General features: G+C 43.7%; 8 protein-coding genes, 5 long non-coding RNA genes and 2 pseudogenes across 18 annotated transcripts; 9 read left to right on the plus strand and 6 right to left on the minus strand.

Moving 5' to 3' along the window:
* Positions 1-1,018: 1,018 nt before the first annotated feature.
* Positions 1,019-4,688, plus strand: LOC107277553 (transcription factor bHLH95). The gene is made up of 3 exons (XM_026023072.2): positions 1,019-1,460; positions 1,527-2,009; positions 4,303-4,688. Exons 1-3 carry the CDS (start codon positions 1,092-1,094, stop codon positions 4,399-4,401), a joined length of 951 nt encoding a protein of 316 aa, XP_025878857.1. The 5' UTR covers positions 1,019-1,091; the 3' UTR covers positions 4,402-4,688.
* Positions 4,689-7,722: 3,034 nt separating this feature from the next.
* On the minus strand, positions 7,723-10,071 carry LOC136355441 (uncharacterized). Its single transcript, XM_066308003.1, has 2 exons — positions 9,790-10,071; positions 7,723-9,388 (listed from the first exon to the last, which is right to left on the minus strand). The coding sequence occupies exon 2, from the start codon at positions 8,930-8,932 to the stop codon at positions 7,928-7,930; it is 1,005 nt and encodes a 334-aa protein (XP_066164100.1). The 5' UTR covers positions 8,933-9,388; positions 9,790-10,071; the 3' UTR covers positions 7,723-7,927.
* Positions 10,072-22,439: 12,368 nt separating this feature from the next.
* Positions 22,440-31,808, plus strand: LOC107276567 (uncharacterized). Of its 2 annotated transcripts, none has more exons than XM_015768984.3 (4): positions 22,440-23,140; positions 28,324-28,731; positions 28,886-29,518; positions 31,331-31,808. In XM_015768984.3, exons 1-4 carry the CDS (start codon positions 22,526-22,528, stop codon positions 31,433-31,435), a joined length of 1,761 nt encoding a protein of 586 aa, XP_015624470.3. In that variant the 5' UTR covers positions 22,440-22,525; the 3' UTR covers positions 31,436-31,808. The 2 variants fall into 2 exon arrangements, with proteins under 2 accessions (XP_015624470.3, XP_025878834.2); XM_026023049.2 differs by having other exon boundaries at positions 28,940-29,518.
* A 2,196-nt stretch (positions 31,809-34,004) lies between these two features.
* On the plus strand, positions 34,005-37,717 carry LOC136355018 (uncharacterized). The gene is made up of 2 exons (XR_010739028.1): positions 34,005-34,130; positions 37,486-37,717. It is a non-coding gene; the product is annotated as an uncharacterized lncRNA (long non-coding RNA).
* An 8,688-nt stretch (positions 37,718-46,405) lies between these two features.
* Positions 46,406-47,513, minus strand: LOC107280093 (uncharacterized). Its single transcript, XR_001543154.3, has 2 exons — positions 47,051-47,513; positions 46,406-46,679 (listed from the first exon to the last, which is right to left on the minus strand). It is a non-coding gene; the product is annotated as an uncharacterized lncRNA (long non-coding RNA).
* On the plus strand, positions 47,240-47,841 carry LOC112937886 (uncharacterized). Its single transcript, XR_003240730.2, has 2 exons — positions 47,240-47,349; positions 47,512-47,841. It is a non-coding gene; the product is annotated as an uncharacterized lncRNA (long non-coding RNA).
* A 6,056-nt stretch (positions 47,842-53,897) lies between these two features.
* Positions 53,898-55,462, minus strand: LOC4329616 (U-box domain-containing protein 25). The gene has a single exon (XM_015768198.3). It carries the CDS (start codon positions 55,372-55,374, stop codon positions 54,121-54,123), a length of 1,254 nt encoding a protein of 417 aa, XP_015623684.1. The 5' UTR covers positions 55,375-55,462; the 3' UTR covers positions 53,898-54,120.
* Positions 55,463-73,335: 17,873 nt separating this feature from the next.
* LOC107279937 (uncharacterized) lies at positions 73,336-75,599 on the minus strand. The gene is made up of 3 exons (XR_010739090.1): positions 74,919-75,599; positions 74,591-74,678; positions 73,336-73,738 (listed from the first exon to the last, which is right to left on the minus strand). It is a non-coding gene; the product is annotated as an uncharacterized lncRNA (long non-coding RNA).
* Positions 75,600-80,288: 4,689 nt separating this feature from the next.
* Positions 80,289-81,847, minus strand: LOC4329617 (uncharacterized; annotated as a pseudogene).
* Positions 81,848-88,719: 6,872 nt separating this feature from the next.
* On the plus strand, positions 88,720-92,165 carry LOC4329618 (probable serine/threonine-protein kinase At1g01540). 2 transcript variants are annotated; one of them, XM_015767771.3, is made up of 7 exons: positions 88,720-89,887; positions 90,227-90,331; positions 90,428-90,550; positions 90,634-90,804; positions 90,886-91,015; positions 91,095-91,304; positions 91,656-92,165. In XM_015767771.3, the coding sequence occupies exons 1-7, from the start codon at positions 89,253-89,255 to the stop codon at positions 91,800-91,802; spliced, it is 1,521 nt and encodes a 506-aa protein (XP_015623257.1). In that variant the 5' UTR covers positions 88,720-89,252; the 3' UTR covers positions 91,803-92,165. The 2 variants fall into 2 exon arrangements, with proteins under 2 accessions (XP_015623257.1, XP_015623256.1); XM_015767770.3 differs by having other exon boundaries at positions 90,634-91,015.
* A 4,938-nt stretch (positions 92,166-97,103) lies between these two features.
* On the minus strand, positions 97,104-99,771 carry LOC107277715 (uncharacterized). Of its 2 annotated transcripts, none has more exons than XR_010739741.1 (4): positions 99,564-99,771; positions 98,772-98,866; positions 98,225-98,334; positions 97,104-97,286 (listed from the first exon to the last, which is right to left on the minus strand). It is a non-coding gene; the product is annotated as an uncharacterized lncRNA (long non-coding RNA). The 2 variants fall into 2 exon arrangements; XR_010739740.1 differs by having other exon boundaries at positions 97,210-97,444.
* Positions 99,772-106,639: 6,868 nt separating this feature from the next.
* On the plus strand, positions 106,640-107,954 carry LOC136355266 (uncharacterized). The gene is made up of 2 exons (XM_066307651.1): positions 106,640-107,419; positions 107,937-107,954. Exons 1-2 carry the CDS (start codon positions 106,640-106,642, stop codon positions 107,952-107,954), a joined length of 798 nt encoding a protein of 265 aa, XP_066163748.1.
* A 7,391-nt stretch (positions 107,955-115,345) lies between these two features.
* On the plus strand, positions 115,346-117,826 carry LOC4329619 (40S ribosomal protein S10-1-like). The gene is made up of 5 exons (NM_001416656.1): positions 115,346-115,431; positions 115,526-115,574; positions 116,056-116,338; positions 116,902-117,037; positions 117,390-117,826. The coding sequence occupies exons 1-5, from the start codon at positions 115,429-115,431 to the stop codon at positions 117,468-117,470; spliced, it is 552 nt and encodes a 183-aa protein (NP_001403585.1). The 5' UTR covers positions 115,346-115,428; the 3' UTR covers positions 117,471-117,826.
* Positions 117,827-118,681: 855 nt separating this feature from the next.
* Positions 118,682-126,062, plus strand: LOC4329620 (uncharacterized; annotated as a pseudogene). The gene is made up of 4 exons (XR_003240382.2): positions 118,682-119,471; positions 119,702-119,862; positions 120,301-120,378; positions 125,544-126,062. The product of XR_003240382.2 is annotated as an uncharacterized protein (transcript).
* Positions 126,063-129,182: 3,120 nt separating this feature from the next.
* On the plus strand, positions 129,183-136,058 carry LOC107277741 (uncharacterized). 2 transcript variants are annotated; one of them, XM_015768987.3, is made up of 6 exons: positions 129,183-130,886; positions 130,969-131,037; positions 131,117-131,185; positions 133,155-134,541; positions 134,655-134,759; positions 135,355-136,058. In XM_015768987.3, exons 1-6 carry the CDS (start codon positions 129,228-129,230, stop codon positions 135,384-135,386), a joined length of 3,321 nt encoding a protein of 1,106 aa, XP_015624473.1. In that variant the 5' UTR covers positions 129,183-129,227; the 3' UTR covers positions 135,387-136,058. The 2 variants fall into 2 exon arrangements, with proteins under 2 accessions (XP_015624473.1, XP_025878573.1); XM_026022788.2 differs by lacking the exon at positions 134,655-134,759.
* Positions 136,059-141,876: the final 5,818 nt, after the last annotated feature.

Raw genomic sequence — 141,876 nt, forward strand, 5'->3', positions numbered from 1 at the left:
AACTTCGTCTTGCTTGGACCTCATGAGCTTCAGCTATAAGCCTCTCCAGATATATATAGCTTTCTGCATCGAAACGGCAGATGCAAACCCAGCTTTTAATCTATCAGTTATGCCCCAAGCCAAATGCATGAGCTGTGCTTGGCTTGCAAGACCCTTTTTATTTTCTGCTGCTCGGTGAAACACTCCAAACTGAAGTTTGGTGACATTTAGAAAAAAAGAAAGTAACTGATAAATAGCTGGATCGAGTTCATGAAGTGTTCCTAGTTCAGCTGGCTAGTAAACTACAAACTGAGTTTGTAATCTTGCAGTTGCAGGTTGTTGCTCAAAGTGTTCATAGTTCAGATAATGCTGGAAATAAATATGAATATGTTAGTACATACACGCCACCTAGCTACTTAATTACTTTTCCAAAAGGTAAGTTTATTAATTACTGCTGCATTTCTTCCTTATATAGATAACATGTTGCTCTAATCATCAATCACTCAGTCAGTTAGAAAACAAGGGCCAGAATATCAGTTTGCATATATGAAAAGGTGGTATATAATAAGTATGTAGTAATACTTATTGATGCATTGTGTTATCTATTCACTGGTCAATCAGACTGGTGTTCATGCATCATTCAGTAAATGTTATTCTTGCAATAATTCAATTTCTGACCGAATTAGGGTGTGTTTAGTTCACGTCAAAATTGGAAGTTTGGTTGAAATTGGAACGATGTGACGGAAAAATTGAAAGTTTGTGTGTGTAGGAAAGTTTTGATGTGATGGAAAAGTTGGAAGTTTGAAGAAGAAGTTTGGATCTAAACTCTGCCTTAGCAAAGCTGTGAATCCCATTGATCTGCCAACATTATAGCTTGAACCAGACGTTACACCCTTTTCTCCTCTCTAGAAAATGTTTTTTTAGCTTTGGATGCATCTTATAAAGAGAAACAAAATCACCTAAAAAAAGAACCTTTTGTAATTTTGTCATGGTAGCAACTAACAAGAGCATAAGTAGTGAGGTTAGGGGACTCATATCTCTCCGACTCTCCCTCCCAAAACGCATTTTCGACATCAAAGCCTCCACAAGTCCAAGAGCCTTTTGCGTCGTCCATGGCGCAAGAGGGCACGAGCAGCAACGCACCCCCGGCTGCTGCCTCCATGGGCTCCGGCGACGGCGACAACAAGGAGGGCACCGGCGAGTCCGGCAACAACCAGCTGCTGCTTCCGGCGATCGCCGCCAGCGCCGACAAGGGTAAGGGCGTCGTCGCCGGGACCGGGAACGTCGACGCCAAAGGTAAGACCACGGCGATGGCGCCGGCGGCCAGCAGCACGAATGCTCCTAACAACCAGGGCGGCGGCGGCGGCGGCGGCGGGCGCAGCCGCGAGAGGATGCACATCTTCGCCGAGCGCGAGCGGCGGAGGAAGATCAAGAACATGTTCACCGACCTGCGCGACCTCGTCCCCAGCCTCACCAACAAGGTTTAAACTCGCAGTAGCTACATCGATCGTCAGTGCGGCGACGTGATGGATGAGATGATGTTTCAGGCGGACAAGGCGACCATCGTCGGGGAGGCCATCAGCTTCATCAGGAGCCTGGAGGAGACGGTGGCCGACCTGGAGCGCCGCAAGAGGGAGAGGAACAGCCTCGCCGCGCGGTGCGCACGCCTCGGCCTCGGCGGGTCCTCCTCCTCGTCCGCGCCACCGCCACCGCCACCCCCCGCCGCCGCCGACGACACCGCCGCCGTCATGCCGCCCGCGCCGGCGGTGCCGCCACCTGATGCCGCCGCGGTCACCGCGGGGCCAGAGCCTGCGCCGGCGCCGGCGCCGGGGACGTTGATGGTGTGGTCGGGGCCGAGCGTGGTGCTGAACCTGTGCGGCGGCGACCAGGCCTTCATCAACGTGTCCGTGGCGAGGCGCCCCGGCGTGCTCACCATGATCGTGGACGTGCTGGAGAGGCACTCCATCGACGTCGTCACGGCGCAGATCGCGTCCGACCTGTCCCGGTCCCTGTTCACCATCCACACCAGCGTGAGTATTCCTCTCCCCTCCTGTTTTTTCGGGCGCTTTTTTTTTTTGGTCCAAACATGTTTAGTTTTCAAAAAACTTGCAACGGTAGGAAAAATAGAATTTCTTTGAGGTACTGGCCTACGGCCCGGGCGTTGCAACGGAAAACAAAATTGAGTTTCTAGCTTATTAAATCGATTAATCATCACATATTTAGTCTAAGAAATACTCTGATTTTTCTTATTAAACAAGTATATATGTGATTTTGAAATTTGGGGGGATGAAATAGCGAAATGGAAGAGGGCTTGTTGAAAAGTGATGTAATAGTATAGAATGTGCGACCAGATGTTAGTGGTATGGGTGGTGTGAGAATAGACACCACCACTACTAACATTCAGGATTTACAAAACCGTGCAGATATCGCGGTTATCATGTGCGGTAACCTTCTCAGTTTTTAAAACCATGGTATAGCTCGCGGTAATCACACGGTTTTCACGAAACCGTGGGGTGGCGGTAACCTTACCCAAAACGGTTTGGTGAACCCTGTTAACATTTTAAGTAGTATAGATATGTATTGGATATATATCTTAGTTTTGTCGTGGTGCACGCGTACCTTTGTAGGGACCATCCTCATGTGATTGGTATATTTCTGGAACATTCGCTAACATATTCAATAAAGTATATCACCTTAAGTACGTGTGGAATTTTCGCGTACCTTTGTAGGGACCATCCTCATACGATTGGTACATTTCCGGAACATTTGCTAACATATTCAATAAAGCATATCACCTTAAGTACGTGTGGAATTTTCACGTACCTTTATAGGGATCATCGTCATGCAATTGGTGGATTTTCAGAACATTTGCTAACATCTTCAATAAAACATATCACCTTAAGTATGTGTGGAATTGTCGTGTACCTTTGTAGGGACCATCCTCATGTGATTGGTGGATTTCCGGAACATTTGCTAACATCTTCAATAAAGCATATCACCTTAACTAAAGTATAGAGCCCATAAAAACTTGCTTTGTTGTGTGGTGTCATGTGGTGCGCATCTTTGTTTGGATCATCCTCTTGTGAGAGTTAAAACTTTGTCGTACTAGGACTTATTCTAGCTACTCTAGCGTACACCACTAGCGCGTAACGGTCTAGCCATAATTAATTAACAGAGCCGGTACAAAATTTGCTTTGTCGTGGAGCGTTCGTCCAACCCTAATTGCAGTGTCCTATGTATCTTTGTATAGAGCATTCTCTTATCGGAGTTAGAACTTATCGTGCAATCTATTCAATAGCATATACTCTCTCCGGTTTCATTTTAATTAACGTTTTAAACAAGGTTATGGTTAAACTTTTATAACTTTGACTATCAATAACTTTAAAAATACTTAGTATAAAGAAACTAGAACAACATATATAGATTGGTATTTCAAAACACTATAATAAAAGTAAACATATATTTATTTATGGCAAAACACTTAAATTTTGCAAAATTATAATGGCATGGTTCCAATTTTCCCTTTATTTATTGTATATATTATAATAGAAAAATAAAGTCAAACATATATTTTGTAGACCGTGTCATTGTCCAAAACATCAATTAAAATGAAACCAGAGGAAGCACCACAAGTGCGTAACGGTCTAGACACAATTAATGAATATAATCCGTACAAACCAGCTTTGTCGTGCGGTGCGCATGTATGATGTTAGTTGTTGTCTACATAGTGCGTATATGTACCATCCTCTAGTGGGAGTTAGAACTTATCATGCGATAACTTGTTCTGGCTAGTTATTTTGATGGTGTATACCGCCCTCGTAATGGTTTAGTAACCAGAAACAATTATGGCTTGTGCAATGTACCATCGAGCCATTTTATTCCTATTTAAGAGAAAAAAAATGATATTTAATAGTCGAATTATTGAAAAAACACCTTATATATAAAACTTGCTATAATAGGAATGGCTAGGAGTACTTATCACTTGGTAACACCATTTAAACCAGTGAAAAAATCTCGAACCAAAACATAATGGCTTTCTTTTATGGTAAACAAAAGAGGGAGTACGAAGCATGGGGTATGATTTACACAGTTCGTTCAAAACGCAATCTAGCTAATTCCCTTTACTTTGTTAATCGTGTTTTCTGTTTTGTTTTGTTGGATGGTTACGCTTAGTTTTACATGTTCAACTTAAAATATTAGCCAGCTTAAAATTCCTGGAAAAGTAGTGAAAAGCAGCTGAATTTGATATCCTTATTTTACATTGCAATTCTTGAATCCTAACAAGTGCATCGATCTACTGGCCTGTTCTATATATATGTACAGGTGGACAGAGAGCGTGGTATGTTCATGGACACTGCGACGGCTGAAGAGATCTACCAACTGGCTGTCTCGGAGATAATGGTATGGCTCCACAGCGAGTGATATGATCATCGTCATGGTGCAACTAGCAAAAGGGGATTTGAGCTGTTAACTCTCAGTTAATTTGAGCGTTATAATACATCAGACTTAGCTTCATGTGGTGCGTGTCGCGTTTGCAGTGAACCGTTTGTCTTGATTTGCAAATTAAGTATCAGAATATTGTGTTGTAACAAGGCACCATAGGGATTGTCTTTTAAGTTTTTGGTGAAACATTTCGGCAGTTCATGCTCTGCCGTCGTTGATATCATTTTATTTATTGATTCTAATAATTAAGGGTGTCTTCTTCTCCATGTTGAATGTGGCTGAATATATAGATAAATGATTTCGGATAATTATGAGAGTACAAATAAATTAATTAACTATTATAAAATAAAGTAGTGGAATTGCATATATCATCCTGCTATACTGATGACTTATTATCAGCACGGTTGATTATTACTGTCAATAATTATGAGCTAACCCGTGGCATGGTCCATAGGCATAGCTAGCTAGCTAGGTGGCATTGTGGGCTATGGAACCACCTAAAAATTTGATCGAGATTAAAAATATAGCATGCGTGTGCTAGTTAATATAATAAAAATTATACAGTGGACCACTCTTTTAATTGACGTTTACATATAGATGAACCACCTTTACTCTAGTTACGCAAGCATGGTTCTTAAGCTCATGCTGACTAGCATATAACCATAATTATCGGGATTATTTCTCTTCCAACAGAGGACACCCACACGATTCATCCACAACCTACTTATAGTTATATGTGCCTGTGATACCCAAACGTGTGCATGGACGTACATGCAATTATAATCATATCTATGCATAATTATTTTTATGATACTTAAATATATGATAATTATTTGAGAGTACAAATAAATAAATTAACTAGTTTATCATCCTTCTATAGGGCATAGGTGATTACTACCATGAACTACATATAAACCAAATACTGCAATGACCATTTTTTTCTACATGCACTACTACAAAAACCTCATATAACCTCATATAGTGGCACTTTTGTAGAGGCGTTTTGTAACTTGCTTCTAAGATCAGAAGTTTTATAGTGTAGAGACACTTTATAGAGGCACTTTAAAAATGGGATAAGTCCATTTTACACCCCTCAACTCTTGTCATTGTCTAAAATTCGCCCCCAAACTCTAAAACCGGGTATCCAACACCCCCTAACTATTAAAACCGTTCAATTTACACCTTTTTTATATTTTAGGCGGTTTTGGCCTACGTGTAACTGAGATGGCAGTCCAATCAGCAAAAAGTATATATAAAAAATGTGGGACCATCTTTCAGTCAACCTTCCTCCTTTTTTTCTCTCTTCCTTTCTCGATCTGTCCAATCTCGGCGCATGGAGAAGGTGATGTTCCTCTCTCGATCTCTACTCTCCCCTCTCTCTCTCTCGATGCAGGGAGGCGAAGGCGGCGACCTAGGAAGAAGCGGCTCGGAGTGGCTACGACGAGCTCTGTCGGAGGCGATGACGCTCGGGGAGATTGTAGGATCGAGATGTCGACTAGAGGAGGGGGGTGAATAGGCGATTTAAAATTAAATTACACATAATCAAAACTAACCTAAGTTGCTAGGCTCGGTGAGGGACAAGACTAACTAAGCAACTAAGTTATGTTTTGCAATCCTAGGGTGAAAGTGGCTCAAGTATATCACTAGAAAAGTAAATCACACTTCCTAAGTCTAGTTTAGCAATCCTAGGGTGAAATGATCTCTAGTATGTCTCTAGAAATGTAAATTGCACAAATGTAAATGCAACAACTAAATGAGACAAGGAGACAAGAGATTTTTCACCGAGGTTCGAAAACTCGCCGGTTTCCTACTCCCCGTTGAGGCGAGCCCAACTCCACCGCTCAACCACGAAGCCACCGCACGCCCCCTTCGTCAAGGGGTGGGCAAGGCGGGAGCCGGCCCACGAAGAGGACTACCCAAGCCTCGATCACTAGGGTAGTTCTTCCTTCACTCCGAAGGTGGTGAACTCCAAACCACTCACAAACCGGCACCGGGCCTCCTCCATAATCTTCTCGGAGAGGTCACCGGGCAACTCCTCCACAAGCCGTCTAGGAGGCGGCAACCTCCAAGAGTAACAAGCAATGACCCGACGTGGAGATGCTCAATCAAGTGCCACACTAGCTCTACAAATGGAAGCAATGCACTTGACTCTTGGCTAAATAACCCTCTAACACACTAGATGGATGAACACAAAGCTCAAGTGGGTGTGAGAGAGGTGCAAGGGGTGTATGCAATTGAATTGGGTGCCAAGAGAGTCCCCTTACTGCTGGAGGGGGAGTATTTATACTCCCACCAACCAAAACTAGCCGTTGGGGGCGAAATCCCCCAACTCGGTGCTCTGTCGGTCTGACCGGAGGTATGTTGCTGGTCAGACCGTGCTACTCTACAACGGCTAGTTTTCTAGCAGTTGTAGGGCTGTCATTGGGCCCCACTGCCTAGGCCGGTCAGACCGACATGGGGTGGGCGGTCAGACCGGCCTCTGCTCGGTCAGACCGCCATCAGCTCGGTCTAACAGAATATGGCTCCGTCGGCTCGGGATCGGCTATCCCAGAGCATGCTATCCCGGCCATATGGCCGGCCGGTCAGACCGGCCAACACACACTGGTCAGACCGGCCCAAACAGGGCGGTCAGACCGGCGATGCCGGCCGGTCAGACCAGCACTCGGCCAGCGGTCAGACCGGTCCTGGCAAGGCCACACAGAGAACGCACAACTTGAAATATGGGGAGAGTCTAAAAGTGAGCACAAGTCTAAATGCATAATGATCTAATGTGGCAATTTAAAATCATCTCTTTTGCTAGGTCATTACCCCTCTTAATAGTACGGCAAAGCTATAAATAAACTAGCACAATTTTGATCGCCCAACGCCTCGATCAATTTCGAATGAAAACACAAGTTTACCGTCTTCTCTTCCTTTAGCTTTGTGCCGTCAATTTTTAATCCATAGGTAGACATCCATGCGCACACATAATGTGAACCTAACTTAAAGATATAGCTCAAAAGAACGGTTAGTCCACAATTAGCGCTTGTCATTAATTACCAAAATTAACACCGGGGGCGTAGATGCTTCAATCTCCCCCTTTTTGGTAATTGATGACAAACACCACAAATATATATAATCAAACATAGAGCACATGGACATATATTGCAATGACAATCAAAAGCTCCCCCTAAACATGTGCATAACAATCACAACTAGCAAATATGGAGTCTATGCACATTTCAATTTCACATTTCAACATGTCACAAACACATAAGCAATATTTCAATGTGAACTTCAAGAAATGTTCATCCATGAGCATAAGATGGTCACATATATATCAATATCACATACACCATCCATCATCGCACAAGTTCACATCACTTAACCATTCAAAACACATGAGTCACAAATCATCCTAAAAAGGGCTCACAAATAAACATAGGCTATTACAAGACCACGAAGGGTCCAAATGATATAGAGTTCAACAAAACAATAAAGAACACACAATATAGAGTAATGGTCTTCATTCTTGAGGAGGAGAAGGAGGACGCGCCGAAGAGGAAGGATGAGGAGCATCACGGCGGAGATGATATACAAAAGCATGGGTGCTCTCCAACATTTGGACTCGAGAATTCAAGACACCCACTCTAGTTTGCAACCTTCCCACCGAAGTATTCAAGTTGCCAACATCAGTGCACAAGCCACGAACATCCTCATGCAATGCTTCATGCCCAGTAGACAAGCGTTGGATGCTTTCACTTAGGGTATTAATAGCCCCAAGTACCGGGTTTAAGTATTCATTGGGTTGCATTCCAAAGTAGGCATATTGTGGATGGAAGAAGGCACTTGGATCATACCCATGAGGAGGAGGCGGGGCTGCACTTGAGCTTGCGCCTTGATCTAACGTTGGTTGGCGCACACGAGGAGCTCTAGGAGTGGAGAGTTGGAGACGAGGCTTGTACTCTTTGTGTTCTTTTAAGTTGTTACCAATTTGTCCCAACTTGCATTGAATCAACCTCATTATGTAGAGGGCATAGTAAACTCCTTGTCCAATAGTCCCCTTGGAAATGGCTATCTCCTTCATCATAAGGTTGATGACATCAAACCGACGATCATCCATGATGGCATCAATGACATGCCATGCAACGCCGCGTATGTCATCATTGTTACCACATCTTGGGAGAATGGTGGCCCTCACTATGCGGTTGATTACACTTGGGATAGCCCTCAAACCCCCCACCTTTCCATATGTGTGCCTTCCCCCTTCTTCATAGAACTGAGAAAAGTAATCAATCATGAAGGGGTTGTGGTTGTGCTCATCATGGAGGTCATCCCCGTTGTTGAAGCAAATGTGCAAGAGCTCCTTGAATTCACGGCGGTTGATAGAGCACCGAAGGGTCCCCGACATCCACTTCATAGCATCACAATCGCCGGACACCCACACGGTGGCATAAAATTGCCGAATGAGATCTTCATCAAAGGGTTGCTTCATGGTGACAATCCTATCAATCCCAACGGCCCAGAACATCTCTTGCAAATCCACAAACTCCGGTGTCTCACCAATGTGCCTCCAAGAAATCCACTTGTGTTCGGTGAAGGCTTTGTTGGCATATACTTGCTCATATACGGATTTTTGGAACCGTGTATGGAATCTTGGATCATTGCAATCATTAGGCCTCCGGAATTGATCAGATGACGAAGGATAGTGTATTGCTGGGCATTCCTCAAATTGAGCACAAAATGGATGGTGGGATCGAGAGGACTCCCATCATCACTTGCCTCATCATCCTCACCATCGCCACTGCCATTGACATCACCACCATCACTGCCATTGTCATCACCACTTACTTCCACCTCATCCCCCTCAACATTTTCCATATTTTCATCCTCACTTTGAACATATCATCTCCGCTTGATTCCTCATTCTCACTGATGGGATTGGGCGTGGGCTCACGACGACCATGGCGAGTGTGGGGAGGCATAGCTGAGAAACAAGGAACAAGGGATATATGAGCAACGATTTTAGAAGACACTAGGTTAGGCGGAAGGAGGTTGTATGCTGCTGTCAGGGGCGGTCAAACTGAGTACCATAGCCGGTCAGACCGATGGCAAGGCAGCGGTCAGACCGCCGGTCAAACCGGCGGCATGCGCCCGGTCAGACCGCCCTATGGGCTGGTCAGGCCGCCACTAACAGGAGCAAAAACAACCCCCTGAAACCATCACACAAATGACTCTAAAAAAGAATTTGCTACATCAAGATTGCACATGATTTGAGCATGGTTATCAAGGTGAAGGGCTATTTCATTAAGATTGGAACAACAACCCATAACCCTAGGTTGAAATAGATCGATTTGAGAGCAATGCACAAGAGGGAGAGTGATTTACCGGTTGAAGGAGTTGAATCACACCAAGAAACTACCCTCTATTGGTGCAAAACGAAGAACACCTCTTCCTTCACCTAGGGTTCCATGCCATGGATCAAAAACTCAATCAAAACACAAATCAATCCATGGAATAGAGAGAGGAAGCGGAGGAGAATCACTTATGGTGTAACCGGAGTGATTTTAATGGTTGAACCGGATGGATTTGGTGGAGGGGAGTGGCTAGGGTTTGGGAGAGGAGAGAGGATGAGTTTTTTCGAGTTGGGGAAGAAGAGAACTGAATGGGGATGAGGTTGGGTTGGGTGGAGAAGAAAGGAGGAAGAAAGGACAAAGTCCTGGGCCCACCATCCCAGGCCGGTCAGACTGGCCATATGCGGTCAGACCGCCTCCACCAGGCCGGTCAGACCGCGCATATAGCGCCGGTCAGACCGCCTGGCCCCCAGCCGACTGTGCACAGCCCTTACACAGTTCGGCTACCCCCACACAATAAAATTCAAAAAAAAAATTGATTTTTGGAGCAATTTTTGAAATATGTGAGTTTAAATATTGCTAACCATCCATAATATTTGAAGATTATGATGATTTGCAACTAAACTCACTTAAGTGCTAGGAGGTAACCTTTTATGGTCTATAGGGGTTTTTGGGCGAATTTGATTTTCAAACCACTTTTGAAATATTTAATTTTTGAAATAGGTTTGAATACCAAAAACATTTCAAATCTTCTTCTCTACCAACTTTGTTTTGAAACTTTTCTCAAATTCCTTCTCAATCTCAATTTGGGGATAAATCTCATTTTGGCCAAAACTAAGAATCTATCTAGTTTCTTCAATAGAGGGCCAAAAGGGCATTTTCATTCAAAAATCATTTTTCTTGCAATGTGAGGCTTCGAAAACATATAGGAACCTTTTGAAACATTTTCCAAGATATAGTTTTCAAATTACATTTATTTTGCAAAAGTTTTGACTTATGTTGACTTGGGCATTTTGAAAGCACTACTAGCACTTGTAGTTGATTTGCTCACATATAAAAGGAAGTAGAGCACATGCAAGAGTGCAAAACACTCCCTTAATGTGACATGCTCCATTTTCGCAAAGAAGAACCAAATGGCAATAAGTCCAAAGCATAAGAGCAAATATACACAATGCAAAAGAAGCAACCATGGTGCACAATGTCAAGCCACATTTGAGAAATCTATGACATTTAATTCATTCCTCAATTTGCAAAAGCGGGTTTCATCAAAAGGCATGGTAAAGATGTCGGCTAGTTGGTCCTTGGTTCTTATGTGGCTAATGACTATGTCACTCTTGGCAACATGGTCTCTTAGGAAGTGGTGGCGAATGTCAATATGCTTGGTTCTAGAATGTTGGACCGAGTTATTGGCTATCTTTATGGCACTATCATTGTCACATAGGAGTGGGGTTTTGGTGAAGGATATGCTATAGTCCAACAAGGTTTGTTTCATCCAAAGCAATTGGGCACAACAACTACCCGCCGAAACATATTCCGCCTCGGCGGTAGAGAGGGCTACGGAGGTTTGTTTCTTGGATGACCATGACACAAGGGATCTACCAAGCATTTGGCAACTACCGGATGTGTTCTTTCTATCCACTTTGCAACCGGCATAATCCGAATCGGAATAGCCAACAAGCTTAAACTTAGCACCTTTTGGGTAACACAAGCCAATAGTTGAGGAATGCTTTAAATATCTTAGAATCCTTTTCACGGCCACTAAGTGACACTCCTTAGGAGCGGCTTGAAACCGTGCACAAATGCAAACACTAAACATGATATCCGGCCTAGATGCGGTAAGGTAAAGCAAGCTACCTATCATGGAACGAGATGTGCGTTGGTTGCCATAGGTGTCTTGATGGGCTTCGCATCCTCCAAGCCAAACATCTTGAGTAGATCCTTGATGTACTTGGTTTGGCTTACGATTTGATATACTTGGTTTGGCTCACGTACCAAAGAGCTATGAATTATATATATATCATGATTTGATCGGCTGGTTGGTTGAAGTCTATATTGATGATGTGGTTGTTAAGTCTAAAGAAATAGAAGACCACATAGCCGATTTGAGAAAGGTTTTTGAGAGAACCGGGAAATATGGCCTGAAGATGAACCCGACAAAGTGTGCTTTTGGTGTATCGGCTGGCCAGTTTTTGGGATTTCTTGTTCATGAGAGAGGGATCGAGGTGGCTCAAAGGAGTGTTAATGCGATCAAGAAGATTCAGCCTCCGGAGAACAAGACAGAATTACAAGAAATGATCGGCAAGATAAATTTTGTTAGAAGGTTTATTTCAAATTTATCTGGCAGGTTAGAGCCTTTTACACCATTGTTAAGATTGAAAGCCGATCAACAGTTTACTTGGGGGGCAGAGCAACAGAAGGCTTTGGATAGTATTAAGGAATATCTTAGCTCTCCTCCAGTTTTGATTCCTCCACAGAAAGGAATACCTTTTAGATTATATCTGTCGGCCGGTGAGAAGTCAATTGGCTCAGTCCTGATTCAGGAGCTTGAAGGAAAAGAAAGAGTTGTATTCTATTTAAGTCGTCGGCTCTTAGATGCAGAAACTAGATATTCCCCTGTGGAGAAGTTGTGCTTATGCTTATATTTTTCATGTACAAGGTTGAGGCATTATCTATTGTCCAATGAGTGCACTGTCATATGCAAGGCCGATGTGGTCAAGTACATGTTATCGGCTCCAATTTTGAAAGGAAGGGTTGGAAAGTGGATATTTTCCTTAACTGAGTTTGATCTTCGGTATGAGTCACCAAAGGCGATCAAAGGGCAAGCTGTAGCTGATTTTATTGTAGAACATCGTAATGATTCAATCGGCTCGGTTGAGATTGTGCCATAGATTTTATTCTTTGATGGGTCAGTGTGTACTCATGGTTGTGGCATTGGCTTGGTTATAATTTCCCCTGGGGGGCAAGTTTTGAATTTGCTTACACTATTACACCATATACGACTAATAATCAAGCTGAGTATGAGGCAGTTCTTAACGGGTTGCAGTTACTTAAGGAAGTTGAAGCCGATGCTATTGAAATTATGGGGGATTTTTTGCTAGTAATCAGTCAATTGGCGGGGGAATATGAGTGCAAGAATGATACATTAATGGTTTATAATGAGAAGTGCCAAGAACTAATGAAGGAATTTCGGCTGGTTACTTTGAAGCATGTATCTCGAGAACAAAACACTGAAGCTAATGATTTGGCCCAAGGGGCATCGGGGTATAAGCCGATGATCAAAGATGTTGAGGTTGAGTTTGCCTCGATAACAGCCGATGATTGGAGATATGATGTGCATCAATATCTGCAGAATCCATCTCAATCGGCTTCTCGGAAATTGAGATATAAAGCGTTGAAGTATACTTTGTTGGATGATGAACTCTATTATCGGACGATTGACAAAAGAAAATCTCTCAATCTTTCATACCAAGCCCTAGGAGCTTGTTTTAAACCATAAAGAGCTTTTGATAGTTTATAAACATGGTTAGGATTTTTAGGATCTTTAAAACCGGGAGGTTGTTCAACAAAGACAAGTTCGGCAATTTCACCATTTAGAAAAACACTTTTCACATCCTGTTAACGACTAAATTTGGTAATATCAGTGTCGGAGATAAAGACTAGATTGAAGCGGAATCGAAGACGAAGATCATTACGGAAATAGAGCGAGAATCGGCCACAATCCGAATCGGCTACGGTCAGGATCGGTGCAGTTCGAGTCAGACAGGGCTAGTCGATACAACCGATTCCGACAATACGACTTGGTGTACAACATCGGGTTGAGTTAATGTGCTTCACGTGAGTTGCCACACACGGATTTAATCCTAAGAAGGCAATTGTATCTATTAATTAGGATATTTTATGTAATTTCCTTAGAGATATGTTTGGGCAAAAGTCTACCGTAAAGACTTATGGTATCTTAGAGTTTGTTAGAGATAAGAGTCGTGCCCGATATGGACATGGTTTGTAATTTTCGGGTATAAATAGACCCCGAACCCCATGTAATCAATGAACACACACGTTCAATACAATCTCGGCGCATCGCCACCCTTTTTGCTTTTGTTTTATTTCGACGAGTTCTTGCTTTTGGGTTGAGCTGCATCGGTTTCGATCTTCAACAAGAGGTAAAACTTGTTATGGCGGCTTGCGTTCTCAGGATTAGTGCTTCCATCCTTATGACACTCTAATCTTGTTTATGTAATTCATCGAGTTATCATATATCTTACATAATCTCTAGCAATGTCACTATCTAACCTACAATCGGCTAACATCTGATAGTAGAGGGCAGCCGATTAGGTTAGACATTGATGTTGACTTAGATTATATAGGATATCTACCACTCTATGAAACTTCCAGCGGCTTGATTGTCTAGATATTGTTCTTCTTTTCATACTTAATGCTGCATCAGTTGAGTTTGATCTATTAAGTCGTGCTTAGAACATCAATCTCTAGCCTGCCTTCTGGTTGCCGATTAGGGTAGCATCGAGGTTTCAGCCGATCTTATCTGATTTAACTACATTTGCTTTATGTGTTTTATTAACATGTTAAATCTTCCCTTTATGTCAAGATCTTGTTGCATCTAAGTATATTAAGCTTCTGTTTGGTATATTCTGCTTGTTTTAATATCTTAACATAGAGTTGTATCGGAGTATTAGCCGATACATGCTAGATCTATCTGATCGGCTACGCTATGAACATATATAGTCTTGTTGTTAATATGTATTTCGATCTAAGTGATTTATACTGTCTCGGCACGGCGACCAATCTATCCCAATCACTTGATTTAAGTATATATCAACACCAGAATTATATATTGTTAATATCTACAGCCTATCGAGTAGATTTAGTTCTTTATTATCTATTTATAACTGTTGATCGATTTACATATGACATTGGCTCGAAGATAAATAATATGTCATCAGCATCTAGCCGATCGGCTATCATTTATGGATTTAACCACGGTTTCTTTGTCTTTATTTCTTGTTGATTGCAGGATCAAATCAACTAGCACGCTAGCATACTCAAAGGCGAGTTTTGGACCTGCACTGGAGTTAAGCAGATCTCCCAGGCCTTGTGTTTTTCATCAACACATCCATTTGAAATAGTTTTATATCAAAGCATAATGCAAATGCAAGAAGGATGCGAATAACCTCTAGTCTTGCCACGGGGGCAACAGTTTCCCCAAAGTCCAAACCTTCAACTTGTGTGAAACCTTGCGCCACCAATCTTGCCTTGTTTCTCACCACCAACCCGTTCTCATCTTGTTTGTTCCTAAAGACCCACTTTGTCCCTATGACATTGTGGTCTTTAGGTCTTTCAACCAAAGTCCACACCTTGTTTCTTGCAAAGTTGTTGAGCTCTTCATGCATAGAATTCATCCAATCCGGATCACAAAGAGCTCATCTACATGTTTTGGCTCAAGACAAGAAACAAACGAGTAATGTTCACAAATCGAAGCAACACGAGATCGAGTTTGAACACCCTTACTAATGTCACCCGACGCTTGATCAATTGGGTGATCCTTGGAAAGAGCGGTGTGTATCCTTGGTGACATAGGTGGATCTTGTGCCTTCTCCTCCTCCACTTCAACTTGAGCTTGACTTGGCGAAGCGGAAGTAGATGGCTCATCTTGAGTGGAGGTGGATGGCTTGTCTTCCACTTCAATAGGCTTGACATCTCCAATAGACATGTTCTTCATAGCTCTCATCAAGCCTTCATCACCTACATCATCCAAATTCTCGTGCCCCTCTTGGGAGCCATTAGTTTCATCAAATTGAACATCGGCGGTTTCTTTCACAATACCTTTGTTCTTGTTGTAGACCCGGGTATTTGAGGCATAACCTAGAAGAAACCCTTCATCACACCGACTTTCAAATTTGGTTAGTCTAACATCCTTTTAGTAAATATAACACTTGCAACCAAAAACTCGAAAATAGGCAACATTTGGCTTCCTCCCAACAATTAGCTCATAGGAAGTCTTTTTCAAAAGACGATGCAAATAAAGCCTATTGGTTGCATGGCAAGCAGTGTTTATGGCTTCCACCCAAAAGGAATCGGAAACACCATATTCATTAAGCATAGTCCTTGCCATCTCAATCAATGTACGATTTTTCCTCTCCACTACACCATTTTGTTGAGGTGAGTAGGTAGCGGAAAGTTCGTGTTTAATACCAAGATCATCACAATAGTCCTCGATATTGGTATTCTTAAACTCGGAACCATCGTCACTTCTAATTTTCAAAAGAGTGCAATTAAATTCATTTTGGGCCCTTTTTGCAAACTTTTTGAAAAGCTCGGCAACAATAGACTTGTCATGCAAAAAAACACCCAAGTATAGCGAGAATAATCATCAACAATCACAAGACGGTGACTATTACCACCAATGCTCTTATAGGTTGTTGGGCCAAACAAATCCATATGCAAGAGCTCCAATGGTCTAGATGTGGACATGATACTCTTAGTAGGATAAGAACATGCAACTTGCTTGCCGGCTTGACAAGCACTACAAAGCTTATCTTTCTCAAACTTCACATCTTTCAAGCCCACAACTAGATCACGTTTTGAAAGTTTGCTCAATTGATTCATGCCAACATGGGCTAGCCTCCTATGCCAAAGCCAACCCAATGAAGTTTTTGCAACTAGACAAGTTTTCAAATTTACTTCACTAGAATTGAAATCAACCAAATAAAGATTTCCATATCTAAAACCTTTGAACACACAAGACTTGTCAAGAAAACTAGAAACAATAACCTCTTGCGGGAAGAAAGCACATGATAAGCCAAGATCACAAATTTGAGCAACCGAAAGCAAATTGAAATTTAGAGATTTAACAAGAGAGACATTATCAATTGACAAATCATTGGAGATAGCAATTTTACCTAATCTAATTACCTTTCCTTTGCTATTGTCTCCAAATATCACTTTCTCTTGTTCTTTCCCTCCTACTTCAAATGTGGTGAACATAACCCTATCACCGGTCATGTGTTGAATGCACCCACTATCAAGCACCCAATGGCTCCCACCGGTGCGGTAGTTCACCTACAAAAGAAGATCAAGCTCTTTTAGGTACCCAAACATATTTGGGTCCTTGGAGGTTAGAGATCAAAGCTTTGGACACCCAAATGGTATTCTTTTTACCACCAAGTATAGGGGAACCCACATATCTAGCAACAATACTACCATCATGAGCCTTCCTAAGCATATAATGAGAATCAAACATGCATGTCTTAGAAAGCTTACCACCGGGGCAATCATTCACCAAATGCCCAACCTCACGACACTTGGAGCAATACTTACCATTGCTCTTGACAAAACGAGTGGCACGGTGAGAAGGTTTCTTACCCTTCTTTAGAATGAATCCAAGTCCCTCCTTGCTAAGGATGCATCGTTGCTCACTCAAAATCTTGTCAAGAGTGTTCTTACCCTTGAAGCACCTCTCCAAACTCTTGTTGAGCTTGGCCACTTGCTCCTTAAGCTCATTGTTCTCAACAACAAGTGAGACATCACAAATCGAAACACAAGAGCTAGAGCTAGGCATATCCACAAGATCATCACAAGAGGTAGAAATGCTAGATGATGCAACATGAGCAATATAGCAAGTAGCACTATCATCAAGCAAATCACAAGATATGCCAACATCAATGCGAGCTCCATGTTGAGTAGTGGAAAGGAGGTTGTCATGAGCTTCCTTAAGCTTCTCATGAGAAATGATGAGTCTCTCATGAGAGGTCTTTAGCTCCTCATACAAGATCTCCAAAGAAGCATGATCCTTCTTTAGGGCTTTGAACTTGCAATCTCCTTCTCACTATAAGCATGGAGCTCCTCAAACATACTCACAAGCTCATCATAGGAAACATCATCACAATTATCATCACTCTCACTATCACTAAGAGATGTTACCTTAGAGGAGCCCTTTGCCATGAGACAAAGTGGAGCGAAGAGTGATGGAGCCTCCTTGATGGTAACAACGGCCATCTTCTTCTTCTTGGAGCTTGCATCATCACCACCTTCTTCCTCAGACCTGGATGAGGCTAAGCTCTCCTCATTTGAGTCCCATTCCCCGATGAAGGCCTCAATCTTCTTCCTTTCCTTCTTGAGCTTCTTCATGAGCTCGTAGCCTCCACTCTTCTTCTTGGATGACTTGTCTCCATCATCATCCTTGGAAGGGCACTTGGAAGCAAAGTGTCCCTTCTCACCACACTCAAAGCACCTCAAGTTGGAGAGAGTCTTGTTGGGTCTTCTATTTCTTCTCCTATTGGAGTTGGAGCCCCTTCCTCTCTCCTTTCTCCTTCCCAAGTGATCATTGAACCTTCTAGCAAAAAGGGCAATCTCTTCCTCCAAGTCCTCATTGGCTTTATTCACCTTGCCCTTGCCCTTGTCTTCAACTTCGGCTTGGAGAGCAATGCACTTCTTGGAAGGTGAGGCTTCCTCCATCTCCTTCTTCAACTTGTACATGTCATTGGTGTTGATCTTCCCCAAGAGGCTTGCGGGTGTCATCCTTGACATGTCGGAGTTGATGAGCATGGTGACAAGGGTCTCATACTTCTCCGGTAGAGCCCTAAGCATCTTTTGGGCAACCTCAAAATCGGTGTAGTTTGCCCCAAGCCCCTTAAGATCATTCACAATGACATTGAGCCTCCCATACATGTCATTCACACTCTAATGAGGCAACATGGAGAATGTCTCATATTGGATCTTGAGGAAATGAAGCTTGGCATCCTTGTACTCGCTTGTGCCCTCATGGATCTCCGCCAACTTGTTCTAAATCTCATATGCGGTCTCAAGGTTGCTCACTCTATCGAATTCCTCTTGGCTCAAAGAGTTGAACAAAGCTCTGACACCACTTATAGGATCGAGACGTCGACTAGAGGGGGGGTGAATAGGCGATTTAAAATTAAATTACACCTAATCAAAACTAACCTAAGTTGCTACGCTCGGTGAGGGACAAGACTAACTAACCAACTAAGTTATGTTTTGCAATCCTAGGGTGAAAGTGGCTCAAGTATATCACTAGGAAAGTAAATCACACTTCCTAAGTCTAATTTAGCAATCCTAGGGTGAAATGATCTCTAGTATGTCTCTAGAAATGTAAATTGCACAAATGTAAATGCAACAAGTAAATGAGACAAGGAGACAAGAGATTTTTCACCAAGGTTCGGAAACTCACCGGTTTCCTACTCCCCGTTGAGGCGAGCCCAACTCCACCGCTCAACCACGAAGCCACCGCACGCCCCCTTCGTCAAGGGGTGGGCATGGCGGGAGCCGGCCCACGGAGAGGACTACCCAAGCCTCGATCACTAGGGTAGTTCTTCCTTCACTCCGAAGGTGGTGAACTCCAAATCACTCACAAACCGGCACCGGGCCTCCTCCACAATCTTCTCAGAGAGGTCACCGGGCAACTCCTCTACAAGCCGTCCAGGAGGCGGCAACCTCCAAGAGTAACAAGCAATGACCCGGCGTGGAGATGCTCAATCAAGTACCACACTAGCTCTACAAATGGAAGCAATGCACTTGACTCTTGGCTAATTAACCCTCTAACACACTAGATGGATGAACACAAAGCTCAAGTGGGTGTGAGAGAGGTGCAAGGGGTGTATGCAATTGAATTGGGTGCCAAGAGAGTCCCCTTGCTGCTGGAGGGGGAGTATTTATACTCCCACCAACCAAAACTAGCCATTGGGGGCGAAATCCCCCAACTCAGTGCTTTGCCGGTCTGACCGGAGGTATGTGGCCGGTCAGACCATGCTACTCTACAACGGCTAGTGGGCTATCATTGGGCCCCACTGCCTAGGCCAGTCAAACCGATATGGGGTGGGCGGTCAGACCGGCCTCGGCTCGGTCAGACCGCCACCAGCTCGGTCTGACCGAATACGGCTCCGGTGGCTCAGGATCGGCCATCCCAGAGCATGCCATCCCGGCCATATGGCCGGCCGGTCAGACTTGCCAACACACACAGGTCAGACCGGCGTTGATGCGGCGATTAGACCGGCCCTGACATGGCGGTCAGACTGGCGACGCCGGCCGGTCAGACCGGCACTCGGCCAACGGTCAGACCGGCCCTGGCAAGGCCACACAGAGAACGCACAACTTGAAATATGGGAAGACTCTAAAAGTGAGTACAAGTCTAAATGCATAATGACCTAATGTGGCAATTTAAAATCATCTCTTTGCTAGGTCATTACCCCTCTTAATTGTACGGCAAAGCTATAAAGAAACTAGCACAATTTTGATCGCCCAACGCCTCAATCAATTTCAAATGAAAACACAAGTTTACCGTCTTCTCTTCCTTTAGCTTTGTGCCGTCAATTTTTAATCCATAGGTAGACATCCATGCGCACACATAATGTGAACCTAACTTAAAGATATAGCTCAAAAGAACGGTTAGTCCACAATTAGCGCTTGTCATTAATTACCAAAATTAACACCGGGGGCCTAGATGCTTTAGAGATGACGGGGAGCCGGAGCTCGGTCTTGTTGGCACACGGAGGAGGAGGCACTCGGGGAGCTAGGTGGGGGAGCCGAAGCTCGAGCTCACCGGCGCATGGAGGGGAAGCTCGCCAGCGCATAGAGGAGGAGCTCGCCGGCGCATGGATGAGGAGGCACTTGGGGAGGCGGCTGGGAGACGGAGTTCGAGCTCACCGGCGCAGATCTCATGGGCTCGAGCTCCCCAGCTCCCGCCTCTAGGAGCTCCATCTTCTCCATGGAATTGAGCTCGCCGGTGGAGCTTGTGCTGCTTGGGGATGTAGAGTTCGGCGGAGGTGACGGAGCTTGGGGATAAGGAACTCAAGCTCGACGAAGCGGCGGCGGATGCGGAGCTTCAGCTCGACCTCGTCATTGACCAACCAGTGACGGTGCTCCATAGGGATGACTCCTCCCCGTGTGTGTGGATCCGGCGAGGTCGGCCTCTTCCGCGCGCGGCAGCAAGCTCATGATTCCTGTAGGAGGCGGCGGCGACCTTCTCGGCCTCTCGCTGCTCCAGGCGCCACCCCCATCAGATCCCGTGCCACCGTTCACCGCAGAATCTCCCCCATCTCGTCGTCGATGTCGATGGACCACCTGGGGAGGGGAGCTCGCCGGGGGTGGAGGGAGGGAGGGAGGATGACGAGGACGGAGCCGACAGAGGGAGGGAGCTCACCAGCTTCTTTTGCTTAATCTTATCTAAAGGGGAAAAAAGTTGGATGGAGATGGTCTAACCGGTGGGACCCATGCTGACATGGCACCCGAAACTAGTCTAAAACCGCTCTAGGGGGTAAAATGTCTGGTATTAATAGTTGGAGGATGTATTATACTCGGTTTTATAGTTTGGGAGTGTATTTTAAACAAACATAAGAGTTCAAGGGTGTAAAATGGACTTTTCCCTTTAAAAATTGCCTAGAAAACTTTCAGTTTAGTTTATTAGATTTTATGTTGTAGAGGCATTCTTTGGTACTGCAAAATGAGACTGATATGTAAAGGTATTTTCTTAAGACATTTTAAACTATGTAGAGACACTTTTTAGAATGATAATGTGTACTAAAGGACTAAATATAATTAACTAAAGGCACAAACATATAAGTAATGACATGGACTTGAGTTGGTTAGTGCATTGAAGATAAAAATAATTTGTCCAAGAGATCGGGAGTTCAAGGCTTTACAAAAGCATTGAAACTATTTTATTCTCTTTTTTTGAACTGGTTTCATATCATCATATGTTTATGGTATAATTTAATGTCTCTGGAAAATGTCTCTACCATTTTTGAACTGGTTTCATATCATCATATGTTTGTAGTATAATTTAATGTCTCTAGAAAATGTCTCTACCATTTTTGAACTGGTTTCTTATCATCATCTGTTTACGGTATAATTTAATCTCTAGAAAATGTCTCTACCAAATCCTACATGTTGGATCAAGACCAGATGGTCCCAATGGACACGGCATACGTACACGTCGTCCATGGCAACAACAGCGTGTTCAAAGGCTTGCGTATACGTGCGATCACTCCCAGCTACAAAAGTAGTTGTTTTTTTTGTGAAAACATTTCAAAAACGCAAGTGCATATATGCACAGCTTTTTGTTAAACACCAGGCCAAAAAAAGTCTAACATGCAGTCACCTGCAAATGCTATAGCTAGACGGCCCTGCCACGTGTATGGCAAGCTGACCAAGCTGGTGACGTGGCAGCATTAGGATACAAACCATGCCTACGTGCCAGAAGATGTTGCCAGCCAAGCACGACGTACACTGCGTGTGTAAAACGTAAAGACATTTTGTATTTTTTCACTTCAAAGTTTTTCTCTTTAAAGAAAATGCATTTCAAAGTTCAAACCATGTTGTGCTCACTTTGCCACAAACTTTATAGCCAGAAGATAGATGTATACATCTTTTCTTTTTTGTCACTAGTGAAATGAATTTAAATCAGTGAGCTGTGCATATATTGGACGGTTGTGAGAGCTATCGCATGAACCAGCTATCAACCAGGCGTTACACGTACTAATACAGCTTTGCTTGTAGCAGATGTGTTCTATCATCTTTGCAATGCGTGTATCACGATATTATCAATTTTTTTGATTTAACTTGTTTATGTGCATTTCTGTTTGCGGAAAAAAGATTTTTGAAAAGAAGCTTTTTTTTTGTCAATAAATTCGAGGCCAAATGCTCTCACATCTCTTCACAAAAACATTTGATATATTTTCTCTTGCTCTTGCAGCCTCTCTCTTGCTCGCTCTTGCGTTTGCACGTTTGCTTGATTTGCCACCATGTCTCAGGAGGAGCAGCGCCATGGCCGCCAGCTGCCGCTAGCTACGAGTGGCGTCATCACCTTCAACGGCGTGCCGCTCTCGCCGCTGACCGCCGGCGTCGAGAGCGACGGCGACGACGACGTCGTCATCGTCGACGCGTGTAATAACGGGAAGAGGAAGGTCGGTGACGGGGAAGAAGAAGGGCGCGGATCCCAGGGCGGCGACGACGCCGGGGGCGCGGGGGCCTCCTCCTCCTCCTCCTCGTCGGCGGCGGCGCGCGCCAACACCGTCGTCCCAGTCCCACAGAGGGCGGCGCGCGGCGCCACGGCGCCAACGCCGCGTCCGGTCGCGCCGCCGCAGGCCGGGACGTGGCCCCTCCCGGCGCCCGCGGCGATGCCGCCGCCGCCGCCGCCACCCACGGGCGCCGCGGCGGTCGCGCCGCCGCCGTCGCTCAAGACGTGGTCGTGGGGCGACAACGTCGTGGTCAGCGTGCTCGGCAACATCGGGAACATGACCGTGCGCGCGCCGCTGCGCCGCACCGGCGTGCTCGCCATGGCGTCCGCCGCGCTGAAGAGGTACAACATCACGGCGGTGACGTCGCTGAGCATGTTCATGTTCATGTTCTACACTATCGTGAGTACCATCTCTCCCCTTCGTTTATTTAGAGATAGTAGTTTGCAATGCAAGCGGCTATATATGTATAGATCCACAAGAATGGGAGCACTGGATCTTGGCTATGGTGGTGCATGTGTTTTATAAATAGCGGATAGCGCGGACTTGCCATAACTAGGTTGTTGCTCACGAAACGGCTTACTAGAAATGAAAGTGTCGGAATCTTGGAGCCTACGTAATGTAGGTTGTCATTATGCATATTTTAAATTATAGCGATTGTCCTCGTATCGGAGCTAGTCTTCTTATTATCTGATAACTTATTGTCGTTATTCCGTAACGTATAGAGTAGACTTGTCATACTTATGATGTTGCCCGCAAAATGGCTTACTATAAATGGATAAGAGCTGAATCTTGCAGTCTACGTAATATAGGTTGTCGTTATGCATATATTTAATTATAGCAATTCTCTTCGTATCAGATCTAGTTTTCTATTTTTTTATAACTTATTATCGTTATTCCGTAACGAATAGATTGGACTTTCCATAATTAGGTTCTTGCTCGAAAAATGGTTCATTTGATATATAAGAATATGAGGATCTTGGAGTTCATGATGCATATATTTAGCTATGTGTTTGTACTTGAGTCATAAATAGTTTTCTAATCATCCAAGAGCCTCCCTTATATAGGGGTGAACCCGAAATATGATTAGATGGAAGACTCATCTCCTTCCTCCTTCAGCAACACTCTTCCCACCCCCTTTTTCTGTTTTCCTTTCCTTCTCTCATTTTATCAATAGTGATACAATGGGATAGGGGTGACTCTCTTCCCCCTGCGCCCTCAGAGCATCTCCAGTAATAGCTCCTATTTTACAGCCCCTAAAAATTTAATGGGGGCTTCCCCCATATTCTAAGTACCTAAAAAATACCTTTAACTCTAGCAGCAGTCCCTTTTATCGCCCCTTATTTCATTTCATCTTCTATTTTAACATATACTTTAAAGTTCAAATCTATAGTTCTATACTCTACGCTACTCCTAGTATAAAACCATAATAATCCAACCATATTTAAATTCACAATTCAAATTCGATTCTTTTAAAAAAAATAAAATGGAAATACAAATCCTAGTAGCATGTATTCATAGCTCGGGTGAAACGAGCTTCTGCTGCTGTGGCGCTTCCATGCATTTTCTCACATGTGTTGATTTTTCCCGTCTTCTCATCCACCAATAGACCAGCTACTTCTCTCACGAAGCAACAACCAAGCAAAGCAACAAAAAAGCTGCATAGCACATCGCATGTATCACTTTCCCCATTCTTCCAAGTCCCACAATCGCAGCTGCTAGTGCTACCCTGCTACTACTTTCTCAATTTCGCAGCCTGCAACAACACTTGAATCATCCAGTGCCTCGACGCCATCGCATGACTCGGCCACTGGGCCATGTTTTTCATCGAGTTCAGGCAGAGGGTGCAGGCTAGAGGAGACTCCAGGTACAGCAGACGCGTCGGCCGGGAAGGAGCGTCGGGTAGAGGAATGCACCTGAGGGATGACACAGTAGGCAGGGAGGAGCCGCACCGGCTAGGGATGAGCACTGGGCGGGGGAGGTGCCGGCGGACCAAGACCATTTTGTTGATGAAGAAATGACAAAAATAACAGTTTTAGATCTTGATGAGTTATACAATTTTGTTGTTGATGACTTTTTTTAGTTGAAATCATTTAGTATTTGAAAATGTTGTTTGAAGTTGTCATATTTTCAAATTTAAATACAAACTGTTCAAAAAATGTTATATAGAAAAATAACCAAACTAAAAGTTATAGATATTGATGAGATATACGACTTTGTTGTTGATGATTTTTTCAGTTGAAATCATTTAGTATTTGAAAATATTGTTTGAAGTTGTCATATTTTCAAATTTAAATTCAAACTGTTCGAAAAATATTATATAAAAAAATGACCAAACTAAAATTGTAAATCTTGGTAAGTTATACAACTTTGTTGTTGATAATTTTTCCATTTGAAATCATTTACTACCCGTAAAATTATTTTAACTCATAAAATGAATTATTATACTGCGGTTAATTATTTCGCTATAGTTCAACTTACAAATATGAACATTTCATATAAAAATAGAAAAATACTCATCAGTGACGGGCTTTAGTATGCCCGATAGAGATTAAGTCATCTCAATCGGGTATTAGTATATAGCCCGTCACTAATGAGTCATCTGTGACGGGCCTAGTTGTTATCTCAATCGGGCCCCAACTAGAGCACGTCACGGATGACACTCATCTTAATCGGATCTAAACTATAGCCCGTCACAGATGACTCTTATCTGTGACGGGCTATAGTTAATGCCCATCACAGATTATGGTCATCTGTGATGGGCCCCAACTTGAGGCCCGTTTGAGATATAGAATGTTATCTCAATCGGGCCTAAACTACGGCCTGTCACTGATAGGTGTCGTCCGTGACGGGTCTAAGTTTTGAGCCCATCTAACATGTCTGTGCAATCATATCTCAATCGAGCACTTTTTCGCCCCGATTGAGATGACTTCCTTGTGACGGCCCGCTATTTCCAGACATATTAGAGGCCGTCACAGATGGAAGGATCTGAGTGTACAGCATTGCCAGCCACCGCACCCGCAGCTGCCGAAACGCACCGAACAGCCACCTCCGCCCGCCGGCGCCGCAGCCGAGCCTCGCACGGTCACACGGCGGCTACACTCGAGGGAGTGGCGCTGGCAGCAGTGGCTTCTGCTGCGCTCGGAGGAAACGACTGCTGCTGCTGCGCTCGGAGAGAGCGGCGGCTGCTCTGCTGCTCTCTGCTGCTGCGCTTGAGAGAGCGGCGGCGGCTGCTGCTACCCTCGGAGACCACCATCGTTGCAGCTTGCTCGTCCAGCATCCAAGCCTAGCATCCATCCCCACCTCTCTTTTGACTGCTGCTACCAGGAAAGACTTGCTTGTATGTGTTGTCCGTCTTCACAAGGTGTTGGACAAACTTGATGTTGGCTATGAATATCGGTTGGATTTGGCTATATCTGTGCTTTTGATTCATTGTATGTAATATATGTGCTTTTGCCTCATCTTCCTGTTCTTCCTCTCGCTAACCGGTACCAGCGGCGCCCCCACCTCCACCACCGCCCTGGCCGGCCGCCACGCCACCCGGAACAGCTTGACTCTCCGTGCGCCGGCGTGGCCGGCCGTGTGCTTCAAATCCACCATGTGCTTCTCCTCTCTTGCTCTCTGCTTGGCGATGAGAATGTAAGATGTGTTTAAGCCCGTGATTAGTGAAGACTAACTAATCTGAGCCAAGGGCAACCTGGTCTTTAATGGTCGTTTCTCTCTCCTAATCCTCCCAAAATAATAAAATAATCCCACCTACTTTTTACAAGTCCAACAGCTAATTACCAGATTTTTACGATGCCCTACAGCAAATACGTTCTTACGATGTCTCCTAGCTAATTACACGTTTTTCTAATATCCTGTAGAAAATTTTGCCATTATTATATCGGGATCATTTCTTCCAACAGACAAACCAACACGATCCATCCACAACCTACTTATAGTTAATTAGATGTACCTATGATACCCAAACGTGTGCATGGACGTACATGCAATTATAATCTTATCTATGCATAATTATTTTTATGATACTTAAGTATATGATAATTATTTGAAAGTACAAATAAATAAATTAACTAGTGTATCATCCAGCTATAAATAGTGGGCACGGGTGATTAATACTGCCATGAGCTATACATAACCAAATACTATCAGGATCATTGTTTTTCTACATGAGATAGACCCACACGATCCATACATAACCCACTTATATGTATATCTACCCTATGATATATAAACGTACACTACTGGAGGATGCATCTATAGTTCTGGTTTGCAACACCCTTTAGTCCCGGGTTATAAACCGGGACGTTCAATCTGGAAGTGATATCCATATTCTTGAAGCTAGCTTAGGTAGAGATAGAAAGGGTAGGTGTGTGTTTTACACGAAATTCTAATCTATTCATAGGCCCTCTTTGTTTAGGCTTATAAGCCAACTTATAAGTCGAAAAGTCTAAGCCAAAACAAACAAGCAGCTTTTTCATTTGGCTTTTTTGAAGCCATAAGCCACTCTAACACTATTAAGTCAAAAGCTAGGTTGGAGAAGGTTTTTTTGGCTTATATGAGATAGATGTATGACTCCACCACTAAACTTAGGACATTAAATCCACTGGCTTATAAATCATATAAGCCAATAAGCTGACTTAAAAGTCTAGGCCAATAAGCCTAAGCCTAAATAAAGAGGGCCATAATCATGATGCTTTTTTTCCAGATGCTTTAGTATGTTTACTTTTTAAAAGTTAATTGCTTTCCTTATTTGTAATTTTTCCCAAATCCTACATGTTGGATCGATGGTCCCAATGGAAACGGTATACGTACACGTCGTCCATGGCAACAACAACGTGTTCTAAGGCTTGCGTATACGTACGTGAGATCACTCCCAGCTACAAAAGTTATTGTTTTTTTGTGAAAACATTTCAAAAACGCAAGTGCATATATATATGCACAGCTTTTTGTCACAAACCAAGCCAAAAAAAGTCCAACGTGCAGTCACCTGCAAATGCTATAGCTAGACGGCCCTGCCACGTGTATGGCAAGCTGACCAAGTTGGTGACGTGGCAGCACTAGCTAGGATACAAATCATGCATACGTGCCAGAAGATGTCGCCAGCCAAGCACGTACACTGCGTGTGTAAAACGTAAAGAGATTTTGTATTTTTTCACTTCAAAGTTTCTCTCTTTAAAGAAAATGCATTTCAAAGTTCAAACCATGTTGTTCTCACTTTGCCACAAACTTTATAGCCAGAAGATAGATGTGTATATCTTTTTTTTGTCACTAGTGAAATGAATTTAAATCAGTGAGCTGTGCATATATTGGATGGTTGTGAGAGCTATCGCACGAACCAGCTATCAACCAGGCGTTACACGTACTAATACAGCTTTGCTTGTAGCCGATGCGTTCTATCATCTTTTGCAATGCGTGTGTCACGATATTATCATTTTTTTTTATTTAACTTGTTTACGTGCATTTCTGTTTGGGGAAAAAGATTTTTGAAAAGATGCTTTTTTTTTGTCAATAAATTCGAGGCCAAATGCTCTCTCATCTCTTCACAAAAACATTTGATATCTTTGCTCTTGCTCTTGCAGCCTCTCTCTTGCTCGCTCTTGCGTTGCACGTTTGCTTGCTTTGCCACCATGTCTCAGGAGGAGCAGCGCCATGGCCGCCAGCTGCCGCTAGCTACGAGTGGCGTCATCACCTTCAACGGCGTGCCGCTCTCGCCGCTGACCGCCGGCGCCGAGAGCGACGGCGACGACGACGACGTCGTCATCGTCGACGCGTGTAATAACGGGAAGAGGAAGGTCGGTGATGGGGAAGAAGAAGGGCGCGGATCCCAGGGCGGCGACGACGACGACGACGTCGTAGCTGTCCACGGCGGCGGCGGCGGCGGCGGCAACCGGGCGTGCATGTTCGCGGTGCGGGAGCGGGAGAGGCGGAGGCGGATGAACGACATGTTCGCCGGCATCCGCCGCCTCGTCCCCAACCTCCCGGAGAAGGTATGATCGATTTCACGAGACGTTGAGATCGAGAGCGCTTTGCACGGACAGATCGGTCGGTGCTGTGCTTGAGCTCTCGGATCGGCTAAGCTAGCTAGATTAGCGGCCATGTGCCCATGTGTTCGATGATATCTCTGTTCGTCTACATGTTCAGAGCAGCAGGGTGGAAATCATTGATGGCGCGATCGCTTACATCAAGATGCTGCAGGGGGAGGAGGTCAGGATGGAGGCGCAAAAGCAGGAGCTCCAGCGCGAGCGAGACCGCCTGGCAATGGAGGTGGCGGCGGCCGCCGGGGGCGCGGGGGCCTCCTCCTCCTCCTCGTCCGCCGCGGCGGCGGCGGTGACGGTGGCGGCGTACGGCCCCGCCGGCGCGGTGGGCTCCTCCTCCTCCTCGGCCGCCGCGGCGGCGCGCGCCAACACCGTCGTCCCAGTCCCACAGAGGGCGGCGCGCGGCGCCACGGCGCCGACGCCGCGTCCGGTCGCGCCGCCGCAGGCCGGGACGTGGCCTCTCCCGGCGCCCGCGGCGATGCCGCCGCCGCCGCCACCACCCACGGGCGCCGCGGCGGTCGCGCCGCCGCCGTCGCTCAAGACGTGGTCGTGGGGCGACAACGTCGTGGTCAGCGTGCTCGGCAACATCGGGAACATGACCGTGCGCGCGCCGCTGCGCCGCACCGGCGTGCTCGCCATGGCGTCCGCCGCGCTGAAGAGGTACAACATCACGGCAGTGACGTCGCTGAGCGGGACCGACGCTTCCCGGACCCAGAACATGTTCATGTTCTACACTATTGTGAGTACCATCTCTTCCCTTTGTTTATTTAGAGATAGTAGTTTGCAATGCAAGCGACTATATATGTATAGATCCACAAGAATGGGAGCACTGGATCTTGGCTATGGTGGTGCATGTGTTTTATAAATAGCGGATAGCGTGGACTTGCCATAACTAGATTGTTGCTCGCGAAACAGCTTACTAGAAATGGAAGTGTCAGAATCTTGGAGCCTACGTAATGTAGATTGTCGTTATCCGTATTTTAAATTATAGCGATTGCCCTCGTATCGGAGCTAGTCTTCTTATTATCTGATAACTTATTGTCATTATTCCGTAACGTATAGAGTATACTTGTCATACTTATGCTGTTGCCCGCAAAATGGCTTACTGGAAATGGTTAAGAGCTGAATCTTGCAGTCTACGTAACGTAGGTTGTCGTTATGCATATATTTAATTATAGCGATTCTCTACGTATCAGAGCTAGTTTTCTATTTATTTTATAACTTATTATCGTTATTATGTAACGAATAGATTGGACTTTCCATAATTAGGTTGTTGCTCGAAAAAGGGTTCATTTGATATATAAGAATATGAGGATCTTGGAGTTTATGTAAACTTTGGTTTATCATGGTGCATATATTTAGCTATGTGTTTATACTCAAGTCAAAATTGTTTTCTAATTATATAGGAGCCTCCCATATGTAGGGGCGAACCTGAAATATGATTAGATGAAAGACTCATCTCCTTCCTCCTTCAGCAACACCCTCTCCACCCCCTTTTTCTGTTCCTCCTCTCCCTCTTGTTCTCCCTTCCTTCTCTCCTTCTATCAATAGTGATCCAATGGGATAGGGGTGACTTGAATCCCCTCCCCCTCCCCCAGCACCCATGCTAGATGCGCCCCTATCCATAGCTATCTTTTAACGTATAGTGCAGACTTGCCGTGGTTAATTAGGTTGTTTGCTTACGAAATGACTTTATCGCAATACTATGGATTGAAATATTGAGATCATCTTGTACCCTTGATTATCGTGGTGCATATTATTACAACATTGTTTTGTTGTTATTGACAACCGTATAGTTTAGACTTGTTTTAATAATGATTCGTCAGCTCGCAGACCACTTGCTTTAGGCCTTGTTCGGTTACGCTTGGATTCAATCTGAGTCAGGAATGACAAGTGTAGTAAGAAATTTATGATATATACAATGAGAGACCGGGATTTATTCTGGGCCATGAACCAATTTACTTATGATAGGGACAATAAGGGACCGGGAATCAATCCACTAGTCAAGAGGTGTGAAACTAATCCCAATCTATTATTGTTTCTATCATAAGTAAATTGGTTCCCTGCCCAGAATAAATCCCGGTCTCTCATTGTATCTATCATGAATTTCTTACTACACTTGTCATTCCCGGCCCAGATTGAATCCAAGCGTAACCGAACAAGGCCCGAGGGAAGGATTGGAGTGTATTTATTCCACACCTATTGTGGTGTGGAATTCTACCCCCTCAATCCCCTCCAATCCTTTTCAATCCCCTTCAAACCGAACAAGGCCTTAAGCGGAAAACTCTAAGCTTCGAGTTCACAAAATCATGCGCTGCGATTATGCATATTGCTAAGGACATGGACATGCCGCATGAGTCGATGTATAAGTATATATGGTATCTGTTAATCCACTCTACTTCAACTAAATTATAGATTACCTCGATGTATATATTTAGTTTGATGAAAATTGGGTTCAGTGTTTAACTGAAACTTCATCTATGTTCCATTGTACCCAACTGCTGCATATGCTGCTGACATTTTGGGTGTTGAATTTCCAATGAACGTACAGATCGATATGCCGGACAGGCAGCCCCAGTTTGTGCACCCCAAGGTGTTCGAGGCCATGTACAGAGCGGCGGCCGCCGAGATCGCGGCCTGGATCAACTGCTACTGATCGAGAAAAGCCCACCACCGCCGGCAAGAACGATCCCAATAGGGAAGATTCAGTTCGGCTACCTGCCTACCTCCATTGCATCGATGATCTCACCAGTGTGGTCGCATGCATCTCTGCAGTTAATTATCGTTTGGTTTGGTTTGAGCATTCGGCTCCTCTTCCTCATATCAGTCCAGTGTCGCGTCAAAACTGAAGCAGTTGGATTAGATTTTGGGTTGTTTCTGAATAATGTTGGCGTGTGTGCAGCTAGCATAGCAGGGATGGTGTGTGCAACGTCGTCACTGAATATGTTGCTGCAGAACATTTTAGTCCATTTTTAATTTGGTGTGGTTTGCTTTCCAATAATAAATTAACATTGTGAGGTTTGCTGTCATTTTGTTCTCTCTGGTGCTACTCAGTACTCCCATTATTAATGTCATAGCTGTAGCTGTGAGCTAGGCCTCGTTTGGGCCTTGGGTGAACTCACTCATGGGCTGCTAGCTCATGGTCTGCAGTAATCCAGCCCATGGGATTCCAGCAGTTAACCTTCAACAGGAAAGAAGAAATTCGAAGGAACCAGTCCATTTGCACACCCAGACGAACTGCAGTGAAGAAGAGGGCTTATTTGGGTTGATCCCCAAATCAACATTACCAAATTCATGCTAGTACTTGGTTTGGCCCACATTTTGGTGATTCTAAAATTTGGTACTCTGTCTGACATTAATCTAAAGACTCTTATTTCACCAAAATTTTAGTGATGTCAATTTTTTTAGAAAGTAATGTCAAATTTTGGTACTTTTTTTTCACGAACACGCATATAACATCCTGAAAATTCCTAACAATAAAAATCACTAAAATTTTGAAAATTTTCAAAACTTTTATATCATGCTGGATGTTATGGTTGTTCTTGCTTGCCAAACTATAAATTGTCACCATGGAGAATCAAATTAAAGAGGTACATCTACATAATAAATACAATTTACAAGAATACATTATTTATTACTAAACCTATAAATATTTATGCACAAGAAAGCAAAGCCAAATAAAGCACAAGTCAATTATTTATTTCTATAATATAGATTACAAATTGAATGTTAAATACTTTAACCATGTTGACAAGTGTCATGACATCTAAGTAACCATGAAATAGTCGCCACTACAATGACTATATATATATATATATATATATATATATATATATATATATATATATATATATATATGAGTGTTACACTAGAATAATTAAATTAATATCTATAACTTTCATTGAGTCTTTCATGGAATAAAATTCACTCAGATAAAATAATTGGTCATGTAAATGAATTGAGCTTTATATATAAAATGTGTTTATGTGAGTGTATAATTAAACATTTAGATCAATATTGTACCAAGTCTCAATTTAATTTTATGGAATAACAAATTAAACATATCCATGTAAAATACATTGTTATACAAGTAAACTCGACCAATGTGCTATTGTATTATTAAAGGTCACATTAGAATATTTAATTAGTTTTTAAGAAATATCAAAGCCTAGAAGTTATATTGGATAATTTTTGGATAATCTAATGGAAAACAAATTCATTTGGGAATTAATGAATAACCAAGTAAATATTCAAATCAAACATTTGAATTCGCAAAACCAAAATGAATAGATTACATTTCAATTCAAATCCAATCCCATTCACTTTTGCAGTTTAGCCCTTCCCTTTTCCTCTTTGTCCTTTTCTTCCTTTTCTTTTCTTCTCCAGCCGGCACTATTCATCGCGCATGACCTGTTCGATATGGGCCCAAGCCGCTCCCTCACCTCACGCCGCATCCCTCCGCATCCGCGCTCGCGCCCAGACACCGCGCATGCGATCGACCACGCCACCTCCGCATCTTGCGTCGCCCCCGTGCACCGCATCGTGCCGCGCCCTAACTCCGTGTTACGCCAAGTCCGCCATTCTGCCGCGAATCCCGGCATCCGTCAGCGCCGCCATCTCCTTCAGCCGTCGCTCCAAGAGATGAGGAACGAAGCCGATTGGATAAGCGCGTCGCCATTGCCACGTCCGCCCCATTATCTAGACGCCATGACGTCCCATCGCCCCTCCATGCACCCGCTGGACAAAACGATGCGCACCCTCTCAAGCTAGCGCTGAGGCTCACAGGCTAGGAGCTGTAGGGTGATGATTAAGCCACAGAGACTTAATGGAGAAGAGGATGGAAACCTTAGGGCAAGTTTTATAGTAGAGGTGACCACCACATACAATTTCATGCATGACATACATAATTAAATTAAAAGGTGACATGTATAATAGGTTGTTTCTACCACACAATCCCCAACATCTCTAACACTCTCACATGTTTATTGAAGTTTGTGTAGAGGTTGCCCCTTGCATGAGAGGTGACTATTTCTCTCTCATCTTTCTTCTCTCCTCCACCTCACTATTTAGTCCTATGTGGCATATTGGAGCTTGTGCTTAGATGCCCATAGTACTGCCCTTAGCCGCGTTAACCTCCCTAACCTAGGCCGTAGACAGCCATCGAGTGCGCCTGTCATCAACCTCATCCTCCACGCTATCCAGGCTTATCCCCAAGCCAAGCCCCCATAAAAACCCCAACCCTCTCTGCCTCTCCCTTGGATACACATTTCGTCGAACACCTATCATGCATGCCAGCATCGTCTTCTCTGCTCCACCACCACCGCCGATCTTCGTCGTTTCCCCATTCCTCGGTAAGTCCTCGCTCCTCTGGCCTCTCCTAGTTCCGTAGAAGCTAGAGCCCCCTCTAATTTTGGCGGTTAGCGCCCGAAGCCGTGACGGTTCGGCCGCCGTTCCGCCACCAACGAGCTCGCCGTGGACAAGCCATCCCGGAGCTCCTCTTAGCCATATAGTGAGAAAAACGGAACCCCCGTACGCCGTAGATGCTCATGCCCCCATCAATCTGGTCGGAAACCTTCCCTACCACCCTAGCCCCGAGCTGCCCGAGCTCGGGATCATGGCGTTTCTTGGTTTGCCGCCGTCCATGCGCTGCCGTGCGCCGTAGCCGCCTGCGGGGTGTTCGCCGGAGCTCTCCGCACCTTCCCCGGCCGCTGGCCTCGCGCCAACCCGGCCTCACCCGGCTGCATCCTCCCCTGCTGCTTCCGCTCGGGCTGGACTGCTGGAGGTTGAAGACGACTCCCTTCTGAGTCGCTGACGAGCTAGGCCCACCTCCATCTTCTCGATAGAAAAATAATTTGGAACAAAAGAAAATCAAGACCTTGACCCCATTTGTCAGTCCGGTAGCTGTGGATGGGATTTCGGATTAAAATAAATCAATTAGGAACAGTAACTTTTCGCTATTTCTCGGATTAATTCAAATTTGAGTCTTTAAACTAGCATAACTTATTCATTTTAACTCCAATTTGAGTGAAACTTAAACCTAAATTCATAAGCTTCCCAATGGTATATAACTCACTATTTAATAAAATATATTTATAATTATTAAATAATTAATATCAAATGATTAGATAATGATTAAACTAAAAATGTGCTAGCAAATAAAAATTATCATTGTACAGTGAACTAGGTAGAGGAATATTTGTTGTTAGCATGTTCTGTCACTATGGGAGAACCATGTGTAGCTATATGTATTAGTTCAATTTAAAGCAAAGATAGGACATATTAGTATCATTTATTATTCCATGATTATATATAGTCAAGTTCATGATTTAGTCATTGTCTAAATAGAGGATTAACTTAATGAGTTTATAACTAAAAATCTAAGTACACACATATCACAGTCCTTAGTTTGTCCATGAGGTATAATAAGAGAGCTGGGTGTGATGGAATCAATCGAATGATAGATTTAACCAGTGCAATATCCTATATAGTAGTATATATATAATTTGGTTGACGCCTATTATTTAACAGAACAATAAATAACTCATGTTCGGTAAATGATCCAATATTAACATATTATTGAACTCGCATGTATAGTACATCTATTTAACACATACACAGTAAGTCAATCACCTACTTTTGCACCTATTAAACTATGAATTGTTCGATAAACATCAAAGTTAGATAAAACACTAATTATAAATCTTGACCTCGTTACAAGACCACACAGACAAATAATCTGTACCTATAACCTCACAGATCTAACATATAGAGCATGGATGATTATTAACCCTTTTATAATTTATAATGACAAGTAAAATATGATCATAATTAAAATAATGCCCCATTGGTAAAATAATAATATAAATGATTCCTTGTGATTGCTTGTTGATCCTAATTAAATTAATCCATCCAACGACAGAACCTTTAATATATGACCATTTTACTTGAATAGATGCATGCGTAGTCATATAACCCTCCCATAACCCTATAGCTAGACTAAACCACATAGTAGCACTGTATATCTCATATATTATGCTAGTAGTACCAATAGAGCCATCAGGACAATATAAAATACTAAGAAACCTTAGCCCATAAGCTTTCTTGTCTCATCAGCTGCTTGCATGCTAAGTAATTTAGAGCCTAAGCTACCTCAATTTTCCTTACCTATATAAACTGTGCAGCCATAGTAGAGACTTCGTAGCACCTTACAATCCATTAGCAAACACAGTAAAATGAGCAACCCTAGGTACGACCCAACAATTATATTTTGTTTGTGCATATTGATTGTTGCTTGAATATTGGTTTCTCTCGCGTATTATAGTATTGGTGTATCGATTAGTCGTGAAGCAACATATGCAAGCTTCCAGGAGGTGAAGGTTGATCAAGATTATATCAAGAATAGGAACTATCCTGAGCAGCAAGTCATCACTAATCTTTGAGCATGTTGAACCCATTGCGAACTTATTTTGGATTTAAAATAAAGTTTGCATGCTATATGGATATACGTGAATGTCCTACTTTGTTATATGCCATGCCTTTGATATTGATGACCCATGCAATCCTTGTAATCCATAATATCGTGTGTCTTTACTCAATACTTTATAAATGCTTAGCCATGCTACTTTAGAATCATGCATATTCATATTTATCAAAATACTTTATGCTTGGGCAACTACCTTTGGGAAGGTGGTTGAGATGCGGCATGTGGAGACATGAGTGCCACATTGCCATGACATTGGTGACATGATTTGTGAAAGGAAAAATAAAACTAAACAACTGTTTTCGACTGGGGCGACTGGATGACTTGGGTGGAGTCCGGTAAAGGCTAGTGCCGTCCCTGGTCAATTAAGGACCGAGCCATGAAGTTAAGCATGAAACGACCTCAGTACAACCGTACTTCTCGTGTGGGTATAGACCTAGCAGAGTAAATAGCCGAGCGGAGGCGGAACCCAAGCCGTAGTGGTTTTCTTGTTGTGTGTGAGGCAGGGACTACGGTGGGGCAGCCATTGGTATGACCACGAGGGGCGGGTGCCTACAGTGGTGTCGCCATCGGTAGGACTGCCATGTGTAAACATAAACTTAACTATAACTTAACTCCTCTCACTGCTAGAAATCTTGGACGCCTAGAGTGCATGAGGACTAAAGTTGATGGAGCGGGTACTGCCAAAGTGAGGTTATGGAAAGGCTTTGCCGTGGCAAGTCTCATTCGTTGGGATGTAGGCTCATGTGTTGGGCAAGTCGCGGAGTACGGGTAAAGTGTACATCCACTACAGTGTGAGTAAATCAATCTATTCGAATAGCCGTGCTCGTGGTTATCGAGCACCGGGACGTGTATTACACTTGGCTAGACTCTAATTTCTTAATCTGATTGGGATGGGATATGCATGATGATTTTGTGCTGATGGATCAACTTCTCGAGAGGCGAGAAGGGGTAGACCCCAGAAAACCATGACGACCAGTGGCGGGAAGCTATCCTTGGGAACACAATGGATGGTGGACAGAACTGTCGCTGTTTAATGAACCATGGAGTTAAAACTTGATTAGTTTATGCTAGGTCTTAGGTTTGTGAAATGATATTTGAAAACTCAGCTTTACGCAAAGTAACCATAGCCACTCCTTGTATTATCCTGTACATTACTGCATTTTGTGTGGTGGCTTGCTGAGTACTTTTGTACTCATTGTTGCTCTATATATACCTTTTAGCAGAGTGTTGAAGAGAAGCCCTTGTTAGTACGCTTGCGTACCTAGCAAGATGATCGGAGTGCAGTTCCATTCTAGGTCTCGTTCCCTAGTCGACTGCTTGTGACATGTCAACCAGGCCCTTGTATTATTTTGTCTTCCACTGTTGTTCTCTGATAGTTGTTGGCCTGCCTGGCCCTAATGTAAGCATTTAACTCTCTTAGCCTGAATTCATTCGTGATATGTTGTGATTCGGCTATATATGTGTGTACCAACTACTGATCCAGGGATTGGTACTGATAAACACAGAAGATTTCCGATTTCCGAAATCGGGGGTCAACAGCGCAAAAGGATTGCACGTCAATATATTAGTAGAAAAGGAATTTTGTTACACGCCGCAAACAGCCAGACTGGCTTATGCCAAGAAAAGGGGGAAAACATAACCAAAGAAAAGTAAGAGACTACTACGACGGCTAAACGCAACTCCAATCAGCTGGGAGGAGGGCAGAGCCCCGCTACACTCGCAAGAAATCCCCAAAAGAAGCAACGCCAGCTAACGACCACAGACGACCCTCCGAGAGGATGGACTCTAGAACCACTAAGACCGAAGAGAGCGCAGAGTCGAAGACCCTAGAGTTATGTTTCTTCCATAACTGCCAAGAGACAAGGAGGACTTGGGAGTCGAAGTCGGCACGGAGATGCGTAGGTAAGCAAGCCCTAGAAGATGGCCACCAGTCCTAGAGCCAGTTTCCACGGGGAGGAGAAAGGGCAGCCCAACCAGGAGGCGACAGCACACAGAGCCAGACCTGCCGAGCGAACACGCAGTCTAGGAGAATGTGTTTCGCCGTCTCAAGCTCCTGAGCACAAAAGGGGCAAGCCGAGTTGCTATCGATACCACGCTTCTAGAGGAGATCGGCTGTCCAGCAGCGCTGCTAAAATGCAAACCAGAGGAATAACTTGCATTTAGCAGGACCCTTCACGTGCCAAAGAAGATCAGCACAGGCGAAGGAGTGTTGGCCATAGAAGAACGCCTGGTACGCTGAACGCACCGTGCAGCACTGGTTACTCGTCCAACACCAAACAAGACGATCTTCGACACCTGGCGAGAGCCGATTGTGAAGCACCGCATCCCAAGCCAGAAGAAACTGGGAGATGACCAGGACAATGAGGGCGCCACCGATGTCAGAAACCCAGGAATTGTTCACCAGGCCAGAAGCAACCGTGTGCGAACTTCGGAGTCGTTGGGGCACAACGAAGAGAAGGTCTGGAGCCAAAGAGGCCACCGATCCAACGGTCAGACCAGAAGAGCATCGACTCACCATCTCCCAGCACAAAGAAGGTGGACGCCTCAAACATGTCGGAGACGGTCCGCTCAACTGGGGCCTTCAGGCCATCCTAGTAGGGATGCCCTGAGCGCTGAAGCCGGAGCCAGCAAACACGCAGGGCAAACCCTGCCATCCTGAGGTCAGGAATTCCCAGCCCACCAAAAGCTTTGGGACGACAGACGTTCGTCCAAGATACCCGGCACTGCCCCCCATGAGCTGAGTCCGTACCCGTCCACAGGAAGGCTCGACGCTTCTTGTTAATGGCTTTAATAACCCAGACAGGAAGGCCGATCGCCATAGACACATGGACCGGAATGGAGGAGAGGACAGACTGGACCAGCACAGAGCGGCCGGCCAGCGTGGTGAGACGTCCCTTCCAGGGGGAAGCCGATGGGAGACTTTGTCAACAAGCGGTTGTAGGGCCACCTTCGGCAACTTGCGAACAGATAGCGGAATGTCGAGGTAGGTGCAAGCAAAATCAGAAATCGTGCAGGGGAAGCAAGATTAAACTAGCTCTAGGTCCTCGGCCGAGCAACGGATCGAAGTAATCGAGCATTTGGCAAAATTGGTGCGCAGCCCGAAAGCTGCACCAAAGACAGAAAGGATGCACTGGATGAACCCAAGATCCTGTCGAACCGGGGAAAGGAAGAGAACTAGATCATCAGCATAGAGGGAGGCGTGAGGTCGCAAGGCACGATCGTTAAGCTGAAGGAACCCGCCCGAGTCGGAGGCCTTACAGAGCATCACATTGAGCACATCCATGACTAGAATGAAGAGTATAGGGGATAGAGGATCTCCTTGCCGAAGACCCATTCGGTGAGGGAAGCGTGGACCAGGCACCCCATTGATCAGCACTCGGGAAGAGGAGGCACTGAGGATGAGGGAGATCCAATCCCGCCAACGCTAACTGAACCCGAGATGAGCAAGCACCTGAAGCAAGAATGGCCAACTGACCGTGTCAAAGGCCTTTGCGATGTCCACCTTGAGAAGGAGGCGGAGAGTGCGCCTGGCATGGAGGGCCCTTGCCGCGAGTTGGTCATAGCGAAAGTTGTCGTGGAGGGATCGACCTTTGACGAAGGCACTTTGATTGGCCGCCATAAGCCCGTCAAGGTGGAGAGAGAGACGGGAAGCCAGGATCTTGGAGAACAACTTCCCAAAGCTGTGGATGAGGCTAATCGGTCAAAAATCCTTGACGTCAACGACCACATCCTTCTTTGGCAGAAGGGAGATGAGGGCATCATTAAGGGAGGCAAATCCCCGGCCTTTAGTCAAAAAGAGGGAGTTGAGAGCTGCCAAGAACTCCGACTTAATCACCGACCAGCAAGTCTTGTATAACCGACCCGTGAACCCATCAAGACCAGGCGCCTTGTCAGAAGGCAAAGACTTAATCACCGCCCACACCTCCTCCTCCGAGAACGGGTCATCTAGCCCCCCAAGCTGCATAGGGCTGAGGCCAAGGGAGTGAAGGTCAAGAGCGAGATCAAGCTCAACGCACGTCCCCAAGATAGATCCAAAGTGAGTGGAGACGAGCTCTTAAAGCTCTCATCATGTGAAACGATGAGCTGGTCTCCATCTCAAAGGTGAGTGATGAAGTTCTTTCGCCTTCAGGCCCTAGCGTGATAGTGGAAAAACTTGGTGTTAGCGTCACCCTCCTTGAGCCAGATCAAGAACGAACGCTGGCAAGCTATGGTGCGCTCAAGAGAGGCAAGCCCGAGGCGTTTCAGCTTCAAGTCCCGCCACAACTAGGTCGCCAAGGGAGAAAGAGACCGGTTCTCTTGCGTGACATCAAGTCGGAAGACAAGCTCCTTCGCCATTTGAAGGTGGAGACGGACGCTACCAATGTGACGGTCGCCCCAGCTCTGCAAGCGCTTAGCTGTGTTGGTGAAACACCAGGCAAGCGCGGCGAGAGGGGGAAGGTTGGACGGAGGTTGCCAGGCGTCCTGCACAACTTGAAGGAAGCCGTCGAACTTGCGCCAAATGGCTTCAAACCGAAAGCTCTCGGCAAATCGACGCAGGAATGAAGCAGGAGAGCACAGTGATCAAAGGCAACAGAGGAGGCTTCTTGAAGAAGACATGGGGGAAAGAGCTCCTCCCAATCCGTAGAGAAGAAAACACGATCTAGCTTGACGAGCGTAGGAGAGTCATGCTCGTTGCTCCATGTGAAACGACGGCCGTGAAGCGGCAACTCCCGGAGGTCCAACTCATCGATCAATCGACGAAAGTGGCCCATCATTCGGCGATTGAGATTCAAGTTGTTCTCGTCCTGGGAGTCGAGGATAAGGTTGAAACCGCCTGCAACAGCCCACAGACCTGAGCAAGAGGATCGTAGCATCCGAAGCTCATCCAGGAACCAAAGTTTCTTTGGTTCTTCCTATGGCCCATAGACGATGGAGAGCCACCAGGGGGCATCATCGGAGTGGTGCCGAACCAACGCGGTAAGAGATAATTCCGCAAGGTGAACATCCGAGACCGACTAGACGGCCGTCCACCAGGCAAGCAACACACCCCCAAACCGACCAACAGCAGGCAAGAAAGAATAATCAAACTCAAGGCCTAACATTTCCAGAATAATACGAGACGGGATGACATCCATTTTTGTTTTCTCAAGACAGAGAAGAGAGACCCGCTCGTCACGAACCACATCACAAACCGCATCCCGGCGGGCGCGAGAGTTCAGACCCCGCACGTTCCACACCAAAATGTTCTCATTACATGATCCCATAGAAAAGAGACCACGCAGAGAAGGGGAAGACAAGGGAAAGGGTCAACCGCAGGCAGACAACATCTCAATCGCCTGCGCAGGAGGCAGCGAGCTAGAGAGGAGTGCAGAGAGGGCGATGATGTGGTCCTGCGAGAGGGGCTCAGTGAAGAGAGCGTCGAAGTCTGCCAAGGCCTGTGCCAGGACCGGACCCTCGTTGGGCACCATCTCGAGCTTGCGCATCAGGTTGCACTATGCGCGAGTAATCATGTGACACGGGCCAGCAAGCGCGATGTGGGCAGCAATCCACTTGCTGCGCTTCGGCACCACTCCCACGGCCGCGACGGTAGGTGCCATAGGCGCGGGGGGAGTATGCGGCGCAGGACAGAGAGGCTTGCAGCAGCTGGCGAGGATGGCGCGAAGAGCGGCGTTCTGCACGACCGAGGGAGGCAGTGAGCACGCCATCGGCTGGCCGTCGAGATCAAGAGCGAGAATCGGCATGTCGAACAAGATCTCCTCGCCACCAACCGGCATGTCGAACAAGATCTCCGCGCCATCAGCCACAGGGGAAGGAGGGACTGCCACGGCCGCTAGCCACGCAGCCCCCTCTCCCACAGTCGGTCCAGACTCGTGCCCAATAGCGGCAGCCATGGCCGGGGCCTCATCCCCAGCAGCAGATGCAGACACGGACGTCGGCGAAGGAGACGTCGGAGCCCCCTCTCCCATCACCGGCCCATCCACCATGGAGGGGCGCTGAGCTGCGGAGGAAGAACGCTCGGTGTTGGCGGTAGGGATGGAGGCCAGCGAAGGTAGTTTTGGCGGGGACCGCGGCGGCCAGAAGACAGCCGGAACCTCCTCCCCGGCAGCCAAAGCATCTAGCTCGTCGAAGAAAGCCACAGCAGCCACGGCCTCCGGGAGTGACGGCGATGAAGGCGGCGACGCGGTGACCACCTCCACGGCCACCACCGCCTCCGTCGGCAGCCGAGGGCAAGCTAGCCTCCCCCACTGCCGGCAGGGCAGCGAACCTAGAGGCCGGCACAGTCGGCGAAGGGGTCGGCGACTGCGGCAGGGGCACGTCTGGTGGCGTTGGCGGCACGTCCGGCGGCGTCGGCGACGGGAGCGAGGTCGGCAGCGCGGGAAGCGACGACGGCGGGCCGGCGGAGCGCGGCGACGCACGAGACGACGACGGCTGCCCGGCGGAACGCGGCGACGCACGAGACGACGACGGCGGTATGGGGGAGCACGAAGACCCTGGCGCCGAGCAAGATGAAGACGGCGGAAGCAGCGCCGGCAACAGCGGCCGCGGAGGAGAGCCGGCGACAGCGGCCGTGGCGGCGAGCTGACCAGCGACAACGGACCCGGAGGAGAGCCCACCAGCAACATCGGCGGGCCGGCCGGCGACGGCTGCCTCGACGAAGAACCCACCAGCGACAGCGGTTGAAGCGGCCGCGGCAGAGAACCCTCCGGCGACTCCGACGACAACGGCCGCGCGCTGCGGTCGCAACGTGACGGCATCCCGAGGAGGCGAGCAGCAGGCGAAGGACGGCTGCAAGGGCGTCGGTGGAGACCGTCGAGGAGGCGGCGAGTCGTCAAGCCCCGCAGCGGCTGGCGAGACCGACGATCGAGAAGGTCAGCGGAGCGTCAGCAGCTGGGCCGACTGGGGGCACCGGCGACAAGGAAACCTCGCCCTCCTCACCCAGCGGCCACACCGCGACTACCGAGGAGGCGATCCCTTCCGGCGACATCCATGGAGAGAGGCGGCTGGGCTGACACGGAAATCCCTCGCCGGTGGCGACGCGGCGCCGGCGACCACTGGCGGCCCAGCGGTCAGAGGCAAAGCGAGAACGAGCCTAGCGGCATCCCGACGTCGGCAAGCGGAGCAGCCTCACAACCCCCGCCCAAAGGCCATGACGGCCCAAGCCCACCAGGGAGAGAAGGGAGAAGGCCCGCCTCAAGATGCATGGGGTCGAAACGAGTGGGCCCATCCAAGGCGGCCCAATGGGGGAGTGGTCCATCATGGGGCACAGGGACCATGTGGGATGGCCCGAAAGGGCCACTCAACGGCGCCGGTCCAGGCGGCAGCTCGCCTGTCTTGGCGCCGCCTCACTTTATTTGGCATTCAACTGTTACACTATGAAACAAAACAGAAAACCAGTGAGCCCAGTCCATTTTACTCTTCGGGACTAGGCTATACTTGAATTTGTATGGGATTGTCTGGGTTGATATCCAAAATAACTGCACCGAAATTGTGGTAGCAACAGCAAATTTTTGTCAACACTTGAATTTGCTAACATTTTTTTACGTAATGCAAAATTTTGGTTCTCTACATAGCATGAAACCAGTCACACTGCAAAATAAAGTTTGTAATGTTATGTGCTATTTGGTTCCGAACCAAACATCCACACCCCACTATAATTTTGGCGTTGAAACAAAATTTTCAAGTTCTTTTCAGGTTTCGAAAGGTGTTGGGAAGTTTAGTGTTAATCATTTTAGAGATAACCTATTCTATACCATCGAGTTTGTTCAAGTTCAACGATTTGCCATCGACATTGTCTCTTTCTATAATATACCGATGACTTTAGCAATTGTTCTATGATATACCATTGGGCTGGACCTTCTTTTCAAAAATACCCAAAATATCCTCAGAGACATACAAAATAAACAATTGATTTCTCTCATTAGAAGTTTCAAAAAAATATGAAATTTTTTATGTGACCTCCTTACACAACATGGAAGTTTGTATACAAGTTTTAAATTTTTTCTGGTATTTTTATTTTTTAAAAAAATATTTTTACGTGGTATATGAGAGAAATTGCTTATAAAGGAGATGATAGCATAAAATATCTTATGTAGTGTGTGAAAGATGATTTATATTAAAAACAAAAATAATAAAATATTTTTATATACAATATAACATATAAGTTATAATTTTAAAAAAAGAAATGTAAAAAACTTGAAACTCCTATAAAAATTTCTATGATGTGTAAGGAGGCCACATAAAAATTTTCATATTTTTTTGAAATTTCTAGTGAGATAAATCAAATGTTAACCTTGTATGTTCATAAGGGTATTTTGGGTATTTTTGAAAAGAATGTCCAACCCAGTGACGTATTGTAGAACAATTGATAAAGTGGCAGGTATATTGTAGAAAGATCCAATGTCGATGGTAAATCGTTGAACTCACACAAACTCAATGGTATAGAATAGATTATCTCATAATTTTATGGTGAATAGTGAAGACCATTGGTGGTGGTGGTAGAGTTATGGGTACATTACTCTATTTAACATGTTTTGCATCCTAGTATTCACAAATATTTAACTCTATTTAATATGGATAACTCCCGGCCTCTATAAAGGATTTTGAATGGATGGAACACATCCAGAAAGCCTGTCCAAATTTATAGTATTAAGATATATCCCATCCACCCAAAAATACTCTATATTTTAGGATGGGCGGAGTATTTCCTACTTAACCTTAAAAATGCCTATGCGAAGCTCGGATATGGTTCAGGTGTAGTTACTAGTGTGACTGCAACTTAAGCAGTCACACTAAGACCATCCAAGTTATATCCAATGGCTGAGATTCCTAGGAGCACTGTTCACATAGAAAAAATATTGTACATATACTGTAGCAATGGTACTGTAGCACTTTAATCTGTACCCTTGATCTGGAAAAATGGATGGATAAGATACCATGCAGTCACTAACTTGCAGTCCTAGCAGTGACTGCATGTGATCTCAATCTGCGAAGCTCATAGTGAGAATGCACTCATCAAACCCCAAATGCCCTTTTACCAGATTTTTCTGTGATGCTACATTTTGGTTATGATTTGCTTGGGAACATACAAACATACCAAGATTATTATCAATTAACAACAGAAGGGATCAGAGAGAAAGTAAAAGAAACGAAAAGAAAAACGGCATATGCTCCCCTTCATCTTGCACGCATGCATGTGCATGCCAGCCTCGCAGGCTCGCAATATCGATCGATCTCGCCCCTGTGTCGCCTCATGTGGCGGCACGCACGGCCCGCGCGCTCCCCATCGATCCATCCATCCTCGCATGCATATATCGATCGATCAGTTCTAGAACTGCAAGCACGCGACCACATGGTCTCCCTCCATGGATCAAACACTTGTTATATGGTAATCGAGCCAATTCTTAATTTGTTATTTTTGGGGTTAAGTGTAGCTGGCCAATCACCATCAAGCTTAGCACATGATTGGCAAAAGGGATGAGATAATTAAAAAGGAAAGGGGAAAAGGAAGAGGGGAGATCACGTGGGTTTATCCATGAAAAACAACGGTTTAAATTGTGGACCGTACAAAGACACAACCGGCCGGCCAGAGCTTTGAGATCGAGCTCAAGGTACAATAATGTCATTTGTACTTTGGTCAATCCACAGCAGTGTTTTGTTGTGGTAACAGGAGTGCGACAATAAATGGAGCTGAGAGGACGACAATATTGATCATTTGTTCGGAGAGCTTCTCTCATATTACCGAGTAATTTTACCATCCAACATTTAGTATCTCGAGATATTATATTTTTTTTATCTCGAGGTACGGTAGTAGTATAAATTTAGTACCTCTAGTGTAAAATTTGATACCTCAAGGTACTTGCTACTTAGTATCTCGAGGTACTAAAATTTTGTATGCAAAATGTGGTACCTCGAGATATTAAATGTTGGATGATAAAATTGCTCAACAGTATCAGTAGTAATAGAATCTACAAATGAACACTAATTCTCAGTATGTTCCTATTTATTTGGCAATATCGATCGACCACTGTAAATTTAAATTTATCTTTGACCAGTAAAAAGTTCTAAATTGTGATGTTTTAATAAACGTAAGTAGTATAGATATATTTAGCATGCAAAAATAATTTGATAATACAGCATATTATTAATATTTATTTTTTCGCAAAAGAAAGAACGGTCAACGTTTATAGATGAATAGTGTCTGGTGACAAGGAAAGAAAGAATGGACGCCACTTTACAGTTCTTTGGAGTGACATTTTTCGATTTGCAAACCCTCAAGTTGCACACAAATGTTTTCTCATCTTTTTTCCCAGAGATCTCAAACGAGTATCGATCTTCTGTTCTTAGTGGCAGAGCACTCAGTCAGCATCACCCCCCACACCCATGAGACATGAATGACCCACAAGCAATAGAGCCGAAAGCAACGGGATCGAGAAGAGCCCTGCAGGCAACAACAACGCAATTAATGTAAAATGAACAGAAGCATCAATGAATGCGAGAGGAAGAAAACAACGCAAACGCATCGATTCATCTACAGATTACCTATACAGCCAACTAGCCCCACGGAGCCATTGTTTCGCTTATTCACGGAATAAGCGAAATGCCATATTTACAAACGAAAAATAATTTATGAATAAAACTTTTATATATGTATTTTTAGCGATCTAAAAATGAAAGCTAAAAAATAAACTTCAATGAAAAAAACTTAAAATCAACTCCAAATTTAAGGTTGAAAATTTAAAATTTGGATGATAAGCATAAGTATGAGCGAAAAGAGGAGGCCCCTTTATACAGTGAGAAATTAAGCCTGACCTTTGTTTCAACAGAAGCCACACCACTACCACGGCCACCTAGAGTTTAGCTCAAGTTCACCTGCTGTTCAGGAACAGTAGAGAGCTAAAACAGCAAAGCAAGTGCATATGCATGCTACAATTGCAGCCACTATACCACAACTCCACAAACACATCTATATATATCTATTGTGCTCCTGGTCTCTAGCTCACTCTTCTTGCTTCAGCATAATCTGTAGATAGGGAACTAGCGCTAGCTAGTGGCACTTGTACATGCACTACTGCCCTTTTCTCCTCTCTTCTAGCTGTTGTGCTCCATGAGTAAGCCAAAGATTATTATGAGTGCTATTTGAAACACTTTGGAACATTACTTTTTTTAAATGTTTTCCTTTTTATTTTGCGAGATGTCAATTGAGGTCTGTGCGGACTTGTGTGGTATATAGTAGTTATGCCTAACTTTCTTTTTCCGTTCTTTCTGCACAGATTCTAACGTGGATTCCCATCAGCCTTACACATGATGATCCTATGAATTCATTAACTAGCTGAGCAAGAGAGGGAGAGGAGAGAAAAAAGAAAAAAAGCACCGAAAAGTTGCAAATGATGCTAGGCAGAGTGGCGAACAGACGACGGAGGTATCACTGTACCGGCACTCTATTAGATCATGGAAAAAGCACACTCATACACTAGGTCTTCTTTACAAAGCCTAAGCAGCAAGCATATATAGTGTGTAGCTTAAGAATTAGTCGTAGTGTTGTTGTTTATGGAAAAGTCTAATTAACACCTAAAGTACTCAAGTACTGTATCGGTAAAGTATTAATAAGCTTAAGGTCGGTCTACTTGGCCGGCCCCGCCCTAATGGTATCCGGAAGTACAAACAAATATTCAGAACAACCCTTTTAAATGGCTTTTGTAAGTTATTTTCCTGTGTAAAATACATCAAAGGTGGCATGGTATTGTTTATATATTAGCCCATTCTATTTTACGAGAAAATTCCCTATGTACCTATGAGTTTCCGTTGAATCTCTTCTATCTCTAAATTTTGCCTCATCCTCTAAATGCCCTTAGGCTCTTGAGTTTTTTTTATCCCCTCTATATCCACGAAGTTAGTTCAATGTGAGTTGACCGTTAGATTTTTTTTTCTAAAAATGACTATATTGTCATTTGTACTTTATACTAGCTACATTAAAAAAATATAAATCTCATTATGAAAAAACCTTGCTCTATAATAAAATAAAAAAGGGATATAATTATTCGACAATGGATTTTAAAACCAAAATTAGATTTTCAAACTTTCTAAAAAGTTGATGAAATACATATAAAGGTTTCATTGGGAAATTTAAAAAATCATAACTATTTTATAGGGTTTTAAATTTCAGCAAAAAAATTGAAAAAAAATCCATTGGATTTGGTTTGAAACTTAATTAAACATTAAAAACTTTAGTTTTCAAATTTATGATAAATTAATTGTGTCCCGTTTGTATTTTTACAAATGAATCAACTTTTAAATTGAGGGCCATGTTTTTTAAAAGAAAAATCAACTACGACTTAAGTAAGAGACCAGGATAATTTAGACTTTTTAAAAATCTAATGGTCAACTAACAATTAAATTGATGGAATGGGCATAGACAAGATCAAAATAAAAAAACTCAAGAATATATAATGGATGAGGTTAAATTCAGAGATATACGAAGGATTAGAGAAAAATTTGTGGGCACGTAAGGAATTTTCTATTTTATATAACCAACAACGATCTTATGCATCTTAAAAACCAGTTAAAAACCTCTGAAATGGTTTTGTGAATGGTTTATTTGCAATGTGTACCATGACAGGTGATATGGCATAGCATGCGATAGACATATATATTAGCCCATATCACATAAGCATGTCTAAATATTCTCTCTCTCTCTCTCTATGATCGGTGAGCCAATGAACCACTTGCAAGATCCAAATCATCCCCTAAGCTGGAAATTATTTAACCGAATCCAAACGTCAAGCCATTGCGGACGCACAATACCGCTGAAGGGCTTACACAATACGAAGATGGGTACTTCCTCCGTTCTAAAATAAGTTAAACTAGTATCATATATTTAGATTCGTTATATTAGAATGTGTCACATCTAATACTAAATTAACTTATTATGAGATGGAGGGATTACCTGAATCCATGCTTTGAGAGTGAAATAAACCCCCACAGAACATCAATGGATTAAAATACAATTTTTCCCATACTATTAGTATACGTAGTACATAATAAAACTCTTCCATCATCTATCATCATCTATCAGTCATTGCGTTGTGTGTCATCTTATCCTCTCCACCAGTCCAGCCGGCCTTTTGTCCATAGAGAGTATGAATAACCAAAGTACTAATATATTTGTCAGCATGCAGCAGCAGATACCGGCAAAAGTGCCTGTCCCTGCGACCACTGACTACCACTCCCCGTTTGAACTCGAGTTCGTGGTAGTAGTGTGTACTCCAGCAAGCAGTAAGCTTGTCCTGGCATCGCCTGGTGGGGCTCGAGACACGCACACACACATTAGTTTAGTTGCTGAGCCCCCCTCTCCTGCTTGTTCTCTGCATTTGGCACTGGGAGCGCAGCATCCGCTTAACTTTGGGAGTTGGCATCGCTAGCTTTGACCATGACCGGCTACTTGGCTACCAGTGGAGAGTGATGACTGATGTGCACGATGAGTGTGATGAGAGGCTAAGCTCGTCACACCAATTATTGCTGAATTTTCTCCAATCTCTCTGCTCCCCTGACGAAGCAGCTGCCCCTGAAATGGACAATAAAAGATGTTGCTAACTGGCGGCCAGCGGCCCCCCCCCCCCCCCCGACCCACGGCCTTTTTTTTCTCTCTTTTATCGCGATTTTTTTTTCGGTTTTTTTTTTGCGATTTTTTTTTGTTTTTTTCTGATTACTTTTTTAATCTTTAGCACACTTATTTTTAAAAAAATATTTTGAGTTGAAAGTTTTTAAATCTTAACTTAAAAATTTTTAAATCTGATTTGAAAGTATTCAAATCTCGAGTTGAAAGTTTTCAAATCTCGAGTTGAAAGATTTTAAATCTGAGTCAAAAGTTTTCATATTTCAAATCTTAACTATAAATTTTTCAAATCTATACTTGAAAGTTTTCAAATCTCGAGTTAAAAGTTTTTTAATCCGATTTGAAAGTTTTCAAATCTCGAGTTGAAAGTTTTCGAATTTGAGTTGAAAGATTTTGCATCTCGAGTTGAAAATTTTTAAATCTGAGTTGAAAGTTTTCAAATATGAGTTGAAAGTTTTCAAGTCGAAGTTGAAAGTTTTTTTCAAATCGGAGTTGAAAGTTTTCAAGTCGGAGTTGAAAGTATTCAAATCTGAGTTGAAAGTTTACACATATATGGAAAAACCACCTATTGGGCCGTGTGGGCTGGCACGTGCGCGCCGCTGGCGCGTACGCGCTAATTAGGATTTCTGATAAAAGCCATCATATGGTGCTAAAGTAAGCTCTAGGAGGTCTTATAACCCATCGTTTCGTTTATACTTATGCTTTTAAACTAAAATTTAAATTTTGAAACCTAATTTGAAAAGTTGATTTTGCGTTTTTTTTCATCGTACTTTATTTTGTAACATTTGCTTTTAAATTAGTTTAAGGTAGACGGATACATATAAGCATTAGCAAAACGACGACGAGGGTATTGATCCGGTGGGGTTTAGACGTGCTAATTAAATTAAATTATGGGTGTAAAGTGGATTCCGGTGGCCGGACCATTATATCACGAATCTTGAGGCACATTGGACGGTGGCGAGGAGTGATGGTCATCACCCCTATGTAAGTAATTTAGGCCCATGCATGCATCAACAACGATCGTGCACACCACAAAAGGCGCCATGATCAAGCAAACCAAGGCATCTTCTCTCTCTCTCTCTCTCTCTCTCTTCGTTATCCCTCGAGCAGCTAACTTGAGCACGATCGAGAGGCCAAGCTAAGCAAATTTTGCATTACTACACTCCACAAGTTGTATATCAAACATACTTAAATAGAATCATATTTTCATTTGGTTAAACTTACTTGTTAGTACTAGTGGTCCTCACAAGTAATTTTGATACTTACTTTGAGAAAAAAGATTAGAATGTATAATTAATGAGGGTAGCAATGTAATTTACCTCACTTCCTAATTTAGTGTGAGATCTACTAAAAACGACACAAGTAAATTGAAACTTAGTTGACCTGTTTGGGAAATTCAACTAGTTCTCTTCAAGACATGGCTAGCACAGATTTAACAACGGGACCGTGATTCGATAAAATGCCAACCTCAAACTCATGCTACTCGTCGTGTTGCCATTTTCTCATTTTTGCTAATTCTCAAAATCTTTTTGCCTCTTCTTTGTGGTGATCAGACGAAAACTCCCTTTGACTGATGAAGGTGAGACCGGTGTGTGTGGGCTCGGGCGGCGCCAAAACCTCCCACAACGCCGCCGCCTCCTCCTGCCCCTTCACCAGTGCTAGCAACACTGCCCCCTTCTCTTCCTTGTCGGCGACGGTGGTGGTTCTTGCTGGGGAGATGGTGAAGGAGCTATTTGTGCGTGTATTTTGTAGGTCGACGGTGGAGCGATTGCGGCAGAACGTGGAGCTGTTGTTGCCGCTGGTGCTGCTGCAAGGAGGAGGAGGAGGAGGTGGGGTGGTGCCCAGCTAAGGGAGGCGTTGGATCCACACGCCCGCCCATGTGTTCGATGTCGACTCCGCATCGAACTGACGCTCGCATCGGCTGCCTCGAACACTGTGTTAGGATGTCGTCGTGACGACAGCCTTAATTTGTGGCTATAACACAGACCTCCCTACCCCCGTCCACCATGTCCCTCCCCTTCGTACTCCCACCGTGCCGCCGTCGAAGACCATGGGAATGGGGATTGAACCGTCACCATCCAAGGGCATGGCGTTGGGGATGGAGGTGGAGTTTGTGGAGGAAGAGGAGGACGGCGTGGTGGGTGGCGGCGTCAGGGTGGGGAAAGATAAGGTGAAGGAGATGGTAATGAGCGGCAGCAGCGACGGGTGGGAGGCCGTCGGATCTACAGCATGGGCGGCAGCGGTGAGACCGATTGTAGGGGTATTTTCGTTTGATCATCTCGCGGCTGAGCGAAAAAACATTTAGAAAATCACTAAAACCATAAAAATGACAATCCGGCGAGTAGCACATGCTCAAGATTGGCACAATCACGTTTTGAGGATGACATAATAGCGAAACTCAGTTTTGAAGATGGCTAAATGTCCTTTTTTTTTTCCTCCGTGTTGTTGGGTTTATTAGCAATCGTGCAATGGAATTTAAATGTTATGTTTGGGAGCGGAAATCATTTTTTAATACCTAAACACCCAATATTAATTAGATTTGCATGCCATGCTAAAAAAAATATTCTAGATTCGTCACTGAGACACAATATTTATAATATAAACATTTGTACAGTGTTGCTAGAGAAATAGAGACATGTATCGTGAAAAAGAGACAGGAGATGCAAGACAATATTGTTCTTGTTAAAGAAAATAACATGGTGAAGCAGAGGAAGTACTATCAGACTACTACCAGTAGCTATCTTGGTTAATTATCCATTTTATAGCCGGAATCGCAAGCCCATGGCACGCATATATCCTGGACATCGTGGCGTTTGCCAGCGAATGGCGTGGACAGTAGTAGCAGCAGCTAGCGGCGTCGGATGGTGCGATGCCGATGCGGCCGAGGAGGAGGAAGGCGCAAATCCACGACGACCACCGCTTTTTCCTCCCTCAGTGCGCGAGATGCGGATACTCCACCCCCCCCCCCCCCCCCCCAATCCTTTTGACTAATCCTCCCGTGCAACGCGCACACACGCATCACATCACCAAGTATACTCCAATAATTATCATAATCGGATGGATTATGAGTAATACTCCCTCCGTTTCAAAATATTTGACACCGTTAACTTTTTAGCACATATTTGACCGTTCGTCTTATTAAAAAAATTTTGAAATATGTAAAACTATATGTGTACATGAAAGTATATTTAACAATGAATCAAATGATATGAAAAGAATAAATAATTACTTAAATTTTTTGAATAAGACGAATGATCAAACACGTACTTAAAAAGTCAACGGTGTCAAACATTTCAAAACGTGGGAAGTATAAATATATAAATCGATCGGTCTAACTCGAAAGAAAAAGCTCTCGCAATCACACGTTAAGCTTTTCTTTTCCTGTTTCCTGCAAATGATGGGCCAATCCTAAAACGCCACGGCCCTCACAGCTGCTGCCGCAGCTGTTACTAGTACTGATGATGCTGCTGCCAATCCCTACAGTTTTTGACTCGTGTATCTCTCACACCCACAAGACTGCAGTGCAGCGCCTCTGCCTCTGATAACTTCATCACAGCCAGAGGAGAAAACGAGCAGAGAGAGAGCCCCGGTCCAACTTACTAGTCCAACCGCACTACTAGTAATGATCTGAAAGTTCTGAACTTTACTCCAGTAGAGCGCTGTGCGACTGTACTGTGTACGTACTCTTGCAGCACGTACCGGTGGTGGTCGTCCTCGCCAATCCGGTCAAAAGATGGGGTCGCACGCATCGCATCGCATGCAACCTGCAGCGGCAGAAGCGCAGCATCTGCGTGCGTGCGTGCGTGTGATCCGGACGACGAGAGATGCAAATGCAACAACAACAATAATTCCACCACCACCGCAACCACAACACCAACAACATTCCATCCTGCAGAAGCCGTCGCGCAACCCACCCCCCTCCCTCCCTCCACCGGCCATTGTTTGCCTCGTACGCATGGTTCACCAACTGGAAAAGAAAAAAGAAAAAAAGAGAGAGAGTTCTGCACACGAGATGAGAGGAATGAGAGAATGCAATGGAGGAGAGGACGAGAATTGGTGCCTGTTTTTTTTCTTGGTTGATTTGAATGGAGATGAGTCCCACTAGTGCCAACTGATACATACATATACAAAATTGGAAATTTGATTGGAGAAGAGGAGGAGAAGAATCGAATCTCTTTTTTTTTTTTAGCTTTTCTTTTTTTTTTCTCCGTCGTCGATGCTTGGTTGCTACTACCGCCGCCGCTGCCGCCGGCCGCAATGGCGGTTGTTAGTATGGTTGGAGGAAGTCGTCGGAGTTGGCGATGGAGTCGGCGGCGGGCCACGCCGACCGGAGCAGCTTGAGCAGGTGCTGCGCCTTCCGCTTCGCCCGCTCCGAGCACCCGCCCTGCACCATGAGGAGGAGCTGGCTCATGGCGCCCGCGCGGACCGCCTCCACCTGGAGCGGCTCCGATCCGCCCACCACCGCCACCAGCGCCCCCGCCGCGTGCTCCGCTGACCGCCCGGACATGGCGCGCACCAGCGCGCACACCGCCGCCGCGCCTCCCCCGGCGCCCGCGACCACCGCGTCGCGCCCGCCCTCCGTCCGGCACAGCCGCTCCACCGCGGCCAGCGCGCGCTCCGGCTCCCCCGCGCCACCGCCTCCCTCCGCGACGCGACGCGCGAGCGCCGCCGCGGCACCGGCGGCGACGGCGCGGGGGCGGTTCTCCTTGGCGAGGCAGAGCGCGAACAGTCCACGGATCCCGACGCGGACGGCGCGCGCGTGGGCCTTCTCCTCGACCAGCGCGACGAGCCCCTCCATGACCCCCTCCGCCGCGCCCAGCACCGCCCTGGCGTCCGCGCCGGACACCGCCGCAACCGCCTCCACCACAGCCCCAGCATTAACCCTGCACTCCAGCGTCGCCGTCGTCGTCGCCGCCCCTTCCCCACTCACCAGCAGCTCCCCGAGCCTCGCCACCCTCTCCCTCCTCCCCACCACCTCCACAGCCTCAGCCTCACCCAACCCAACCATAGCAAGAACCGCCATCGCCTCGGCCTCGACCTCCTCCCCACCAGCGTTCGTCCCAAACGCCATGTCAACGAGCGCCGCCCGTGTCTCGTGGGTGGCCATGACGAGGCGGTTCTTGTCGGAGTCCCGGGCGAGCGCCCTGAGCTTGCGGAGCGGCGGGAGCGCGGGGCACTGGGCGAGGAGGGAGCGGATGAGGTCGGGGTCGGCTGGCTGCTTCGGGGTGGGGATGCGCTCGACGCCGAGGGAGCGGTGGGCGACGCACCAGTCCTGGATGAGGCGGCGGAGGGTGTGGTTGGGGATGAGGGTGAAGGCGCGGTCGAGCGGGGAGCGGGTGACGGGGCAGGTGGTGTTGCCGGTGGCCACCCACGACTCGATGCTGGCGCGGTCGTAGGTCTGGCCGGTGGACACCGTCACCGGGTCGCGCATCAGCTCCAGGGAGATGGGGCACCGGAAGTACCAGGGCACCTGCACCCCCGCCGTGTCCAGGCCCAGCGCCAGCGGCACGCTCCCCGGCATCCGATTCTCAGCTCAGCTTCGCGGAATCGCGGCGTGGGGTGGGTTGGTGGGTGGGTGGAGAGGAGGAGGAGGTGAGGAGTGGGAAGGTGGAAGGCGATGGAGACGAAGGGTATAAGTAGGCGGGGGAGCACGTGCGGGCAGTGAGTGAGCCTCCCTTCCTTCCCGTCGCTGCCTACGTGGGTCAGGGGGGGTTCGCCTTTGCGACGACTTGGTGTCGGAAGAAGGTACTGGCTGATGGTGGGCCGGGCGGGCTTCATCCGGCCCGCGCGCCCTGGGGCTACGGATGCGGACGTAACTGCCCATTTGGGGGTGAGAATGCCACGCGAGCCGGTCTTTGCGGGGCTCTTCATTGTAACCAAAATAAATTTTATTAAATTTTGTTAACGCTTAAAGTTTGGTAAGTTGGTAATATTGTCAATTTTTGACAGGATTTCTTATATATTTGCTAAAGTTTGTAAAAAGCTAAATATATACACATATTTGATAACTTTACCAAAAAGATATGCTTTGAAATGACATTAATTTAAACAGCCCCTGCGTTTGGAAAAGGTAAAGACCTGCACATATATAGCAAGGAAATAAGAGCATCTTCAAAAATGAGAACTAGTTTAAAATAGTATATTATTAACCGAATTATTGTGATGGATAAAACAATGCATATATAAGCAGGAAATAAGTGCCTCTCCAAAAATAAGACCTAGTTTAAAATAGTACATTTTTAACCAAATTATTGTAGTAGATAAAGTCCTTCTTATATAAGAGGGAAATAAGTGCATCTCCAAAAAATAAGGCCCTGTATATATAGAAGGGAATATGAGCATCTCAAAAAAAAGTAAGGCTTAGTTTAAAATAGTATATTATTAACCAATTTATTGTTGTGGATACACAACTATAAATAAAAATTAAATATTTAGATAAATATAGTTAACAAGTAGCTTATAATAGGTGATCTAACTAATAGAGTAGAAGAAAGAGAGTTGCACAACCATTACTAAGTTTAGCTAAATGTTTAATGATGACAGAGGGCATTAAGGACATTTATCTCTTTTCAAATAGAAGGACTAGTTTGGTCTAAAGCCAATTTTCGCCATACTATAATAGTGGTAGCACTAAAATCTTGACAAGTTTTGATATTACCAAATATGCTATAGTAGAACTTGTACTAGTGTTAGCAAAAATTGATATCAAACCAAACAATCATACTACACTATTGAAGTTGCTAAAAAATTGGTAGAGTGAAAATTGGACTCAATCCAAACAAACCCGTAAAACCCAAAGGTCTCATTTGCATGCAGGTCCAGCTGACCAGCTCTAATTAATGGGTTGCCTTCACAAATTTACAGGCTAAACTCTCTTTCAAACCATCTCTCCCTCTTGCACTGACCTCCTGTTGTCTCCAAGGAATAGAGTAACCCTCTAGCTAGCTGTATGCGGGCAAATCATTTTTTATGTTCTTCTTCTCTTCATCCTTTTGATCTTTGTGCTCCTTCGATGAGCGAGACAACTAGCAATTCAGTGTTGATTCACCTCTATCCCCTCTTCTAGTTGATCTATTTTGTGTTGATTCACCTCTATCCTCTCTTCTAGTTGATCTATTCAGTGATGAAGACCACGATGGAGCCTAAATCTAACAAATAGAGTGGAGGAAGAAGTTTGATCTCGACTAGTAGGCTTCTTTTGTATTTTTTTTGACGATTTGTTCCAATATATTTTTAAGACTTTGTATGACTTGTTGAATTCATTTTTTTCATAATTTGTATGACTTGTTGATTTGTTTTGACGTTGCACTAACTATTTATAAGAATGTTGAAGTGGTTGATTTTCAGGTGTGCGAGATTATTTTTTCCAATATTATTGGAATCATTGTTTCAACATATGTTTGAGATAGTAGATGCAAATGTTGCATTAGATATTGAATGATACATGTTGAGATTCTACTGTATATTTTTTTTGAAACGTAAGCCAGCTTTTGCTGGTTTTATAATTAGAGAGAGAAACTGTACAAAGAAGAGAAATGACCCATTTTATATGGAAAACCAGGCCCGAAAACCATACAGCTGCACGATTAATTACGGGGAATGAAACCCACTAGGCAGAAGAAAGCATGGGACCTAACTATAACAACAACGGCGGAGCCCAAATGCAGGACATTGTTGCCAAGCTAAACATAAAAGTGACACAAACAACTCCGACATCACAGAAGAGGTGTTATCGTTGCCGAGCTAGCCGCCCAAGCAACCCAGCAACGCTGACTTTACCACCGCAGCGACATTGAAGCCACGAAAGTCGCCAAAGCGAAAGCAGCTCCGACATCCACAATGGACATCAGCCAAGCCACCAAAGAGCCACTTCCTTCACATGGCCAGCACCAACTTGTTGGAAGAGACTACAACATGCTATCGTTGCCAAGCGTCGCCGCACCCCAACAGCAAGCAACTCCGACTTCATCCGCAGAAACAACTGAAGAGTGTGTCGCCCATCACAAGAACGAAGCGGACCCAAAAAGCTTAGGCCTTGCCAAACACCAAGGAAAGAAAGCTTTTAAACCGAAGAGACTATCATAGGAACTTTTCCGAAGCGACGCCACCAAGGATATGTTATATGATTTGTCTGTATGTTACACATGTTGGATCAAATATTTAATGAAACATTTGACCGTCCAATAATACGATTCGGATCAGATGTCTAAGCCGCACAGTTACCTCCGCTCCAAAGCAAAGACACCAATTATCAATTTCTCATCATTAATTTATCTATCGACCTAATCACACATGCTTACAGAGTCACAGTCACACATATGTTTCAGTCGGTTTTGCCACGTCTTCTGCACCGAAAGTGTTCGATCCCCTCCCCTGATGTAGCACGATCAGAGCCCAGGAGCTTCATTCATTCAGCTAATAGCTAAATTACTAGTAATCCTGAATTCCTGCGCGCTTGCTGGCCCTACTACAGATCCTCCACAGTCCACTCCACTGTCAGCGTGGGACCCACTCCACTGTCGCACACACATCTGAACGTAGATTGCTCAAACAATTGTGACTACGCACCCCTATCGTTGTTCAGATAAAACTCGAAAAATTGTTGCCATCCCCTGCAGGTTTCTCTTGTGTCTGACAAGCTAGCTAGTAGGCTAGGGTCCAGCTAGAGTACGGAGTATAAGGTTTGTTATATAATACTCTATTCCTCTAAAAATATACTCCCTCTGTCCCAAAAATTTAAATATTTTTAGCACAGTGTCAAGTCAAACATTTTTAACTTTGACTATTAATAGCAGAAAAATAAAAAGAATCAATCATGTAAAATTGACGTTACTAGATTTATCATTAAACAAACTATCACAATATGCAACTCTTTTTATTTAAAACATCTTATTTTTTTAGATATTGTTGGTTAAAGTTTCATCTCGAAGACTGTGTCAAAGTAAAAAAAAATACTTATATTTTGGAACGGATGAAGTAATTATTTTTAACAGATTAATAGTAAAAAATTACTTAATTTGAGAAGGAGGTACCATAATATTAAGGTTGAGAAGAAAAGACTATAAATGAGGGGGTTGTTGAGAGTACGATAAAAAAATGAACAAGAAAAGGTTGATAGAGGAAGGAGTAATAAGGAATGCTTATATTCGTGTACATATTTTAAATTTTAGAAATACTACTGATATTTTGAAACGGAGAGTAGAGGAGTAGTTTTTCTTTCCTTTTTAACTAGGGAGAGGAGTAGCTGCCAACGTACATAGTCTAAAGTTTTTTCCAGCTAGCTTGCTGCACATATATACTAGTGCCGCTAGTGGTGCACACATGTGCGTGGTCACATGCGCGCGGGCTGTTCAGCTAGCTAGCTAGCTAGCACCTTCGATCAATCGATCTGGACAATATACTCAGTCCAGTGGTCGTTGTTGCATGCTTTGCTTTGGATCGGAGGCTTGGCCATAGCGATGGGGAACATGCAGGCAGATCAAGAGAAGCTAGGGGGAGTAGCTACAGCCCCTACGTGAGCCTACCGGCTTGGCTACTAGCGGTGGAGGCGTGTGGTGTGGAGGGCGCTGGCAGCTGTGTGGGATGCCTTCATTAATTTGATACTCCTAGTTTGCACTCCGAGGCCTTTCACGGTGCAAAGATACTGCTATGGGTATTTACAGTACGGTGATTTGTCGCTCTTGGGCCCACCAAATTGAAGACCGTGTGATCAAAGTTGGGTAGCCATTCTTTGGCTCGATCGAGGCTTGGTGTCGTGGGGAGAGAAGTCCGCGACGCGTTGTGGAGGGCGTTGCTTCGCTGTCTAGTTCCTCCTGGCACGATTTTGTTGCCAATCCTAAAATCGCCCTCGCCGCCTCGTGCGCGATTCTTCCCCTTCGCCAGCCCTCGCACTACCGTGTATATGCCGGCTATTTTCCCACCTCGCGCGCTCGCTCTCATGCCCTCTTGTGATTCCTCCCCCTTTCCTTGTCGGTTGTCTCCTCATCGTCAGTACCATCAGCGTCGGAATTGTCACCGAGTTGAGTAGTATGCACAGCCGCGCCCCTCACCATTGTTGTGGACCGTGGTACGATGGGTGTGAAACCCTAACCCAAAAATCATTAGCCCTTGATGTTCCAAGTTCTGTTTTTTTCCCCACTCTCATCATCTTGGTTCAAAACCTAGATTCGAACCTGGCAATGTAGCATCTTCGTTCATTTTTTACAAGATTCGAACCTGGCGGCTAGTTTATCTCAATCTTCCAGCCAACCATCTCCATTCCCTGCACATCTGGTGTTCCCCATACCATCTACAGCGTTCCCCCCTGCACGTAGCCGCCGACACCTCCAACTCCACCTCCGATGGCCCCAAGCACAGCTGGTGTGGCGGCACCGTTGAGCTCCAGATCTGCATGTTGGCATCGTGTCACGGCCTCCCCAACTGTCGCTGCTGATCCTAATCTTGTAAAATTTCAGTGGCAGTGGCATGGTCCTAATCTTGTAAAATTCCAGTGGCACGGCTACGAATAGACGAATTGTAATGACATTTTTCTGAATAGGTAAATTTTTAATGGCATGAATCCAATTAACCCTTGATTTTATATATTGGACCGAACAAACTGAATGATATACAGTCGCCGGTGGTTACATAGATAGTACAAACTGGTTGTACAAATTTAATAGTTTGTCTTGTTTATATCTTAATGTGTTTGTCAATTTTGAACCTAATATTGTGTGAAGTGGTATATATACATTGGATGAATGTTGTCATTTTTTTTAAAAAAAAATATAGCTATTTGGATGGTTTAATTATAGATAAAAGAGGGTACATCTCATCGTGGAACCAAGACTGTTTTTCATATTATTGCCTCTTTTTTGAAATGTTTGATGTTGGTTAGTTTATTTTTGAGCTAACCAATATAAAAAAAATGGAGGGATCACTATGGCTTGTTCACTTCTTTAGAAAAAATCTTATCAATTTTTAGTAATGCTAAATATTGGTATTACTAATTTTTTTTTATGGTAAGGTAAGATCTGATAGTGTTTGGCTTGAAGCATTTTCAGCTTTTTGATAGAAAATTTGTGAGTAGAATGTTTCAGAATTACCAAAATGTGATTAGTTGTGTTGGTAATGTTAATGTTCTGATTGTTACATTACTAAATTTTAGCATTATCAGAATTTAAAAGGTTCAAAATGTCTACAAATTGAATAAACCATATCTGACCTACTGTATATGTAACCAATATGGTAACAGTTTGGTAAGTGGTAACCATCTGTGTTGCCCGGGCAGGAGAGCTAGCGAAGATAGCGTGCTTTTCTCTTTGAGTTGACGCAGGTGTCGGCAGCTAGCTAGATAGCGTCTCGCGCATCGTCCAAAGTCGTCATCGGCGTGCAGCCAAACATATGTCGATTTCACATTAGTGATTAGTGTGGTAGTAGTACTCACTCTGGCGAATGGTTGTTGGATCAGAGCAGAGGAAAATGGTAAATAAAGCTAGCTCTAATTTCATATATATACCCTTCAATGGTAATTTGATATAGTACTTAATTGCGTTATCAAATACTCTTTCTATCATATACGAATCTCTCTTTTTCTAGAAAAGAAAAGATAAGACACTTGCTGATAATCTTAAGAAACTTTATATACATGAGTGACCCAAACTCCGGCCAACAGAAGACACACGCTCCGCCTACTAATTTTTCACTATGTCAGCCAAAGTATGACCCGAAATACAATGAGACGACTCGAACCTTAGCTCATTTGTGGCTTCACCCCTTGATTATATTAGTGTTACAGAATATGTTAAATGTGACATCTTATCCGTGTTAGTTAGACACTTAGACAAACCAACATTGACATAGTTTCCTGTTCACATGACCCTGCGCGTGTATAGGATTAGCAAGAAAATTGGTACTAATAACAAAAATAGTAAATCGGTGTAATAAAAACATTATCAATGTTGGTTTTTTAGATGAACCGCACTGACTAAGTAAAGACGAACCGATCAACATGGGAAAAATTCTGTAAGCCCCCTTGTTTTCTCCGTATCTCCCTCTCACTCTCTCCTACTCTCTCCTCCTCTTCATGGCAAGCGCCGACGACCTCCTCCACACGGGTTGGCGGGCAGACTTCTCCACCATAGCAACTAGCAAGGGACAGTACGGTGGAGGTGACCTCAGCCTCAAGTGCCATCTTCAATGCGGAGAATTTTCAGAATATGCCATCGAATTCGGACTGCTCTCAGGAATTCTACTTTTAGAATACGCCATCGGAACACGAATTTTCTTCGTTCCGTGCCACTCCGTCTCTTGAGTCAGTAGCGTCGTCATCTTCTGTCGCCCAGCGCCGCCGTCGTCAGTCCGCCACCACCCGTGCCGGCACTGGCATCGTCGTCGTCCACCGCCCGCGCCCACGCCCATGTCAGCCGCGGCGTCGTCCGTTCACTGTCGCCACCATCATCGTCGTCCACCGCCCGTGCCGCGCGCGCCTAGCCACGGCGTCGTCCACCGCCCGCGTCGCGCATTCTCCGGTGGAGCACGCCGATGAGGGTGCACATGTCCTCGTCCTCCTCATCTTCCTCCCCACCACCACCACCACCACCGACGCCGCCCACCCGCTGCCCATCCCCGCCATCCACATGGATCTTCACCCAGATCTCGTGGTAGGAACTGGTGTGGATGGCGAGCGTGTACTCCTAGCTCAGGTTGATGGTCACCGTCGACAGGGGGCTTCTCCCCCACCCCTTTCCCGCTGCGTAGCCACCCAATTCCACGTCGCCCCCTTGTAGCACTCGCGGCGGTGTTCGAGCTCGTGTTCGCGTTCGCGCTACTGGTGGTGGCGTTCGCGTTCGTACCCTCGCCCACGCCAAGCCGCCTCCCTCCGCGCCCATGCCACGCCGTTCCCACAGCCGCATCGAATCGGTAGATTGCCTGATTCGCCGCAATCGCCGCGTCACGCGACACAAGCAAGCGCAGGGGCAAGCGAACGGACGACACCGCGGCTGATATGGGCGTGGGCGGTGGACGACGATAATGCCGGCGACGGACGGACGCCGGTGCGGCTGACACGGGCTAAATAATTAAGGTGTCATGCATGTAATAGTATGTTTAGTACTATAGTAGGAGCTTGCAAATCTTTCTTGTTCAATCAAGGATGGACTCGCAACACGAAGGCAATGATCATCAGGGGCCCTACACGAAGGCAATGATGCATGATGCACGGAGGCCTGCAGGGCCGCACGCATGCACGTACGTACGCACTCAAGCAACGGAATGTGATGCACGTGCGTGTGCGACGTACAGCTAGCGTTAAATTAATGAAAACCAATCGCCTTTGGAGACCGGATCAATCGGTACTGTGCATGGTCCTCATCTATCTGAGTTTTTCTGAAGAGGAAGATCGACTGATCGAGTTGGATAGATGCAAAAGTCATGCTAGCTACCTTCCCCTGTAACACTACTCTGCATGCAAGGATTTATATGTGTTTACTTAATTTGTTTTAAATCAAATTCCCAGGGAGGGATTTAATTACTGGTACAGTTTTAATTTTCGTTTGAAGTTAAAACATAGTACATCATGTTTTACTACTCCATCGGGCTTCACCTTTTTTTAAAAAAAGTTTGATCGAGATTATAAAAAACATAACAAGGTTTTTAACGCAAAATAAATATAGTACTAAAATATATTTAATTTTAGATTTAATTAAAATAATTGGGTAATGGAGATGTTGTTACGCTTCTTTCTACAAATATGATCAAACCTAAGTAAAACATACTATAATATGAAATCGAAGGAATAAAAAGGAAAAGGTTAGGTGCCTGATTTGCTAACTCATCTAATAGGAGTAGTTGTTAAAAATAAATGACAGGTAAAAAAATTCATTAAAATGATGAATGCAGCAAACTGAGCTAGCTCAACTAGATTCCTTACTGTAGAACTTATTCACCTAGGTTCAACTCCTAGAATTCGTATGGGTGCTTGCACATGTACGACATATTATTATTTCAGCGGTAAGTGATATATTCATTGATAATGGGGTGTGTCCATGGTGACTTCGTCAATATCAAAATATGTGTTATCTCGAAAGTGTTCATGAATCATGATATGCCCTTTCTTATAGATGCTTCGTATATATGTGAGTTTCATCAATTTTAAAATATATCCTTTTTCAGAGATACTCATTGTAAGTGGCCAAACGGGCGGCCTAGGGCTGGGTCGGGCCCGCAATGGCACGGCTAATGAAACAGGTGGTGTGCTGGCCCACATGCCCATGTCGAAGCTAGACCATGACGTGCCGACACAGGCATGTTATAGGCACATGAGCTACGAAGGCCCATTAGCTTGTACAAGGCTCGGACGTTCGCTAAAGAAAAAAAGAAAAACAATTCAAACGAAGTCGCAAAGATCGTTGGGGTTAGCCGGTTAGGGTTTTGCTCACTGCTGCCTCCTGCTTTGTCCGTCACCGCCGCCTGCGAGGTTGCTCGAAGAAAGCTCTACAGTGCGCGCCTCGGTTATATTGTCGTGCCTCTATTTCTTGCCAGCTTCACGCCTCCATGGCTAGCCTCCACACTTACTGGTCGCCACCAAGAAACTTATCGTCCTCCGTTCATACACTAACAACCGACGCCGCCTCTTCTCTATTCTTGGTGCCTGCGGCCGCTATCATGCCATGCGGCCCAAGTTGTATTGTGTCGGCCTAGGCCGCTTTTTGTCGTGTCGTGTCACGTACGAGCTGTGATGACGGCCCAAGCATAGTGCGACTAGACGTGTCATGCTTGGGTCATGAGCAGTTGGTACGTGCCTAGGCTGGCAAAGGGTGGCCCGACCTATTTGGCCACCAATATAATGCTTGTATGGGTAAAGTGAACGCACAGTGGGTTCTACTTAAGAAAGTTCTGAGACAAATATAGGTACACCACCAAACAAGTAGAAGGATATGAATAGTCTTTTCTCTTTACCCTTCATTGTTGGCTTTGAGGGGCTATGCTCGGAGGGCCTGTTTGGCATGACTGCATGACTCCAGCTCTATCTCCACCTCTCTTAGTGTTGGGGTTCAATCAAACAGTTTCAGCTTTAACCAAAAAGGAGTGAAGTTGGTTAGAGTGTTCTCACAAAATGAATTAGATAGGTGAATCTAGGTTTGGGATGCTCCACAGCTTTACTCCCGACCCAACTTTTGAAGTTTAGGAGTTGGGATTCTTACCAAACAAGTAAGAATTCAACTCAGTATTGATTCTTACCTAAATGTAACAACCTGGTATTTTCTTTAAGTACATTCAACTCGGTGTTAGACACAATTTATATTGAGTCTACTAGTATTACAAGGTTGCGGACTTACTCCCTCTGTCTAAAATAAAATCAATATAGGTTGTCCAAATTCATTATATTAGATGATGTTAAATTCTCACCTCTTTTTTAAAAAAGAAAAACAGAGAAAGTAGCAGGGTGTGTGCATAGCATCGATTATTTTTTAAATCGCCCTCCCATGTGATAAGCTCGGCTGACCATCTGCGAAACCCCAGTTTGACCGTCCTAGCTAGCAGCTTACTAGGCGGCTGCCACACACATTCCACGCACGCGCCGAACACAGCTGCTGCTGCAGCATGCAGGCGCTGAATGTTTTTACTCCTACTACTCATCATCCGCGTGATGGCCCACGGCATGCAGCCGCTCTCATCTCTCCACGATATATCCACATGCTGCTGCTCCTGCCGGATAAACAACGGCTCTCGATCGGTCAGACTCGCCACCACAACAAACACGCCGAGAACGCCGCGAGAGAAGAGATAGAGATATCCTCCATCCATCCTCCCCGAGAACGCCGCGCCGCAGATTTGCAGCGCCTTCGCCGTGTGGGTGTCGGCAGCCTCGCCCCGGAACCAAACCAACCGGACCCCACCCCACGGTCAAACCCCGCAGCAGCGTGGGGTCCCCTCGCCACAGCCAGCTAAGCAAACGCAGCACGCGTCGCCGCGCGGCTCGCCGGAGGTGGGGAGGGGAGGGAGTACGTGGGGCCCGCCCCTCTCTGCGCGCGGATATTCCCGTGGGGCCCACGTACGTAGCACGCGCTCTCGCACGCACGGTGGTCAGTGGTGGGTGGGGGGCGGTGGGGTTTTGGGTCGTGTACTCATGCCTGGCGGGTGGGGTCCCGGGGAGCTGCTATGAGGTGGGGTAGGCGGTGTCCCCGGTCAACCGGGCATGGGCGGGGGCGCACGTGCGGCCCAGCTGGCACGCGCCTTGACCGCATCGTGCTCGGCCCGGCGCGCCGTGGGGGGGCTTCACCCTGTACGGGATCCCGGCCATCTTTCATGCAACGACGACTGACCGTGTGCTGCATCTGCTCACTGGCGACCCTCTCTACTCTTGTCCATGCATACTGGACTAGTGTACATTTTTTTTCCCGGTGTTTCTTAAATTAGAAACTTAGCCCTCAAATAATCTAATATGCAATTCGTTTATATAGAGATTCGAACTCAGAACCTTAGTGTGCTACTCATATCACTATAATCACTAGGCTATATGATATTTCACTAGCTAGCATGCATGGTTTTGTGTTTCCCACAAACTCCCACAGCTTTGCATACATGTTTTTTTAGTTCCGACTAGTACGAGTATATGACCAGCATTGTTGTCGGTCCCACGTATAATTACATTGTCGCTTAAAGTTTACACTTTCATGGACGCGTGGTATACGTGAAAGTTATTTTTTCTAAAATTTCTAGAAAACTTCCGTAAATTTTTTGCCCCTAAAATTTCATACATTTTGGTCATTGGATCACCTCGAGATTTGTGCATGAAGGGAAGAATTACTAGAAAGAAATTTCACACAAATCGTACGTAAGATCCTAATATTAATCAACCAAACCATAGTGGAATATAAGTTTTATATACGTCATATAGTTATCATGTAGTTATTACATTGTAACTATACTTCACTTCACGTATACTATAATTACATTTCAAAGATTTCACTCAAAAAACATACGACATTTTTTTTTAGTATTCTTCTTAAATCTAGCGATGAGCAGTGACAGGAGAAAAGGATTTTGTGTACACACGGTATTACGTGAAGTACTAGTACAATACTTCTAGTCTAGGGAGTAATAGAATTTGTGCATATAGGGAGTAATCATATGAACTTGGAACAAAAGTAATCTCTTTAATTCCCTCCGTACCTGGAATACGCTTCCTCCGGTCGTTAATGTGAGTAACTTTTAAAATTACGTAAAATGGTTATATTTTATCTTGGCACACAGGATTAGTAATTATACTTATAATCTATTTAAACATGCTACTTGTCATTCCTCGTAAACAAACGATTCATTAATACTCCCTCCATCTACTTTTGATAGTCATATTTTTAAATCTGAAAAAATTATCTTTGATGGGCATATTTCAATCCAACAACCTATCCTCTTAATGGCTTTCTCGGATTTAATGTATGACTCTCCATTCTTCCGCACAAGATTGGTTACATGGGCATCGAGAAATGTAAATATTAATGAATCGCTTGTTTATAAGGAATAACTAGTAGAATGTTTAAATGGATGATAAGTAGAATTACTTATCCTTGGTCTGTGTGCCAAGATGAAATATTACTATCAAAAATAGATGGAGAGAGTATTTACATTTCTCGATGCCTATTTAACCAATCTTATGTAAAAGAATGGAGAGTCACACATTAAATCCGAGAAAGTCATAAAGATGATAGGTTGTTGGATTGAAATATACCTATCAAAAATAAATTTTTCAGATTTGAAAATATCGCTATAAAAAATAGATGGAGGGAATACTATATTGCATTCATCTGATTCAAATGAATTACTATATCATTTCTTTATTTGTCTCTATAAACGTTTGTTAAGAAGCACACATATAGTATAACAATAGATGTGTTGAGGTGTGTGTGGGTGTCTTCCGGGTAAAAGTTGCACGTGTTGTTCAGAGAGAGAGAGAGAGAGCCTCGGGGACTCGGGGTGCATTGATCGGTGCTAATACTCCTACATGACACCAGTACAGCACGCACGTTGATGTCGTTGTTGATTATTGGGTCGGTCAGAACTAAGAATGCGTAGAGTGTAAATTAAGTTTGGATTAATATTACAAGCTAGCGCACAGTGCAAGCTTTAATTTCGCACCGACGCATATATGCAGCTGGTGGTCTTTGTTCCGTGGTCAGACGAGGAGGAGGCTGGTAGCCACGAATCGGCCATTGCACGCACGCGGACGCGGTACAGTACCATACTTGTGCATGCCTTTCACGTCACGTACCAGTGAACTGCATGCGCGCATTCGTGGAGTAATGGTGCATGGCCCGGCAGATCTTTCCCAATTGACCTTACCTCTGGGGATTACTCTCGCACCGCCAGCTACTCTACTACTATACTCCTACGTTACGATGGATGGATGGACGTACGTGGAGGTGAAGTAGGCACGTCAAACTCGAACAGATGGCGCAGCGCCTGCGCGCGTCGGAACTTGGGGCAGGGACGACGGGATTCCACGTACGGCTCCACCGCACGCCGTGGTGTCTGTACTTGTGTACAGTACTCCTCCTCCTCCGGTCCAGCTTGTTTCGTCGGGGGCCCGGGCTCTGAATCCATGTCGACCGCCGTATCCAATCGAAGCATCAGATCAACCGTCAAATCGCATGCAGCACTGCACTGGGCCACTGCCGCCGCTGCCGCCTCCGTTTTGGGCAGGCAGCGGCCCGGGCCGCACTCCCTCGGTGGTGGTCGGATGCATGGAGCCATGGAGGCCCAGGCTTTGTAGGCCTCGGGCTCGGTGGGCGTGCGGCGGGTGGAGTTTGACGGTCGTCGCGGTACTTGCCTTCCGGGCTCTACGCGCGCCTTTCTGGCCTGGCCTGGCCTGCCCAGGCGCCCAGCCTTTTCGAGTTCCAGGTTCTCGTCTGCTTCGATTTGATAGCCGCAGCAGGAGACTGTCCTGGCCTGTTCACCACCTAGTGTAGACTGAAGGATTTTTCACAATTCGGTCCTTTCACAAATTTCACAAATAAATCTCTGAAAAAACTTATCCCAAAAATGGTCTTTTTTGGTGACTGAGTGGCTGGCACCGTCGTCCTGCCACCATGGTGGGTCAGCGCTGAGGTGGCAGGGGGAGCGCGTCAATGTGGTTGGCGCCATCCCCCCGGATTTTTTTTATTTTTTTGATACTTTTTATGCTTAGGAGGACACAAGAACCAATCATAAAAAAGTTAAACTTAAATGGATGAAATATGTGACGTGTAGAATTTTCTTAAGCTCTACAGAAAAGCTTCCCGCCTCGAAAACACAATCTTGCAAGCGGAATTTGGAGGTTCTAATTTCACCGAATCCAGCAAAGCAGGGGAGAATCAGATGTAACTTTTTCTGTAGATATCCGTGGATATATCATTTGCCTGATTCCGAGTCAGTATGAGAAAGTTACGGTTGTTTTAAGAAATGACACCCGAACGTAACAAACCCTAACTTTTTTTATAGGAGGTAAAAGATGTAAAAAAAGGCTAAGCCTAAGAGTGTTCGAAATCTAATCTAATTTTTTTGGGGCTATAGAAAAAACCAAAACAACGAAGAGCAGGGAGGGGAGCTTTTCGGTATAGCTTTGAAAAATTCTACAAGTCACATATTTCGTCCTTTTGAATTTAATTTTTCTATGTGTGCTCCTAATAATAATAATAATAATAAAAGTTGCACATCTCTCTCCTCTACACTAGAGAGAGAAAGAAATGGCGAGAGGGGGGCGGTGCCAGCCACATTGGCGTGCTCCCCCTGCCACCTCAGCGCCGCTTCGCCACGGTGGCATGAGGACGGTGCTAGAGAGGCTGGCACCGTTCTGTTGGACGATGGTGCCAGTCACTCTGGCGCTCCAAAAGAGACAATTTTCGAGATAAGTTTTTTTTAGAGTCTATTTACGAAATAAATTTTTTAAAAGGACCAAATTGCCAAAAATCCACGTGTAGCCTGTGTACTCCGTAGTGAGCTGGAATAGTACGACTAGTCTACTAGTACGAGTACTACTAAAATTTGATCATTTTTTAAAATACTTATATTTATAAATGGACATGTAGAATTTGTTGAAAAATGGTTCCATAGTTCGGTGCCAAAGTTAAGGGCTACTAGTTCGGAACATAGGTAGAACAAATATAGGAATAAAAAATTACATAGAAATATTATAGAGTTGCACATGAAAATGAAGGATTAGGAAATATATAGTGGAATTTTGTAGGATTGGATATTGGAACATAAGAATAGAAAAAAAAGAGTAAAGTGCATTGGCGGTCCTTAAACTTGTAGGGTTGTGTCATATAGGTCCCTAAACTCTCAAAATGCATATCCAAGATTCAGAACATGTCAAAGTGTATCATCTAAGTCCCAAATCGACACATCCCCTCTAGGATTCTATGTGGCACTGATGTGACATGCCATATGGACGTGACGTGTCCTTTTATTTTTTTTCTTCTTTTCTTTTTCTTTTTTTTCCTCTCATTCTTCTTTTTTTTTTCTTTTCTTCTGCTCGAGTTACGGAGAAAGGAGAAGAAAGGGAAAAAAAGAGAAGAAAAAAAAGAAAAAGGAAAAATTTTAAATGGGTCCCATTTGTTAGTCAAAATGATGCCACGTCATGTCCGTGTGGCATGCCACATTAATGCCACATAGGATCCTGAAGAGGTTGTGGCGACGTTGGACCTAGATAACATACTATATAGGCTGTGTTTGCATGAGTGGGATGGGAACATATTCTCTCCGCACGGAAAACAGAATGGTCCATTAGCGCGTGATTAATTAAGTATTAGCTATTTTTTTTTTTCAAAAAATGGATTAATTTTATTTTTTTAAGCAATTTTCATATAGAAACTTTTTACAAAAGACACACCGTTTAATAGTTTGAAAAGCGTGCGCGCGGGAAGCGAGGGAGAGGGGGTTGGGAACAAGGGCTTGCAAACACAACCACAAGTTCTAGGATTTGGATATGCATTTTGAGAGTTTTAAAATCTAGATGACACATCCCTACAAGTTTAAGGACCGCCCGTGCACTTCACTAAAAAAATAAAAGAGGATTCCATCCTATGGCAACCAATGATGATAAAAAAAAAGAGGCTGGAGTGGATGTTTGGAGCTCTTTGGAATTTTTGTGTTTTCATAGGAACTAGGGTTTGGTGCGGGTGGCCGAAATCTGCGCCGTCCGTTTCTGATCCGACGATCCCATAGGTGTGAAAGGGCCGCCACAGTAGACACGTGGACGGTTAGATCGGCTCTTCAGCGAGATCGAACGGACAATTATTGTGGGAACCAGTATGTAATTAACAAAAACGCATGGGCTGTTTTGCAAAAATATGCTGATGTGGCACTCTAATACTTCAACACTCCCACGACGTTTAGAGAGATTAATATGCTACAGTATTCCTTCAAAATTCCTTTGTGTGATTCCTACAATCCGAACGTGTGAATGGTACCAGATCCAAAGGAATCATGAATCCTAAAAAATCCTCTGTAAACCCTTTGATCCGAACAAGGCCTAAATATCTTGGTGCCTAAACCCGGTGTGATAAAAGGTGCATGATATGTTAGGCCCTAAATATCCTACCAATTATTTGGTAATACCAAAATGTAGGCATGTTTTGGTACTATTAATTTTCTGGTAGGAAAAAAATGCATTTGGTCCTATTTGGTTTATCACCAATTTAGAGCCCAAATGTGAAATTATAGTGAAAAATGTTCTAGACTGATGCCAAATCTAGTATGGCCATTACCAATAAAGTGGCTTCAATCTAGATATGCACAAGTACTTTTCAAACAAAAAAACATTGGCAGGGCATGTTTTGGCAGCAATAAAGACCTCTTATTATTGAAAAAGGCTCCTCCATTCCAAAATATATTGGGACTATTCAGTTGCTATTTACCATGCTATTTCGCACTCTCTAGCCAATTTGATTGTTGCAGCAAGTAGATAGCTGCCGACTGTGTAGTTATGCTGTAAATTGCAGCCAAACAGCTCCATTAACTACGACCAAATTCGTAGTACTTATAATACGTATTATGTTCATTTGGTTCCTCCTCACCAAGCTTTATGTTTATTGGTGTCAAATAAATATGATTTTCTGATTTATTTCTTATAATTTGATTATATTTTTTTAAGAAAGACTTGAATTTGCGATGAGAGTGAAGCGGAAGGTCAGCGACATGGACACTGCAGTTGACGCTCGATGCCGACCAGATTGGTGTTGAGAATTGAGACATCACCTGGCGCTAATGTGATTGTTTATTTGTTTGTCAAATGACCACCTAATAAGGAAACGAAAAAAAGAGAGGAAGAAACGGAATGAACTAGCTAGTAAATGTCTTCCTGAGAGAGCCCCACGATATGAACAGCTTATAACTCTTGGTTCCAATGTGGCCCAAGAGGAATGTAACCTCCTAAAAAAGGAATAAAAGTCCACTTCAGGTCCCTCAATATAGCTTCAGTATTAAAACGTGCAATTTAACTACACTAGTAATATGCCCGTGCTAACGCTACGACGATATTTGATGATGCAAATCTCTTGTCAACTACTATAAAAACTGAAAATGTTCTCGCAGAATTTTGGTACGTCATCCGTATTGGAATCAATTTTAATTTTATATTTCTATCAAATTCTTTCTTTTTTCTTATGTCAGAGTGTCCCTCTTATCCGAGACGCATACGAATTAATTAGGCCCGCACCTTTTCACGCGCCCCTTGCCGCTTACCTTTTCACGCGTCCCTTGCCGCTTGCAGCGATCAGGTCCACGCCTGAGTCCGTTTTCCATATGCGCCTTTGTGTGCCGCCATGATTGGCCCGCAACGCCCTGGCTCGTGATTTTTTTGCATGCCTGGTTGGGCCCGCAACGTCCTCATAAATCTACCCTATTAGCATATATAAGCACTTTAAAGGAAAAAATCGAGATTCCCAGTTGATTTAATCTTTGGGAAAAAAAGAATACAGATTCCTACTTGATTTGATCTTATCAGGCCTCTATTTACCTACATGATATCATCAGGCTTCCATTTACCTATATCTTCTTCAAGTTTATTGGACAACCTAATTGCGATTAAATTGCATATACTTTAGTTATGATAATTAAGAATTAGCATTTAGTTACAAGACATCCATCATTGATATTATTTGGATGCGAATCGACGCACATACCTTTTGAGCCCATGGGAATGAGAATATGAAGAGGAACACTGCTACAGACCTAGGGATGAAATGCTCCAACAACAAATGGCATAAGCACAGCAGAGCCATAATATATAGAAGTGGCCATCGTTCCATTTTACTGCCTAACGATAGGTTGAAAGCTAGCAAGCCAAGGAAGGGCTATATATCTCTCAGTTCTCACAACTACCTTTTCATGAACCGTGGGCTTTTTTAAGCTAAACCTCAGAAGACAATAGGAAAAGCCTGTTTTTCATTTAAGAATAAAAGACTTGGCCTATTATTTTAGGGAAAATTGGACCAAAAAACTCACAAACACTTGCCCATGAACCTGCGGGCTAAATAGTGTAAACTTATCTGCTGCAAGCAGCATTGGAGTAAATCCACCCTATCCTAAACCTTTCTTACATGCATATTGTTAGTTTGTACCAAGCACAAGAAAATAAATCACTCACTTTAAAACCAACTAAAAAAATACATATATGCCCACTTTCATCCATTGAAGGCATAGCTGCAACTTATAAATCTGAACTGTACATATATGTGTCAACCATGAGTGTACAATCGAAAGGGGAAAGAATGGAAAAACAGTTAGAAGAAATTATGCCCTAGCATTGCCTCCATTTTCTCTGCACTGATCGAATAATTGCATCTACCTTGCCATTCTGCACTGATTTCTCATGACAACCGCACTTCATTTAGCAAAACCATGAAATGGAGCATGTTCCTGTCAACCTGCTAAATAGAAACAATCAGCTTCTTTTGTTAATGAGTGGCTTCCAAGCTTAACTTGTTTTGCTAAACTTTTGAAGCAAATCATGCTAGCTTATGGTACACCACAAATTGATATATCAGATCAGTGATGATCAATAATGCTATTTGCTTTCTAAACAGATAAATTCCATAAGTAACAGATAAATGCAGTTGTTTTATCTTGCTTGTTGCTTGGTAATCACTATTAATTGGAAGCACCGTAGAACTCAAAAGCAGAGGTCATCTCTCTTGAAGCAGGTCCTCTTAATGGTGAAAACATATGTAAAGAGAAATGAGTACAGATCAGTGGTGCTGCATTTGAATTCCTCTGCAATGGCAATAGTCCAGAAAAAACATCAATTTCAAAGATCTTCAAAGAAATCGAGGGCAGCGTTAGTCTGCACTGGGTTGGTAAGAACCGTCGGCTAGATTGGTTCTGGAAGCAAGCAATGATGCTCTGTTAGCAACTGTACTTTGGAACATTGGGTCATGCATTTATGGAAAATGGGAGATAGAAAAGCGGGAATGACAAGCAAAATGACCATATGTTTGAAATACCAGCTATTCTTAATTTCTTATACAGGAATAAATTTATATGCTAGTAAGGAAACAATAATCTTAGCTCTCACATCACCAAACAATATTGAAGCGATGAACTCTGACAGTCTGCCATTCATGTGATCGTGCAAATCAGTTAGCGTACTACTTAAATTAATTACAGGAAAGACAGGGTAATTCAAAAGCACATGCCTGTAAAATCACAGGATATTTTATTCAAGTAGCTAAAATGCATAACACAATAATATGTACCCATCGGCAAAAGAAAGTGCATGCCTGTTTGAATGGTCAGGAGCAGTGGAGGACAATTGTCATCATCTCCAACAATGGTGTTTTCTTGAGCAGAAGATTAGCTTGTTCCAATCTATTGTGATACCATGAAAAAAAATGGAAAATTTTTAGTACAAATCATTCAGGCTGAAACAAAGATTGCTAATTACTTTAGAAATAAATTCAGCAAGCAGACCATCAGTGGATTAATGCTGGGTTAGCTGTTTATGAACAACCAACGATGGCAAATTCAATGGATGAAGCCAAATGAGCTTAACCTAGGCCGCTAGAATTCATGAAAACTCGAATTGCAATAATAGTTAAGAAACTTCACCAGAAAATTTCCTCGCGGTCGTAGGAGACGTCAAGCCAGGCACAGCCGAGAGACCAGCCAAGCGTGGGGCGGTGAAGCCCGCGGTCTCAGGTCTCAGGAACAATATCGTCAAGCCCGACGGAGGACGGGACATCCGAGCCAGGGGTCGCGGAATCGGGAGCGTCGAGGTGGAACGACGGGCTCGAGAGAACAGAATCGGGCGTATCACCAGACTGTCGCGGAGCGAGCACGGCAAGAACGACCGGGGCGCATCGGCCACCACGGAGGCGGACCAGTCGGCAGCTACCGGCGGCCGCCGCCGCTTCGGAGGGGTGGGGGGTGTCGTCAAGCATGAAGGTTGACGCCGCGAGCTGCCGCTGCTTCGGGTCTGGAGGGGGAGGCGTGGGAGGGAGGTGCGGGTTCCGCGTCCTCGGTGGTGGCGGGGCTGGGCGGTGCGGATGCGGCGGCGCAAACCGATGTGATGGGAGGAGGGGCGGCGGGCGGAGGGAGGTGGCGGCGGCGAGATGGAGGGCGGCGAATTTTAACTATTTTCGATACATGTAAACAATGTCATATCTACATATCTATCTATCTATTATTAAAACAACCTTAAAAAAAGACACCACGTTCACTGTAGAGGCTAAAAATTCCTACATGAATCGGAGAAAAAGAAAAAAAGAGTCAAAATAGAAATACAATCTAAAAATAGCTGAAATTCGTAATTAAAAATAAGCAATATTAAAAAAATAGTCCATATAGTAACCCAATACGAGATTAATCAAAATTCAGAATTAAAATAAGAGTAAAATACACGAGCGGTCCTTAAACTTGTCAGCAGGTTTCACTTAGGTCCACGAACTTACAAAGTGCACATTAAGGTCCCTAAACTTGGTTTATTGTATCATCCCGGTCCAAAGCCGCGTTTAACCGTGGTCTTGCCTACGTGGCACGCCAAGTAGACGATGACATGGATTTTTTTTTATTTTTTCTCCCTTCTTCTTTCTTTTTTTCTCTTTCTTCCTTGTCGAAAAGATGAAAATGCCTCATGCACGTCATCGTCCATGTCATCGTCTTTTCATAAAAGAGAAAAGAGAAAGAATAAGGGAGAAAAAATATTAAAAAAATCCATGTCATCGTCCACGTGGCGTGCCACGTAGGCAAGACCACGGTCAAACACGGCTTTGGACCGGGATGATACAATAAACTAAGTTTAGGGTTCTTGATGTGCGCTTTACAAGTTCGTGGACCTAACTGAAACCTGCTGACAAGTTTAAGTACCGCTGGTGTATTTTACTCTTAAAATAAAATAAAATCCGAAATTAGAAAAAAAGAAGAGTCCAAATAGAAATATATTTTAAAAATAACTGAAATTCGGAATTAAAAATAAAAAATATTGAAAGAAGAGTTCGTATAAGAACCCAATACAAGATTAATTAAAATTTGAAATAAAAATTAAATAAAATCTGAAATTAGAAAAAAAATAAAAGAAGAGCTCCCGTAGGAATATATTTTGAAAAAAAACTAAAATTCGAAATTAAAAATAAGCAGTATTGAAAAAATAGTCCATAAAAGAAACCAATACAATATTAATTAAAATTCAAAATAAAAAATCAAATAAAATCAAAAATTAGAAAAAATAAAAAAGAGAGTTTAAGTAGGAATACAATTTTTGAAACAATTAAAATTGGAAATAAAAAATAAATATTAAAAGAGTAATCTATATAGAACACAATATGAGATTAATTAAAATTTGAAATAAAAAATAAAATAAATTCAGAAAATAAGAGCTCAACTAGAATGCAATTTATAAATAACTAAAATTTGTAATAAAAAATAAAGACTATTGAAATAAGAGACAATCTAGAACACATGACGAGATTAATTAAAGTTCAAAATAACAAATAAAATAAATTTTAAAAATAGAAAAAAATAATAAGAGTTCAAGTAGGAATATAATTTATGAATAAAAATTATCGGGATGAAAAATTATGCAATTTTCAAAAAACAATCCATCTAGAACATAACAATGACAAATAACAATAAAGATGAGAGAATCAATAGGGCTATAAAGGAGTAGAGTGTTGGCAGTTGATGGGATATCCAAAAACTATAAACAAAACCCCAAATAGAATCCCAATGATGATGGGCATGCCGTTATGCAACATGGTTACGACAGTTGATGGGACTTTTGGAGAGTAAAATAAATCCAATGACAATCATGTTCGATTTTAAAATCTCAATAACAATAAGGAGGGGAGGCAACGGGCGGGCTATAGAGGAGTAAAGTGGCGAAGCCGCTAATGATTTGACGAGACTTATAAAAAGTAAAAAAGAACACAAACAATAATTATGTTCGATTTTTAAAATCCCAATGGCAATAAAGAGAGGTGGCAGCAGATGAGCCGTAGAACAGTAAATTGGCGATGTTTGACGATACTTCTAAAAATTATGAAAACGAAACCCAACAAGACAATGACTCTAAAGACTAGAAAGCCTATTTTTTAAAAGTTTATAAAGAGAATGAATATAAATAGTGGTAGATCAAGTAAGCAAATAAAAATGTGACAAATGAGTAAGGGGTAGTGACTGACGTGGATTTTAAAAATTATAAAATTATTAGAATAACAGGAATGATAATTTTAAATAAAATCATATGTGAAAAATAGATAATTTTAAATTGATACGGGCAGCTGTAGGATCAAGGAGGCCGACTAGAGGGGGGGTGAATAGGCGGTTTTAAAACTTAATGGCACTTAAACAAAACTAACCTAAGTTGCTAGGCAAGGTGAGGTGCAAGGTTAACTAAGTAACTAAGTTAAGTTTTGCAAACCTAAGTGATATGGGCTCAAATATGTCTCTATGAATGTAAATAGCACAAATGTAAATGCAACAAATAAATGAGACAAGAGACAAGGAATTTTTCACCGAGGTTCGGAAAATCGCCGGTTTCCTAATCCCCGTTAAGGCGAGCCTAACTCCACCGCTCAACCACGAAGCCACCGCACGCCCCCTTCGTCAAGGGTGGGCAAGGCGGGAGCCGGCCCACGGAGAGGACTACCCAAGTCTCGATCACTCGGGGTAGTTCTTCCTTCACTCCGAAGGTGGTGAACTCCAAACCACTCACAAACGGTGCCGGGCCTCCTCCACAATCTCCTCGGAGAGGTCACAGGGCAACACCTCCACAAGCCATCTAGGAGGCGGCAACCTCCAAGAGTAACAAGTCTAGGATGCTTGCCGAGGATGATCAAGTGCCACACTAGCTATAACAATGAAGCAATGCACTTGGATTGGCTTAACTCACTCTCTAACACCTCACTAGATAAACTAAGTGTACAAGGGTGTGAGAGCTCTTGCAAGGGTTCAAGATAATGCAATGGAGTGCCAAAACCTTACCCTTGCTGCTGGGGAGTGGGTATATATACCCCCAACCACCAAAACTAGCCGTTTGAATCGAAATCCCCAACTTTGTGCTCTGCCGGTCAGACCGCCGTTGTGAGGCCGGTTAGACCGGACTACTTTGTAACGGCTAGAAAACTAGTCGTTACAGAGCAATCATTGAGTCCACTCAACCTGGCCAGTCTGACCGCAGTGTAGTGGCCGGTCAGACCGTCCACGGCTCAGTCAGACCGCCGTCGGCTCGGTCTGACCGGTTGCGGCTCTGGCAGCTCTGTATCGCCACCAAAAACCAGACCAGTGCAACAGACCAGTGGGGCCGGTCAGACCGGCCTTACCACGCCGGTCAGACCGGCTAACAGACCCGGTCAGACCGGCCTAAGGCCCACGGTCAGACCGCAGGTTACTTTTCAGCTCAACCGACAGTTAGTAAAACAGCGATATCTCTTGACTCGGGTCTCGGAATTTGGCGTTCTTGGACTCTATGGAAAGCTTATTCAAAGGGCCATCCAACCCATGAAAATTCCATCCAAGAAACACAACTTAAGTCAAGGATAAAGGGCTCACACTCCAAAGGATATCCACCGGACATACCCACAAGATGTCACTCACTCCTATTGGACATGCCCACTTCTCTCTTGGTTTAGGACTTGAGAAAACTCATCACACTTGGTTAGACAAGCCCACAAAATGCACCTACATGCATATGAACTAATATGGCACAAGATCATCTACAAGCTCGCTTCATAGACCCCTCTTAATAATACGACGCCTATCTAGCAAATCCGGTCTACACCAAACACCAAGACCGGAAAAAGACTAAGAAAACATTCTTAGCTACATTATACCTTTGCCTTGCGCCATCCATCTTGGGGTCAAGCTTGAGCCGAGATCAACACTTGTGACCATCCGGTTGAACCATGTTTATGCCGAGGTCTTGTCCATCCTTTGTCAAGACTTTATTCTCATCACAAGCTTGACTTCATTCTTGCCAACATGACGATGTCCTTGGCTTGGCGACCACTAACCCGTGGTGTCATTCATTAGCCTCATCATAGTGGGACCTATTCCTTTTCACACCTCAAAGGAGAACATTAGTCTCAACAAATCGGTTGTCATCCTTCACTTGATGACCAACCGGTTGCATATGAAAGATATGGATATGTTTGTTGAGTATTCATTAACATCACAAGTGTCATATACTCGTATGCAAGCTCAAGTGCAAAGATCCGATATAAATAATAGGTGAACAACATGGATCTAGAACATGCACAATAAATGTATAGGATTTGCTCCCCCTAAATATATGCATACAAATAAATATACAAGAGATGCAAGTGTATGCATAATTAGAGAATGACCAATGGGGGTTTATCCTATACATATAGAGAAGGCATATGTAGTAATGATGTAGACCAACATAAAACATATACCTTCATGATCTCCATGTTCTCAATGTAAATGAGACTAAATAAGATAACATTCGAGTAAACATTAGTCTCACACTTATATATTAATAACATGGAAATCATATATATGAACCTATCAAAAAGTAGGAGATAAGAAGTGGTACATATCGTTTTATCTCCATGCATTTCATCCTTGTCATGATTAAGGTCCATCACAAAAGAATGAATGTCTTCCACATCTCATTATCGGGAAATAACCTAGTAGACAACTTATGCAAAAGAGAGGTTAATCCCATAAACATCGGTTTATCATCTATCACCAAAGTAACAATTACATAAATTGTTTAATCCAAGATCTTTCAATCTTTTCTCTCTTTGGTGATGGATAATAACCCGATATAAACAATATAGAGAGATGAGATGAAAAATGATTTCAAATCAAGATAGAAATCTTATAATAAACAAAATATAGAATAAGCTCCCCCTCAAGATGTGCATACATATGGATATGAAGGAACGCATATGCACATAATCAATAAAGATCAAATAGGAAGCTCACACTATATTTTGGATCCACAAGAGAGACCAAGTTAGAATATATGAAGTTTAATACATACCTCTCATCATTTTTACTTCCATATCCAAATGAGACTAGTCAAAGAAAGGCTCATAAAAACGTTAGTCTCACATAATTAGATTTGTCATTAATCACCGAAAACCAAATTAAGGCACTTGAACTTACAGCAGCCCAACTAGTTTGGTGAAAAATGTCATATCTACATAACAAGGGAATGGAATCGATTGCAGAAACAACCGAAGATAGAACCCATAGGACAACCAAAGCACCGGATCCATAGAGGACAAGAGTTGGTGTCACTTGGATGTCCAGCTGAAATGAACAATAAAAAAATTTGTGTGAGCAACAGTACTAAATGCAGTACAGAAAAGGCGTTTCAATGCCTCATCCCATATAGCAAACACAAGAACAGGCAAGCTGAATATATAGAAATGGATGCAGGAAAGATGGTATTATGGTGATACATACACTCGCTTCAGAGTTAACAGAAATAGAAGGAAAAAAAAAACAACGTGGTACACTATACATGAAACAATCATGTGTTGGGAGTTTGGAGCTCTGTCTCTGCAAACCTCATGTTAGGTCCTAATCACCCAGCTCACAAACTCCCCACATTTTGCTACACGAGTCGGTGACTGAACTCAATTTTACATTTTGAGATCTATCATAAGTATGCATTTGTCATTGGAACCTTCACCATACTTTTGTATGTAATATTCTTCAACTCGTCTCTCCTCTCAATCATTTGATTGCAACAGGTAATTGGGCATTGATAAGCCAGAATTGGCGATCAATTCAGAAACATCAGCAGGTACAACGAGACAATACCTTGCTCAGGATGTCGTCCAAGCCGCCGTCCTCCTCGGCTGCCTCCGACGACACCGGCGCGCTGCCGCTGTCTCCAGAGACCCGCCATTAGAGACCGCCGCGACCTCCTCGCTCTTCTCCTCCGCCGGCGGCGGATCGGGCTTGTCCTCCGTGACGACGACGGTGGACGCCGACGCCGACGCGGGCTCCTCTGATGGCACCGGGTCCGGCGACGCTGCGCTCGCGCACCGCCATCCTCGCGACAACCATCACCAACAGCAAAACCGTCAAAACGATAATCAATCAATCACCAAGAGAGAGACCGGGGGGCGGCGCGAATGCAGGCCGGCGACGTGGATGTGTGACATGATGAATGAGTAAAACCATTTGTTCAACTATAGAGTAGATAGGGTAGATCAGTGGTTTCGGGAGTGATTTCCGATGACATGACATGTAGACTTGGTCCTCTATGCTGAGTCAGCATGTGGGGGCCCACATGTCATGCATCCTCTCTTCTTCCCTTTGTTCCTCACCCTCTCTCCTTCTCTTCTCATTCTCAATTCGGGTTTTGACCTTTCTTTCCTGGCCGGCTTCACCACAAAGACGGCAACGGTGAGAAGATGAGGGGGAGCAGCGGTGATCGACGACGACGGGAAGTGCCGGCAGCGACTAGGGCATGCGCCTTGACCGGCGTGCGAGCGTACGCGGTCACCGCGAACCCAGCCCGTGGCGAGGAGGAGACGCGTGGCCATGGCGCCACCCATGACGCCGATGCCCGTGTAGTCCCTGGCCGCACCGGAGCAGGGAACCCAAACGTACGCCACCCACCACCGCCACGTCTAAACCTCACTCCCACGACGGCGGGCGCGCGGCGAGAGGAACGTCGCCCAGCTTAGGTGGCACCACGGGGGGCCCGTGCCAGGGGAGGCGGACATTGGCGATCGACGGCACGAGGTGTGCGGTTTGTGCGTCCAAGTGGAGAAGGAAATCAAGGGAGCCAAACCAAAGGAGGTTGTCAGTTTTGTTCGATCATCTCTCTCGCCTCATCCATTGCATTTTCTTTTCATCCTAGTACTTTTTATGATAATCCTAGTATGAAATCAGATCAAACTCTTTCTCATTTGCACTTCAATATGGAAGCTTTGTTTTCTCCGATTTTATTTTTTCAGAAATTTCTCTGTGGCCGGCGCCTGATTTTAAGGGAGACGAAGTGGATTTACTCCCCTGAAAAATCCAACAGTGCCACGATGGTTTGCTTGTGTGCATGCACTTAAAACCAAATTGGATCTCCTCGACCACCCAACGTGAGTAACCCTGCGCTGATTTATAGCTGGACTGCCGTTCCTGTATTTTCTTTCACAGGCCACAATGGGCCCTGTCCCACTTGTAGAACCGGAGTGGGCCGTTGTCCTGATGGGCCGGGGAGCAGCCGCTTCAGGCTAAAGCCTGCCAACGCAAACAATACTACAGTAGGTTCGACACTTGCTGGGATTCCTATGCCTTCGTTGTCTCTTTCCGATAGTTTTTCTCCATTTATTTTTTTTTCATACATTACACGGCAAGAACCACTACACATGCTACATCATACTCACACTCGGGAATACGCCCATTGACGCACACTAATTAAAGAGATGGAAACCAATGATACACCACTGATCTTACTAAATTCTAGTTGAAACCTATTTATGTGTGTGCAATATTCATGGACATCAGAATTTAAACATTTTTAAGTGGGGTCCTGCATCCACGACTCCACCACTACACCACCGGTGCTTTTTTTCCCCCCGATTATACAAGGTGTACCCATACACTTACCATTTTGTGTAAACATCAGCGAACATCAATTCTTGTCCTGACATTTTATATGTTACTGACGTCTAGATATCCGTTTAATTTGCTATAAGATCAAAGATGCGATTTTGTATCCTTATGATGACTCCTTTTTATAAAGGGTCTCAAAATGCCAATGGATGGGACAGTTCTTTACTTCTTTTCCTCATTTTTAGCATGGTTGATCCACAATCTTGCATTCATGTTCGTCAACAAAAGTATCTCTCTAGTGTCAACTAAAAAATCTTATCCTTTCCTCACATATCTTTAATTAAGTAAGCACAAGGTTGTTACACCGTTTATTCTCAAGGTCCAAGCTTTCAAGCATTTATAGTGTTAAGTTGTTGTACGCGGTGTCTTTACAGATTTATTCATACTCCATTGTTTTCTTAGAAAAGGACCAGTTAGAAGATGAAGCCAAATGATGGAGTCCTGATGGTGTGAGCAAATTAATTAGTTTATTTCCTACCTACCATTATGTAGAGGACTTAGCTAGACAAAATATATGGGTCATTTGTATGCATATTCAAGTGGTTCTTCCAAGCCCAGCTGGCCACCCAGCTGATGACGCACAATGATTTGCACTGATTGAACTGCCACTCTGCCAGCGATAGCTGATTTCAGTTTTTGATTTTCTGCACTGAGACAAATCTCCAGCCAGAAAATATCTGGTGCGAAAGAGTGTGCCGTAATCGAGAAAATTGGCAATATTGGGACTACAAACATGGGGGCTTCGCTGTTTTGACACTCCGAGTGGATGACAAATGGGCCCATCTATATCTATGAAATGTGGGTTCAGTGTCATTATAGCAAAGGTTAATATTTACAGTGTCATAATTGCAAAGCAAAGGTTAATGTTTGCAGTGTCATAATTGCAAATCCCCCACCGTAATCTGGGGTATGCAAAATAGTAGTTATGAAAAGTTCGGAGAAATATCAACAAAGGTGATTACGTCCGATTTTTTTAATCTAAACACATGCAGCCCTTTTATTATGTATTTGAGCACACGATATTCGTAATTCCATTTCTAAACATGTACTACATGTACAGGACCACGTTGATGTAGGATTGAATCACAATAACTAAGCCAACCAGAGAGGGGTGAATGATTGGTATACCCAAAAACCGAAAACTTTTAGCAGAAATAAAAGTTACCCTCGAAATCGACGGATCGCGGTCTGACCGAAGTTGTCCTGCCGGTCTGACCGCCTGGTTGCCATCGGTCTGACCACGATTATATATCCAGTCCGACCGCCGAGATCAGCTGCTGCTCGCTGTCGCCGCTGTTGGCTGACCGCCGTGCTCCCGCCGGTCTGACCGCCGCTTGTCGCCGGTCTGACCGCCGGTAGATCACTGGTTAGACCGCCGAAACCTGGTAAACATAAATCGAAGAACTCTTAAAGTGGATGACGACTTTATTGATTCTCTCTGTGTTTACAAAGTGCACCAACAACACTCCTTACAAAAATTTCGACTAAACTCGAAACCCTAACTCAAAACTCAACTCGATTGCTCTCAAAAACGATACCGGGAAGCCTCACGCTCCCCCTCTATTTATACATGAGGTAGGCAGCCTAAAGCTACGAACAAAACTTATACTAAGAGTCCTAAACACTTTAGGAAACCCTCTAGTTCAAGAAAGAAACTTTACATAACCAATCGTACCAAATTTGGACTCCTTCCAAATTCGACTCCACATCCCATACGCACACAATACCTCCATCATATGCCATATGGAATCTCCATCAACCACGTGCATCAACTCTAGCCTAAGTATCCCGCATGATCTCTGACCACCACGGACATCGTCTTATCCCCAAGCCGACTCCCGGTCCATCACCGCAAATACTCTCCCGAGACATCGAGTCACCTACACATGGAACAAACAAAGAAACCATATTCCGAGACCAAGTTATCTTCAACTTGACTCATTGTTAGCAAACAACAGTATTACATACGTATAGTATCCATCTAGAAGTCATAATCATGAAATAATCATGGATATCCAAACAAACAACCCGAAACCGAAACTGACACAGTGTCGGCCGGTCTGACCGCGCGCATACCGCCGGTCCAACCGACTACAAGAGCCTGGTCTGACCACGCGCATACCGCCGGTCCGACCAGCTACCAGAGCTCGGTCTGACCGGTCACATGAAATAATGAATCCTGCGATCACATATGAAATCCAATCATCTCCAAAACTACTTCGTAAATAAATTCCAAATAACAAAACCAATAATCTCCGATGTCCAATTATTCATCACAGAATAATCATCAAAAACACCTTTGATTTTACAGTCAATCCCTCAATCTAATGCCTAACAAAATAAATGGACCAATAACGTCCACAAGTTAGCAGCCCGGTAATGTAAACTCATTTATTTGTAAACTAGTAGCAATTTTTTTAGGTCTATTAGCTTGCTATATTCAGATTATACTTTAAAAAATGTGTAACAATGATTTGTAAAAGCAAAATACCATATTTTGAACCATACTTAATAAATATGTCAAACATTAATACAAAGTAACAAAACTCAATTCAGTGGCCTAGCTATTATTTTGTTGGACATTATATTATGGAACAACGCTTGGACATTATGTTATGGAACAACGCCTGCACTTGCGTCTTGTCTACGGATTGAAATATAGGTTTGACCTGCTTATATTTGGAATTAAATTGACGCATGTGCTTACATGTAAAAAAAATCAGTGATTGCGCCATTCATCTTTTTTAAAAAAATTCAATTAAATATATAAAAAATAAAAGGACAATTATGTTTTTTCTCCCTCTGTTAAGGTTGAATTTAGATTTGAATTATGCAGAGTGACAGTTGCTTATAACCCTTAGTACATTCTCTCAGAATTTTCAACGACTATTTGTAGGTTTTTTTTTTTTTTTTTACAAATGAAAGATGGTTATCGTAGGGCAACTTTACGAATAGGCGGACCTATATAACTAAGATGTCAATTTTAAGTAAATTTTACTATACATCACTTTGCTATTTCGCTTTTAGACCACCATTTAACTAATGTTTTTACTTTGGATCGGATAATCTTACATTTGTGATACTTTGGACCACTGTTAACTCTTTTACCCCCATCTATTTTCAACTTGTCATATGTCAAATAAACGATCTACATATAACTACACGAGTTTATTGACGAGTAGAAGCTGCCATACTCGAAATTATTCTTATACTACTTACAGTACTACAATTTGCTCCGTAGGTTATAGATACTCATAAATCATTAATCAAAATTATTTTTACTAGCGATAATATAGAACTACCAACAAACACCACAGTAAATATACTCTTTTTTGGATGAAAATTAATGTTTTTCTACCTTGTCTTCCACGCCCGTTTTCACCTGATATAATTCTACTTTTTCTATACTTACACAGTTTGTTCATACAAAAGAAAGAGAAGCTAGCTTAGCTAATGAGGAGAAACGACGATGCTACAACCTATGTAATCACTAGAGATCTTGGGTATACAATCACCAGAGATCTTGGGTATACAATCTTATCTACATAAAGTGCGTGAGCAAGCTAGTTAGATGGAGCATAATTATATTACTGACGGATCAGGAGAAGGTGTAGAAAAGAAACTAGGAGATATTGCTGTTCCAACCACCATAAACATGTCGGCCTGCAACAGCAAATCCACCTTAATTATTAATTCGATGGGCATGCTCTACCACTCTTACCACGTGGATGGTAGTTGTTCACATAAGAATGCCCCATAGCTTTGGTACAGTAGCTTAATTCTATTCCACTATATATATAGATATATATATATATATATATATGCCTCAGCACTGTGCTAATTAATTACTACATTATTAGCTTAATCTGGTACTTACAACAAACATTTTGGGTGCACACATCACCAATATTTCATATCTATATATGCACATACCGAATCTTTGGTGAGAAGACATATCATACCTTTCTCACAACCGCTAGATGTACAAATCTGTACAAACATAATAAGTCCTGGAAATATAAAGAACAAAACATATCATACCTTTTTCACAACCGCTAGCTGTACAAATCTGTACAAACATAAATCCTGGAAATATAAAGAAAAAAATGCAGAGACAAGCACAGTGTTCAGTGTGCGAGAGTGGCCATTATTTCCTGAAGAAACCAACCGATGCTTGGTGGCTACTGAAAGATGAAAGATCAGGAGTGGTTTGCTGCTCAAACAGCTGAAAACGGCATGATTAATTTTCACACATTATATGCAACATCAACATGCTACGGCAATTAATCCAAAAAGAAGCTCGATCCTGCTCTGCTTAGAAATATGCTTGCAACAAAATAATGGTTTCAGTGTCAGTGTACCAGTGTGGGGAGTAAATTATGTTCGATCTGGACATGTCGGTTTGAATTGATTTCTTGTGGTCCGAGATTTTCCTGGATTTAAGATGGGTGGTGTTATGAGCACATGGTTGACCTGGATGCTGAGTTTAGCCCACCCTAATCTGGTCAGCAGTCATGACAAAATCAGCCAAATTTCATGACAGAGAAGAGAGATCAGAGATGCATGGCAATTAGCTTAAGCATTTGTCTAGTACAGTAGTACGGGCTGACATGGAAGAAGCAATGACAAATGCTATTCCTTCCCCCCATCATCTGAACATCATTAGTACTTAATTAATGTCGACATTATCAAAAGGATGATGGGTCAACAAATTTGATACGGAGTAGTATTAATTCGTACTTGGAGAAAGTTGCATATAGCAATTTAATTATTGATATGCACCATGTTGAAAGTGGCATATCATTAGCATTATAATGAGAAGCGTGATTAATTTATGCCTTGATTAGTCATGTTTTTGTTGAAAAAATCGTCTTGGCTGTTAACATGGCCTTTTTTTTTTATGTAATGGATAGCGTGTGTAATTAAACACGTTAGCGTCCGATGGCCTTTTAAGGATCCGATGGCTTGAAGCTCCTTGGTTTATGACTTTATTCTGCTGGCTTAATAGTTCATGAATATGTTGTACACCATACTCAAGGTCAATAGAGGCAGTTTTGCGAACTTGATCTTGCCAATACTATTCATCTCTAACCTCCTTTTGGATATCAACCAGGTTTTGAAAATGTAACTTAGACATTTAATTTCTATGGCAAGCCATTTGAAAAACTAGACAAAATTACAATATCACGAATAAATTTTTCAAGGAAAATATGCATATATATTTTTTTCTACAAAGGAAGTATAACTTTTGACTTCTATACCAACTAAAAATGTACACAACCATATACACCAGAATTTTAACCTTGATGGTTGAAGTCATACACTCACAACTTCACTACCGCATCAATGATGCTTCCCCAAATTTACATTATATCGTTTTCTTTACATCCAATCTAAATATTTATAAATCTATTGAAGTTTAATTTTCTTTTAAAGTTTGACTTGAAACATGCCCAAAATGACATGTTTCTGCGAAAAAGAGGGAGAACTGTCCATTCATGTCAGTGAGAGACAAGCACAAGGTGCCACATAGCTGGGGGACCCAAAGCAACCTGCCCTCCAAAACATGATACTCTCATGACAGCTCTATCAGATCATAAGAAATTTGCAACATGCTCTGCTCTCTCATCCTCATGACAGTAGGCACTCCTCACTGTAATCCACCAAGTAATTAAAAAAAATCTACACTTTTTCAAATTGTTGCTGCTCTGTGCTAGCCTTTTCATATTGAACTTCCACCTCTCCATGCATGCAGAGCAGCAGGAGCCTCATTACTTCTCATTACTCCACTTGCCAATAGTCACCTCTCTCTCTCACTCACTCTCCCTTCTTCTACCTCCAATCTCAAAGCCTCTCTCTCGTCCTCTTCTATGGCAAGCTTGGACTGTAGAGTAGTACAAGTACATTGCCCACAGTACTAGTCTAGTACCATCTGTTGCTGGAAAATCCTCCTCCTTGCAAGCATTTCTTGGGTTCTCTTTTCTTTTCTTTTCTTTTCTCCTGGAGTTTTTGTTGATTCATCACAACAACCACCATCCATCCAGCCAGCCAGCCAGCCACATCATATGTCCTCACCAGAATCCAAAATTTTCATCACACCAAACCATCCACCGCTCATCACTTTTCCCCCAAGCAAATCCAATCTTTGCAACCACATTGTTGTTGTTTCTCCCCCACAACATCCTCTTCCTTTTCTTTCCTTTTTTTTTTCCCGTTTTTGCGTCCAATCGCCCAACGAATCCAACCAAATTCGCTGTTCTTGCCTTCTTCTTTTGTGTTCAAGAATCCAAAAGTTGATGTTGTTTTGAGCTCAATTTTGCTCGAGAAAAGCTCGAGGAAGGTGCTCCCATGTCGGACTCGGAGCTGTCCCAGAGCACGGTGGTGTTCGGGCTCCGCATGTGGGTGCTCGTCGGCGTGGCCGTCGGCGCGGCGTTCGTGCTGTTCCTCGTGCTCCTCTCCGTGCTATGCCTCCTCGCTTCTCGCCGCCGCCGGCGGCGGCGGGGGCCGAACACCTCCCCGGTGCAGCAGCTCCCCGTCTCCGCCCCGCCCAAGAACCCCCAGAAGGTCAAGGCGCCCAAGGACATCCAGGAAGTCCCCGCCCAGGCCACCGCCGCCGCCGCGGCGAAGACGCCGCTCGCCCAGGTGCTCCAGATGCCCGCGCCGCCGCCGCCGCCGCCGCCGATGGCGGCGGCGGCACCGCCTCCGGAGACCGTCCAGATCGCCACCGGCAAGGAGCACCGCATTACGTACCCGGAGCCGCCGCACCGCAGCGGCTCGTCGTCGCACGGCAGCGGCGAGGCGCCGTCGGTGCCGGAGGTGTCCCACCTCGGGTGGGGCCACTGGTACACGCTCAAGGAGCTGGAGGCGGCGACCGAGATGTTCGCCGACGAGAACGTGATCGGCGAGGGCGGGTACGGCATCGTGTACCACGGCGTGCTCGAGAACGGCACCCAGGTCGCCGTCAAGAACTTGCTCAACAACAGGTACCCTACCACTAATAGTAGTCAACTCCGTTGCACTGAAATTACTACAGCTACCCAACTTGATTGTCTTCGTGTGATTGCCACGGGGATTGATCATCCAAGAACAGGTTTGTGGCGTCAATTGCGGGTGGATAATGATGCAATTTCTGATAACAGTTACTAGCATTTTGTATTCCAAATTGGGAAGCATGTTTATTATACTACAATTCGGTTACATTTGATGGTAGTACCTTTGGTTGGTAGTACTTTACAGTTACTGAATTCTGTTCAATTTAGCATGTCTGGCTTTCTGTAATGAAATTTAGTAAATTTTGTATGCTTGTCTTGTTGAGTTGATAGGGGGCAAGCAGAGAAGGAATTCAAGGTCGAGGTCGAAGCGATTGGGCGTGTGCGGCACAAGAACTTAGTGCGGCTTCTAGGATACTGCGCAGAGGGCAATCAGAGGTATTTTCTTGCATGTGCACATTATTTGGTAACCTTGTTGAATTGCAAAATCAAAAGGTTTGATAATGTAAATGGTGTTTATGTGGCTCTGACCAGGATGCTTGTGTATGAGTATGTCGACAACGGGAACCTAGAGCAGTGGCTCCATGGGGAAGTTGGACCTGTAAGCCCTCTTTCGTGGGATTCCAGGGTGAAGATTATACTGGGAACGGCGAAAGGGTCTGTGCCTTGTATCTCATTGTTGCGGCCCAGTGAATCTTGCTGCCATTCTATCTGTTTACATAAATTCTGCTGTTCTGTAGGTTAATGTATTTGCATGAGGGACTTGAGCCGAAGGTGGTTCACCGTGATGTCAAGTCGAGCAACATCCTCCTTGATAAGCACTGGAATGCTAAGCTCTCTGATTTTGGTCTAGCAAAGCTTCTAGGCTCAGAGCGGAGTTATGTCACTACACGAGTTATGGGAACTTTCGGGTTAGATTCGGCACACTATGAACATACCCCTAGAATCCCAGATGAATGTTCATGGTTACTAATTTTTTCCACTCTCTACAGGTATGTTGCTCCAGAGTATGCAGGGACTGGAATGCTAAACGAAACAAGCGATGTATATAGTTTTGGAATTCTTATCATGGAAATAATATCCGGTCGAGTACCGGTGGATTATAATAGGCCACCAGGAGAGGTTAGCGACCACATATTGCCAATGCTCGTTTATGATCTTGTTAACTGGATTTATCAAATCTACAGATCAAACTTTTCAGGTTAATTTGGTTGATTGGCTGAAGACGATGGTGAGCACCCGGAATTCTGAGGGGGTCGTTGATCCAAAGATGCCTCAGAAGCCTACCTCTAGAGCTCTGAAGAAGGCTTTGCTAGTGGCATTGCGGTGTGTAGACCCAGATGCTCGTAAGAGGCCAAAGATCGGCCATGTCATTCACATGCTTGAAGTTGATGATTTCCCGTATAGAGATGTAAGTCAATAGAAGTACATATCCACCTGTTTTTCCAGTACTTGCCTTTAATTTTGGGTGACCAATCCCTGTTAACGTTTCATCACCAAGCTTGCTTAACGTTCCTTCAGACCATATGACGGAATCATCTGAAAAGCTGATTTACGATTCTTGATTTGCATGATATCTCACAGTTCAGACACTTCTGAGTTTACCTGCTCTAATTTTCAGGGGAAAGCATTTCTTGTGTTAATCACTAGCAAATGTATTGAGGTTTCAGATTATATTTGAACTTATCCTGAGGGACCATAATCTGTTGGATATTTCATCAGCTCATATTTATGTCGATTTATGTCTACTTTGTGATTTCAGGAACGACGAGGCGCTCGAGCTCCGGTGCAGGCAAGAGTGGCTGACAAACCGGTGGCCATTGAAGCAGGCGACCGTGAATCCGACAGCAGCGGTAACAACAGCGCGCGACAAACCGAACCCTTCAGATGGAGAAACCCAGAGTCCTAGGCATTTGTTCAGAAATTTTCACTTGATTTCTTGAACAAGAACAGTGTCCACCACTGAAGTTGCAAAGTGCTCATTTGTTGCCTTCATCACCATATCATCTGTACATGCCGAAGGAACATATTAGCCCTAGTAATATTTTTTCTCGGTTTATTTATCCGATTAGAGACACTTTTGTATGAAAAAAGTTACTCTTCTAAGTTAAAAGAAATGGAGCGTAATCAAATCCCAATGGTATAAGAAGGGGCCAGTTGCTGCTTGTGTCCCTTGCTGGACATAATACTGTGGTGTAATTTTGGATGTCAGATGCCAACTTACCAAGCTAATATTGGTATAAGAGTAAATATGCAAATTGTTTATAAGCTACTCCTGAAATATGCAAAGTGTTTAAGGTTGTGTTCTTCCCCTTTTTTCCCAACTCACCTCCTTTTTCCACGCGCACACTTTTCAAACTATCAAACGGTGCGTTTTTTAAAAATAATCATATTAATCCATTTTCAAATTTTTTAAGCTAATTTAATTAATCACGTGTTAATGGGTAACACCGTTTTGGAGAGGTGGAGTTCCCCAACTCAGCCTAAGCCCGATCATGCCTGCAATTTTTCTGTACCACTGCACCTGGGATTCTGGGAATGTCTGTATGTTGCTGTACTTTTCAGTGTATTTGTATACTCCAATAAATCAAGTTCTTTTAGATGTTACTCCAATAAAAGGGTTAGTAGAAACATTCAAGTACTACGAGACATGAGTGACTAGGACATGTATAGTTAGCAGGTCACTAATCACTGATGGAGTGATGGACATCAACGTCTAATCTTGCCTTGGATTCTACTACTAGATTAATACTTAAAACTCTACTTTTCTGTTGAATATGCGCCTAGTTGTTCTCTTGACTTTCTATCAGATCTACCATTAAGTAGAGTACTTGTATGACACTCCTTCCATTTTGAAATACTTTGACACTTGTACCAAACTCACCGTCACAAAATTCCTTAAGCATTACACGGCCATCCCTTTCTGACTGAATAATCAGCATCGATATTTTTTCATGTTAACGTTACAAAAACTGAAATAATTTGTTTTCATCAGGAAAAGAAAAAGAACAATTGACTGTCGGCAATGCATTTGTCATGATACTGAACTAAAAATGATTCGCTTGACCACATCGCGAAACTGCCAACAACCAATTTTGCATTTTGCAAAATCAGATCTCTACTGGAGATTAGAACAGTACTCTCTCCATCCAAAAAAAAACTCATCTTAGAAAAGAACGTGACCCCTTTTAGAATAATGAACCTGGACAAAAGGAAATCCAGATTTGTTATCCTAAGAGGGGATGTGAGATTTTTTTAGAAAAAAGGGAGTAGTACAGATTAGAGAACCGATGCAAAGCAGCAACAATGAGAACAGCCTGACCAAAAATGCCAGGCTACAGTACAGATAAGCAAAGAACACTGTACAATAAATGCGCAGGAGAATCCGAGACGGGGAGACCCTATCACCGTCCGCCACGTGTCCATCGGAGAGGCGGGTGTGACAGGTCAGCTCCCTGCCTGGCTGGACGGACACGTCGGCGTCCATTTGACCGATTCCTCGTTAGGTTCGGCGTCCTCCTACCTTTGGTTTCTTTTTTCGATCGCTTTTTGTGTGTTGGTTGTTTCTGTTGGCTTCGCTCTCCCTTTCGATCATCCATCCGCCCGCCCGTGGCGCTTCCGCTGCCGCGTGCGTGCGGTCGCTCGCCGTCGGCGCGCTGAGATGGACGGCGACCGTGCAGCTGCCGCTCGAGTCCGAGTGTCGACGGCGACGGATCGCCCCCGCTTGGTTTTCTTCGTCTTCCTGCCTCCTCTTGTGCTGCATGGTTGTTATCAGGAGGGACGCTTCTGGGAGTGAGGATTGGGATTGATATGGGAGTTGCGGCAGTAGCTGAACATTCCGCCGTTTGTTTGGGCTCCTTGATTTGGCAAAAAAAAAAAAAAAAACTGAGGGCCTCTTTGAAACGGAGGATTAGCAAAGGAATTTTAGAGAATTCATTTTCCTAAGGATTTTTTCCTATAGAGCCCTTTGATTCATAGAAAGTAGATAGGAAAACTTCTATAGGATTGCATTTCTATGATCAATTCCATAGGAAAATAAGCAAGATGTTAGATCTCTTGTGAAACTTTCCTTTGTTAAGTGTATCCTGTGGTATAATCAAAGGGCTCTTCTCTCTATTTCCTGTGTTTTCAATTCCTGTAGGATTGGAAAAACATACAACTTCAGGACCCCTTTGATTGTAGGATTGGAAAAACATACAACTTCAGGACCCCTTTGATTTGGAGGAAAAATATAGGAATTTTGGAGAATTTCAATCCTATAGGAAAATTTCCTAAGAAGCCCTTTGAAACAAAGGATTGAATCATATCCAATCCTTTGAAATTCCTATGGAATGGACAATCCTATAGAGATTTTGGAGGAAATTTAGCAAGATCTTTAACCTCTTGGTAACTTTCCTTTGAGTCTATCTCTCTCATCCAATTCATGCGATTTTCTTACGATTCAATCAAACGGTCATTCCTGTTATTTTCCTACATTTTCGCAATCATCTATTTTACACTTACATTCCTATCAAAATCCTACGTTTTTCTTATTCCTACGTTTTCTCAATCATACGATTCAAAAGGGCCCTCAATTTCTACGTTTTTTCTATTCCTGCATTTCAAAGGGGCCCTGAAATTTTGGAGGATTTCAATCCTGTAGGAAAAATTCCTATGAATGTCTTTGAATCAAAAGATTGAATCTTATCCTATTCTTTGAATTTTTTATGGAATGAACAATCTTATAAATATTTTGGAGGAAACTTAGCAAGAGTTCAAAGCTCTTCGAAAATTTCTTTTGAGTCTATCTCTCTCATCCGATTCCTGTGTTCTTCCTACAGTCCAATCAAACGCTTATTGCTGTGTTTTTTCTATGTTTTGCCATCCTCTGCTTTACACTTATATTCCTTATAGAATCATGTGCTTTTCTTATTCTTTGTTTTTTCATTCCTGTGATTTAAAGGGGCCTATGTCGACGTTTAATGTCGCGATTCCGGTATTTGCATAGTATAGGGATCGTTGGTACTAGGATATATGCGAGATCGTAATAAAAGAGATGGAGGCGAGGATTTTTATACAGGTTCGGGCCCCTGAATTGTCAGGTAATAGCCCTACATCCTGTTGGCCAAAGCCGGTCGTTGCTCTTATTCATCATAATCACACCAGTACGATATTTGGGGTAGCCTATCTAACTGTTGTCAACTTAGCGGACTGAAGTATCATCACGTAGTCGACAACAGGGTAGTCTTCCTCCTCGAATCCGTGCCCGACGAGATCAGAGATAGCGCTAGATTCCTCTCTTTGGTTCCCGTAGGTACCATATGGGGTTTTCCTAGGCTTATCTCTGATGTCGATATCTGGCAGCTTGCCTTGGTGTATGTTGGCTTGTATGTTGATCTTGTGTCTTGATCTATTGTTCCGTGTCCCCTCTCCTCCTAGGGGACCTTGTATTTATATCATAGGTGCCCTCTTGTCCAAGTAGAACTAGGGAAACCAATATGGATACAATCCGAGTAGTCCTTGTCGTTTGCATGTAGAACTCTATTCATCATTCTTTATACGGAACTCCTCCTATATTCGAAGGTTGTTTCCGTATAAGACATGGTATGTGGTGGATCCTGCCGAGATTTAGTCAACTACTATTAGGTATGTGGTATCCATAACCCTGACAGCCTAAACGTTACATGAGTATTTTAGTCTACTGCAACAACTATAGGACACGATACCTTTAGGGCGTTTACAATGCGTCGGGCAATTTTGTTGTTCCTGGGATGCTAGGTAGGATGAGGAACTTCACAGGTCATAAGACTCACAGTGCGAAATCCCTGTGCAGACTATTTTTAGTGGGTCACACAGGTCACAAGTCACTTTTTCATCAACCCTTCCTTCTCTCCTTCCTGCTTTCTCCTGACAAATTGTAGCTTTCTCTGACAAATTTTGAGGAGGTTTGGGTGGCTAAATGAAGCTCCCCGTTCCTGGCTGCTCCTCCCTCCATGCCGATGTGGCTTGGAATCTACGCGCTGGCGAATAGAGGCTGAACGCCACCTCACCACACTGGGAATGGCCTTATATCCTTTCCGATAGCAAATTGTTAGCTATACTTATGGTCAGGTTTGGCATAAAATTGTTAAACATCATTAAGGTCGTATATGGTAGTGAATGTTTCCAATTTCCACTTCTCATTTTTTTCACACAGGTTTATTAAATTGTTATTAGTTCATTTTAAGATTTTTTAACTAATACTTGATTAAATATATGCTAATTCATCGTTTTATTTATGTGTTTGAAGGTTAGTTTCCAACACACTAAAGAACATGGCCTCAAACATACTCCTAGGTTTAGGCACCGCAGCTGCATCACTCAAATGATTACTAGTAATTGGAAAGCGAAAGTGTAGAATTAGTCGTGTTCACCTGCACTAATAAAATAATGTAAGTTAGGTAACATGAGACATACAAGTCCCTCTCTAGGAACAAAATCGAGGAAAGAGTATATTACCCTCGCAGCGCACGAGATCGTGTTACAGGTACAAGTAGTGTAGCAATTTGCAAAATCAGTTCAGTTCACGTTGCATCGATAAAGGACGCTAGAAATGGGTGAAACTAGGCTTTTCTCAAGACTAGTGCTAAACCATTGAAGTTAGCAATCCATCCTTTTAGAAATTGTTTGTCGTTTTATGTTTGTCCTAATTCAAATATTCATAACTTTAACTATCAAAATCAAATTAATACAATAACTTATTGAATCTTTAGAAATTAATAGTTAGAGTTAGGAATGTTTAATTAAGATAAAACTGAAACAAGTAAATAATTACTATTTGTGATCACTTTCTAATCATACTAATATGTTCTAAATTAGCTAGAATTTTAATTTGTATGGGATGGTGGTAGTAGTTTTTTACTGTATTTTTTTCCACCAACGTCTGGGGTTGTGCTAGGCCACTGACGCTAACAATGATTGAGGACACACGAACCAATCCCCTTGTAGTCCTGGACGACCCTGTAGGCTGGTATTGGTTTGGCCATGAGTTAGTGTTATCATTTAAGATAAACTAGGATTCGTGCACGTGCAAGGCACGTATAAAAAAATAGGAATTATAAAATATAAATTACATTTAAAAATTAGGAAGTATAATAAAATGCCAGAACCAGTGCATAAACATATTTTGTGAACATTCTTGCTCTTCATCATCTATTGAATTGAAAAGGCTGTTAATTACAAAAATAACCAATAGCAATTAAAATGCAAAACATATTTTGCATTTTTATTCAAATTAACGCCGCGACACAGTGTAAAACATATTGTTTTGAAGCACCAAACCAAGCTACAGAAGTAGGACTGAATTATTTATTACATAAATAATTATGACCTGAACATTATGTAGAACTTGATCTCTGTTCAACTTGTACACATCCTGAAAAAAATGTTGCTTGGATTCAGAGCATGATAACATCAAGCCATCTTAATGGTGAGCAGATGACAGAATTCTGATGGCGTCTTTGCCTCTTTGGTTTAAATAAGTGAATCACAAATTTCCTTTCATCAGTCATAAACAGTTGTCTACTACTGAATCTACAAGAAGAGAAAGCACATGTAAAAATCCAATGACTAAGTGACATATCAAGCAAAATGGATAATCATCACAAATTCATAACAGAACACTATCCAGCTATCCACAAAACTGGACTAAACAAAATCGGGTTACTTCCACAAACAATTTAAATGTCAACTATAGAACTTAATGAATAGATATGCTTGGAGGGGTTTGAGCAGTAACTAATTTAAATTACTCGTGGTGTTCTCCCAAGAACTGTTCAAGAACAAACATGCATGTCTCACATTAGTTGCCCATCGACAACAGTATGACTAAATTCCAAATAAGTCCATTTTTGAAAAATTCGAATATCATTTTATAAACCGATTTTTTTAGAGAAGGCCTGAAACAAGGCCCATACAATGAAAAGGAAAAGCATACTGGATAGCTGGATCATTTTTTTACATCATTAAACACAACCAATTCAGGGATGACAATGCTGGATTTAGGAGAAGCTACATTTAAGTAACTTAAGGTTTCAGACCTCACCGGCAGCCTGAATGTAGATTGAAATTAAAGCAACATCCCAGCACTATTAGAATTCATCACTTTGCCAATAATTATTAAATAAGAAAATAAAAGAAACAATTTGTCTTTTTTTTGAAAAAAATGTCATCAGAATTTTCTAGTAAGAGAAAGAAAGAAAGAAAGAGCAACAATATTTGATTCAAAGCAGAACTAATTTTGGTCTGGAGTAGGCTCATAAGGAAATTCAGCGGTAAACTGATAATTTGTTAATATAACTCCAAATTGATTACCATCTTCTAAGACCAAGCTTCACTTTCATCCTCTTCTCATCCCACATGGAAGGATCATTCAGCTTGCTCAATTCCATGATCTATTCGCTAGGCCCGCAAGAAACAATAATCTGGATAAATGGTCAATGCAAAATTTAATTTTCCATCAAAATCAAATTGTAAGCATGAATGCAAGACCAGTCAGACACTGGTGTGTGAATCTCCTGCTGCACAGCCACTTTTTCCGTGAAAGAAAAGCATGACCAATGTTTATTTGAACCACATCCAGTGTCGCAGTGTAGGCTAATAAAAGTAATAATGCCTTGCCTGTACGGACGATGAATGTCATATACATCATGACCATTGTTGAGACCAAAAGATCTGCTAATACCATCATGTTTTTAGCCTCATGTTTGTCAAATGCAAGCCATGATTAATTAATACCATCATCAATATTTGCATGTATAACACCGTTGTCTTTGAGGATATAATGCAACATTTGGGGGGAAAATAGAGATAAACCTTATCATGCTCAAGCATGTCTTCTCAATCAAATATTTCAAAATACCTTGTGACTCCATGATTTCACTTATGTCTCTGGTATGCTGATGCAGAGGTGCACATCTCAGTATTAGTGCTTATACACAACTTCAAAAAGAAAATCTGGGACAAAGTTAAGTATGCATCATGAGTTCAAAAACTTATCTCCTTCTAATGGCAGCTGCTTAGAGAACTTCTATTTTCTAATTGTAGAGAAACCATCAAACTGCCATCAAATATTACAGGTGCTAGCAGTATTACACGAATTTTGAAACCCCGGCAAATAATACATCCCTTGGTAGTCTCTATCCCCCTAAATTGCAGTTTAAATATATGTTAGCTTTGTACTGATCCACCCTATGTGTTTATAGAGAATCAAGCATGCATGTTTCCAAGTAAAGGAAGCAGGAGATGCAACAAGTCCAACATGCAGGAATAAAGCATATGAAACTCCTCGTGGACTGACAGGCAGCTAGGCAGAAGAAATCATACCTATATCCTTACTTTTGTCCACTAAAATGCGATCAATAGCACAACAAGAGGGAAATGAACAAAGCTCCCTTAATTTTAAAGCCATTATATCAAGCACCAACAGAAGCAGAACATGCGCCTTTCAATGCAATGATGCAAACCAACATAGCTTCAGCGAAACTGAGTTACTTTGACCTTAAGCGCGTCCAGAATCATCAGATCGAACCTTCCATAATTCCTCATGCACATAAACAAAATAATTCCAGTCGAATCAGCCGAACTGGGCTAATCGGGAGACATTTCACCAACTCCAACCGAGTGATCACGGAGAGAGAATGACGTTGGGCACCTTGATTGACGCGGCGACGATGGCTGTCGGCACCGGTTTCCCGTGCGGGAACCAACACGGCGCCGGCGGGGGCAGGCCGTGGTGGAATGCTGCGGCGGCGGCAGCGGCCGCGGGAACAAGAGATGAGGCGCAGAGCGAGGAGGCGCGCCGCGAGGAGTAGTGCGGGGGCAGAGCGATTAGCGCGTGCGGACGGGAGGAGAGAGCGATTAGCGGATTGAGGAGGCGCGCTGCGCATAATAGCGTGGGGGCAGAGCGATTAGCGCGCGGGGATGGGAGGAGGGAGCGATTAGCGCGCGGGGACGGGCTCGCAGAGTCGTAGGGACGCGAGTGCAGGTGGTGGAGCGAGGAGATTAGATGAGATGCGGATGAACGGATGAGATTAAAGGTGATGATTTGTCTTGTAGGATTGGAGGGATACAACTCTTTCTTTTTATATTAGTATAGATATAGATATAGATGTTTTAGTGTTTTTCACTAAACCCCTAGTCTTGTTGTAGTATATATTTGGCCATCAGAATCTCTTTCAGTTTTCAATATAACTTCTATGTGATACCAAGTGAGACAAGACAATCAATAGGACATAGCTCCAGAGTAAAAAGGCCATCCCAAAATCAGACCATGAAGGTAGTGGCGACGAAGAATTTTGAAATGAACAAATTTTGAACGAACTGAACTAAATCATGTGAAATTTCTAGACAATTTTCCATTCCAAAGGAGCCCTGAAATACTCCTTTCAGTTTTTAAATGATAAAATTTGTTAAATTTTAGACATACGATTTGACGTTATCTATTAAAAGTCTTGTCAGTCGTAGATGGGTTGGAATAAATGGGCTAGACCCAATTTATTTTTGATAAATTCCATTCGCCCACAATTAATGAGGATTAATACCACCTTGAAAAATTTAAGTGGAGAGATTTCAACTTAAATAGGGAGCTGCTGCTACTCTCTGGACAGGAATTGAATGGGATTGAATCAACACAATTCAATGCCATTGAATCAAAGTCATTACCCCTATAACAAATGAGAGAATCGGCGAGGCTGTTGCGCTCTCTCTCTCGTTTTGTAACGGACATGAATTGAATGGGATTGAATCAACACAATTCAGCGCCATTACCATTTGATTATCGGATTGATTATGTTGTTTACTTTGGTAACTGATGAGGAGATTCCTCTCCCTCTCACACACTATAAAAGGCCACTACCGGTAACTGATGAGGAGATTCCTCTCCCTCTCGCACACTATAAAAGGCCACTACCGGGACAGATAGAAGACACACAAGTGCGGAGATTCCTCTCCCTCTCGCACACTATAAAAGGCCACTATCTCCCTCTCGCACACTACAAAAGGCCACTACCGGGACAGACAGAAGACACACAAGTGAGGAAGATTATCGGATTGATTATGTTGTTTACTTTGGTAACTGATGAGGAGATTCCTCTCCCTCTCGCACACTATAAAAGGCCACTACCGGGACAGATAGAAGACACACAAGTGCGGAGATTCCTCTCTGTAACACCTTGAAAATTCGACCAACAAAATCAAAACTCTAAAAATACGGATTTTCAAAAACTTTTTAAACTAATTGCATCATGCCGATCTTATTCGTCTATTTTATCTGGATTAGATCTCGAAGATTATTAATCGTGAGTAAAGAATAGTTAATTAGAAATAAACCTTAAAAACAAATTGGTAAAATAAATATAAATTAAAAATAAAGATTAGGTGTGGATAGTAATAAATAAAATATTATCGCGACCATATTTCGATCAATTAAATTTCATTGCGATGGAATAAGAATTAACCCTAATTAAAGCTCAAATAAATTATATAAAAATAAAATATGAGTAATATTAATCTAGGGTGAATTCATTAGTTAAGATAACACAAATATTGAGTAAAATGCATATATGTAAAATTAGGAATTGTGGAATCAAATTTATATGGAAAATACACTAAAATCGGGATAAATAGGAAAAGTCACTGTTCATTGCGCCTAAGGTGTTCGATGTGGTCCCTAGCCTTCCCCCTCCTCTCCCACCTCTGCCCCTAGCCGCCCCGAGCCCGTCCATCGCGCCGCCGCTGCCACGCCGTTGCCGCGCCGCGCGCCCGTCCCGTCGCGCCGCTGTCCCGCCGCCCCGCGCGCCCACGCACCCGTCACCGACCGTCCCGTCGCCGCGCCGCGCGCCCGTCGTGTCGCCGCTGTCGCCCCGTCCCGTAGCCTCGCGCCTCGCGCGCCGCCTCGCGCCCCGCGCCCCGCGCGCCGCTCGCCCATCGCGTCGCCGCCTCGCGTCCCGCGCCGCTGCCGCGCCGCGTTATCGTCGCGTCGCCGTCGCCGTCACACCGAGCCGCGCCGAGCCCCGCGCGCCGCCCCGAGCCCCGCCGCCCCTCCCCTCTCCTTCTCCCCCTCTTCCCTATAAATATCCCCCTCCCACATTCTCTCCACTCCATCTCCCCCTTCCTCTCCCCTCTCCCCTCTCCACTGCGCCGCCGTTCCCGTGCCGCCGCACCGCCGTTCCCGCGCCGCCGTGCCGCTCCTGTGCCACCGTGCCGCCGCTTCTGTGCCGCCGTACGCCACCGTCGCCACCGCCGTCGTCGCCGCTGCCGCCGTCGGTGAGCCGCCCTCCTTCCCCCTCGCGTCCACCGCCGCCACCGCTCGGGTAGGAGGGAGAGCCGAGAGAGAGAGAGCCGAGAGAAAGAGAGGAAGAAGAAAAGAAACTGAGGGAGGGAGAAGCCGAGGAAGAGAGAAAGGAGCCGGGAGGGAGAGAAGAAAGGGAAAAAGAAAGAGAGGAGAGAAAGAAAAGAAAAGGAAAAGAGAGAAAAAGAGAAAAAGAAAAGGGAAAAGAGAAAGAAAAGAAAAGGAAAAGAGAGAAAAAGAGAAAAGGAAATAAATAGGAAATTAGAGGGAGTTTGGGGAAGTTTAGAAAATTTAAAATAATTAGAATTTAATTATAGATTAATTATAGTCGTAGAATTGCAAAATTTAATATAAATTATGGATTATTCTTGGTAATTTCTATAAGAAATCAATTCGCGGTAGTAATTTAGATGTAATTAATAACTAAACAAATAGATGAATTCTTATAGATTATTATAGATTATTTTTGGGTAATCCCTATAAGTAATCGATTCATGGTAGAAATTCGGATTTAATCGCTAGGAATTTTAGACGTATATTATATTTAATCGTTTAGTCATAGACTAAATTAAATTGCATAATATTTCTAGGATTTCGTCCAATATTTAGCTCGTAATAGAAATTTCTAACCTATTATATACAATACTCGGGGAGAGTAAATTATTGACAACGAAATAATTATACCCGCAAAATAGTTTAAATCGAAATTGGGTTTGCCGTAGTTCGCAGATAGTGAAGTTAATAAAAAGGAATCGATTTTCGCATTCGACTTTCATTTGGATTTATTTGGATTTTTATTTGAATTCTAACCGAATTCAAATCAATTTTTGCACGTAACTATAGAGCCCGAGGGAGTTGCGGATCCAAGCGAAGGCCAAGACCCGCAAGACTTTGAGCAAGGCAAGTCATCACTATTCCTTGAACATGTTGATCCCAATTGCGAAATTGTTTTGTTTACAAATAAAATTGCATGCAATGATGAACATCCTACTTGTGACTATGCCATGCCTTGATTATTGTTAAACCTTAAATCTTTGTAACCATGTTTACGTATGAGTCCCTAGTCAACTATGACAATTGCTTAGAAATGCTGTTCTAGAATCATGCATACTCATTTTTATCAAATGCTATATGCTTGGGCAATTACCTTTGGGAAGGTAATTGAGATGCGGCATGTGGAGACATGAGCGCCACATTGCCATGATGTTGATGACATGATTTGTGAAAGGAGAAATAAAATTAAACAATTGTTTTCGACTGGGGCGGACGGAGGATTTGGGTGGTATCTGGAAAAGGCTAGTACCGTCCCCGGTCAATTAAGGACCGAGCCATGAAGTTAAGCATGAAACGACCCCCGTACAACCGTACTTCTCGAATGGGTATAGACCTAGCGGATTAGATAGCCGAGCGGAGGCAGTATCCCTGCATAGATGGTTCACCCCTGAGTGAGGCAGGTGCGCTACGGTGGGACAGCCGTTGAGGTAGGGCCGAGAGGCGTGCCCTACATCGGTGTCGCCATTGGTAGGACTGCCATGAGTGTGTGAGAGAGAGAACTTAACTTGAACCATAATTTAATATGTGTGTGAGACTTCTCTTTCCCGGGAGCGCCAGAACTCCTCTCACTGCTAGAAACATGGACGCCTAGAGTGCATGAGGATTTAAGTTCATGGAGCGGGTACTGCCAATGCGAGGTTATCGAAAAGCTTTGCCGTGACGCGTCTCATGTGTTGGGACGAGGCTCATGTGTTGGGCAGTCGTGGAGTGCGGGTAAAGTGTACATCCACTGCAGTGTGAGTAAACCAAATCTATTCGAATAGCCGTGCTCGCAGTTATTGAGCACCGGGACATGTATTACACTTGGCTAGACTCTAAATTCTTTAACTTGTGTGGGATGGGATACTGCATGATGATTTTTATGCTGATGGAGCCACTTCCTGAGAGGCGGGAATGTGGACGTCCTCAGAAAACCATAACGACTCAATGGCGGGAAGCTATCCTTGGGATCACAATGGATGGTGGACAGAACCGTCATTGTTTAATATGAACACTGGTATTAAAACTTGAACAGTCTATGCTAGGTCTTAGGCTTGTGAAAAGAATTACAAAACTTGCTTTGCGCAAAAGAACCATAGCCATCCTTTGAATTTCTCTGTCATGTGCATCATTGCTGTGGTGGCTTGCTGAGTACGGTTGGTACTCACCCTTACAAATATAAAATTAATCAGAAGCAGGAGATGAAGCCTCGGAGGATCCCTATGCCTACTACCAGGAGGGAGATGAAGACGATGGCGTTCAGTAGGTCTTAGTACGGTCGTTGCCTGTGGCAATGGCATGCCGCTGCCTGAATTCCGCTGCCTTATCTATTTCTGCTTTTGGATGTATTCCGGACCGCTCGGTCCGATGATTTAAGACTATGCCTGCGGGCCTATGATGTAATAATTCGTATTAGACACTCGTGTATGTGCACTTGGTATTCCAGCTATGAATTCGTGTGTACCAAACTACTTGATCCAGGGAAATGGTACTGTTTACACGATTGATTCCTGTTATAAAAATGGGGGTCCACAGAGCTGGTATCAGAGCCATACGACTGTAGGAAAAGACCAAAAGGCGCCCCACCCCTTTTCTAAGTTGGCCAAGGGAGAAATTCCCATTTAGTAATACTTTCAAAAAAATAAAAACGCTATGTTTACAAAACTCGGTACAATTTTCATCTTACTCTTAACTATTTTCTTTACAAAACAAGTTTTACTCTCAACTGACTTCGGGTTTTTCTTAAAATTAGATGGCAGATCCGGATTCACCTGCTACCTGGGAGTTGAGCTTACCTCAATCAGAGGGGTATGTCATTGAGCTGCATCGGATGTTGAGGCGTTTGCGATACTCTGGGTTCCCGTCATACCGAGTGAGACAGTGTGGCTCAGTTTGGGAGGCTCGGGTCGAGGTTCGCCCCCGAGTCCCTTCCGAGTTGGACTACAGCTTTCAGACACGTCACCACCGAGACCTGCCAGAGACCGCGATGCAGGATGCAGCCCGGGAGGCCTTCCTCCGACTCAGCTCTATCCACCGAGCTGAGTTAGTGAGTACCGAGTTTGCTCATCACCCGTTCCGGGAGGAGGGCAACTCAGTTTGCACAGTTCAGGACACGCCCTGCTGCTACAACCCGATGGTGACTCGGTTGTCACGATGGGCTGAGGCAGTAGATGACTACTACGAGGAGGCTCTGTTGGAGATTGACGACCACCAGAGACGTGTGGGGGAGTTAGAGACTGAGGTGACCGACCTCACAGCGCAGCAGCTTCAGTTGGAGGAGGAGCACCAGGCTTGGGGCAGTGAGATAGACTCACTGAAGGCACAGCTCCAGGTCCACGGCGATCAGTTCCAGCAGTTATCTGACCAGTACAACGATCGCCGCGGGATGATGGATACTCTTGAGGAGCAGCTGAGAGAGAGTCAGGAGCACGTCAGCCAGCTGGAGGAGCAGCTTCGAGCAGCCAAGATCAGCACCACAGGGGCTTCTACTTCCACAGCAGTAGGCCGTGACCGCTACTTCTTCCTCACCCCGCCGTACCCACCGGCGTTCCACGCTCTTCTAGGAGAGGCTAGTATGCTAGCTACCGAGTCAGCACCCTACCTAGTGGACCCGACAGCGGCACAGCCACCTGTCCCGGAGTTGGTGCACACTCCACTGATCCCTACACCTTCTCCGCAGCTGGGTTCCAGTTTGGAGACTCCGATCCAGGTCGACTCCGAGACAGAGGGGACCGACACCGAGCCAGAGATCGAGCCAGACATCACTGATCCTTCAGAGGATGAGACCCCTGTTCCCCGCATCACCTTCCTTGGAGGTCCTCGCACCCTCAGCACTGCTCGCAAGAGCACACGACCTCCGGGCAAGAGGCCCAAGCCAGATCCAGAGGCCACTACCTCTGAGCCGTGGGGACTCAGGTTTGCGCGTGCCAGCGACCACCCTCTACCTGCCCCAGGATCCTGCGGATGGCTGGAGGACTAGACTGACGGACTCCTTGCAGCTTCGATCTCGTATCAGATGGTTTTTGGATAATATGCGAGACACACCCCCCCTCCCTTACCTAGATTGACGAGTAGTTTGATGATTGGTTTGATGTATCTTTTGGATGAACCTTATTTGGACTGCGTATGTATGCAGTCGATTGCATCATGATTTATGTACCATTTGTGAAACTCTGTGATGTTATTTATGATATCTATTGTTGTTGTGTTATAAATGAGTTTATTCCACCATGCTTACGAAACAAAGTTCATATCAACACAACTCCCTTAATGGGATAAAGCCATAGGAGCTAGTTAGAAAATTAGGATACTTACTCCATCAACCTACACAGATGGCAAGCCGACGTCGGGCAACAACCAGCAATGACGAAACTCAGACACCCGACTTAACCACTCTGGCCGGAGTTATGACCACCCAAACCCAACTTCTGCAAGCTATCGCGAACAACCAAGGCAACCGCGGAGGGTCAAGCTTTGGAGAGTTTATGAGAACCAAGCCACCCACATTCGCCACAGCTGAAGAACCTATGGATGCTGAAGATTGGTTAAGGATCATTGAGAAGAAGCTAACTCTTGTTCAAGTACGTGAAGCCGATAAAGTGATCTTTGCGGCAAACCAATTGGAAGGACCAACCGGAGACTGGTGGGACACGTACAAAGAAGCCCGAGAAGAAGATGCTGGAGAACCAAACTGGGAGGAATTTACCACAGCCTTCCGTGACAACTTCGTGCCTGCCGCGGTGATGAGGATGAAGAAGAATGAGTTCAGGAGACTACGGCAAGGGAATACCACAGTACAAGAGTACCTGAACCGTTTCACTCAGCTGGCGCGCTACGCGACTAGAGATCTTGCCGACGAGGAGGAAAAGATCGACAAATTCATTGAAGGCTTGAATGACGAGTTACGCGGGCCCATGATTGGACAAGACCACGATAGTTTCCAGAGTTTAATCAATAAGGTCGTTAGGTTGGAGAACGACCGGAAGGTCGTGGAGCACAATCGTAAAAGGAGGCTTGCCATGAACCGCTCGCCTCAGACCGCACCCCAGCGTCCTAAAGGGACAACCCCCTCGGCATGGAGACCAACAGTGGTGACAACCAGTCGACCTGCCGCCTCTAGCAATTTTCACAAGCCGGTTACCATTCAGAACCGCGCTCCTGCACCGAATCAGGCCGCCACTGGATCAGTAAGGCCAGGGAGCTGTTTCAACTGTGGAGAGTATGGGCATTTCGCCAATAAATGTCCTCATCCAAACAAGACACCCATTCGGACCGGAGCTAATGCAACGGCTAATCACGGGACTGCTACCCCTGCTGCTGGACGAGGTCTATTCAGGACTCCGCAGACTAACAGGACCGCTACCGGATTTGGACGCGGGCAAGTGAAGCACGTTCGAGCTGAAGAGGCCCAGGAAGACCAAGGCGTACTGATGGGTATGTTTTCACTCAACTCCACTCCAGTTAAAGTTCTCTTCGATTCAGGAGCATCGCATTCATTTATATCTTTGAAAGCAAGTCAACAACACAATTTAATCAGAGTTAAACTAAGACAACCAATGTTAGTACATTCACCTGGGGGTGAGATAGCAGTGGATACAGCTTGCATTGACGTACCCATCCGCCTTAGGGATGTGGTATTTCCCTCCAATCTTATGGTGCTAATACCCCAAACTCTTGATGTCATTTTGGGTATGGATTGGTTAGCAAAGCATAGAGGAGTAATTGACTGTAGACGTAGAGAAGTTACCCTGACCACACCCTGGGGATCGGATATGAGAGCAACCATGGATCAAGATCCTAGGCTAACCGAACATGCCGGAGGTATATTTACCATGCTACCCCTAAAGGGAATGCCCGTAGTGCAGCGATTTCCTGATGTGTTCCCAGAAGATTTACCTGGAATGCCACCAGATCGTGACATAGAGTTCATTATTGACCTGATACCCGGAACTGCCCCCATATCCAAGAGACCATATCGGATGCCGGTCAATGAGTTAGAAGAAATTAAAAAGCAAATTAGGGAGTTGCAAGAGAAGGGATTTGTACGCCCCAGTTCGTCACCTTGGGGAGCCCCAGTGTTATTTGTTAAAAAGAAAGACGGTAGCATGAGAATGTGTGTAGACTACCGATCACTGAACGAAGTAACTATTAAAAACAAGTATCCACTACCAAGGATTGATGATCTCTTCGACCAACTTAAGGGAGCTAAGGTGTTTTCAAAGATAGACCTTCGATCAGGATACCACCAACTGAAGATTAGGACCGAGGATATCCCCAAAACCGCGTTTTCAACACGCTATGGGTTGTATGAATTCACAGTAATGTCGTTTGGTCTAACCAATGCCCCAGCATACTTCATGAATCTTATGAACAAAGTATTCATGGATTACTTGGATAAGTTTGTGGTGGTATTCATCGATGACATTCTGATCTACTCCAAAGATGAGGAAGAACATACGGAACACTTACGATTGGTTCTCCAGAGACTCCGAAAGCACAAGTTATACGCAAAATTCAGCAAGTGCGAATTTTGGTTGAAGGAAGTCGCTTTTCTGGGTCACGTAATCTCAGCCGGTGGAGTAGCAGTGGACCCTGCTAAAGTGGAGGCTGTCACGGAATGGAAAGCACCCAAATCTGTGACTGAAATTCGGAGTTTTCTAGGCTTGGCTGGATACTACCGACGGTTCATTGAAGGGTTCTCTAAGATAGCCCGACCAATGACACAACTACTCAAGAAGGAAAAGAAGTTTGTATGGTCAGAACAGTGTCAGGAGAGCTTTGAGCAGCTCAAAGAAAAGCTGACCTCGGCGCCTATTTTAGTTCTTCCCGACATCAGGAAAGACTTCGTTATATATTGTGATGCGTCAAGGCAAGGACTAGGAGGAGTACTGATGCAGGACGGAAAAGTTGTGGCCTATGCGTCGTGACAATTGCGACCACATGAGGAAAACTACCCTACCCATGACCTAGAACTCGCAGCTGTGGTTCATGCGCTAAAGATTTGGAGACATTATCTGATTGGAAACCATTGCGATATCTACACTGACCACAAGAGTCTGAAGTATATCTTCACCCAGTCAGATCTCAACTTGAGGCAAAGGCGATGGTTAGAATTAATCAAGGACTATGATCTAGAGGTTCACTATCACCCAGGCAAAGCAAACGTTGTGGCCGACGCTCTGAGTCGTAAGAGCCATTGCAATCATCTGAGAATGGAAGGGATGGTCCCTGAGCTTAGGGAGGAAATAGCTCAGCTGAACCTACATATAGTGCCTCATGGACAGATAAACACCCTGGACATTCAACCTCTTTTGAGAACCCAAATAGAAGAAGCCCAGAAGGACAACGAGGAAATCCGAGAGGTGAAGGAACGCTTAGCTGCAGGACGCGCAAAGGAATTTTCAACCGACGAAAAAGATGTTCTATGGTATAAAAAGAGAATTTACGTACCCGAACAGGGTGGACTGCGAGGATTAATCCTAAAGGAGGCTCACGAATCGGCATACTCATTACACCCCGGAAGTACCAAAATGTACCAGGATTTGAAGGAGGGCTACTGGTGGCCCAACATGAAGAGAGATGTGGCCGAATACGTAGCACTCTGCGACGTATGCCAGAAGGTGAAGGCTGAACACCAGAGGCCGGCAGGTTTGTTGCAACCTCTCAGGATTCCCGAATGGAAATGGGATGAGATAGGTATGGATTTTATTGTTGGATTGCCCAAAATCGCAACAGGATATGATTCCATTTGGGTGATCGTGGATCGACTCACCAAGACGGCGAGATTCATTCCCGTTAAGACAAATTATAGCAGTGCTAAGCTAGCCGAGTTATACATGACCAGGATAGTATGTCTTCATGGTGTACCTATGAAAATTATATCTGATCGGGGCACACAGTTTACCTCACATTTCTGGGAGAAAGTCCATGAAGCCCTAGGAAGTTACCTCGCATTTAGCACAGCTTATCATCCACAGACAGATGGCCAGACGGAGAGAACCAACCAGGTCCTGGAGGACATGCTGAGGGCTTGTGCTCTGGATTTTAGCAAGGACTGGGAGAGATGTTTGCCTTACGCCGAATTCTCCTACAACAACAGCTTTCAAGCAAGCCTAAAGATGTCACTCAATGAGTCATTGTTTGGTCGACGATGTCGAACCCCACTAATGTGGTCCGAGACTGGAGAACGGGCGGTACTTGGACCTGACATTATTCAAGAAGCCGAAGAAAAGGTTCGCTTGATCCGCGACCGTCTAAAAGTAGCACAATCACGACAAAAGAGTTACGCCGACACCCGAAGAAGAAACCTGGAATTTAAGGAGGGAGATTACGTTTATCTAAAGGTTTCTCCGATGAGGGGAACAAAAAGGTTTAAGGTCAAAGGAAAACTGGCACCATGATATGTGGGACCATTCCAGATCATCGCCAGGCGAGGAGAAGTTGCATATCAGTTACAGTTACCAGAGAATATCGCGGATGTACACCCAGTCTTCCATGTGTCTCAGCTAAAGAAATGTTTACGAGTGCCAGAAGAGCAAGCTCCGCTGGAAGAGATTCACATTAGCAATGATCTCACATATCCAGAACACCCGATCCGGATATTGGATGAAGCCGAAAAGAGGACTAGGAGCAAAGTGTGGCGTATGTACAAGGTACAATGGAGCAATCACACTGAGGATGAAGCCACCTGGGAAAGTGAAGAATTTTTGAGGACGGAATACCCGCACCTATTCGAAGACTGGTAAGAAATCTCGGGACGAGATTTATTTAAGGGGGGGTAGGTTTGTAACACCCTGAAAATTCGACCAACAAAATCAAAACTCTAAAAATACGGATTTTCAAAAACTTTTTAAACTAATTGCATCATGCCGATCTTATTCGTCTATTTTATCTGGATTAGATCTCGAAGATTATTAATCGTGAGTAAAGAATAGTTAATTAGAAATAAACCTTAAAAACAAATTGGTAAAATAAATATAAATTAAAAATAAAGATTAGGTGTGGATAGTAATAAATAAAATATTATCGCGACCATATTTGGATCAATTAAATTTCATTGCGATGGAATAAGAATCAACCCTAATTAAAGCTCAAATAAATTATATAAAAATAAAATATGAGTAATATTAATCTAGGGTGAATTCATTAGTTAAGATAACACAAATATTGAGTAAAATGCATATATGTAAAATTAGGAATTGTGGAATCAAATTTATATGGAAAATACACTAAAATCGGGATAAATAGGAAAAGTCACTGTTCATTGCGCCTAAGGTGTTCGATGTGGTCCCTAGCCTTCCCCCTCCTCTCCCACCTCTGCCCCTAGCCGCCCCGAGCCCGTCCATCGCGCCGCCGCTGCCACGCCGTCGCCGCGCCGCGCGCCCGTCCCGTCGCGCCGCTGTCCCGCCGCCCCGCGCGCCCACGCGCCCGTCACCGACCGTCCCGTCGCCGCGCCGCGCGCCCGTCGTGTCGCCGCTGCCGCCCCGTCCCGTAGCCTCGCGCCCCGCACCCCGCGCGCCGCTCGCCCATCGCGTCGCCGCCTCGCGTCCCGCGCCGCTACCGCGCCGCGTTATCGTCGCGTCGCCGTCGCCGTCACACCTAGCCGCGCCGAGCCCCGCGCGCCGCCCCGAGCCCCGCCGCCCCTCCCCTCTCCTTCTCCCCCTCTTCCCTATAAATATCCCCCTCCCCCATTCTCTCCACTCCATCTCCCCCTTCCTCTCCCCTCTCCCCTCTCCACTGCGCCGCCGTTCCCGTGCCGCTGCGCCGCCGTTCCCGTGCCGCCGCACCGCCGTTCCCGCGCCGCCGTGTCGTCGCTCCTGTGCCACCGTGCCGCCGCTTCTGTGCCGCCGTACACCACCGTCGCCACCGCCGTCGTCGCCGCTGCCGCCGTCGGTGAGCCGCCCTCCTTCCCCCTCGCGTCCACCGCCGCCACCGCTCGGGTAGGAGGGAGAGCCGAGAGAGAGAGAGAGCCGAGAGAAAGAGAGGAAGAAGAAAAGAAACCGAGGGAGGGAGAAGCCGAGGAAGAGAGAAAGGAGCCGGGAGGGAGAGAAGAAAGGGAAAAAGAAAGAGAGGAGAGAAAGAAAAGAAAAGGAAAAGAGAGAAAAAGAGAAAAAGAAAAGGGAAAAGAGAAAGAAAAGAAAAGGAAAAGAGAGAAAAAGAGAAAAGGAAATAAATAGGAAATTAGAGGGAGTTTGGGGAAGTTTAGAAAATTTAAAATAATTAGAATTTAATTATAGATTAATTATAGTCGTACAATTGCAAAATTTAATATAAATTATGGATTATTCTTGGTAATTTCTATAAGAAATCAATTCGTGGTAGTAATTTAGATGTAATTAATAACTAAACAAATAGATGAATTCTTATAGATTATTATAGATTATTTTTGGGTAATCCCTATAAGTAATCGATTCACGGTAGAAATTCGGATTTAATCGCTAGGAATTTTAGACGTATATTATATTTAATCGTTTAGTCATAGACTAAATTAAATTGCATAATATTTCTAGGATTTCGTCCAATATTTAGCTCGTAATAGAAATTTCTAACCTATTATATACAATACTCGGGGAGAGTAAATTATTGACAACGAAATAATTATACCCGCAAAATAGTTTAAATCGAAATTGGGTTTGCCGTAGTTCGCAGATAGTGAAGTTAATAAGAAAGAACTAAACCTACTTGATCGGCTGTAGATACTAACAATATATAATCCTTATGTCGATATATACTTAAATCAAGTAATTGGGATAGATCGGTTGCCATGCCGAAACAGTATAAATCACTTAGATCGAAATATATATTAACAACAAGACTATATATGTTCATAGCATAGCCGATCAGATCCAGCATGTATCGGCTAATACTCCGATACTACTCTATATTAAGATATCAAAGCAAGTAGAATATACCAAACAAAAGCCTAATATACTTAAATGCAACAAGATCTTAACATAAAGGGCGGCTTTAACATATCAATCAAGCATATAAGATAAATGTAGTTAAATTAGGTAAGATCGGCTGAAACCCCAATGCTACCCTAATCGGCAACCAAAGACAGGCTAGAGATTGAGATTCTAATCACGACTCATAAGATCAAACTCAACTGATGCAGCTATAAGTATGAAAAGAAGGACAGTATCTAGACAATCAAGCCGTTGGATGTTTCATAGAGTGGTAGATATCTTATATAATCTAAGTCAACGTCGGTATTTAACCTAATCAGCTGCCTTCTAGTAACACACGTTAGCCGATTGAAGGTTAAATAGCGATATTGCCGGAGATTATGTAAGATATATGATAACTTGACGAATTACATAAAAAATATTAGAGTATCATAAAGATGGAAGCACTAAACCCGAGAACGCAAGCCGCCATAAAAAGTTTTACCTCTTGTTGAAGATTGAAACCGATGCAGCTCAACCCGAAAGCAAGAACTCGTCGAAACAAAACGAAAGTAAAAGGGTGGCAATGCGCCGAGATTGTATTGAACGTGAGTTGTTTGATTACATAGGGCTCGAGGTCTATTTATACCCGAGATTACAAAATATGTCCATATCGGACACGACTCTTATCTCTAACAAACTCTAAGATACTATAAGTCTTTGCGGCAGACTTTTGCCCAAACATATCTCTAAGGAAATTACATGAAATATCCTAATTAATAGATACAATTGCCTTCTTAGGACTCTATCCATGCGTGGCAATCTTTATGAAGTACATCAACCCAACCCAACAATGTATGCCATGTCATATTGTCGGATTCGGCTCAATCGGCTAACCCTGTCCAACTCAGACTCTGCTGATCTTGATCGCAGCCGATTCGGACTCCAGTCGGTCCTTACTCTGTTTCCGGAATGATTTCCATCTCGAACTCCGTTTCGATTCCTTCTTCATCTCCGATACTTGGATTACCAAATTTGGTCGTTAACACCTTTCCATCGCCTCCTCCTCTGTGAGCTCAATGTAAAGTGAGCTCGACGACCTCCGCCTCTCCATTATCTCTCCCTCCACTTCTCTGTCCTTACTAACAACCTCCTCCCCTTTGGGTCCTCTCCCTCTGTCTCCTTAATGGTCGTCCTCGTCGGCCAAACCAAGCTCACGAAGCGGTAAAATATGGCCTCCTCCTCTTCTTTCGTTCCTTCTCTTTTACTTTCTTCTCTCCCTCTTTCTCTCCCTGTCCTCTTCATTCCGTGGACAGTAGTCGAGGGCGATGGTGGAGTAACCAAGCTCGAGGTCACGGGCAGTGGCGAGATGGAGTCGGAGTCGAGGCTGTGTTCATATGGAGACAGGCGTGATGGGCTAAGGCGACGTGCGACGGACTCACCAACCATATGGCATGCCAAGGGGCGACGAGCACCTCGAGCTTCCTAGTTGGTTTTGTGAAATAGAGGGGCTTTAGCAGTGGCGGGAAATAGAGAGGGTCATGCCATCTCCACTGCCTCACGGTCTCCAATTGATTCTGGTCTCGAGACCCCGATCGAGCTCTGTCCTGCCGCCGCCACACGCTCCCTTGTTGTCCTCCCGCGAAGAGGAATCCGGGGAGAGAGAAAGGGTAAAGGGAAAAGAAGTGGCTGACATGTGGACCTGTTATTTTTAATTTTTTTCTCACTGAAAATATGGGTCCCATTTTGTTTTTTATTCTTATTTTATTGCCGCGCAAGCAACACGTTGACGCCACGTGGCATAAAGACTAAGTCAACACATCACGAGGATGCCACATAGGACAAAACCACCCGACCAACCACCGAGGGACTCAAATTTTACTGGTTTTGGTAGTTGAAGGATGTAATATATCTAGTTTTGCTGTTGAGGTATCTATTAGCCGAGGGCAATAGTCGATGGAGGCAGAATAGACTTACTCCATCTCAAAGCTAACACAACAGCGTGTGCTCTACGAAAGCATATGGGCCCATCACCATATTAGCCGCTAAGCCCACTAAATTCAGTCATTCACACATTCACCCCTCCTACATTTATTTCTCATATCACACCCCTGAGGAAGGTCGCCATTGCGAACAGACTGCAATTCACAATCTCCTCAAGGGTATTATTGCACAAGTACCGAATAGATTAGCACTGTGTATAAAGCTCTACGGCCGCCGCGAACTGCCGGGCGCTAGGGTTTCGGGTTCCTCGACCTCTCGCCGCCGTCGTCCCGCGCGCTTGGAGGTCGGCCTGCTCGACGGTTGTCGCCATGGTACGCATCTGAGCCCAAAATCAATGTGTCCCGTCGGTTCAATTCGTTGGTGAATACTGGCGCTGATGTTGTGGTGTTTTTTTTTTTCTGTTAGATCATCCCCAAGAAGAACCGGAATGAGATCTGCAAGTACCTCTTCCAAGGTTGGCTCACTCTGCTCTCCTTGATTGGTTTCGATCTCATTACAAAATGGATTGCGTAAACAGGAAATTGGGTGATTGTTTTAATCCCTCGTTTAATTGGAAGTTTGGAGTGATTGAATAGCTGCTGAATGTATACGAAGCGAAAGAAATCCTAATTTGTGCATGTGCTTATGTAATTCTCCGTTTTTTTGGTTTGAAGAGCCAAGCGACCAATCAATTTTAAGTTTCTCTAACAAAATATAATAGAAATGTCAAATACTGGACTGATTTATCGATGCAACATGCAAGTCTGTGCTGCATTATTCCACAATCAGTAAAGGGGTACAGAAATTTCAGCTTTCACCTCTTGGTAACATTTCCAGAATAGAAAAATGCTTCTACATAATAAGACCATATGTCTTCATCCTATTTCGACTGATGAACTAGAAGGATATTGTTTCTCATTTCTTCATTTGTTTGTGTGCATTGTGGTGCATCATAGAGGGGGTTTTGTACGCCAAGAAGGACTACAATTTGGCAAAACACCCACAGATTGATGTGCCAAACCTTCAGGTCATCAAGCTCATGCAGAGCTTCAAGTCCAAGGAGTATGTCAGGGAGACCTTCTCCTGGCAGTACTACTACTGGTACCTCACTAATGATGGCATTGAGCACCTGAGGAATTACCTTAACTTGCCGTCTGAGATTGTACCTGCTACACTCAAGAAGTCTGCAAGGCCACCAGGCCGCCCATTTGGCTCTGGCCCCCCTGGTGATCGCCCAAGGTCCTAATTTTCTTCTCTCTTCAATCTTTCTGGGGTTTCAAGTGTAACTTACATTTAATAACTTACTTGCTAATTTGAAGGTTATTTTATCGCGGTTTACTTTGGGGAGCATGAGTGAATTTAGTGTTGATAACTAACTCTTGTTTTCAGAAACTTAGGAATTGTATATCTTTGAGCTCTAAGCACGTTTGGTTTGTATGCAAATGTGATGACGTTTGCATTAATAATCATGTATTTGCATTCATATAGTGGCTGAAACAAGATGTTAAACACACAAGTAATACATGGTACATTTTTAACTGAAAGTAGATCTATCTCTATGTGCTGTATTTTAATTTTAAAAGGGAAGGAAAGGTGGGTTGATGCCTTGTACTTCTAACTTAATAAGATCCATTTTTCTCATAGTTCATTGTAGTCACATTGCAACTGTAAAAAATGTGGATGCAATTGTGTTCAGAACTCAAACTGAGGCATATCTGCATGTTCTGTTGAATTCTTGAGCTACTGTGGCAATATTTTCTAGTTGTCGTTTGGCTGATTTCTGATTCCTGTGATGTGTTTAGGGGCCCACCTCGGTTCGAAGGGGACAGACCAAGGTTTGGAGACCGGGATGGCTACCGTGGTGGACCTCGTGGTGCGCCTGGTGATTTTGGTGGTGAGAAGGGTGGTGCTCCTGCAGAATTCCAGCCATCATTCAGGGTAATCAATCAATTCTGCCTATTATTAGTGTTTCACTATGTGAGGAGATAAACATGATTATTGAATAGCAACTCGCCATCCTACATAAGCTAATTGGAAAAGGGCATAACAACTGATTTTGTTGTTTAAAATTAAACTATATTACAACATTCGGATGTTCCGTTCCTGCTCTTACTTTTTTTCTAACACTTGCACTTTTCTTTGTTTGGTTTTGGTGCATATGATTAATAACTGGAGGATGTTTTTATTTGTTCTTATTTGTATTATTTATTTCCAATCTTCTCATTTCTCAATGATGGTACACCACACCATGATTTCACTCAAATGATGTTTCTTGTCCTGAAATGTTTAGAGTTCTGGTGGTAGACCTGGCTTTGGACGCGGTGGCGGCGGTGGTTTCGGTGCTGGTCCAACCTCTTCCTCCATGGAGTGAAAGGAGCTCAGGATTCTTGTCGCAGGAGACATTTTAGTATTCAAGTTTTGCAGTGGTGTTTGCAGTAGAGATCAATGCGTAGCACCTATGTTGAAACCTTAAGAGATGCAAGTGTAATTCTCCTGGTGTTGATGGCTTGAGAGTTTATCCCAAACCCTCTGTAGAAGCCAATGCCAATGGAAATATCGTTCAGCTACTCAGCAATCAAGTTTTTCCTCCCCAATTTCTACCTGTCAAATTTCTTGATTTTTGATGTATTAGTCTGCTTTTTTCCATTGTGAGGCATAACATACGTGCTGCATGTTTCTTTAGGCGAAATGCACAAAAAGTGAAATAAAACACGTTAAATCTCAACTACTGTACAGTTTACAACGTATCTGAACTGCTAATATCCTCGGTTTTTCAGGAACGAATTACTGACATAGCATAATGCATCCCTGCATTACAAAACCATTCCGTGTCTGTCTACTACGACTCCAAATTAAATTTCATGAAATTTCAAAGAATGGCAAAAGGATTGGAATTTGGAAGGTTTATTCTCTCTTTATATCTCTAAAAAAACGGATTGGAGCGCGCACTAGATGGCTTTTAATTCAATTGATATCAAAACAATAAAAACGATGACTGTTTAATATAGAAATTAAAAGGAAAGGACGGATAAAAAAACCGAATCCTTATGTATGCGCACACCCTTACGTATGAAAAGAAAAAAACAACTTTAGCGGCAAAATAGCGGTGGAAGAAAATCGGAAAAAATAGTGAAAAAAACGACGGACAAAAAATACCCGAAAACTTTATGTATTTTTTATTAGATATATAGGTGTAGATATAGATTTACAAAAATTGTCAAACCACATGAAAATCACAAAAATTATATAACGTATATAATTTTTTTAGGTTAATTACTTCTATTGGTCAACTCAATATGCAGCTATAAAAGGTTACTATTTGTACATCGGATCAGTCTTGAAAAAATAAAAGTTCCAAGGTCCTGGACATCAATGTGTGAGTACTAATCTGGGGACATTTTTAACAATATTTTGTATTTACTGAAGTATGGGATAAAATATACTATTAGGGGTGAAAATGAAAAACTACTAGGAATTAGATGCCACGTGCAGGTTCGCATGTGGGCCTTGAGGCGAGAATTGTGTGGTTGGCTGTCTCCAACTTGGAGATCATTATCCTCTCACTCTCTCGTTCTCTCTCCTAGGTTCCCAGCCGGCGTTGCTGCTCTCCCTCTCTGCAAGGCAGCGTGTGGCAGCCGGCTGGAGAGTAGCAGGGCTCGTTGGCCGGTGGGAGTAGAGTGGCTGCTCTTCTCTCCCTCCCAGATCTCCACCCCCTCGGCTCCGGCTCACTCGCCTCTGGCCGACGAGGAGGGCCACGGGCGGAGCGAAGCGAAGCGGCGGACGGGCGAGCGAGGCGGGTGGGCGGGGAGCAAACCAACGGCGACCTCTTTCCCTCCCGCATGCATCCCGTTGTCTCTCCGCTGCCCTCTTGCGTGGATCTGCCACCGGCGCCTGGATCCCATCCTCTCCGCCCTCCCCTCGCGCGGATCCGCCATTGGCGTTGACGGGAGGGGTGGATCCGGTGACCTCTTCTCCTCCCGCATGGATCCCGTCATCTCCCCGCTCCCTGCTCGCGCGGATCCGCCGCTAGCGACAACAGGAGGGGCGGACCCAGCAGCCTCTCCTACGGTGACTACAACGATTGGTGGACGTGGGCTGACCCAGTTCCCGGCATCTGCTGCGGCGGCGACAGCGAAGTTGCCGAGGATGGCATCACGTGCGACTTCCTGCTCAAGCTGCTCCGGGCGGGGAGCATGGTGGGTGCCGACGCGGCTCTGCTGCAGGAGCTGGAATCCAGGGCGGTGCATACCTCGCCTAGTCAGCTCTCGAGGCCGGGCTGCGGCCGACTGACTTCGAGGAGATCTCGCCCGCGCCGTGCTTGCCAACGACCGACGTCCTTGACTCGCCGTCAGTTCCAGCCATAACCGCCTAGGTACTTTATTTTTTTTAAGACAATACATCATGTTGTTCATGTGAAATCTTGGGATCATGTTGCATAGTAGTAATCCTGTTGCTTAGAATACAGTTCTTATCTCAGCTTGTGTTTTCAAATGTGAAGTTGCGGGGCACCAGTTCTGTGATCATAATCAATAATCATCACATATCTGTAACACAAACACATATCACCAGTTTTGTTTTGATTTGTGTTTTTGATGGGAACAGCATGGAAGCACACCAGATAAGCACATGGATTTTGTTGGGCTACTGTGTTGTAACACAAGTTTGCCAAACATTTATGTGGCATCAACATCTATCTTGGAAGTTGAAGCTGTAGATAAACATTATCAACAACAAAAGCAGGATGTATCTTCTCGAAAACAACGGTAAGAAGCAAATTATTATGTCTCTTTTGTAGCTCTACTACTTATGGAATATTGAGATGAATATAAATCTAGGCGGTACTTGTGACATTCGCCGCACAGCGGTACTGCCGCCATCTAGTTGTATTTTAATTACTTGCTACAGTGGTTTTTAGAGCATGATTAACATTATGGTGGAGCATGATTAAAAATTGCAATAATTAAACAATGGTTCAGCTGTCTGCACAGTTAATGCTTTTCTGCATAAAATTTTTGTTGCTGCAATTACCAGTACTTTTAAGTTTTCTTTCTTCTAGTTATATAAAGCCACCTAAAAAGAGATTTTCATATTTGGGTTTGCAACTCAGAGATTTTGTGGTCTCATAAGGAGTCGTGATAATAGCCACTGAACAACTAAAAAATATGCCTGTTGCTAACTTGCTTTGTGTTCTGCATCAACAGGAAAAAGATTTGGATACATATTGGTATGAGCAGACAGACCTCAATCCCTGCACTGCACAACTGCATTGCTCTTCGCAGGTGAAACGAATCTAGACATTACCACTATATGTTAATTAATTAGATGGTACTTTTAGTTCATTCATAAACTACCTTACAAGTCTTGATTAATGGAAGTGTTTATGTTAGTAATTATTCAAGCTCCTTGGGTAGAATCTAATGAAATTGAAATTGCATACAAGGTTGAGTTCATTGATAACCTGAAATCGACATTGATTGGAGGTGCCTTGACGTCCTAGAGGAAGAGCCTTACGATTTATATTTTCTTGTATTTTGGCCTGAGAAAAAAATCTGTACAATCATGTTAGTGGGAGTGCTAGCTAAAAATAGTGGAAAGAAAAGCGGGATAGAATCTGACTCGAGATAGAATATGACTCCTGAAAGCTGGAGTAGGAAACAGTGTGGGGGAACCAGCCTGACTCGACGAAAGAAAAGCGGGATATAATCTGACTCGGGGTAGAATCTGACTCCTGACGTGGGCTGGGCAAATTCCCTGACGTGGGTATATTCCTGTGTTCTATTTTGAACCTGATTTGTGCGTGAACCTGAACCTAGACTCCTGTGTTATTTTTTGTTTTTTATTTGTTCCTGGACTCCTGTGTTTTTGAACCTGATTTGTATGTGAACCTGAACCTGGACTTCTGTGTTTTTTTTGTTTTTGTATTTGTTCCTGAACTCATGTATTTTTGCATGGGCTTGTGGGCTTGTAGATGGACCTAGAATCTTTTTTTTTTGGATGAAGGAGTAGGGGCTTCTAGATGGACCTGAAATCCTGGAATCTGTTTTGGGCTTGTGGTGCATTAATCTAACCAGAATCGAACCAGAATCGGAAAGTAGCGCATCGGATGAAAATTAGCGCATAATGACGGACGAAAACGTGTGATTACAGAGATGTGACGACAGAAAAAATACTAATATTTATATTAGTTAAGATTAAGATATGTGGGCCATGTGCCCACTTCGATATTAAATTTATTTTTTTGGGGGAAGGCTCACCGCCACTGGGGCCCTCGCGCGTCGCCCAGGCATTGCACTGCTGCCTGGGCCTGGCGCACCCCAACCAAACCCAGTTCTAAGATTTGTTTAATCCATTGGTCTTGGGCCGTTTGCACTTCATCCCGTGTTACCTTGGATCATGATCGTTGGATGGGCTGCACATTCCAAGCTTAACAGTTCAGTTTTGGAAAAAGTCCAATTTGACTCCCTTAATTGTACGCCGAATCTAATTCATACCCCTTAACCAGAAAACCGGATAGAACGACTCCCCATTTGACTCCCTCGGCGGTTTTGCTGACGTGGCAGTGTTGACCTGGACTTCGTCCCACGTGGCGCTGACATGGTTTTAGAATTGAAAAAAAATAATCAGTGGGACCCATCTGTTATTCACACAAAATATATTGTGGGACCCACTAGCATGTGGGGCCCACATGTCATCCTTCTTCCCTTCTTCCTCTCTCTCCCTTCTCTCTTTTCTCTCCCCCCCTCCGGACGCACGCGGGGATCGATGGCGGCGGCAAGCGGGGCCGGAGTGGTGACGGCGGCGTACGTGCGGGGCTAGAGACAGATCGGTGGCGTACGGGAGGCGGGCGCTGGAGCGTCCACCACCCCCTCCAGCTCCACCTCGCCATATCCATGTTGTCATCGTCGTCCGCGTCCCCTTCCCCCCTTCCGCTGCGCTGCCTCTCCCTTCTCCCTTCTCGGACACTAGCGGCGCTTCGGCAAGCGATGGCGGAGGTAGAGGAGTAGCTTGAAGGCGTGGAGGACGCTCCCGAGCTCGGCGGCGGAGGGTGGGCGAGATCTTCGTAGCGCTGCCTCTCTCCTTTCCCTTCTCCACCACCGGTGATAGCCTCAGAAGGCGGCGGCGCTTCGGTTAGCGGCGATGCAGGTAGAGGAGTATCACAACGGCGCGGAGGGCGCCCACGAGCTCGGCGGCGTTGCGCTCCACCGACGCTGCCTCCCATGACCGCGCCATCTCCCCCAACGTCTCTACGCTCCTCCGCCTCGACTACTTTGCCGCCACTGCCGAGGCCAAGCTCCCCGTGCTCGTCTGGCGACGCCGTCGTGGGTGTGGTTCCAGCAACAACGCCGACTGGATCCCCCGCCTCCTGCCCGCCGCCGCCGCTTTGGTCCTCGCCCGCATGCCGCCGTCGCCTCCGCTGTGGTCCTCACCCACATGCCGTTGTCGCCGCCGCTCTGGTCCTTGCCCGCATGCCGCCGTCGCCACCGCTGTGGCCCTCGCCCGCATGCCGCCGTCGCCGTCGCCACTCTGACCAAGAGAGGGGGAGAGAAAGAGAGAGGGGGAGAGAGAAGGAAGGAGGAAAAGAGAGAGGATGACATGTGGACCCCACATGTCAGTTGGTCCCACATTATTTTTTGTGAATGACAGATGGGTCCCACTGATTTTTTTTCAATTCTAATGCCACGTCAGCAAAACCGCTCTCCAAAACCGCTGAGGGAGTCAAATTGCACTGGTTTCATTAGTTCGGGGATTTGTCCTATCCGGTTTTCTGGTTATGGGGTACGAATTAGATTCGGCGTACAATTAAGGGAGTCAAATTGGACTTTTTCCTTCAGTTTTCACTGTTATCTTGGAAAATCATTAACGGGCCGATGAACGGGCTACACAGTTAGGACTGTAGGAGCCCATTCAGTACACTGAGCTGCAGTAGCATGGGTATTTATGGATTTTCTTTTGCCATGTTCTCTCATTTTGGAAAAAAAAAAGTCCATTTTGCGTCGTCTAACCGGGTATAAAAGCTGCTCAAATATAAATGGCACTTCTAACATACCCATGGAGTATTGACTATCCTGATTTACTGTTTTAACTTTGAGTACCACTGATTTTTATATGATTAAAATGCGATGAGCAAAATGTTACTAGTACTCTCTTGTTATACGATGATACAATGCACTTCGATAATATGACATTTTATATTATTTATAATCTATTATCAAAACTAAGTGGCCAAAGTTTAAGGATTAATAGTATATAATGTTTAGATTATAAAATAGAGGCATTTAAAATATGATCTAGATTCCTCTGATCTATTAGTGTTTGTACACCATTCTATTCTTGGTCACTTATTTTTATTAGAGAAAAATAAGATTAGTTTTTTATTTTCAGAAAAAATAAGGTTTTTTACAGAGAAGAATAACGTGGATCGAGCAGAAATATAAGAGGTTATCACATTATAACAACAAATGAATTGTACATAATATATTATAGTATCAAAACCATGCTAGATACCACAATCGCTCCAAAGGTGTAGAAATTATCACATTAACCATTGAAGGAAGAAGGGTTTATTTTTTAACATCGTGATCTAGATTATGATGGTGTAAATTAATCGGTGTAGCTTTATAAGAAAGACAATTATGTTTTTATTATTAGAAGCACATGTCATATTTTCATTTATCCTTTATTCTAGCTCTGCTAAATTGTATGGGAAATGCGGATTGTCCTCAACAATTAGCATTTGATTTGTATGATATAAGATTCTGAAGTGGTTTAGTAACCGTCCCCAAAATAAGTACGGATGTTTTTCTTTGATTTCAAGCACCTTGATACTATGAGGATATATTATGTTTTTCTTTGATTTCAAGCACCTTGATACTAAACTACACCTTTTAAGTTTCAAAACATTCAGAAGGTGCTCAAGCTTCTAGTAGGGAGCAACCAAGTAATAATAACCTAAACCAGGACTAGTACCAATCACAACCAATATAGGCATGCTGAAGGTTTCTCACAATGTTGAAAATGTTCATAGTGTTAAGTACTAAAAATTAGGAAAGTTCCATGATGAATATATGCAAATTGTAAAATGTCATTACATGTGAGAATGATATGAACCTTGGTTTCCACATTAATGACACAAAACATGATATGCAAAAAAATGGACTTTACTTCTTGTACAGGGTAAAGTCCATTTTTTCCCTTAGACTTTGCTCAAAGTCCAATTTTCACCCTGACCTACAAAACCGAATGTTTTCCGCTCCCCAAGTTTCAAAATTAGGTTAAACCCCTGAAGCATATGTTGTTCTGGTTTTGTTTGAAGTGGTTGTGGTTTTCCTAGTTCAAACCCTTATCATGCACGTCTTGTTGATTCACATGTCACGATTAATTAGGCTCACAACCATAAAACTTAATTACTAAGTTGACTCTCATGCTAGCGAAAACCTTTTCATATAGACCTATAGATGGCCATAAGGCCTGAGGCCCGACGGCCCGGCCCATGGCGCGACATTTTGGCCCGGCCCAAACACGGCACGACCTGATGGGGTCAGGCCCGTGCCGGCCTATCCCGACTGCCTGGCCGTGCCTGCCCCCCCCCCCCCCCACTGGCACGACCGAGCTGGCACGGCACGATGGGCCGGCAGGCCAGGCTCGACACATAAAGAATATGGAGTAAAAATAGATATATTATATGCCACGGTCCAAAGAATAGGGAAGTAAAATAGACTTATTTCGGCTATATATATGTTAGCCCAAAGAGGAGGGAGAGAAACTAGACTTATTTTAGCTATATATATGTCACAGCCCAAAGAGGAGGGAGGGAAAATAGACTTATTTTTAAAAAGGCACGATGGGACACTCGTGCCTTCGAGCTGGCATGGCACGGCCCGACTGCTGGTGGGACGTGCCTGGGCCGAAGGTGCAGCCCATGGGATGGCACGGCACAACCTGGTGTGTTGGTCGGGCCGTGCCGGCCCGACAGATTTTAGCCCGAGCACGGCCGTGCCTGGGCCATGCTGGGCCAGGCCGCCTGTTTGGCCATCTATATATAGACCAAAACCACCATGGAATATGTTTTAAGGTGTTATGTTTGGTTTTCAAACCTGGGGGTTGAATAATAACCACTTTTCCAGTTTAGGGTGAAATTAATTGAACTTCAAGAATAGTTCAATGGCCAAAATTGGACATTACCTTTTTTTTAGAGTACAAACATTCAGATGGTGTTCAAGCTCCTAATATAGACCAGCTAAATTAGGATACCCCTAAAATCGGGGCTGTTGCCAATCATCACACCTTGAGTGACGCTAAAGTTTTGCTTAAAAAGTGCTAATTATATTGTTGTAATATACAATTCTTTTTATTTAGAATATTATCATTAAAGTTCTCAATCAACTAGTGTATTGTTCCTTTGGCTTAGTTTTAATAAGAAATTAACATGTGTTTGCATTTTCAGAAAAAGGAAATAATAAGTGAGTGTTGCTAAAGTGCTTCTTGCATCCAATGAGAAATCTACTATAGAAGATGGTTAATGTGGTACACCCAATGAGCATTCTTCCTGAGAAAACAATGCATTTGGCACATCCGGTGAACTATGTGCTGAGGAAGAAGTATTTGACACATCTGGTGAGCAACATTCAGAACAAAAAAATGACACATTTGATGGATGACTTCTAGGGAAAACAAGGTAGTTGACAAACTTAATGGTAAACTTGTTGGACATAAACATGGAATATCCAAAAGACTGAATTGTGTTTAGGGCCACTTTTTTACCAAAGTTTCACTTCGGAAGTGCTTCCAATCTACTTACTTATGATTGTTGGTAGTTGTATTTGTTCATCGCCATTCCGCATTAATGTAAATATTACAATGTAATTGTGCCAATACGAGTATTGTTATGTATTGGTTAATCTTACCAGCCACCTTTATGGTAAATTAATCGAGATAATAGAACTTGGTTTCCTCGTGTCACAAATATTGTATTAGCAAAGGTAGTTTATCTTGCACATAAAATAATAATAATATATATACTACCTAATAAGTGCACTCCATTTTGTTCACTTAAACATATATTCATTAAATATCATAAAGTAATGTAACTATTGGGTTGGTCCATTGGTTTGTAGACACACATACACTCCGAGGCCGATTGAATTCATGTGTACCGTAAGCAATGCATGTTTATGAACAACATGTCTATAAATCTTAGAGCAATATGATCAAATTGTGGCTTGCCAGAATCTTGCTTTTAAGACTCTCTTCGTTCCAAAAAAAAAATAGCGAGTTAGTATTGGATGAGACATACCCTAGTAATAATATGAATCTAGAGAGCTGGCTTGTGCAATTGGTGCAATTGTTGTGCCCGTGAGTACTCGAGAGTAAAAAAACATGAGGCACGTATACAGATTCAGGATTCCCGAAGGATAATAACCATACTTATGTTCTTGGTCACTGTATGGAAGGTTTGTACAAAGGGTGTGAAGCTCTCGAGCTAGCTAACAAACCTAAAGTTCTTGCTGATTCTATCGTCCAACCCTCTCTCTACCAAGAAAAGAAGAGCTCTGTATGCAATAATACAGCTGAACTAACTCTTCGAGCTCCATGCGGTTTGTTGTAGTGGCAGACATCCTGTGGGACGCAATGCAAGGCCCTTTCGCACAGTCCCAGTCTTTTCCCACAACCTATGTATCCACGCCTATGTGAAAACTTGACTTTAGATTCAACATATCTCGCTTCATTAATACATTGAGTAATGTAATGGAATCTGAACTTAATGCGATGGACGTGCTCTGTAGCCATTACGACATGTAATGGTATCCAATAGGATACACGTCCACCTATCTTCTGTCAGCGAGAACACCACATACCCCTCCTTGGGCTGTTGGCGGGTTCTTGTTTGAAGAATCCTGGAGTGCACGATTTAATCCGTTCCCGAATGCAGCTACGTGTTGCATCTCGTGAAGGATGACTGTTCCTGCCTACTCTTATTAACCAGTTTTAATCACATACCTAGTAGTCCTCGGACAACCTCTAGAATCATGTTCCCATCTTGAAATGGCGCCATGACTCGGTTCTCAGGCGGCTAGCCAATTGGTCCCATGCAACAACGCAAATGATGCATGGCCACCTTCGAGCAGCTCTAAGGGCACGGCCTTGAATTGGGTCCGCTGACCCAAATAGAGTGCATCCTCTCTTTAAAGCGTACTACTAGATGGATGATAGGTACGTGGACCTCCCCGCTAGATCTTAGATCTAGTTTAAGCTTAGGAAGCGCTGGCCAACAACGTACTTAGCCTTGACAGCCTGTCTTTCAACCTACGCTGACAATTCTATGAAAATACACTAGTTTGAAGGAAAAGGATGCACTGAACTCTAGATTTTTTGCCCTTTTACTCGCCGGAAGTTGATGGTTAGGATTTCGGATGGCTTTTAACAACCACCAACAAATGGCGAGGGCCAATAGTGGCAGCGACATTTTGATCTCAGGGCGCGGAGGCCTAGGATCATCGTGATGGTGCAGATCCTGGCGGTGGCATCGCCGGCCTCATTGGCTAGGACCTGGGTTCAAAATTTCGGATCGAAATTTCTGAAATTTTGAAAATTTCAGTTCTATCGGACCCCCCCTAATATGATATAATTTCGGCCGAAATTTTAATTTTTTTTTTTAATTTTTTTTCGTGAATTTGGTAATATTTTGTTCAAATTTGGTCAAATTTTATTAAAAATTTTATAAAATTTCGGCCACCCCTCATACAAATCAGCAAACCAAAACATTAAACCCTTGCTAGGACACAGAGTTCACCGCTACACATGATGCCTTCTTCAGTATGATGCCCCGCATAAGGCCTTGCTTGATCTGACGGTTGGGATATTCTCTGGGTGGGATCGAACGGAACAAACTCGAGAGCAAGAAAAAGGCTTACGCTGAGCAAATTAAGACGAGAGCTAGAAAAAGGCTTACGCTGAGCAAATTAAGACGAGAGCTAGACACACACACAAATGTTCGCATGATACGTTGCCTTGCCCCGGTTGCTGGATGGCTTTTGTGGCGCCCAAAGCAAAGTACTTGTTCGATGCCTGGCTGTGGATCAGAGGTAGTACAACCTTCCGATGCAGCTGGGTTTTATTCTTAGCTGAGACAGTAGTCGATCGAAATAAAGCTCTACAGCTGCAAGGTTTCCTTTTCTTTTTCAGCCTAAGAACCTCTCTTATTTTCTTCATTATTCAACATTTTATATTTAAATAGGAACTAGATATAAAGCATTTGACCGTTTTTTTAAAAAACTTTCAAATATAACTAAAGTTATAACTAAAGTATAATTACACTATAACTTGTACTATATAATATAACTTGTATACACATGAAGGGTGGCATGTTGTCTAGCAGCAAATGCGGTGATACACCAAGTTGACAGTTTAACTCCTTGTTCATGCTCTTGCATGTGATTTCCTACCCTGCACGAATCTTGAGGCACAATCCAACGGTCATAGATTCAAAAGTTTGGGGAGAAAAAAAAACTCGGACGTATTCAAGCAATTCCATTTAACTAACTTTTACTTTTAAGTCTAGCCCGTGTTAAGAGAAGTTTAATAGTATAGCCCACTACTAATTCCAATTCATCTATAGAGCCAATTCATACAATAGTTGTTTAATATACTATCAATATATGGTCTTACCTATCATACACACACTGCGTCTTGGATCCGTGCTGCAGCTAGCTATAGGTCTGTAGCCCGCTACTCTTATCTCTCATATTTTATCTTATTAAAATATGTTTATAGCTGGCTCCTCGAGAAACTTGACATATTTCTAAATGGAATTTTGTTTTTTTTAAGAACAGAGAGTACATAAATAAAATTTGACTGTGATTGTATATAGAAAACTGAAACTAGTCACAAGGAGGAAAAAAGAAGAAGAAGAGGGCTATAAAAGTAATAAAGAGCAAATAAGGAGAAGATTATTTAGCTGTAGAGATCAACCGAAGAGAGCAAAGTATCAGTCCCCTCCGAGAGAGAGGGTTTAGAATAGTTTCCTCGTCAAACAATCCGCGCCGTCGTCTATATAAAAACCTCACCCTTCTCGTTACATCTTATCTCATCGTGTGTTAATTTGCATTTGCACTGCAAACGGCGGCCGGCCATGGACGGGCCCAGCGGCGCAACCGACACGGCCAACGCGGCCGGCGGCGACGCAACGCTGGCTGTTCCTCCGCCACCGCCGCTGCTGACCGGAACGGCCGTTCCGCCGCCCCCGCCGGCAGCTGCCCAGCCGCAACCACAGCAAGCAACGGTGGCGGAGGGTGACCCGCCGCCGCCAGCAACCGGTAGTGCAGAGGAGGTGGCCGGCAACGGCGAGCCTCCTCAACCGCCCGCCACTGATCCGGCGAGCGAACCCACTGCGCCGCCGGAACCACAGCGAGCAACAGAGGAGAAGAAGGGTGACGAGCCACCACCACCGGCATCAACCGGAGTGAAAGAGGAGGTGGCCGGCCATGGCCAGCCTCTTCCACCGCCCACCAGTACTCCGGCGAGCGAGCCCCCTGCGCCGCCGGAACCAAAACAGCAGCAGCAGCAGCAGCAAGCAGGCGACGCGGCGAAGCAGGCGGCGCCGTCTGCCGACGACGAGGACGGAGGTAAAAAGAGGCACAGCCGTTGGAACTTCCTCCGCAACCTCTTCCGCCGCCACAAGGGCTCACTGCGCGACGCCGTGAAGGCCGCCGCTCTCACGAAGCCGCGGAAGGAGGAGGAGGAGAAGAGCAAGAAGACCGCCGGGCCCGATGAAGCCAGCAAGCTGCCGCCGCCGCCGGCTCCACCTCCCGCTCCCGACGATGACGCGGCTAGCCGTAGCCGGTCTACGCGGAGGAGGCTCGTGAAAGTGCTACGGGCCGTCCAATTCATCACGCGGTTGAAGAACTGGAGGAATCGCCCACCGGAGGACGGTAAAGCCAAAGAGGAGCAGAAGCCGTCTCCGGAGACGAAGGACAAAAAGCCACCGGAGACGACGGGGAAGGACAAAAAGCCGGCGGACCCGGAGCTGGGGCAAGCGAAGGAGAAGACGCCGGCGCCGCAGCAAGAGGAGGAGAAGAAGGAGAAGGAGGAGGAGACGCCAGAGGCGAAAGCGCAGCGGCTAGAGGAGGAGAAGTCACGGCGGAGGTGGAAGGAACGCGGGGAGGCGCTCCTGCAGGAGATCCTCGAGGCCGCCTTCGAAGCGCTGCTCGCCGGCGAGTTCAACAAGCTCAAGGATCAGTGGCGGCAGTGCCTCCTCACCTTCTCCTTCTTCCCCGTCAACCACAAGGTGAAGAAGCAGGCGGTCACCTACTGGTGGGCCGCCCAGTTCGGCCTCCCGCACCGCCGCGCCCCCAGCGCGGCGGAGCCCCGCGGGTCGGAGGAGATCTTCGCCGAGTTCTGCGCCAGCGGCTTCCTCGAGCCGATCACCAGCCGCTGCAGCGGCGCGTCCCACGGCTGCCGCGTGAACCCGCTCGTCCACTGGATGGTGAAGCGGACGGCGAGGGGCGAATTCGCCGGCCTGGACCAGCACGGCCACCCCACCGTCGATCCGGGCGAGTCCAGGGTCCTCTGCCTCACGGCGAGCCACCGCGAGCTTCTACAGAGGCTAGGCAGGGCCGACGAGTCGCCGTCGGCGCCACCGTCCCCGACGAGAAAACTTTCGAAAGTCAAAACGCCCAGCCAACAAGACCGTCAGCAAAAAGAGGCAAAAGAAGACCGTCAGCAAAAGGAGCCAAATCCAACAGGAACGCCCTCCAAAATAGCCGTCAGCAAACTTGAGGGCGAGACGACAGTACGTATAGACTCCTCCCCTCTCATTTTCAAATTGGGTGTGGATTATTACCGATTTACACTTTTCAACTTTGACTCATCAGCAAAAGAAGCCAAACCCAACAGGAACGCCTTCCGAAATGGCCGTCAGCAGACTTGAGGGTGAGACGAAGGTACGTATAGAATCCCATCTCATTTTCAAATTGGGTGTGGATTATTACCGAATTACTATTTTCAACTTTGACTCGTCAGCAAAAGAAGCCAAACCCAATAGGAATGCCTTCCAAAATGGCCGTCAGCAAATTTGAGGGCGAGATGAAGGTACGTTTAGACTCCCCTCTCATTTTCAAATTGGGTGTGGATTATTACCGATTTACTGTTTTCAACTTTGTTGTTATTAATAGTTTTATATGGTTAGGGTATGGTTTACAATATAACATATTTATATGGTGCAACATATTTTAAATAGTATGACTTTTTTTTTGCGGGGCAATAGTTTGCCATATTTGATAGTATTAATAGAAAGGGGTTGTGAAAAATTGAGTGAATTTGTGTATTTCATACCTTGGTGCCCGGGCACCGTGGTATATATATATCCTACATTGCGAAATCTACTGCCAAGGGTTACTTGTCGTTCTAGTTTTATCTTAAATCAAACATGTATATCTTTCACCATTGATTTTAAAAACCCGTGTAATTTAATGGCATGTGAATTATATATTATGAAATTATTTCTCATGATGAATCTAAAATTACAAATCTTAGAAATCAAACTATATGAGTATAGAAAATTATGGTCAAATATTATAATGTTTGACTTAGGACAGACTAAAACAACTAGTAATTTAAAACGAATGGTGCATTTTCAATTAATAAGGGGCAGTTGGTCTTTTTAGCCCTATCTTAATTTTCATTCTAGTGAGTTTTTTTTAAAAAATAATAATTTGCATTCTAGTGGCTAAAATTGGAGTTATTTTGGTATTGAGGCAGTAACAAAGTTCTTTTCTACCATGTGCATAATTTAGGGAAGCATTACCACAATATGGAAAAGAAATGTAAATTTCTAATAGTGTGGCTCAAATACAAATAAAAATATTCCATCTAATAGAAAACCCCTATTAATTAGTTTCACACTATTTACCTGGTGCTAGTACACATGCTATAGAATTAAAAGCACTTTGGCCTTTATTTGAAATTATGAAACTAGAAAACTCATAAGTACCTAAAATTTTGCCTAAAAATGTATAATGAAGGAAAAATAAAGTCATATCCAAATATTAGTCAAATTCCTATATGTACATATATATTAATTTGTAAATTTAAATGTTATTTTTTAGTTATGTTAACCATGTTGAACGGGATGATGTATAAATATTATCTAATGGCATACATTCAGAAATAGAGGCAGTACATTGTATATGCCGAAATCTCTGAACTGATATGTGATGTCCATCATATCCTTGGCATATTTATTAACATATTTATTAGAGAAAAATGGAAGAACTTATTTTTCATATATCCAAAACAATCCAGATTTTTTATCAGTTAGAAATATAAAAGCTTATGCAATTATATATAATACTATAAAAGCCATGCTAGACACCATATTTTCTCCCAATGTGTTATAAATTACTACATTAATCAGCGAAGGAAAAAAAGACTTATTTTGTCGATCATAATGATCGGTCTAGATTATAATGGTGTAAATTGATTGACAGCTATATACAAGAGACAATTGTCTTTATATTATTAGAAGAAAGGGTTGTATATCAATTATAGACATTTTCAAATAAACTTTAATCTAGCTCCGCTCAATTGTATGGGAAATTTATATACTCCTCAAACATTAGCATTTGATCTTTATGAAAAATACAAACCTATATTCAGATGCAAAGCAACATGTTTATGTATTAGCATCATGCAACAAGTACTTTTACTCTACTTTGAAGGTGGTGTGAATGTCCAAAACAAATAAGTATTTCTAATCGGTGTGGGGATAAGATATTGTCACATATCTGGGCAATAAATTTTTTAATTATTTGTATGTCTAAATAAATACACATCTGTACCCTAGATTTGAATTTTGAATGCTTGAGGAAGGAGTGGTCAGGTAATGATTCAAAGACGCATGATTCATCTCCCATGTGTTCACTTTTTTTATTTGAAAAATAGAGTACATATAGTGAAGGTCTAGTTTGTGTGAAAGATGTAAACATAGACTACCAAAGTGTTGTGCTTTGTGCTGCATGCACATTTGAATTGATATTCTTCTATCTCTTCTTTGCTCTAGGAGCAACAAAATGAAAATGACAAGATCAATCTCAAGCTTGAGCTCCAGAAGTTTCAAAACATACATGTAATCCTCAACATCAATGCACATGTGTATCGGCTCCCATATTGCTTGTTATCCTTTCTTGGCGATCGCCTGGTAGTCCTACAACTTGGTCGATGGTGGAACTCCGATAATAGCACATACTTGGAGGTGGAGGGGCTAGAGAAACTGAATGCCATCGGCAACCTCAAGAAACTCCGATACCTTGGCATTCGTGGGTTGTCAAAGCTGACGGAGCTACCCAAGAATGTCAACAAACTACAACAACTTGAAGTCCTGGATGTTCGTGGGTGCCAAAACCTGACCCATGTGATGTCATCTACTGTCAGGAACCTTAGGCAGTTGACCCATTTGGATCTCACTGAATGCTACATGCTGGAGCATATTGGATGGGAGATCACCTCCCTCTCAGAGCTTCAAGTATTCAAGGGTTTTGTCTTTGGCATTGATGCACCAAGGAGATATGTATTCCAATGTCGAGATAGGCATGCGTGTCATTTGCAAGACCTCAAGGCGATGAAGAATCTCCAAAAGCTCAGTATCAATGTTACAACTGATGCAAATGTTGACAAGAATGATATGGGGCAACTTAAGCATCTTGAAAGCCTCCAATCACTAACAATAACATGGGGTGAGTTGCCAAGCATCTTAACATCTGCAGAAAGAGAAAATGAGAAAAAGCAACTCCTTGAGAGGTGGACTAGCCTAGTGTTGCCGTTAAGTCTTGTGAAACTAGATGTCCGATGCTATCCCAGTGAAGAGATCCCATTTGAGTGGTTTGAACCAAAAGGGGCCATTAAGCCCAAAAACCTCAAGAAACTATATGTGAGAGGTGGAGCCGTTAAGAAACTAAATCTTCCCAAAGATAACAATATTAAGACTCTGCGCCTAAGATATCTCAAGGAATTTAAAATGAAATGGGAAGAAATATTGGGTATGATGAACAATCTCCATTATGTGGAAGTTGTTTACAAGGATCCTAAGGTGATGAAGAGTGAAAAGATAAAACATCAAACAGATAATGTCGAGCTACAACCTCACATAATTAAGGAGAAGGAAAAGAAGGTAAAGGAGGAAGAGGAAAAATGTATGGCGGAGATCAAAAAAAATATGAGGATACCAGATTCTACCTTGGATGAGCATGGGGTGTGGAAGAAGGATCAAAAGGAAGCTGATCAAAAGAAGGCAAAGGAGGAAGAGGAAAAACATATGGCGGAGATCAAAAAAAATATGGGCATACCAGATTCTACCTTGGATGAGCATCGGGTGTCGAAGAATGATCAAAAGGAAGTTGATCAAAACAAGAAGGGCAAAGGCTGTGAGGGTGATGGGGATGGAAGCAAAGGTACACACTTCACCTACTATCTTGCCTTTAATAAATTTTGAGCATGCAATTGATTTCTATAGTTTTTCACACTTCTACTATATAACTACATTCCCTATTTCCATATGCTCTAGAATCTAGTAACTCTCAGAGTAAGGTGCATGATGGTCATGATTCCAAGGCTACTATCAACAATAATGTTACAAAAGTTTCTAGTGAATCCGACCTGACGGGAAAAGGTGAAATCATGATGCTACATAATATTTTTCTACAACTCCATACACATTTATATTAAACTACATTTTACAATTTTTGAACATTTAGAAGGTGCTCAAGGTACTAATTAGGATGTTGATATCCCAAAGGAATCTCACAATGTTGAAAATGCTCGTACTTGTAAGAACTGTGAATACTTTGAGAAAATTAGGAAGCACCATCATAAAGATAGCAAATGGAAAAATGTCATCGCATGTGAAAATGATATGTGGAACCTAATTTTTTTGATGGCACCAAGAAAATTGGATCACATTCATTTTGTATAATAAAATTCAAAAATATATATATATGCATTTTCATTTGAATCTTTAAATGATGTTCAAGCTCATAATACCGAGCTACCCAAAAAAGGATACTCCTTAAACAGGGGGTCGTTGCCGATCATGACACCTTGAGTGCCCTAAGGTATTTCTAAAAAAAAAAGGTGATAATGGTGGAAATATACAGTTATCTTCTATATTAGAAGATGGAGATCATCATATATAAGAGTTTTAATCACTCATATATTGTACCTTTCATGTAGTTTTAACAAGAACTAATATGTGTTTGCATTTTCAGAACAAAAGGAAAAAACAAGTAGGCGGTCCTAAAGTGCTCCTGGCATCGATATACTACTCAAGATAGTAAATCTGGTACTCCCAATGAGCAATCCTCTAGAGTAAATGATGCATTGGACACACCTAGTGAGCAACGTGATCTGAAAGGCACTGTATCTGACACATTCAGTGAGCATCATTCTGAATAAAAAACTGACATATTTGATGAATAACATGCTAGCAAAAATAAGGGACTTGGCGGACCTACTGGACAATGATATCCTCAATGTGAGTGGCCTTGAAACCTAGAAAACAGCCTCAAAGGAAAGTGATTCAAAATCAACACCACACCTTGCACCATATGTACATATGGTGCTTTGGCCATTGGCAAAGAAGTTATAGCCGATGACATAGAAAGTGACAAATAGAAGCTCCAGTAAGAGGTGCAAAATTATGCAGCATGGAGAGTCGCCTATCATCATGTGTGTTGTATTTGTGTGTGTAACAAGTATTCAATGCAAGCATAAACATGTCTTCAAATTCTTTTGGTTGTTTATAGTCGGTCCTCAAACCATTTAAATAAGATTTTATCATCTCGGTGCATTGGAAGAGCTTCCAATTTGTTACTTATGCTTGTTGTTAGTTGCATTTATTCATTTACATTCCACAATATTGTAAACATTATAGTGTAATTATACTACTAAGAGTATAGCTACATATTGATTAGGCAACTGGCCTCCTTTATGGTAAATTCATCTGAATAATAGTAATTGGTTTCCTCATGCCACAAACAGTGTATTTGCCAAACATCAAAACATGAATGAGTGATGAATGAGCTACCTTATGCATGCCATTTTATTCACCAAGCACATATATCAATTAAATATCATTACATCTTAAAGATTGTGATCACATTTGAATGTTATCATCTAACCATCCTCCAATCTTCATTTGTTTTTACCTTAAATATTTTATGACTTACTCTCTTCGTTTCAAATTAATTGTCGCCTAGGTTTGCCCTAAGTCAAACATTTTAATCTATGACCATCAATTTTTATAAACACATAGTTTTCTTAAGATTTATATTTTTAGAATCTCTATGATAAATATTTTGATAATATATAATTCATATGTTGTTAAACAACATGATTTCTAAAAATTAATGGTCAAAGATAGACATGTTTGATTTAGGACAAAGCTAGAATGACAAGCAATTTTAAACGGAGGGAGTAATGTGCACCATCCCAAATGGTAGGAGAAACATGTGGCCCACCAAAAACTATCCCATTACAAGATAAGATAGTTGATGCATTACTTGAATTTGGAATTCTTAATATTGATTTTCGATCGGTTTGAACCATCATGTGTTCTATCGTATATGAAATCTTTAGAGAAATGTCTCTTGACGCCAACTTTTACATTAAACATAATGTTCCAACAATAGTTTGATTTTTTTGCTTGGTCTTACCACTATACTATCATCAACAAATTTCTAGGACATGAACAAACCATTTAAAACAACTGAAACTAGACATGTGGAACATTAATCCATTCCAATTTTGATGTTAATATTGAATCTATGAACTCTTGAATATCATTGGAGAATTTATTGAACATATATTGAAACCAAACAAAGACCATTAAGCAATTCCTCCTGAAATTACTCAAAGGAACTTTATCGATGATAAGTAATAGTAATGAAACATGATGCATTGAACATTTCATTTTTACCTTATTGAAGTTCCAATAACAACCTGATTCATTTTGTCCTATCTACCTTGAACATGACATACAATTTTGCAGTATGGCCTAATTTCTAAAATATAAGGAGTAAATGGTTCAAACATAATTAATTAGATACTTGGTCTAAAGATGCCACTATTTACTTTCAAAATTTAGAATAACTGTAACACCTTAGATTTCAAATTCCACACAAACTCAATTTTTTTCAAGAAAACTAGGTGTTGGCTATGTAGTTCCTAGCATGAAGCATGTGCCTTGTACCCCCCCTCCCCGCCTTTACCGGTGACGAGGAAGAAGCTCACATCTTGTGAGTATGATAATCAGCTTGGAGAGGAAGTCCGTACAAGTACCACCAGCTTTATTCAAAAGGAGGGATTGGCACAACGGTGATGAGCACAAGCCAAACTACTCTACCAGTGTTCATTTTTCAATCTGTGGAAGACCATGTAATCGAAGTTCAAGCTCTGTCATCAACTCTATCATCATGAGCTATAAAGCATGACCTACCAATGTGGAGAAGCGAGTTGCAATCATGGATTGGATGGCTAGGTTCCGTGGATATTGCCACCATTGCTCAAAGTTGCCACCACTTTCTTTTTGTGTTGACAAAGGGATAGAGAACAAAAAAAAAAGTTGACTCTGTCGGAGAGACATCCCAGCATAGGCATGAAGTTGAGAAGATGTAATGATAAGAGGCACATGCTGCAATCACGTGTAACTCTGATAGCCTATTACGTACTGAACAATGTTGACTTCTGTTTTTTTTTGCTTGACCTAGGTTGAGCCATAGGGAATGTAAACGGAGCGGATACGAACAGATAACGTTGATACCATATTATTTTTCGTATTTTTAGATGGATACGAAAATGAATAGAGATGGCAACGGGTATGGACCCGACGGGTTTCCACTCCCCGTACCCACACCCATTGAAATTAAATCTGCCCACTACAAAACCCACACCCGCACCTGCACGGGTGATGGGTACCCATTGGGTACCCGCACCCGCACGGGTGATGGGTACCCATTGGGTACCCACACCCGTTGCAACAATTTCAATATTGCACAACAATAACTCAATAAGGTTATAGGCTGCAGTGATATGTACACGGTAGGATTGAAAAACTAAGGCTCAAACAAACCATACAGGATACATACAGCCTGCCATATTGCAAAATCAACAGCAAGCCATGCAACCACATTGCAAAATCAACCAGCAAGCTACGCAACCCCAGGAGGCAGCGTCCCTGGCTCCCTGCGCCTAGGCGGCGACCGACGCGGTGGATGTCCGCCCCCACGCTGGTGGTTCCCCGCACGGCGGCGCCCCTGCTCCACCGGCGCGACTGAGACCGGTCGGCGGCTGGTGCTGCGGCCATGCGCGCCTACGCGGTGTCGTGCCGGCGTGTGGCGTGCGCTCGTGCGCGGTGGCGCGCCGCGTGCGCCCGTGTGGTGCGGCCGTGGCTTGGCCGCTTGGGGGATGGAAGGGGCGGCGAAGAAACGGAGGCAGGATGGAGAGGAGAGGAGGAGAAGGGGAATAGGGTTTAGAGGAGTGAGGAATTGAGGATTTATACCTAGGGTTTTGATGGTTGTGGGCCTTGGGCCATCTGCATATTGGGCTAGGCCTACGGGTATTTTCAACCCACGGGTTAATGGGTTCGGGTGACAGGAGAACGTACCCACACCCATGTACCCGATGGGTGAAGGTTTTGCCCGTTAACGTACCCATGGGTATGATGTTTGGAACGTATATACACCCTAGTAGAGTAAAAACCCAACGGGTTTCAGGTCACGGGGCCCCATTGCCATCTCTAAAAATGAATAGCTTGGATACGGAAACATACGAATTATCTCGAACCAATATAAGGATCGTATGATGGACACGAATACGTAAATAATATTTCTCAGAATACAAAAACCACCTAAACTTATAATAGAAACAAATAGAATCACACATAATTAGCTTATTTTATATAAAAAGTTTCATCATAGACTAAACAATACCAATGAAGTTCAACACATACAACATTACTAGTATAAATGCATGCCTAACTAGTATTATAACATATTTTATAAAATATTTAAATGTTTAACTAATATTAATAGTGTGGACTAGTACTGTTAGATGGGCTACTATTAAAATCTAAAGAGGTAGGTTGTAGGCGCAGAGTTAGCAAAAAAAGGGGTATATTTCATGTCTTCATCAGATATTTGAATAATATTGTTCATCATATATCCTTATTACTATCTATATCCATCGGAAACTTAGATACCATATTTGTATTCGTATATGATGAAAAATATCCGTATTTGTATTCACATCTAGATTATCCAAGTATTATCCGCTCCGAACCGTATTCATATTCGGTTTTCTTCGGAGCAGACGAAAACTATCCATTTTTTTTATCCCCTAGCTAGTTAGCACTGAGAGAACAAGAAAGAGGAGGATGAGGAGATGGACCAATGTGGTGGTGGCCTAGTGGAACCCACTTCTTGCATTTATTGTTAGATGTTGTATTTTCCTTAGGTCCTCATATATTACGTACAAGGGCGAATCAATCCATTGGGCTTTCACTTGGAACCCTACGTATACTTTCATTATGGCACGAGTTAGTTGGTCAAATCATCATCAAAGAGCAACAAGGATGATGATTGACGACTTACGGAAGGAGATACCTAAAGTCATGCTGGACCATTGAACCATGTTGGGCTATATCCTCTAGGCTAGTTAGTTAGTCTATACACAATAACTAGTATAAGACGATTAATAGGTTGGATTGGGAGCTTATCCCCTAGAAAAGTAATATACTTGTTGCGCCACATGGGAGAAGAGCAAATAATTAAACATAATAAGTGATAGCAGGTTACAATTTGGGTGATACTGTGATAGAGCAGTCAATTGGTCGTGAGCAAGATTGACAGTATCGAGATACACTATGATATTACCCGGGCAAAACGGTACGTGCCGGTTTTAGGATCATTTTCGGGTGGTATCGCGCTAATATTAGGATATGAGCATAGGACCATTAGAATCATGCTAGGATCGAGATACTAACTGTTTCAAACTAACAATATTTGAATTCAAAAATCAAAACTATCTGAATGCATTTTTGTTCATGTATCTTCAGAATCGTTGTTCAATAAAACTATTAGCACTAAGTGGGTGGTTTTCTCTTGACAAATCTCTCTTTTTTATGTTATATATTATTATGACTACATTTTTATAGAATGGCTATATATAATTAATATAAATATTAAATTAAACTTAAAAATAAAAATCTTATAGTATCCCGATAATACGACACAATCCTACGATCCGATACTACCTAAAATTAGGGATAAACATGGATTGGAAATGGACAGAAACTAGCTATAACATATTTGTTTTCTTTCTTCTTTTTTTTTGTGAATCGAAATAAAAAACGAAAACCCCGGATATAGAAATGGAATCGAGTACAGATAATATAGTGAATAAGAAACGAAACGAATACGGTAACAAATATTTCTCAGAATAATAAAAACCCCTCAAGAGATATCGCTTGTTTTTTTTTTGAAATAATTGGTCAACATTTCCAAATTTTATATCACCAATTTGGTAGGTAGGCCCACAATCGTATGTGAAAATCTATTTTCCTAGCATTTTCTAAGAGACCCACATGTCAATATGATTACCCACATCCTAGTCCCTCGATCAAACCCATGACCTCTTCCTTCATGCATAGTTTACTTACCATCTCATTTATCAAGTTCTTATTGGCTAGATTAAAGATACTATTCATTTTATTTCGCCTCTCCGAAACTAGTAATATTTGTTTTAAGCTTCAAATATTTTCAAATACAAATGTCATAAACTACAAAGTATTAGACCCTATTGAGGTCAACAAATTTGATATAAAGCATGTCTCCATAGAAGGTCGTTTGAATTGTAAATTCCAGATTTTGTAAAAACATATATGGCTTTTTATAACAAATATTTACACTTGTAAATGATGTCAAATGATAAATTTGTCAATAACAAAGTAGTAGAACTCATCGAGCTCTACAATTTTGATATGAAGTTATTCTTGATCCAACTTCATATGATAAAGTTATGTATATATACGTGTTTTCTAAAAATTAATTGCTACCTACGGATATCCGGAAAAAAAAACTCCACATAGTTTATGACTGTTTCCGATTTCCGAATACTAGTCTACCATATTCGTTTCCCTTTATAGGGAAAAAATATCGATATCCATTTCTGTATTAGAAAATTATCCATCCGATACTATCTGTTTCCGAAATACGTCCGGATAACGGAAACTATCCGAACCATTTTCATCCCTACCTAGAGTCTCGATACTAGCAACCTTGTGGATGGCAGAGGCCGTAGGCAAGATCCATTCTCGCGTTTTTGAAAAAAAATAATAAGAAGAATGGTAAAATCAATGACTTAACATAGAAGTGGCAAAAGTAAATAGTGATTTAAGGGCATGTTTGGATTGAAGCCAATTCTTGCCCTATCAATTATTTGGTAGTTTTGAATAGTACTTGTTAGCTATTTGGATTGAGGCCAAATCTTACAAATTTAATAGAGTTAGAAACAAAAAAAATTTTTGTAGTACCAAAACCTGCCCAAGATCTGGCATTACCAAAATTGGGTAGAGCTTAAAACCAAAACAACCCTAAAACCCATTATTCGTCGAGTTAAAAAGTGACAACGAAGGCCAATCCTCCTCTGTGCCGGCTTGACCGGGCCGGGCTGCCCATGGGCCATGGCAAGTCTAGCTGTCCTTTTTTTTTTTTTTACAATTCCTTTGGTTTTAT

Source organism: Oryza sativa, chromosome 2 (genome assembly GCF_034140825.1).
Source record: "Oryza sativa Japonica Group chromosome 2, ASM3414082v1".
NCBI classification, from domain to species: domain Eukaryota; kingdom Viridiplantae; phylum Streptophyta; class Magnoliopsida; order Poales; family Poaceae; genus Oryza; species Oryza sativa.

Coding starts and splice junctions, on each gene's coding strand:
- LOC107276567 (XM_015768984.3), top strand. CDS start 22,526: ATGTCTCAGGAGGAGCAGCGCCATGGCCGCCAGCTGCCGCTAGCTACG. Junction 28,732..28,885: donor TCCCCAACCTCCCGGAGAAG/GTATGATCGATT, acceptor CTACATGTTCAG/AGCAGCAGGGTGGAAATCAT. Junction 29,519..31,330: donor TGTTCATGTTCTACACTATT/GTGAGTACCATC, acceptor ATGAACGTACAG/ATCGATATGCCGGACAGGCA.
- LOC107277553 (XM_026023072.2), top strand. CDS start 1,092: ATGGCGCAAGAGGGCACGAGCAGCAACGCACCCCCGGCTGCTGCCTCC. Junction 1,461..1,526: donor TCCCCAGCCTCACCAACAAG/GTTTAAACTCGC, acceptor ATGATGTTTCAG/GCGGACAAGGCGACCATCGT. Junction 2,010..4,302: donor TGTTCACCATCCACACCAGC/GTGAGTATTCCT, acceptor ATATATGTACAG/GTGGACAGAGAGCGTGGTAT.
- LOC107277741 (XM_015768987.3), top strand. CDS start 129,228: ATGGACGGGCCCAGCGGCGCAACCGACACGGCCAACGCGGCCGGCGGC. Junction 130,887..130,968: donor AACTTGAGGGCGAGACGACA/GTACGTATAGAC, acceptor TTGACTCATCAG/CAAAAGAAGCCAAACCCAAC. Junction 134,760..135,354: donor ATCCGACCTGACGGGAAAAG/GTGAAATCATGA, acceptor TTGCATTTTCAG/AACAAAAGGAAAAAACAAGT.
- LOC4329618 (XM_015767770.3), top strand. CDS start 89,253: ATGTCGGACTCGGAGCTGTCCCAGAGCACGGTGGTGTTCGGGCTCCGC. Junction 90,332..90,427: donor TGCGCAGAGGGCAATCAGAG/GTATTTTCTTGC, acceptor GGCTCTGACCAG/GATGCTTGTGTATGAGTATG. Junction 90,551..90,633: donor ATACTGGGAACGGCGAAAGG/GTCTGTGCCTTG, acceptor GCTGTTCTGTAG/GTTAATGTATTTGCATGAGG.
- LOC4329616 (XM_015768198.3), bottom strand. CDS start 55,374: ATGCCGGGGAGCGTGCCGCTGGCGCTGGGCCTGGACACGGCGGGGGTG.
- LOC4329619 (NM_001416656.1), top strand. Junction 115,575..116,055: donor CTGCAAGTACCTCTTCCAAG/GTTGGCTCACTC, acceptor GGTGCATCATAG/AGGGGGTTTTGTACGCCAAG. Junction 116,339..116,901: donor CCCCCTGGTGATCGCCCAAG/GTCCTAATTTTC, acceptor TGATGTGTTTAG/GGGCCCACCTCGGTTCGAAG.
- LOC136355266 (XM_066307651.1), top strand. CDS start 106,640: ATGACCACCCAAACCCAACTTCTGCAAGCTATCGCGAACAACCAAGGC.
- LOC136355441 (XM_066308003.1), bottom strand. CDS start 8,932: ATGTTCTGGGCCGTTGGGATTGATAGGATTGTCACCATGAAGCAACCC.